The following is a 128386-nucleotide window of genomic DNA, read 5'->3' on the forward strand; positions in this document are numbered from 1 at the left end:
AAAACCTGCGCAAAAATCCAAAATGCCAAGTATTGGAGTATGGAGTATGAGTAGCATACACGTTTAGTCCATACAATATTGCATTCAAAAACAGCATTAAGTATTTTTTAAATACGAATAGAACGAATATGTAGAGAAGTAAAGTTTGTGTAATGTGTAATTAGAAGTTTGCTGTACAGGAACTGGAAGCAATACTACAGCACCAATCAGCGTCTCCGTTTGAGAACACAAGTGAACGAAAAGGGAAACCCCATGAAACAGAAACTGTAGGGAAGTAGCAATGAGAGGAAGTATATAACTGCTCTCCAGAAACGAACCTGGAGGAATAATGTCAAATAAAATCTTAACATATAAGTAGTAGGAGAAATGTACTGTAGTGGTGATAAATAATTGAGTTATAAAAAAAGTACCAAGAGGTACCAGTAAGATTCCTGCTTGAGTGTGAAGGACAACATGTATAGGTAACGTACATAACAAAAATTGTTGCACATGTTTGCACATTTTTAGACTAGTCACCTGTTAACATGGTTCAGTACATAAAACAATGCATAATTTGACCCATACTAGATCCACATTATGTACTGTCTTGACACGTTTCGCTTTTCATTTGGTCTTTATCAGAAGGAAGATAGGTGAATTACTAAACCACACGTCGTTCGCTGTACTTTCGAGGGAGAATGGTTTGAGAACAGTATGTATAGGACGTGCAACAGTGGAAATCGCAATCTAACGCAGATTTTCTTTTCAGGCCTCATTGCTTTGATATTGTACACATTAGCCTTTGTGATTATACCCAATGTGCTTGTTAAATTCAGAAAGTGATGTTTATAATCTAATTTTTTCAGGATAATGAAGAAAAGTGCAAGGAGATAAAGACAGCTATCAAATTGTTCTGCACCAAGATTTTCCAGCGACTAGATAGTTGTTCCAGAATGGTTGATAGGTTTCTTGAACGATATTCTGATTGTCTTAATGCACCTGCAAAGTTACCATTTCTGGAGCTGGCAACTGAAGCTGAAGAAAGTGCAACTACGTCTGGCAGGGGGAGACCTGTTAAATGTTTTCAGGAAAGTAGTGAATCTGTTAAGAGGAGGAAAACCGTTGAACTTCGTGAGTCGTATGGATCTGACGTTCTGTCTTATGCAACACAAATGAAGCTCCGTAAAGAAGGAAAGGTCACACCATCAAACCTGGTGAAAAAAAATAACACTATCATCGTCAACAAGACCGAAGAAAATAAAAGAGGCTTGGAAGACTGTTATGGCTGATCAGCGAATGGTATCGTATACCCCAGATGAAGCCTTGTCACTAATAGTAGAAGCAAAGCTCACCAAACACCAATACAACTTACTTCGGACCCAAGCTAAGGCGAAAGCTGCTGACCTGTATCCATCCTACCACCAAGTTATCGAAGCAAAAAAGAATGCTATCCTCCGTCTGTCTCTGCAACTGACACTGCAATTGAAGTCAGTCTACAAGATCTTTTAGATCACACAGCTAATCGACTTTTGCAAGTTCAGATGGCTGTTATCACTCAGATGGAAGAGAGTGAAGTAAGAAATCTCACCCTTTTCTGTAAATGGGACTTCGATGGTAGTAGTGGACAGTCTGCGTACAAGCAGAAAGGTGTTGAAGGGACTATAATTGACAGTGATATATTTGTTACATCTCTTGTTCCGTTGCAGTTATACGCTACGTCATCAAACGCAAAGCAGAAAACAATCATTTGGCAAAATCCCAGGCCATCATCTGTACGCTTCTGACAGCGTGACACACAGATGTCAAAAGCTTCAGAGAACACCATACCAGAAAGACGTCAAGAACAGAAGGAAATGTGGACCTCTTTCATTGGTTGTTTTTAACATCAGATCCTGTTATTTCCACTCTTCGGAAGCTACCCCATAAGAAGCTTGCTACACTTTCTTCTGATGTTCTTCAGCTACTAATTTCACCTACACAGCAGAAAAGTACAGATGCATGTAGTTCCAGTTCTGTGGACGTAATAGATACACACCTCTCTGCAGACAGTTCTCATAGGTAGTGAGAATGATTAAGGTAAAGTAAATAGGTCCAAACTTCTTATATATATATATGTTTATTTCTATTCATTTCGCATATATGGGGCCACGTGCCCCGTACCTCCCCCATGGCTACGGACCTGGTTCTCGGACATAATTTACGAATTTTTTTGTTGGGTTTATGTTATAGTACCATGTTTTCCACATAGGAACAACATACACCATGATTTGAATTTCGCTCACACAATCATGCCTTTCGGACCACTGTGCAATGGTGTCGTGTTAAAGCATGATTGCCACATATTAGTGGTTTCACGAGTGCAACCCCGACATCGTATATTCTTGTTATGAACTATAATTGTTAACACAGCCTGTAGGAAGTGCTACTTGAGTTCTTCCATCACTTTCACCGCAGCGACATGACGGTTCTGAGTGACAAATAGCTTAAATGCTTGTCGGAACATGTCACTGAGGATATTGTATCAATCATTTTTCCTCTTCGCCGATGTGATTTTTAAATGAGTTTAGTAGGTTTTCAGCAGTGACACATCAAATACACTTGTTACTATCGTCACGCTTGCATCATATAAATGAGTTTCACCTATTTACCCTCTTTGGAAATCAGTGTGTACACTATCGTAACACAGCTCACTACATGCTACCGTTCTACTGATTCTCACGTAAGAGGGAGTTTGCCCAAACAGACCTATTTTGCTGTTGCTGCTTAACAATAGGAAACCAAGATATCTGACGTGTTTCGAGTTCCAGATGTTTCCATTATTTTTAATTAGAATCTCTATACACAAAAATCCTAAAACTACATTAACTTGGGAGCTCTTTCTGACAAAATTATATGTAAGCTATTGGTTGCAATCAATAAGACCTGTGAACTACTACATATTAGTTACTTTGCTTGTTCCACAATTTCTTTCTCAGAATTAAGTCAATCGATTGTTTCCAATCTATACCTGGAAGCAGTAAACTTGGTCTCTAAAACAAGATTGCTATCTGTAAGTCTCTTCTTTGATTGGAATAGGTGTTTGCCTCCAGATTATATATGCATGCCGCAGATCTTTTGATGGACCTAAGCGTATTTGTCTTTAGTCATAAATTTAAATGAAATTATATTTCTGTTTCAACGTTGAATGATTGCTCTTTTAAGGTAAATGTGATGGATGATTAATAATAATGAATGATTATGTAATAAATGGTTAAATGAAAACATGAGGAAACGGAAGAATCCCGAAAAACCCATAGAGACGATGTTGTTTATAAGCAAATATGTGGCCGGATTGAAACCACGAACTCTTCCTCTAGAGATAAGCACTCTACTACAAAGCCACCATGCCCAGTTTTTATTCTCTTGTGTAAACCCTTTAATAATTGTAATATGACAGAAACCTGCCTAAGGCCGGTATTGTGTTCAAAAATAATTTAAAACTGTTGTTGTTCTTCCATATAGAGATAAATGGGTTTGTGTCCCAGCGTTTTTCAATATTCGGGTTTTACGGGGAATGTGTCTATATTTTGCCACGGTAAAATCGATGTTGTCTGCCCTTTGTGATCGGATCACAGAAACACGGTTAAGCCGTTTGAAATAACTATTGAAACGTACCACAAGCTGTTTTTTTTTTTCATGCTACTTTAATTATACAGTGTAACCTAAGGGATAGGGAGATTCAAAATGTATGCCAGAAATACAGTACCTCATATTCTTTAACATTATATTATACTGTATTTTCGTTGAAATGCACATTCTAAGGTTCAAATAGGTTTAAGTATTTTTCATAAAATATTCTTCCCGTAGGAAGAATGGATATTTCAGCCAGTATCCCATAAAAGTTAAAAAGTCTTTGTACTTTACAACATAACAGTAAAGCTGCTCAATGGATCGAAATTAATTTTTAAAGATAGTACTTACCTTGACAGAGTTCTTGTCATTCAAATCTTGTTAAAATGCATATTCTAAAGGGGACAGGGTAATTTAATGTTTGCCAAAAATAGAGTATCTCTCAAGACTTCAAGTTAGGGAGACGAAACTTAGAATGTACTTTACTTATGAATAACAAGCGAGCGCGTACTTCAATGTTCTGAAAATTTCGCTTTTAAGGGGTAGATAATTAACAATGTCCATTTTTCTCAATATACGGTATAAAAATGACATCAAAGATTGTGTTTCATCATCACAGGAAAACAGGTGAACTACTTTGTATTAAGTTTTTAATATAGTACTGTTCTTGAGCACACTTTTTATTATCTTACTTTTATTAAACTGATATTCTAAAATAGGAATGAGATTAATAATGCGCAGAGAAATAGTGTCCCACTATCCTCTCAAGTTCGGAAGTTGGAGTTCGCTGTAGAAATTCATTACTAAAAATAAGTTAACACGTGTTCCAGATATTTCGAAAAATTTCGCTACTAAAAGAGAAATGTGGATAATTTCTGTAATATTTTAATTTCTCATTTTGTATTCATAAAATTCCCAAACTGTGGAATCAGTTGAACTGTTTAAAATGAATTTTGAACGTAATTAATGCTTAAGTTGGCGTTTTGAACATCGTTAATGCTTGAGTTGGCCTGGATTTTTGTAATCACATCTAGATTGAAATGCATATTGTAAAAGAACTAGGGGCGTAAATATTCCTTTTAAATTTTTCCACATACATTTCCATTCCTTAAGAGAAAACGGGCATTCCAACTAGTAAAACTTATATAAGAAGATAACATCCAAAGTTTTTTTTACCAAAAAAATGAGTAAAATATTTTAATTGACCTTTATAAAGAAAGCTTTTTCCTTAATAGGGCTCCCAAGAAGAATGAAATTATACTACGAGACATAATCTGACTATATCTTTGACTCAAGCTGAGTCCTTTTGTAAACATTCAATATTTTTGAATTCTGGAAATTTAGAAACTTCTTTATATTAAATTTGTCAGAGATAAACGACATGAATACGCGACAAAACGTACTAGCGACAAAACGTACCACCAACAAAACGTACCACTTACCCTGAGGGCTGCTTGTGAAAGGTTTTCTAAAAACAATTTAAATAATGACAAGCGACAAAACGTACCACTTGCCTGGAGGGCTACTTGCGAAGAGTCTTATAATCAGCCATCAAATAATGTCAGGCGACAAAACGTACCACTTGATAGGACGGTATATATGTATATACATATATATATCGGCCAAAATAAGGTTAAAAGTTAAACAGATTGGTGGTGAGAAAAGTACCGATGCAAGACCAAGACTAAGACTAAGGCTAACAAGCAATGTACAGAACAAGGCACGATCAGATCCGACTCAAACTTCGCCCAGAGAACACATAATAGAAAAGAAGGCAAAATGCCAAATTGGAGCTGCCCCCATCCAGAAACACCGGAGATATGCTCCGCAACATAACGCACCACACGACAATATGATATAAGGTAAACATCGCAAGATACCAGTTTATGTTGGAAACGGAAAGGATGGGCAGCGCCAGGATATCAAGATATTTGATATGCTATAACACTGACTTGGTGGCCATCTTGAAAGCCGCCATCTTGGAATCTGTCAAGGCGGATGCAGTTCCATGAACAGACACTGTTGCAGTTACTTGTCGCGTACCATTTATCGTGGAGTCTTGCCCTATTATTCTGCCCTTCGAATACACGTTGGTTTTGCCCGAGTCTTCTACACTTCGTCCCGTCCATACCATCATACATTTGTTTTTCGCGGTTACATCATTGGTTTTCTTTTTGCATTTTACCTTACATTGATATATCATACACCCCGCTTCTCATTTCAATACCTTACGCTATATCCAAGATGGCGGCTTGCCAGATGGCCGCCAAGTCAGCGTGATAGCATATGAAATATCTTGATATCCTGGTGCTGCCCATCCTTTCCGTTTCCGACATAAATGGGTATCTTGCGACGTTTACCTTATATCATATTGTCGCGTGGTGCGTTATATTGCGGAGCATATCTCCGGTGCTTCTGGATGAGGGCAGCTCTAATTTGGCATTTTTTTCTTCTTGGTCAGGTAGTTGTTCACAAGAAAGGTGGTGTGAGCCGGGGCGTTGTCGTGGTGCAGCTTCCAGTCGGCTCCGATGTCTGGTCGGACCCGATTGACCCTTCGTTTGAGTCTCTTGAGCACTTCCATGTAAAACTTCCACGTGTCAACTCTATATATAGAGCACTTTTTGGGTTCGAAAAATGACCAAACTTTTCCTAAAAAAAAAAAACAGTGTGTTTTCTACCATCTTGTTTCCGCAATAACTGTAAGACGCCTTTGTTAACATTTGATATTCCAAATGTACATTCGCTGATAAGACTCACGCATAAATATCGCACAGTCATTCAGCAGAACAATGACAGAATCAATGCAATTTTTTATCAGATCACATATTGCATGATTGAGTATATGAGCGTAACACCACACGTGTAACTGAGTTTCTTAGTAGTTAAGTATTTAGCGTATGCGCCTTTGTCGTGGGAGACCTGGGTTCGATTCCCGGCGGGAGCTCATGTGCTTCGGATTTCCCGTAAATCAGTATGTCCTGTCTCATATAGCCTCGCTGCTAAAAGGGCAGTAAAACTCAAAATCAACTGAATCACACGTGTAACTGATCATAGGTGAATTGAAAAAAATCCGAATATTGTCCTCGCATGTTTCTTGAGCCATCGGTTGAATTTCAAATACACTTCATAATATCAAGGTTCCACTTCTGCAGAATTTCCAGCAGTAAACCGCAAAGACACTGGCCTGTGGTAGATATACATTTTACAATGACAACAATACTTTGTTTAACAACCATTTTAACAACATACCGTAAAACAACATAGCACTGGCCTGAAACTACTATATCTTGAGTAGTGTCTAATAGAACAGAAAATATTGAAGCTTGAGAGACTTCTTTCGAAATATCTTCTCTAATAAGTGTGCTGATAGCATTCAAAACATAATTCACCGTGTTTAGTAAAAGTTATGCTAGCACTATCCTGCCTACTTCCTCGTATATGACTCTTCTCGGTGACCTTATCTAAATTTAATTTTAAGCGGAAGATCAAATTTGCTTAAGAAAGGAATAATATCCAAAAAGTTTCCATGATCTATAGCTGTGTCTTTCAGTTTATAGGCTGCTACATTTCCTCTGTAAATGAGCCCTCTTTTACCAATGAGTTTCTGCACTTTGACAACTCGATACATTACCTGTCTGTTCTTCTCAACCTTATACTGCCGTTGTTTTACCTGCTCATGAGGAAGTAGTTTCTTTACATGAAATAGTACGTTTTGTCGCGGATTAAATATCCGAAATGTTTTAATTAGTCCATGACAGGTTGTAATTTATATAAGTAGTACGTTTTGTCGTGGAATAAATATCAGAAATGCTTTAATTAATCCATGATAAGTTGTCATTTATGACAGGTCGTCAAAAGTTGTACGTTTTGTCGCGAAAATTCAAGTGGTACGTTTTGTCGCTGGTATGTTTTGTCATGACACCAAACGACATATGAAGCCAACAAGAGGTCTAGCTTGTCTTGATAACATATTTATAAATTTCAATTTATGTCAAATTCATTGTGATGTATCAATATTTCCTTTTTCTGATCATGATTGTGTATGGGTAAAATTGGATAACGCACTATTAAGTAAGGAGGTTGATATCTTGTCCACAGAATGTAAAATAGTTGTCTCTAGGCCAATCACTGAGGGTAAAATATCTGAGTTTAAGCGTTCACTCTGCAACATGAATTGGTTTCAATTGCTGTCGAATTACAATGACTCTAATGCACTGTTTGAACGCTTCTTGAATTTGTTTCTCTATAACTTTGACATCTTCATCCCACAAAGAATTTGTAAAGTTAATCGGAGCCTACTTAAAAAGCCACATAAAGAAAATAATTCCACGTGGTATACCCCTCGACTTTACTCAATGAAGTGCGAGGTGATGTTACATTTAACCAAATATAGGAGAGAGAAAAATGATGTAACTAGGTCAGTCTATCTGAAAGCTAGGAATACATATAAGCAAGCTGTTAATGAAGCGAGAAAGCAGTATACTTCGGCAAAAATCGAATCGTCTGTTAATAAGTGTAAACAAGCTTGGAATGTAATTAATTCTATAGTTAAGAGTAATCAGGACTGTCTTTACCCCAATCCAGAAGATTTTAGTAATTATTTCGTAAATTCTGTAGATGAAGTACACAATAATATTGACAAACCTGATGTAACAGCAGTCAATCTAATGGAACAATCTGTAAATCCTATACACGATAGTTTTGTATTCAGAAATATATCTCCCCAAGTAGTTCTCAACATTGTAAATAACTTTAAGTGTTCAAACAGTGTTGATGTTTACGGATTGTCGAGTAATCTAATTAAAAAAGTTATTGATTGTATTGTTCTGCCGCTTACACATTGCATTAACCAATGTCTAACACAGGGAATCTTCCCCGAAGTTTTAAAATGATCACGAGTTGTGCCTGTATATAAAAAGGGACCCGAGAATTGTCCATCTAGTTATCGACCAATTTCTCTGGTACCAGTCTTCTCAAAAATTCTTGAAACTGTGATACATATGCAGTTATGTGATTATCTTGATAAGTATAACCTAATTAGTGATTCACAATTTGGTTTTGTAAAGGGTAGATCTACTGTTGGAGCGATTGATTCGTTGGTAAAGAGGGTTATTAGAGGGTTTGAAAACAAGGATTTTGTTCAGGCAACATTTTGTGATTTAAGCAAAGCCTTTGATTGTGTTGAACACACAATTCTCCTTAAAAAATTAGAGTACTACGGTATCAAGGGTTTAAGTTTTAGATTATTCAAGTCTTACTTAGAAAACCGTAAACAAATTGTTTTTGTAAATAACAATAAATCTGGTATTGCATCAGTTAAATACGGAGTACCCCAAGGTTCAGTACTTGGGCCACTTCTATTTTTACTAATGATAAATGATCTACCTTACTTTTCATCTGCTTACTCTATACTATATGCTGACGATACGACCTTCCTAAATACTAGTCCTGATCTTAGTAGACTTAATTCTATAACTGAAAATACTTGGGATCAGGTTGTGATTTGGTTTAAGGCTAATGGTTTTTTACTTAACGAGAATAAAACTCAACATATGACTTTTAGTCTAAAAGAAGTGCCTGCTGAGAATAACTCAACATGTGTGAAGTTCCTAGGTATATATATTGACAACAAGTTATCGTGGGAACAGCATATTAATTATATTTCTGGAAGACTCTCAAGAGTAATATATCTGCTAAAACAACTAAAAAATCATGTTCCTGATAACTATGTCAGATCGGCTTACTTTGCTTTTTTTCAAAGTATAATTTTGTATGGTATATTATTTTGGGGTAACAATTATCATGTAAATAGCATTCTTTTAATACAGAAAAAGGCCATCAGAATTATTTCAAACGTAGACAAATTAGCTCATTGCCGACCTTTGTTTATCAATCTTAAAATTATGACAATAATCAATCTATACATTTACACAGTACTCCTCTATATAAAAAGTAATCACCAAAATTTACAACTCAGGCAAGACATCCACTCGTATAATACTAGAAGCAGTAAATTAATAAATGTCCCATATCAACGATTGTCCAAATCATTGAACAGTTATGAGACAGTTGGAATAAAACTGTATAACAAGTTGCCTGCATCACTAAAAGATGAACATATAGATAGATTTAAAAGTAAGTTATACAATTGGTTAGTTGCAACGCCCTTTTATTCATTACAGGAGTATTTTAATTGTTCAATAGAAGTGTAACGTATTTTGTAATCTCGTGTTGAGCTTGTATTTAAAATGTATATTGTTATTGTAATTTATTTTGTAATGTCATTTCATCATTAATTTAGTTATATATCATTATTTATTTATACTTACGTATCAATATTGTATCGCATTTTGACGTTGTCTATTGCTATGTATAGCTTAACGACAATAAAATTCTTTATTATTATTATTATTTCCAAATTTTGTTTTCGTAAAAAAGATAAATTACTTTCGAGGTAGTACGTGCCCTCAGGTGAAACTGCTAGCAAACGATTCGTCATGAATGTATAGTTCACAACATACGCATTCATAAACCATAGAACATCGCAGTCAAACGATTCGTGAGGAGTTCACTGCTCTTGTTGAATATGGCAGTATGAATTTGACTCAAACTGTTCAATAGCTCAATATTCCCCCTACTACAAAGACAGTGCATTTATTTGTTAGTGAGGATACATTTTATTTTGTTTTCAGTAACGACTGTAGCACCACTAATTGAGGGTTCACATTTCCCATGTCGTAAAAGCAAAAAAGAAGAAAAGTAAGTTAGAAGCGTTAGATATAAAAATATCAAATATAATGAACAGATGCAACGCGTATCGGTGTATGCAACTTCTAAACAAAGTCTTTGGTAACACGCTTGTTGCCTGTAATATATATACAAAGCTACGTTTCCAACCTTTGTATAAATATACCGTTAAGTATATGTTTATGCACTAGTTCTGAACGTGAATATATTCAAAATAATAGTTACATATACAGTTACTTATCTGTACGAGATTGTTAAAATATCATTTTAATGAAATAAAATGGAGTTAACTAATAATTAGACGGTTGATTGTATTTCGATAATAACTATAATTAAGTCTGTAGCTCGGACTGTCCTAGGTCGCTTTTAGGTCGAAATTGGGTTAGAATGCTTTTCTTTAAAATTTTCTTTCTAGTGGTGTAGTAGTGTATAGAATATCTCTACTAATATAGAAAATGGTAATTTTTCAATTAAACAAAGTCAGCATCTGAGTTAAACATAAACGATGTTAAGTATATTTATACAATTCCCAAATATCTTTATTCAGGCTCACTGCCAAGGAGGGACACACTTAGTTGGAAGTAGCTTCTCAACATTCCATTACGTTGAGCGTGCAAGAGAGGATCGACCAAATTTTCCTATAGCGACATCCTGTGATTGGCGAAAGTTGATTACAAATCCCTTTACTACTCTTAATATGAACTTGAAAAATCTCAAAAACATTAAGCATTATATGAATATCTTTAACTTTTTTGCCCCCTCGAAAGAAGCATAGTAGTGAAAACGCATCTATATCAAAAGTAATTAATAACCAAGTGCGAAAAAATATCCTGGGGAAACTTACTTCAATGAAAAATTTTCTTGAGTGCTTAAATATAAATGTGAGGGACAATGTGTATGGCAAAATAAAGCTCCTCAGTTCAGTGACGATCTGAAACCTGTATTTAAAAAGGTACAGGAATTTTGTCATATTATTGAAATTTTCAAAAGTTTGGCATGAATATTACAATACAAGAATATGCCACATGCAATTGACGTCAGTTCGAATTCGGGAGAAAAAAATGGTGAGATATATTATTTTTTTCTTCTTCTTCAAATTACTCTGCACTTTCAGTAATCTCCAAATCATGGTTTGGTTAGTGGTATTACTTGAAATTTTCTTTAAATATGAGCAGTAATTCCATTGTAATATTAAACAGAAGTGTATTTCTATGGTAAAGTATTCTAACATGGAAGTCATTTTACTCTCACACAAAAACGTTATTTAAAAAGTCGTATATAAAATTCATGAAAGAACAGAAAACGAAGCTAAAAAGTCTGTATTTTGAAAACATACACTACCCCGTAAGTACTTTTAAAAAGCTTAAAAATAGTTCCATAAATTCTTACTTCAAAACAGTTTTCGTCTTTCCTGCAAAAGTACCAATTTATGACTTGGTTTAGTTTACCTCTTAGGTACAGAGATTATTCTTTTCTAAATTCTTTCTTTCAATAAAAAAGTGGTTTTCGTTTGTGTATTGAAGAACATGTCCCAAAATAGCACTATCTTTCACCTATAATACTCAAACTTTGATATAATTCACTGTGAAAATACTGTGCATCCAATATTACGGTGCTGTTATATAGTCTTAATATTATCACCTAGAAGTTCCAATATTATTTCTTAATGTAAGTCCAGCATCGTTCTAGGTAATTCCAGCGGTTTGGAAACCTGACATTTCTTTTTTAATAAATACAGATTTTCAAGTTCACATTATAATTAAACAAAATATGATACTATTTACGGAAAAGTCCGTTTCAATGCTGTTAACACTTCAGCATTCGTCATCGCAGTCCAAATAATGACATTTGAAACAAAACACATACTACTACGCACTTGTAAAAGCGCTATGGTTAGTGAGTTTTTATAAAGTGCTTTACTAATTTTCTTCACTGATCTGGTAGTAATCGGAATTTAGCTTTCGCAACGTGTATCGGTGTATGCAACTTCAAAACAGTCTTTGACAACACGCTTGCTGCCTGTAAATAAAAAAAATCGTATATTCTCATTTGTTGCGAATAAAGAGTTTATTGTCTTAAAGACGTTGTCTCGGGTTAGCTGCTTCTAAAAGCCAACATAGCTGAAGTTGGAATCAGGATTACAAGCTCTATAATAATATTACTAAAGGATTAAAATCGATGAACGATGAATGATAAATATTTCAAGGTGCGTCGAAGAACTGTAGCAAATAACATCTTTCTTTTTAAATCATGAACTTGTAATTTTGTACGTAGTATATTTGCAGTGACGATATTCTAACAACCAAAGACCAGTCTTAGGAAGTAACGTAATTGAAGTAACACGTTACTTTTTAAGAACGTTTCTTAGTAAGTCGTTATATTTTTACAAAGTAACTGTAACGGTAACGCGTTACGAATTTTTAAGTAACATACCTAGATTGCGTTCCTTTTTTCGTTACATTTCGGATGGGTAACTACAATATATGTATTTTTTTCGGAAACAAATGTTTCTTTCCTGTAAGGGAATTTCTCAGAATGGAGAAATGGAGCATAAAGTGTCAGTGACTGACACAAAGAGAAATAGATAAGATCTTAGTACCACTTGCTGTTTTTGAAGATGAGGACAGCCTCAGGGAAATCACATGTACTGATTGCAAACATCTGGAAGATTTTATCATAGATTTTTGACAGTTCTAAATCAATACATTTAGTGAGTGAACTACGAGTGCTATGGTAGTCAATTTTACTTTGATTGGTGGTGTTTTTTATAAAGAGGGAGATCGAAAATATTTTAACGTTCCAACATTTCAAAAAATACTTTTTCTTAAAAACTGAGAATGATGGTAGACAGAATTGAAAAGTAAAGCGTCTAAAGTGAAGCGGGAAATATTTATCAACAGCTAGGGTGCCATAATTAACTATAGGCCTATACAGTAAGGGGTTGGTATAAATAATCTGTGTTCTGATGGGCAGACCTACTTTATTACTAAAAAATAGTTTGATGATGATACGTAATATCAGAGTTCTTTCAGATCAGTTTGCGTATCCTTTGATTATAATGTTTAGAACAACTAGCTTTAAAAAGCATGTATCGATTTTAGACTTACTGATAAGGTTTGAAACTGCAGTTGATGTGTTCTCATTTTATTAGGTGTAGTGTACTGCTTCTCTATATTCTGTACTTTTAATTTTTACATAACACTGTTATTAGTATTTAATTAGTTTAGCAGAATAATAATAAGTCATTTTTTCTATCGCAGTATGCATTTTAGTCAGCGTTACATTATATAGAAATGTTCATATAGCTGTCAAAATTTGTTCTTGCAACTACATAAAGCGATCCAGAACGTGCAGTATTGCGTTTGTTAAGTCAGCGAATGACCTCAAATTTCCTAAAGTAACTTTCCGTATGAAAGGACATACCAGCGCTACTATTATCAACCTACAGTTCTAAACATTTACGATGATGGGGGAATATCGGAATTAATAATAATAATAATAATAATAATAATAATAATAATAATAATAATAATAATAATAATAATAATAATAATACGGAAAATTGAAGTAATAAGATTGCTTTATACATATTCCAAGTTTCGGACTTAAAAGTAACGCGTTACTTTCGAAAACAGCTACTTTTCCGGGGTAAGTAACGTGTTAGTAACGTGTTACATTTTAAGGGAAAGTAAAGTAACTTGTAACGAGTTACATTTTTACAAGTAACTTGCCTAACACTATCAAAGACTATCTGGAAATGTTTAGAAAAGAAAACAGATTGCCATTCACGCTATCAACAAAATAGAGAAAGTAGAAAAGGAAAATGAAGAACACAAACTGCTAAACTACAAAAAATGTAAAATGAAATGTACAAAAATTCACAAAATAATGAAACTGATAACCACAAAATTATTAACAAAATATTCACTTCCCTGTCACTAGAACAAAGAAGCTAATTAGGTATAAATAATTTCTTCACTGATACATTTCACTCTCTTTGTATTGTTAAATTGATGAGTGTAGACTATTACTTCAAATCATTCTATAGAAAATACTGCATTGTGACGATAGGTTGGGTGAGAGTGGGGTCCGTTCAACGTCTCCTAAACATTTCATTGAAATATGTAACCCATTGGGGCTTAAAGGCGAAAATAAATTTTCAGGCTAGGATTGAACATCTCGAAAATCTCTGGATTTAAGAGATGAAACACGGAATATAAATTGCTATTAAAACCAAGAAAATATGTGTTTCAGCATTTTCGAAAACTCAGTCCTGAAGTGGAAGAAAGTATAGTTTTTATGGTTTACAAATTCTGTTTCTTTATTCAAAAAGTATAAAATGTAAACATTTACTTAAGTTGGACGAGCGGAATTGGGCATATAGGCTTTTAAGTAAAAGAAAGGAATATGTGTCGGCGTTTCAAAATATTCCGCTTGTAAGAGAAGTGTTTTTATAAGAATTTTTTCTTTCTTTTCTCTATTTTCAAAGCTCTGAATGTAACGATTCATTTGTGATAAAAATTTGAAATTCCGTAAATAAAATATTAATTGTAAATAAAGGAAAATATTTTTCAGTATTTCTAAAACTTCCGTCCCTAAAGGTAAAAACAGGATCATTTCTATAGTATCTAAATTTCCTTGCTTCATTCAGAAAATATCAAATCTAAAGATGATAAAGTTTGAGGTAAGAAATTCGGTATATAAATTCTTAATTATACGTAACCGAATAAATCGTTCAGAAGTTTCGGAGACTCCCCTGCTGAGAAAGATAAGGGGAAATTTTCCAAAAAATATTCAGTTTTTTAGTTTTTTTTTTTTATTCAGATAGTGTCCAATACTGGGATTTGCTTAAGTTGGAATGTTCTTTTCACTACACAATCTGTTCATTAAACATACGTGATTCAATATTTTCGACAAATTCTATGTACAATATTCAATTTTATAGTTTCATATTTATTACACTTTATTTTTCCTAAAGGCTGTATTCTGTGTACGCAGAACGGACACTTCTGCTAGTATTACTATATCCTATGCGTGTATATTTGTAAACAAAACGATGTGTTTCTTTACTATCACTACTACGAGCAAGAAACGACAGGAGTTACCATCACCAACAGACCGTACGACTGAAGAAGAAACCTAGCGCTGTCGCTGTTCATGAAGGTGCAGGATCTTTATCGGCATCAATTTCGGCTGGTCAAATCCCCCCTTGTAGCGTGCCTGGAGCTATAAGAGATCACACCTAATCTAAGCCTCTTAGGTTGGCTGTAGCTCTCAGGTTCTTTGCCCACTTAGCTTGCCTGGAACTCTGTTGGAACTTAACCGCTCCCCTTCCTTGCCTGGAGCTCTGTGTGATCATAACCCCTCTCCTTGCTTGCTTGGAGCAGTGAGAGATTCTAACCACACTCATTAGCTTGCTTGGAGCTCTGAAGTAACATTCCCTTGGGTGTATAGGCCTAGGGAGACCCATTTAACCAACAAGAATCTAAATAGAGAACATTGCATTGCACAAATTGTGTTATATTTGTGTATAAGAAAACTTTATAATAAAAGATTGTGGGAGAAAGTCAAAATTCCCTTGTGCTAATTGCTCTACCTACTCCCTTAGCAAGGTAATTTTACAGTATTAATAGAATCTTGCGTCCATTTATTTTCAGAGTTGCAACATTGTGGAAAATCAGAGAAAGTCAGGGAATGTCAAAGGAAACGTGTATATTGCGTAAAATGTCATGGATAGTCAGGGAACGTAAATGTACAAGTGTAACATTCTTTTTATCAAATTAACGTGGTTTCCTCTCTATCAGTTGTACGGATTGACATGTGAAGAGAACCACAATGATACAGCATTCCCGTGATGACAGTAATGCAGTGATGCTATTTCTTGCTTAGGGAGTGAGGTACTGTCTGTATGTGTATGTGTGTGTGTGTGTATTTGTTGTTTGTTTGTGAGGCAGAGAGAAGGATAATTGATCATGTAAAAGCAGAAATCGAAGTATGACTTGTCACCTTCGTGGACATCTGTTTTAAGACAGAAGAACCACTGAAAGAATTGAAAACATCAGATAACATAAACTAACTTTCAAGCTTGACTCTCGAAACATTTAGCTGGACACAATCAAGAAGATAGTGGAAAGAAGCCCTCTAAAATAGACACTGGTACGTGCTTTGTCAATTTTGAACTCCAAGCAACAAAAGAACAACCCAGAACTTGCTCACACTAGGATAAAACGCTTACTACAAACTCTACATGAGATAACATAATATATAATTCTGTAGTTAAGAAAACAAAGTGTCAATTTGTCTTTCTGCACTGAAATTCAAGGGTCACATGACTTTATAGAATAAGAAGAGAAGATGGGCAGCATCAGGTTAGATTACTTGTTTGCAAAGTAATGTCTAAGAAACAAGAATATTCTGATTTGTGGAATGTTGTGAAAATGTTTAATTCCATCCCACGGCAATGTCTCAGTAGAGGGCGGGTTCTTAGTCAATAAGACACTTACTGTAGAAAACCAGATCGAAGATTCTCTGGTAGCACAGAGGTGGGCGCATGATGCAGTTATGTACTATGGAGGTGTACAATCTGTTCCTGTTGATCGAAAAATGCTTCTCTCAGTTCGTTCAGCTCGGACACGCTATGATGAATATCTTAAACAGAGACGAATCAAAAGTGCAAAGGAAAGTAAACTCAAAGGTGAAAAAAGAAATCTACGTGGTGAAGTTAAGAAATTAGAAGTAAAAAAGAAACAAATGGAATTTTGTTCCAAACAGGAACAAGGCGCTGTCGTAGAACAAATTCAAGAACTGAAAGCAAAACAAAATTCTGTTTTAAAAATGTAAATATGAGGAATAACATGTCTCACTTGTCAGAGTTAGCAATATTAGGACTAATAGTGACCACCTTGATTCAGTGGTAGAGCGTTCACCTCTGGTTCATGGGGTCTTTGGTTCGATCCCAGCTCAACCGCTGTGATGGACAGACACAGTGTGTGTGGGTCTTTTCGGTGTTCTCCTGTTTCCTCTCACTTTCTTCATTCCACTATTTCATTCATTTTTCATCGTCACCATCTTCTTTAGCGTAAACGGCATAACCGTAAAACGTAAAACTGAAAGATTCCAGTTCATTGTATTCTAGGACTGATACTAATAGGTCCCACGGAGAGTTGGCAATATATTGTTGACTGCATGTTATATTGCTTTTTATTGTTTTTTCAAGCAAAAGAAGTCCAATTTGCAATGTCACGGTATGTGGTACTGTATCATACATATATTATACTTACATGATAAATTTTGTGTAAATAGCAATTACTCATGTTGAACATAACAGATATATAAATGGTAATTAAAGTGGATCATCACCTGGAAGTCAGTACATATTTTAGCTCATTCCCTTAACTACTGCGCAATGAAACGTTTCATATTATAAATATTGTACTATAAGATAGAGTATTGTTTCAGCTACAGCACAAGACACTGATTCATTTGGTTGTGTCTCCTGATATCGAAAAATGTAATAAATAAAAGAAAATATTTGATTCCTTTTACAATGAACACACAAGATGGCACTTGCTGTTAGAAAATGAAATGAAATCTTTGTTTTACGTCCCACGTATATGCCGGTTAGACTAAAGGGCACGTTGATGATAGATGATGAGTGAAATGAAGAAAGTGGGAAAACCCCGAGAAAACCCACGAGCACGGTATTTGTCCACCACAAAGTCCACATGGCGCGAGCTGGGATCGAACCAGGGACCCCAAGCACCGAAGGTGAACGCTCTACCACTGAGCCAGCGCGCCCCCCATACTTGCTGTTAGATCTTACTAGAAGTGTTGTGTTTCATGAAATTGTTATTTGTGTACGTAAAATATTTTAAAGCAACAATCTTATCACGAAGTAGATATATTGTTTGACCGTTTTTCGTGTTATGTTTCATATTTTATTTAAATATTAATTGGCGGGTTAAGTGCGTTAAGTCAAAAGTTATTGTTTTGGAGAAATCGCATTTAAAAGTTCAGACGTATATCCAAAATCCGGTTTTGGGAAAATGATTAACTGTTGTAACACTTCATATTAATTAGACTGGGATTTTTAACGACTTGAAAACACGTCATTCGGAACAAAGCAGTACTTCAAGGGTTTTCATAGAATTATTGTCAGCATGCATAGAAAATAGCGACATACCGCATTTTACACGCGCACATTCAATTTACTCTAAACTGAATGTGCGCTTGCATAGTGTTATGTCATTACTTTCTATACGTTCTGACAATAATACTATAAAACTCCTTGAAATATGATAATACTAATAGTACTGAAGTATATTTTATTTCCAATTACATCATGTTCAAAATGTACAGTTCACATTCAAACACTTCACTTTGTTCCAGAGCAACAGCACAATTGCATATCTAAGAATTAGACCACTTCCTGTTATGAACCAATAGTACAAAAATCCTTGAAATACTCCTACTATTATCAAAACTATATTACATTTTAGTCCATGTAACAATGGTTTTTTTTTTTTTTTTTTTTTTTTAAGTTCCACTTTGCATTTTTCAACACATCACTTTCTTCAAATTTCAATGCACTATTGTATATCTAAGAACGAGACCATCTACAGTTATGCATCTTCATTTCCGTCTTCGATGCTGTCAGGATGCATGTCTCTGGCTGAAAAGGATGTAGGTAGCTCTTTGTGAAATTTGTGAAACACTAAAAAAACGAACTGAAGCATGCCCAACAAATCCTGCTTCTTTTTCACACTGATGGGAACAGGTCCTTTGCAAGCCAAATCTGGTTGCAAAATTGGAAGCTTTCCTCTTGCAAAAGATACATGTTGGAATCTCTTCTCATTCAGGGATGTTTTGTAGTTAATGAAAACCTTTTCTCCTTTTGTTTTATAACCATTTTAGTTTTTTCCAGCTTAGACGTTCTTCCTCTTGGTTCGTTTTTCTTTGTTGCAGAGGGCCTCTCAGAAGAGCAGCAAACTCGAGAAAATCTTCACGTTTCATTTTATATTCTATGACTGGCTTCTTCTTTGCTGGTTGTCTCATTAGTACTGCTCACTCATGCGGATTTTCAGTGTTTCCATTTAACTTTATTCGCCTTTTCAGTGACACTATGGTCATTGTCTGACTCCATATGGGTGTGACCGGAAACTAGAAACTTATGATCAATGGATTCGAATGGGTCTGAGTGTTGTAAGGCTACCATTTAAATGGTTGTAACATGACTGTTTTGTTTTGGTCAACGCATGTGTCAGAAAAAATGGTAATATGTTTGACGTCTGGATTTAAGTAATGAGTCAGATATTTATAAATACAAGAACTGACCTCAGTAGTACCTCATCCTGCAATCGCTCCATTCCCATACACTGCTATAACACTGTCCGTTGTCACTATCATGTATAGTTAGATTTAAGATCCATAACTGTCTTTTAATAAAAGCAATTGAACACTGCATGGGGGGAATCAGAAGACATTGTTGCATGTCAAATGTTACTGTCTTCCTTGTAAGGTCATTTTTAGAAATAGTCTTATCGGAGTTCTTCATCTCATATGCTGTTCGTGCTTTTTGTTGATAGCCATCCAGCTCTTTCTGTATTGCTTCTTTATTCGCCTCGAAAGCTGACTTGATGAATAAAGTATGTTTATTACAAGTTTGGCATGTGTCTTTATGTGGTTTCTGTATCGATAATTTCATTTCATGAGATACGTCCTCAAAAATATGTCTTCTTACTGGAAAATCTGCGCTCTCTTAAAAGCTCAGCGGGGATCACATAATATTTTAAATACTTTTTCTCAGAATCATTCCTTGCATAATGGTTCTCGTACCTAGGTAGCTATTTCTCTCCTAGACCAGACTCAACTATGCATGCGATGAACCAAGAACAATTTGTTTTTCTGGGTAGAACATAATGTGAACCGTTACCATTTCTAGTATAAAAGAGCTAAAAATTTTCCTAAATACAATCCCTCATATCATAGCTTTAATTTATTACTTCTAAAGCAAACGAACCTAACTCCACCTAAACCAAATTCAGTATATGCGTCAATATTCTACCCAAACTATAATTTTATCGCACAAACATATGAATAGGCTTATTTACTGTATTCAAAGACCAGGCAAGTAAGTTTATTGTAAAATAGAATAGCGCTATTTACTTCCTCACATTTGAAACTTATCCTTGAAACTTATTCATTACATTTTCTTCATGTTCCACAGGTTTTTCAAAAGCTTACCGTAGCAATTACACCTCCCGTGTACTCATGTCAAGTACTAGTATTCTAGAAAGCACTAGATTAAACACAACATCTGATTTCTACACAATATTAAAATAAAATAACATGCATGGCCACTCAGTGTACAACAATCTCATTTCCTAATATTATTCAATTGTCGCTCACCGAGCACGCGGTTTTCCTATGGTTTCGGGCTTACAGTACACACCACTCCCAGAGAGCAGTGTTGTTGCAGCAATCTAAAGTCATAGTACCCTCTTTTTTCTGTTCTCTTCATCATCCTTTGCTTGAGTTGTTATTGAGCATTTCCTTAAGGAAAGGGGATATAAAATTTGAACAGTACTCAATAAAACATTTCTGTGTTAAAAACATTAGTATTTGTAAAACGTAAAATCATTTACTGAAGCACTGTTTTCGTTCCTAATGTTTTCAAGCTAGTGCAAAATGTACAAAGTCATGAATTAAATTTAAAGGTATCGGTGTAAAATGCGTTTTATCAGTACAGTGTCGACATAACACATTTTGCACACTCATATCCATATTTTTACACCGTGTCTTATGTGATAAGTTATAAACACCACGACATAACGCATTCTACACACCCATTTCTGTTTCAATCTGAGATAACTCAAAATACACTTCTTCATAGCTTCGCCAATATTGCCATTATGACTTATTGCACTATACACACACATTAATCTCACTTTCCTCTATCCAGTGTTCATCATAACTCAATTCGAGCGATTTTTGACTTAACGCACTTTACCCACCCACCCGAGAGACTTGCGCAGAACGCCATAATGCGTTGTTGCCAAATGTATACGTAAGAGTCGAAAAATAATGTCTCCACTAAGTATCTAAGCAGAATTCCATGGTTCCTTCCTTGATTATCTGGGCATCAGTAAACACTCGACACTATCTGGCAATGCCGCACTATTCAAGCAGCGTTTAGCATAGCACCGAGAACACCTAGTGATCCACCTTAAAGGAGTGTGTTGGACGGGTATGGAGATGGAGGAGGCCGTTAAAAAAGTGTATGATAGAACTTACCTCATATCTTCCCATTTATATTCAATAATTTATCTGGGAAAACAACAATTTATGTCAGGGAGTGTCAGGGAAAGTCATGGAAATCAATCTTCACTTTTTTGTGGGAGCCCTGATTTTATTACACAACAATTCCACTTGCTGGAAATAATAAATATTTAGTTTCAAGGGTAAACATCTTTTCATCTTGCTTTCTGTTCAGGAGTAACAAGTAGACTGTATTGAATTGGAGTTTAGTGCCTCTTTAACCACTGAGATTATACGACACCTGAACCTACTGCTTAACATAGAAACCGAACCACATGAATCCAACATAGATCTACCTCGCCGGAATAAACATTAGAGACAAGAGGAGAAAGAGTTGTAATTCTGTCTAATACACATATATTCTACTGTACTATGTTACATAGCTGTGACATATTTATAAATTTCATTCATTCAATTATGAACGCTTTTTGTCAATAAAATGCACATAATTTATTTAAAAAAAGCAGCTGTGGATACGGAATTCGAACTAAATGAGCATTGATAAGCGAATCTGCACTGAGAAAAATCCGTTATCCGGACAGCGGTATATTGTACAATTATACGGTTTCCTTATTTACTAAAGAAATCATGTTATCCATATACTAAACACGTACTACATTTTTCCTGCTTAGATGTTAAGTCGTACCGTTGCAGGATGTCTGACATCTAACACTCTTCCGTATATTACATACATATACGTATCTTACATACGTCAGCTATATGTTACATAGGTCCATCTGTATGTAGGATCCTGTACACGTACACATGCGCGTTTATTCGAAACACCTACGTAAAAAGTACGTATGAAATATACTTTTTCAGTTACACGTACGTTTGCTGTACATTTAGTCCAGAAAGTACAGGATTTACATACGTAACCTATGATTTTACGTACTTCACATATATTTTTCTCTGTGTTACGTTGTACACTAGACCAGTGGCTTTCATGCAATGGGTCATGACACATTGATGTATCGCGCAGTTCCATAGGGTGTGTCGTGAAATTTTAGAGTTTAGAACTGATGAAGCATTTAATAATTTCCTATAATAAATTTTTAGACAAATTGTACAGCCAACGCTTCCAACGGCTACGACAATCCTGAGAAGTACATACTCACTACTTTATAGAAACTTGTAATATTACATTATTATAATATCCCTGTATTATTGTAAATAAATAATCAAATGTATCTCAAATCGTGAGAGTTCAGTAAAATGTCGTCAGTCAAGAAAGGTTGCAAACCACTGCACTAGATCAAGAGGGCATGGCTATTAGCCTTTTCCGTTAGTTTCTGTTACAGTTCTGTTTAGTGGTGATTTCAGACGATTTCTTCTGGAAATATTTCAATACGCTACGTGTTAAAGTAGTAGTACTGCGAAAATACTGGTAACCCTTATTGGACATGCTTGGAGATTTGGTCCGGGAGGAATATTCCCCAGGCCACCCATGAAATCATCACTAGCTCTGCTGACCATGTATTTTCCAGAAGCTTGAATTTTGTAATGTGTAGTATACCATAATTTGAATTTCAATATTTTTTGTCATATTTTAAGATTGCTTTCTACATATCACTTGAATATTTCCATAGAGCTAATCTCAAGATGATCAATTTCTATTAATGAATACGCGTGTTCAGGGACAGCGATTAGGGGGAGGGCAAGAGGAGGCCGTTGCCTCCCAACTGTTTTTGAAGTGGCCCCTTAATGTGTATATATAGTTTTATTTGGACATGTAAAGTTTTAGTATGGTTCATAGGAAAACATTGTGCCACATAGGCCTAATATTTGCAGTTGCGTGAGTACGTATTGGTTATTTGTCTTCCCATGGAGTTAAGAAAGCTACAGGAATTGCGTTTTAATTGCAATTCAAAGCAATTAATATTGCAATTGCGTATTTCTTTAAATGACGTAGCATATGCTTATAGTATTTACTGTCTTTCATTTTCTAAGAATAATAACATACATTTAATGGCATGTGTGGAAGTTCTTCATTAATCCCCACTTTCAGTATGACTTCTACAAAACAAGCCTTATTATTCATTACTATGATTAATATTATCCTTTCGATTTATTTGTTTTTGCAAATTTTTTATTAAATCTGGTTCCAGACAGAATTTAAGGTGTTCATGAGCAGGGAATCGAATCTCTTCTTACACCTTCGTGTTTAAGAGTAAAAGGGCTAGTACCTACTTGCGTTGCTCTTGTCAATTTACTTAATGAAATATGAAATACGATATATGTACCGTGTCATGCGAAAACGAACTAAGCGCCACTTTCATACTTTTAAGAAAATTACGTTTAAAGGTTGATGTCCAGCATTAAGGTAGCCGTAATCTAAAGTGAAATTATGTTTCTTTTTTTGGAAAGGTGTTGGTTTTCCTCTCTTTTCGATTGTGCAAAACGTTCTAATGCTTATCATCAACCAATCGTCGCATTTACGTGGATTTTCAAAATTTGGCGCTTAGTTCACTTTTGCATAACACGGACAACTTTCAACAAACAAAGTGTTAGAAACAATGAGGAAAACTAATATTGATATACAAATATTCAGATCATGTCTTGTCTCCCATTTTTAACGTCCAGTCGCCGCCACTAATTTAAATAATAACTCAGGTTGAACAAGAGATAGTTAATTATTATTGTTTCTATTCGAAAGCTAGAAGTTACAAATTTTTCGAGGACTACCCTTAGAAGATATCTTGGGAAAACGGCAGTAATTAATTTTCTTTCCTTTTTTTCTCTTCAGTAAAGTCAATTTAAATTGAGAACCTTCATTTTGTGCATCAGCAGCCATTTATTCCATAGGTTTCTCCACAGTGATCTTCTTATCGTCACTCAACTTCCCAAAGCAAATATTTTTCCAAACTGAAATCACTTTCCTTATTGCGAATGAATTGTCACATGTGTTTACAATGCTTTTCAACAATTTCTTTACAATTACATTTCAAAAATACATTGCACACAAGTTGCATTTCAAATACAAATAATAAAAGCAAATAATGATTTGCTTCTTTACAAACGTTAGTACACTATTGCAATATGAAGGAATACAATGTAGTTCCACATTTGGCGACTCAAATTCTTAAGAGAAAGGGACGTTAAACTCAAAATCAACTCAACTCAAATTCATAAGGAAAGCTCTTCTTTTTCAAACGAGCGTTAATCGAGGAAGATTCAAAATTTCATAGGAGAAAGCTAATGATCTGTCTTCATAGTTGACAACTTGTACATCTCAACCATATTGTTTCTCGTTCACTATTTCGTAGTGTTTAATGTAATTCCAATTGTGTAAAATTAGATTCGTTATTTTTCTATCAAAACATTATCTTCAGTAATATGAGTCAAGGTATTGCATCTACAATGAAAATTTTATTCCTCTCTTGTTTACTAAATGAGTAGATGGTAGCATATATCAGTGGCGTCTCATGATATAATTTTTCGGTAGTTCACAGTCATTAGAAAATTCTATTCTAAAATTCTTCCAGTATTCTAAATAAGAAAAACTATTTTTTAAAAATCAATGAAAGTAACCATATACATACACACACACATACACACACACACACACACACACATATATATATATATATATATATATATATATATATATATATATATATATATATATATATATATACTTATAATAAAAAGTACCAGTTTATAAACAAATGCTCCATTTCATTCGTACATCAAATCACTCCTTATATTCTTCTGGGCAATCAATTAGTTTTTTTTTTTTCATTTTTTCTCTGTTGATACTATAGCTAATGCACTGAGACTATTTTGAATTACGGTACTCTTTTACATGCTTTCATGTTCTTTAATATGGTAACACAACTTTCAGTTTCTGAAGTCAACTTCGGATTATTTGCTATGATTTTTACGAATTTTGTTGTATGCCATTCTCTTTCTACAGACTCACCATCAATTTCACAATATACTAAATGGAATCTTCATTAGTATCAAGACTGCAAACATCTGCTATCTCGTATATTTGAAGAGCTCCTTCGTGGCTAAGCGGTAAGCGTACGTGCCTTTGGCGTGGGAGACACCGACTCGGTTCCCGGCGGGAGCTCATATGGTTCTAATTCCACATTAATCAGTAGGTCCCGTGTCATATAGCCTCGCTACTAAAAGGCACGTTAAACTGAAAATTAACTCAACTCGTAAATTTGAACTGCCATGTATGCTTATTTGTGAACTGTTACAGTATACACGAAACATGCAATGTATCAAATTATTATGATAGTTGCAGAGGTACCTTTAATTAGGAGCGCGTTGTCCATATTCTTTTGCATTGTTATCTCAAGACATTTCATGACTGTTCTACCCCCTCCAAAGGAAAAACCTTTCCTGTTACAGCTGAACGTATGTTGTTACTGCAAATACCAATACTCGTCTTTTTCTATTTTACATGTGTTAAACATGAATGTTGAAAAAAAATCAATTCCAACATTTCCTTCATGTTCCCACAATACAGAAGGTAAGATTTTACCATTCGTATCAATATTACCAAGTACAGCATGTTTTGATAAGCTATTAGCTTTTCTTACAAACATTTATTTTATTATGATAGGTAGGAAAACTATAGCCTAAAGAAAAATCAGAGATTATACATATTTTAAAAAGTCCTGAATATAAATTAAAATTTAATTTTATTCTACATTAGCTTAAAAATCTCCGGGTAATTGTTTTAAACCTCCCATTTCCTTTGGTACAACCTTGGAAAGCCGTAATTTTGTTTGTTCCATTATTGTATTTTCATTACAAGAAATTGACATAAAAAGAAATGTCTGATAGAAAGAATGAGTTATATAGTAACACTATATTCTTTTACAGGGTGTTTCAAAACAACAGCGACAGCGTTTGAGAGGTGATTCTTGACACCAAGGCAAGACGAAGTATACACCAACTTGGGTGCTCAAATGCTTACTTTCGGGTTATAAGCTGCTGAAAATATGAAAAAATGAAATTTAAGGGTCCATAGCTCCAAAACTATGGGACCTATCTTGGTCAGGTCAAAACTTTATTTAGGAACTAGTATGTGCCCTATCCAAATATCCATATCACAGAATCCTGGGGTATTTCCACAACAATTTTTGTAGAAGTAGTTGATGAGTATTTCAAATTGTATTTCCGTAGCCAAACTACCTCTATAAAAGTTGTTGCGTGAGTACCGTAAGATTCTGAAATATGTATTTTTGGATAGCACACATATTAGTTCCTAAGTGAGGTCTTGACCCGATTACGGTAGGTCCCATAGTTTTGGAGCTATGGACCTTTAAATTTCATTTTTTTTTCATGTATTTTCGGCAGCCTGTAACTCCGAAAGGAAGCATTTGTGCAAGCAGGTTGGTCTATACTTTTCGTCTTACCTTGGTGTCAGGGATCACCTGCCAAACGTTGTCGGTATTGTTTTGAAACATCCTGTATATATTTTAAATTGCAGTTCATTGTTTGATTCTGTATAAAGCGCCACGTTAGTGGAAATTAGACAACAACAACTGTCAATGCATCATTCTTTGATTTTGTTTAAAGTGCTACATTACTGGAAATAAGTCAACAACAGCTGTCAACGCTGCTCGTGCAAATCTTGATTTGAACATCAGAACACCTTAGTTCTTCCCCTCAGCTGCCCGCGTTTCCCTCTGTACTACACACAGAGCAGTCTACCACGCTCGCTGCTTTGTTGTCAACTTGGTGTGATGATGGAATGCTTATACGCAAGGGGTAAAGCAAGCGAAGAATAGAAACGAAACTACAATATAATAATATTCTAAATATTATTAAATATCTTAAGGAGCAACAAACAGCCCACGATACTTGGTGGTTCACGTGCTCTTGTGAACTGCACAAGGTAACGCCATGGCATATATAGAAATTTTCGATTCAGGGGCTCCAAGTTTAGTGTCAGCTGGAGATGTCAGTTGCTGAAGTCTTCCCTGTTAACTGACCTCTGTAGATGAAATAGACGCTCCAAATACATAAACGCACACTAATCCGTGATTAGAAACAGCAGCAGAAAATATAGCTCCACCATAACTTCTTATTTTCTGATGTCTGAATCTCCATCGAAGATTATTCCGCCTAGTTCTGATTCGAGATCGAATACTAACATACAGGGTGTGATTGAAAAGTACCTGAACTTTTCCCGCCGCGCGGCTCCCTGGCGTTCGAAAAATGTGAATGGTGGGGGGAAATGTGCGCGGGACCTTCCTCTTTCAAGCGGAACTTGGGCCAGTGCGCTGCGAGCAGCGGTTGAGAAAGCATCGCTGTCCGCGCGAACGTCGCTTTGGTCGTCGGTCACGTTTTTTGAGCGCCGAAAATGGAGTCAAAGATTGACCAACGCTACGCCATCAAGTTTTGTGTCAAACTAAAAAAGACGTTCACCGAGACCCAGGACCTGCTCAAGGAAGCCTTTGGGGAAGATGTGATGTCCCGTACTCGGATCCTTGAGTGGTACAAGGCCTTCAGGGAAGGCCGGAAGGACGCCGATGACGAACCACGCTCTGGGAGGCCGTCGACGTCGAAAACCGATGAAAACGTCGACCGAGTTCGCGAATGCCTAAACCTGAACCGTCGGACAACCCTCCGGGAGATCAGCGAAGAACTTAATTTGACATACTATGCAGTGCAAAAAATTGTGACTGGAGAATTGAACATGCGGAAGGTGTGCGCCAAACTAGTCTCCAAGGTGTTGACCGAGGAGCAAAAAGAACTGCGAGTGAAAATGAGTCGTGAAGTGCTGGATTGTGTGGAAGCCGACGAAGAGTTATTCCCCACCCTCCCCCAGACTTTTTTTGTTCCCTCGCATCAAAGGGAAGATGCGATACAAAAGAGTGTAACCGCGGAGCTTACAGCCATTCCGGAAAACGACTACAAAAATTGTTTTGAACACTGGAAAGCCCGCTTCCGGCGTTGTATTGACGCAAAAGGAATGCATTTTGAAGAATTTTAACAGTTTTTGTCAAAAAGTTCAATAAACCTGTTGTTCTAAAAAAAAGTTCCGGTACTTTTCAATCACACCCTGTACGGAAGTATTCCAGTCACAGACATTTCTTGTGGAGAAATCCAGAATACGGCATACGCTCGTAAAGTGAATATGAAATATTTTGTGACTACTTCCTCGTCGAACTTGAAGCTCCATATAGAATTACCATTACTGTCCTTACTTTGGTATTCGGTACATCTCCTATCGTAGCTGATGGTATGAGGAACATCGTCTATGTAAGAAAAATGTGCTTCGTATTTTTCAATAAAAGAATTTCGAAACCAATTCTCCATATTTATTTAAGAGCATTTTCTATATACGTGTTAACGATAATACGTAAGTCACAACACTTAATTTTCCTGCTCTTAGCAACAACAACACTAAGCACAAAAATAGAAACTATAGTTATCAACAATGATTTAGAATATTCTGCAGTAAGCCTAAAATTAGATGATAAACAAAAATATACATTAAATAACGAACATTTTTATAGTTTAATGTCTTTTGATTTGCGCACCGAGGCTAAGGTGAGGGTGAGATGGATATTTATAGTGGAATGAGGAAAGTGAGAGCAATTAGGAGAATCTCGAGACACGGTGTATGTCCAGCACAAATCTCATTTAACGGAAGCTGGGATCGAACCAGGTACCCCACCAGTGGGATAAGTGAGTATGAATTTAAATGCAAGTTCGGGAGGTTAATATTAAAAATATATATATTTAGGTATATTTAAGATTGCCTTATTTTAAATTCCTTTTAATCTTTTCATCAAAATGCGAGTTAAAGAAATGCAGAAAATAGCATATAATCCAGTTACAGAGAATACGAGGATTACGTATCATTTCAGTGAAATTTTACACCAATGGCAACTACTCAATGACATCATAGATAAAATGTAGCAAATAGAATTGAATAAAGGCAATTGTAATAAACGGAATGGCGTGCTGCACATAAATATTTTTAAAAAGCCGAAGATGACATACCGGGTGTCAAAACCTGCGAATTTTGATTGACGTTGAAAAATTCTTTTTGTTTAATTGGTCGGGAATTCAGCATTTCTTTTCAAGACTATTAGGAGAAATACACCTAGAGCTTTACGCTGAATGGCAAACACATGAGCTCTCACCGGGCGTTAAACCCAAGTCTCCTGTACCAAAGGTGCATATGCTAACGATAAAGCTACGAGGGACCAATAGACATTCTCGTTCTGTTTATCTACTCTCTTGGAGCAAGCACTTTCACTTTCGGTTTTGGTAGAGTGTTATGAATAGTAATGGTATATGGTCTTGAAGCTGAATCGATTGCGAAAAAAAAAAACGCTTCTCACTATGTTACAGTTTTCGTTTCATGGCGATAAACATTCAAACCAGAAATGATAAATTTGAACCACTTCTGATTTGAGTAGAAAGTTAACAGAACAGATGGAAACTATTCTTGGAACGTAAAATCGATTGCGAGAAACTGCCTCTCGGTATTTCTTACGTTTTTACTCTGATACCTTCGACAGACAGACTGACAGACAAAGCCATTCTATATGTAGTGCTGTGAACGTGTACTTTGGAAGTCTAAAATAAGAGAGAACTAGATGTACAAATCAAGCTAGTACATCGAAAGAGGAAGTCTCTAGAAAACAAAAGCCCCGCAACGAACAACCATAATGAACAATTAGAAGACTCATGGTGAACCAGGAAATTGCGGCTTGAAGCATCACAGATCAATCGCCGCGTTTCACGGTAGGAAGGAGCAGGACGTAGCTCGGAGCGTAAGCATCTTTGGTCATTTTCCACACATAAACACGGCATGTTGTTGGAAATAAGGTCAAAGATAACTCATCTGACCATAATTACGCCTTTCAAATAATGGTAACCATGTGTACATTGCTAATTTTTCTTCTTTTTGTAGAACATGTTGTTTGCTTCCGTGCTGTTGTAATCAAGCAAATGGCCGTGCCACGTTATTATACCTGATGTAGCCAAATGATTAGTTAAATGGTAAAAATGTATCACATCAATATTTTAATTTTTATAAAAACTTTTTGCTTTGCTCAGAGATAGTATTTTTCTTCGTGAATTACAAAATCAGAGCTACCATGAACCAGACATTGTCACGTGTATACCATGCGAAGGAACTTCGTTTTTTCTGTGGCTTGGTATTTTCTCAATTATTATTGAAACCGGAAGTCGTAGTAGAGATCTATCACCCTTGTTTCTAGTAGAGAGAGATTAGAGTGGATCTCGGGACTCATAACTGACTGGAGAGAACAGCTTCTTGCTTTTATCGCTTTTATTTTATAGTGATCAACGTTGAAAGCGGAAATAGTTGATTTGCATCACTTCCGATTTAAATATCTTCTTCATTAACGAACTCGATTCTTAACTTTTGGCCCTCTACATCCTGGCCAAAATGGACGGTGATCCATCAGGTATTTCTTGATGGTTTTTGTCTTTCGGACGGACATGGAGCATACAGACATGGTTTTGTCTCCCGGATAGATAGACACATCAACAGACAAGATAAATATTTAAAGTTGTTTTAGTTAATAAAGTAATCTCCTAAAAATAAGGTCATTAATGTGTTTACAGGCAATAGATTGACACGATTTGGAAATTTTGTGGGTGAAATTTATTACATCATAAAGAAAGCGGAGCGTACGTGAAATTTGTGTGTCCTGCCATGATACTTCAGAAAAGAGTATTAAGTTCATCTAAACTACCTAACCAAAGCATTAAACCCTAATTCTACCCTATTCTAATTACTCTCTTCAGTGTGATATCACAGCTATCTACTTGTCTTTCCCAAATTTACATATCATAATTTATAAAATATGCACGTAAGACCGTGGACCTCTTGTATGTATTTACTGTGTGTTGTATGCTTAAATATATGTTGTATGTTGTTATAAATAAAGGTTTATAATTTAATTGTTGTTAATATTGAAAATATCATTACGCACATACCAAAATTTGAAGGTGTGAGATCCAAACCTTGCTTTAAAAATAAGAAGGAGAATCCGATACTGTGAAGTAATTAGGAACAGTAGCATCATTTTATTTTTTTACCAGGGGGTAAGATTGCGCACTGTCGTAAGATTTTCACATTTTAGTAGTAAGTATTCAATTTATTAAAAAAAACACATGGTTCTCAAACACATAGAAGGCAATTGCCCCCATACCATCCCCAAATGACGCCCCTGATTGGAATTCGTTTATGTACTCTATTATAAAGAACTTCCTTGTTGTTGAAGGATATGGAATGTGGTCCTGTAATCTCTTGAAATAGTGAGGGACCATCTATCCTGCGATAGTTGATTTTCAATGATGGCATGTGAACTCGGCAACTGCACTAACTTTGAGCCTTGATTTTGGTCCTGTGTCCATGATAATAAATTATAGGTCCTTCTCTTCATAACCTTGGTATTGCGTATGGACCTAAGACACAAAATATCAATATCATTCAGTTTCGCGTCGTTCTTAACTTTTTCCATAATTCTCTGTTACCTTTCCCTTTAAAGCCATTTGTATACCATAGCCATAATAATTTTGCTGCGATATTCAGTATATGAACGAAAAACAGGAGTATACTAAAAATAATTTTCACTTTTCTGGTCTATTTCTTTCCAAGAAATGTATGGCCGTTATGAAACGAAAGCATATCTGTATTAACAAAATGAATATATTTCCATGAAACCTTAGTGCCGGTCTACCTGGATTGTCGGTTGGGGAGGGCAGGGGGTAATTCCCCCTATGTTTGTGAAACACAAATAGTGTACTTTCGTAATAAATAGTGTACTAATAAGTAATGTTAAATTCTTACGTCGGTGGACAATTTTGCTTGCCCTTTCCTTGCTAAGATTTCAAATGATGCCACCGCGAATGTGGAAGTGATCTCTCTTTCTTCACATTCTTCCGATCTACTTTCGTCATAATGACCACCCATTCTTCACATGTTTCCGGCATCACTACGTGATTTTTTTAGTGCAGTAAATCATTTTTGTAGTGACTTAAAACCCAGCGGCGTTGATGGGTTGAAAATAAAATTGTAAGCTGCACTTAAGGCTGTGTCCATCACCTGGAATGCGTTGAGATTTCCCTATATAATAACATGGCATATTTCTTTCCAAAATATTATGAAAACTACTTACTTTATTCATTTCAAAATTCGGTCAAATGTTTGTTAGTATTAATATTGCATGTTCACTTTTACTTTTTCTTGCTATGGTAATATTAGAGCGCGCTAATTAAAAATTAATTTTCTTCCATTTAAAAGCTGTTTAAAATACGGCTCTACATTTGGCAACAACGCAGAATAGCAGATAGGAGGCTAACCAGGTAGGTTTCTTTCATTCTCTGCCTCCCGCTAGGTCACGTGCACGAGCTTCGGGTTGTATCCAGAGATAAAGAAACCGATGGAATGCAGATTGACAGCAGATAAGAGCAAAGTGTTTCTTCTTTCTTCATAGATCTTAAAGATTTCATCGATTCAACATCTCCGCGAATAGTTACCTGTAGAGGCATATTGGAGCTAACGACGTACAATAGTTTCGAATTGTATAGTGTAGAGTAAACTAGCTTATTTTTCGCATCAACTGACAAACGTTTACATAGAAATCAAAAAGGATGTTATGTTGTATGGCGAACTGCAAAAGAGTTAATATATGTGTAAGAAGAAAAAGACCTAAAACTGCTTTTCGATATATCGTATCGTTTTTACTCTATGAAAAGCAATATTGAAACCGGAAATAGTTTTAAATTTCTACCAGTTCCAGTTTTTAATAGAGAGATAGGGTGGAGATGGTATATTTTCTACAGACGTTGAATCTATTACCTAAAACCGCTTATCGCCAGCTATTATAGTTTTTGATTTATGGCCCGTTGTGGTCGATCTCTATCACTTCCGATTTATATAGATTGACGGAGGAGGTGGAACCTAGTCTTAGGACGGTAAATCGATTCCGGAAAACGCTTCTCGATATCTCTTGCCGCTTTTAGTCTGATACCTGTTAACAGACAGACGGAGATAGCCGTTCTATTAGACTTTCGATACTTATGCATAGAATAGTTTGGAAGTCTAATAAACCCAGGTAGAAGCAACATTATTCATCAAATATATTTTCGCGCAGATTAAGAATATGGGAATTTCAAGAATTATTTTACATAAGTGATTATGCCCTAAAGAATAATGGGACCCGCGGTGGCTCAGTGGTAGTGTGCTCACCTCTGGTGTATGGGGTCCCCGGTTCGATTCCCACTCGCGGCAAGTGTGCTTTGTGGTGGATAAACACATGTTTAGTATGAACTATGAAGAAATGTTTTCGACGCAAGTGTTATATTAATAAGCCGCGAACTAACTGTTTACCTATCTTTCTTTTCCTCTTTTAAAAATTAATAAAATCACTTATTATGTTTGTCTTGTCATATATTTATAACAATAATTATTTTTCAGGTGTTCAGTGAATAAGTTAAATATATATTTTAAACATTCTATACAGAAGAAATCGCTAATGCAAGGTTTGGTACCGCGAGATTTTAGATAGCTACATTTTACCCCGCGAGGTTTCAGCCAGGCTAGATTTCGTCCGGCAAAATTGTCTTGTCTCGATCCTCGAAGGCTTCTTTCGCTCTTGTATCGAAACTTTATTCTTCCGTTTTGTTAATTTATGTAAAAAAAAAAAAAATGCCCTAATTGTTTTTCTTAATTTCAACTGGAAGTTATCACAACCTTTCTGCGTCCCGATTGGTCCACGAATAGTGTGATAACAACATTTAAACCATACTTATTATTGGAGTATATTGTGTAATGACTTGTATATTTTTAACGTAGATAAATGCTCTTCATTGTTTTTGTACCATCATTTTATCAATTTGTAGTTTTTTTTTTTTTTTTTTTTACATATGAATCATGTGACACTAAAATAGTGTTTGAGATCCAAGACTTGGGTGAATTAGTGTTGCCCACAGGACTCGAGGAATTTCTCGTCTCGAAAACGAGACGATAATTGTGTTTCTTGCCTCGTCTCGAATTTAGAAAGGTAATAAGATACAATATCCAGTTTTTGTTTTCTTGCGCCACAGTGAAATATTTTCCAGTATAAACTGCCAATGCAGTAGAGATGTTAGTTTCAAATGCAAATTAACAAGTATCTATGACATTTTCATTCAAGAGGTCAACTCTTTGAAACTTTGTTCGACAATACGACTACAGTTATTAAGATTTTACGTGTTCTTATTTCAGTGATAATTCAGATTTGAACTTCCTATATAGTATTACTGCTTATAATACCAATTCAAATATTATCAAAACCGGTGGCAAATTTAGGATCTTGTTTCGGGGGGTTGGGCTTGAGAATCAGTAAGATGCATTTGGGTTGTGAGTATAATGCAAAAAATAATAATGAAATTATTTGGGGGGGGGGAGCTTCGAGTTTGATAGCCTCCCTAAATATGCCACTGATCAGAATATATTTGTTATAATTATTAGTGCATAAATGTAAATTAACCTTCATAATATTACTAAATACTTATGTTCATTGCATTGTTCACATAGAAAATATCATGGTGATGGGGCAAACTGTTTAGTGCTGTATCTCAGTTAGAAGATCTCTCTTCGACGCAAGTGTTATATTAATAAGCTAGGAACTAACTGCTTAAATATCTTTCCTTTCCTCTTTCAAAATTAATAAAATCACTTATTACGTTCTGCCTTGTCATTTATTTATTATAAATATTATTATTTTCCAAGTGTATAGTGAATATTTTATGGGATAACTGGGAAAGGATATGACAAAGTTTGTCCTCTAAAAGTTGCATGACATTTAATGTCCTTTCGAACGATTCCAACACTTTCTATTTCAAATTTTGAAGTTGCCACGAGACGCCACTTGTTTCGCTAGTATTTTTATTGCATTCTACACATACGATTTGGTAATGCAATTTTTTGTTTGAAGTGCAGTATTAGCTGCGATATAGGCCTGGTACGTTAAAGAGTTTGGGGGAAAATAATGATAACACTCATGTGAGCTTAATTGTCGAAATAGTTCAAGTTTGAAACAACAGCATATTCAGTATGCTTTTTAAAAAAAAAAAAAAAAAATCATGAATTCCAGCAATTTAGCTCACATGAGTGTTATTGTTGTTTCCTGTAACCCTGTAACCAACTCACGCGGTTTTAAAATTAGAGTTATCGTTGTTTTCCCCCGAACTTTTCAATCAATTCTATAAATAAGGTTTTCAGTCAAAATCGAGTGAAAAAATATTTCACTTGCTTATCCTTGGAATGCCAATGTCGGGTCCAAATGATCTAGATCCGCAGAAATATTGTAATATTTATTTATTTATTTTGTATATTACTGTTAGGCACACGCCTGAAATTACATGATTTATTCTTTCATCTTCCCAGATATTTCTTTTAAAGTTATAAGTTTTATTTTTTACATTCCTTATTTTGGAAAGCAAAATATTGATAATAATGCTTTTAGTTTTGGGTTTCCTCTGTTGTGTCATCGTTTTTACCGCCCAAAAATCAAGACAAATGGTCGAAAAATGAAAATAGAGAAACTGCATCCTGTTTGACAAGGCTTGTTATAAAATACAAGTAAAAAGATGTGTAGGCAGATAAGGTTGTCTCATTTCTGACAGCAGCCTGTCTTGTCTTCCGCAACCCTTTCTTCTTCCGAACCATATGATCAGATTGTCAACTAACATAACTTCGAAGATATACACTCTCCACATTATTAGATGAGCAATCTTTTCTCATTTCGTAACTTGTTATTCTCCCCTACCAACTTTTTGAAGATCAGTGAGGAACAATGGTTTGAATGAATCACGAGAGATTGTATCAGCAACTTCACGAGCAGGAAAAGAAACCCTGGCGATTCTCCAATACCTGAATTTGTGTTTATTTTTATATTATTTCCAGCGTTGTCAGATTTATTTTTAAAATGTAATATTAATGAACTATAAAAGCTAGATTAAAAATAAAAAAGTGAACATGTAGTATTGGGGTAGGTTAACATCTGGAGAAAGTTTGAACTGCATAAGACAAATAGTTTACATAATATTTTGGAAAGAAGTTCACCATGTTATTATATAGGGATTGATGATCTCAGCTCAAAACGTTAGACACGGCCTTAAGATTTCTTACCTTGAAGATTTCATATATGCTTATGTTTCTTGGCAAAATGTTTTGGACATACAAATTGTGCCACGCATAGGGTAAGTATGAGAAGTCTCATAAAAGTCCGTCCGTCTGTCGACAGGAGTCAGAGCAAAAACGGTAGAAAATAGCGAAAAGCAATTTGTTTTGGAATCGATTCAACCTCTCAGAATAGAATTCGAAATCAACCTTGACGTTCAATTCAAATTCAAAGTTGAAGGAATTTTTACAATAGGTACTTTCAGTTCCAAGATGGAGTAAATGCTTAAGAAATAGTGTGAAATTGCGTTTTATTCTTGTGATGCTGAAGCCATATTAAGCTTCATCTCGATCTTTCTTTCGAGACCGGAAATGCTGAAAATCTACCATTTCTGGTTTCAACACTAATCGTCGTAGTGGGGGAAATCGTCATAGCAAGAAACAGTTTATTTATATGGGTCCAGTACTGTTCGGCCGCACATCATTTTTCTTTTGTTTTTTTTTTCCTAATATCTGGTAACATTGTATTGATTATAATTTTTAGTGTCAACATGTAGTCAGTGCTCGTAGTTTGAGGGGAAATTTCCCTAATCTAGCGAAATTCCGTACGTAAATGTAGCAGAAACGATAAAAGGGAATTTTTTCGATAAAACGTGAAAATCCATGAAAATTCTCGCACTGACTGATTGACCAATATAAATCCTTAAAATTTCCTTTGTTCTTTAGAAATAATTCCATACATTGCAATAGTTTATTGCGTGTGTGTTTAAAGTAGCATAATTTACACCGATTGTTGGCTGCCCGTGTCGGCGGGTTTTCTCGAGTTTCCCGTCACCTTATTCATATCACTAATTCATTCATTTATTATCATCGTCTCCTTTAACCTAGCCAGCAGAACGTGGGAGGTAAACCTAAAAGAGTTCATTTCATTTCTACTTTTTTACGGAGAAAAGTTAAGGAAAATGTAAGATCCAGGGAAGCAGAAAGCAAATCAATAAAACAAATGTGGTTTGCACTTCCTTTAATATAGCTAAATTTAATTTTATCACAACTTCTGTCAGAGAAATTGGGCTCTGCACAAACTAGGGAAAATTTGATAAGAAAAGGGAAAATTTTGCGTCGGTCGAGGGAAGGAAGGAAACCTACGAACATTGCGTAGAATGTATGACAGCATTACATACGATTTTGTAGCGGTTTTTCAAAGCAAATTCTACATTTAATTTAGTGTTTCTGAATAGAATAAATAAACATATTGTGCATTTTGAACTTTGTCTTTAAATACTACAATGCACTTTTAAGTACCACAAGGGCAGGTTTCATATCTGTCTTTACCCTTGTACTGCCACCGTAAGTAGATCTCCTTCGTACTTATGGAGTAGCATACGCGTCTTTGGCGTAGGAGATCCGGGTTTGGTTCTCGGCGAGAGATCATGTGTCCAGGTTAAGCTACGTATATATCCACGTCTCATATAGCCTCGCTACTGAACGGGACAGTAAACTCAAATCCAATCCAAGCAACTGAGAATAATATACCTAAAATTACCGGTTTCAACATTGAAATCATGTACTTTGGAATTTTCCCGTAGTCACAATTTGAAACGCACGTCACTTGTTGAAAGTTTAAAATTTTATGTTTTATTTTATCTTTTCTTTATCTCTTGTTTTCATCAAAGCTTAGACAAAGACGTACTCTGAAGAGAGCATTCACAAATGGTAAAGAACCATAAACAACATTTAATAAAAACAGCGAAACTCAAGAAAGGAACGAAAGTTAATCCTACTTTACTGTTCCGCTTCTCGTCTTCTAAAACGACATCTTAATTTATTTCCAAGCAATTAAAGAACAAAAGTTGCATTGTTTGAACGAAATGGAATAAAGGCTCAAGAAATTTTATGCACTAGTTTGTCCAGGATTTTGTAATTTGGAAAAGGGAATAATGGAAATGTGAGGGGGTGAGGTTATAAAATTCAAACTTCACGTGTAAAAACATTCCTTCGCACAGAAAGGTAATTTGGATGTTTAATTTGTGGAACTTCTTGATAAAAGTTAATGAATTTTAGAGAGATTTCGAGTTTTGTAGATACATCACTACTTTTATGTATTATTTAAGTAGCAAGCAAACAAAGAACAAACTTGCAGTTTGCATAACTACAGAGAAGCTGTTGCTTGTAAAACAAGACTAATAATTTCCCGGAGTAAGTATGAAAGGCTGTGTATGTCTTGTTCCACAGGCAAACCCAATGATTTAATATACTGTAAGAACATAATTTACAAATATCTCGTATTGCAAGAAATCCAGACTATGAGTTAAATACATTCGTAAAAGGTACTCCAACTTGCCAGCAAGTACAAGGTGGGTCCGGAAAGTAAGGCTACCATGGCCAGTATTCATTCAAAAAATGTGAATTCATTTTACGTATTTTGAGATTCAAAGGTTATTTCCCGATGTAATAAGAGCCGTTGTTCAAACACTTGTTCAGCTTCTGTATCACACAATCATAGAATTCTAGCCTCTGCTACTGGAATAATATCTATATTACTTTATAATCTCTTCATTGTTGTGGACATATTGTCCAGAAAGTTGTTTTCATGAACACTAACAAGCGCTTTGTGAATGTGTTACCTTGGGCTCAGAGAAAACTATGATGGAACGCATTTTATGTTTGGTGGGATTCTGAATCGATGCAGCTCCATTGTAAACACATGTTACTCGCAATAGACTCCACGTAGCAATGGAAAACAGTTCCAGAGTGAACTCGGCAAAGAACTTGAAATCTTTAATGACAAGTAAACAGTATCATTTCTTACTTGCAACGAAGGAATTGACTTTTGGTCTGACTCAGCAATGTGGAAATTTTGAATCTAACCGTCGCCTGGAATGTGGTGAATGAGTCATGGATTGATAGTGACCCCAAAGTAGAAATTAACAGGAAAATTATTGTTCAAATGTAGATACAGAAGTACAAGTAACTTAAATAAATACATGGTCGAGTTTATTTATCACTAAAGGCTATAATAGCAGAAACAATACCTAACAGAAAGATATATAGAAGTGTTAATTTTCTATCATGTTTCTGTCCTTAGTCTGGTACTCACAGACAAGCCAAGCCAGTCTAAGCAATGTAGATGAAAACGTGTTGATACCTGTGACAACCTATCATGCCACGTGCTAAAACCGATGGCAACACCAATTCATTGTGATGAAATCGATCGTTGAGTCACAGATTATCTTCGTCTGCACAGCAAACGAACTATTCAGCGCACAGATTATGAAAACTAACTTCAATAGTGTGCATAGGAAGATATTTGTCTATTTATGTTTGTTTGTGTCAAAAGATACGCAGAAGGATGCCAGTGAAAGCCAGTATAACCAAGTTTTGCAATATTACTTGTCCACTGCCTGGCCCTACTTCACGGATACGCCTCGTATTAATCTAATGATAGTAAAATATGAGAATGGCACGTAATAATGTATTTAAATATCGAACAATGTTCAACAAGCAGATCGGAAAACAGATTGTGGATATATATTGCTTCTTGGATTGTTTCCTGCAGTGTGGGCAATTTAACGCATTGCTCACAGTCTTTGTTGCGCTAATAATAACAACACAATCACAACGATAAAGACAGAAGAAATTTTTTTCTTGGTTTTTGGTGAGGTTAATTTGAAGGAAGTTAAGTGTGTTACAATTAGGTTCCAGTGAGGTCAAAGGTCTGAGAAAAGACAATATCTCTAAGATGGTTAGTCACACTGTATTCATCCTTTTTCTACCCTTCAGCGTCCCTCGCAAGGTAGCCACGACTCTTTTGGAAATAAAAATATAATTTGATTAATTTCTATACATACACAACTGTTTCCTGTTGATTGTACTGTATTTATTATTTTTGCTACTAGACACGGTGGCTCAGTGCTTATGCGCTTGCCTCCTGTGCGTGGGTTCCCTGGGTACTCCCGTTTCCTCCACCTCCTTATTCCACCATCATTCATTTGTCTGAATCATCGTCTCCCTTAGTCTAAAGGATATATTCATGGGACGTTAAACTGAAAGATTATTGTTGCTTCTAAAACAAATTTTGCATAAAGTACTATGTATTTTGGATATGAAACATAGTACTTGAATGTCTGTTGTTATTTTGTTTGGAAAATTTCGATGCAAGGTAACGCGAGTTTCATGATGGTACGAGTAACTGTTTTTAATGAATTAATTTCGTCAGTCAGTGAAATTAGAAGAATAAGGTGTCGATAGGTCCGCAAGCCTAGCCGCATATTGATCAAGGAAGAGGACAGCTAAGCCAAGGTACAGTATAGACAGGGAACTATGAACGATGGAACAAAGTATTATGACGCACATTAATCCGAGAACATGCTAGTAAGAGCAATGTTGTGATTATACCATATGGTTAATACACTACGTCTCACTCTCCACATCATCTCCTGCCTCTCTCTGCCTTATCTTGGCTGGCCTGTCCTGGTGACTAGGTTAAATGACATATTGTGAAAATTCAGTTCTACGTGTTTCTCATAAACAATCCCCGCTGGTCCAGCGTTGGTGCACGAAGTCCGGGTAAGATTCCCGGTAGAACGACCTTGAAATTTGAATGCATTGTGTTGGTTCGGACTTCACCTTAAACTGTACATCCACATCTCATGCAGCCTCAGTGTTGGAATGGGACGTTAAAAATCCAGCCAATCAACATACCTTTGCAACCTTATTGCTTTATAGAATTAAACGAATGAGTTAATTGTCACTGGGTTTGTTTTAATCTCAGAAATGAATCTGGAATTTTATCGTGGTGTCAATTTCAATATGGTAGATATTAGAGATTACATGTGTATTAAATTTAGTATTTCATGTTTCGCGGACCTCACTTTAAGAACTACTGCTGCTGTATTGCGTACATTTATCTTTTGCCGCCTAAATGTAATCAGTATTATCCATTCGTTCCATGAATAGATAATACTTTATCACTTTCAACATTAGAATGTCTTTGTCGAAAGCTTCTGCTGAAAATGAGGAAGAAGAAAGTGCAATATCTGACACCTTCATCTGCATACCAGACACACTAATCAAACGAGTTACCGTACTGCGAGATTGCTTTTCTCGATATTCATAAATCAGGATGAGCTGGTACGTGACCCTTCGCCTTAAGACGATACTTTCTTAGCAGCTTTCATATTCCTTGTACTCGTATTATATTCAACTTTCTTTTTACATAAGTCGAGATACATTCTTGAAACAACTCTCTCTAACTTCGTGCCCAACGGGATTTCCCATTCCAATAAATTCCTGTAAATACAGTAAAAAGTATAAAACGAAACTTACATTTATGAATACATATATGCTGGTAGTTGAAGCAGTCAGTATCATGTACCCCCAGACCCCAAGTATGTATCCCCATACGCCTTATTATTATTTTATTTTATTTTATTTATTTTTTTTAGGTTCAACTGAATCTTATATTTGAAGTTAATCATATCAAACGACAACAATAATACTCGAGGCGTTATATACACTTTCATGGCCCAAGTATGTGAAGTATATATCTTTTCATACCCCAAGTATTGTGAGGTTTTAACCTCACCAATATTTTATTAGCTTTAACCGAAAGACCCATTAAACTCTTGAAAACACATCTGTTTGACATCACTTTAAACAACAATAATTTTGGATAATATAAATAAGAAGCATGTCAGGCTTTATCTCAACAATATATTTTGAGGTTTAACCAAAAATCTATTAACTTCAAAAAACTTTTAACTTTAAAAATTATTTTACCACTTAACCTTAGGAAAACAATACCACAGAATATATTATGGAATACACAGAATATGGAATATGGATAACCAGAGTTAAAATCTCCGTTACCTATTAAGTTGGTAAAGGATTGACTCCATTAACGAACTCGGGCGAAATATTAACTCTAGATGTAAAAAACATAAAATAGAATTCAAAAAATTTGCTTTGGATCAAGAGTTATCGTCTAAAGTAACAAACGGATGTACTACTAATAAAATCTTATAATGTCAATTAGGGTGATTCTAATAAAATATATCTCAACGTTTTTTCCGAAGGCAGTTTCTAACCCAATTATGTAATACAGCTGTATTAACGGTGTGCTGCAAAGCCTCTGGGATGTGCCAGTTGGCCTATAAGTGTAAAAGCAGGGCAGCCCAATGGTAGAATGCTCATCATTGGTACAAGTGATCCCTGGTTTGATCCCAGTCCTGTCAGTTTGAGTTGGATCACTCGTGTCCGTGAGTTTCTTTTTTATCTTTTCCCGTTCCCTTCCATTTTATCATTGGACCAATTCTTCTTTAATAACTCATGTCAATTATTCATCTGTCTTGTTTTGACTAACAAGGAAACCTTCCGAAAATGATAGTTGTAGTGAAAGATGTGACCTATGCCAATTGAAAGAGCTGTAACAGAGATGAGCATTTCCAAAAAAAAATAGCTGTCCATAGCAATAGGTTCAAGAAAAAGAAGGGGTGGAAGTTCGGGAAACAGCAAGGTTGGACAAGGGGGGAAAAGTGCAAATTTCGCAAAAAAAAAAAAAAAAAAAAAAAAGGGGCACGGCAAAATACAATGCTGACAAGTGATGTATAGAATGAGACTTGCCACAATAGGGAACAAATGAAGGTTACCAGTGGGGTAGCAGTGTTGCCAACTACAATGAAAAGTACATGTTTTGCAAAGAGCACTATATGAAGTGAGTACAATATTCAGTGTCAATCTGTCATGTAGAACAAAAGATATGACTGTATAATCAGTGGTACAATCAAACAAAAGAGAATAGAAAAAACAGAAGTACGAAAAATACGGAAAAGACGGAGTTGACCATAATGCGCCACATTTGATCACGAGCTGTGCATATTAGAATGAACAAAACAAGAAAACACCAACTATGCAGGAAACCGACGTACCTAGAGTCGAAAAGAAAAACGAGTTCCAAAGTTGGCAGCACTGGCCATGAAAATCCAGACAATTCTAATATAGTTAGGCCACTCGCTTCACAAAAAGAAAATTTCGGCAACAGGCATTAGCCTTAGCATCATTTGTACGTGCAATTGTTCGATGAGACAATGGTCCAAACAGAAAATACATTTGCAGTGAGCACAGCGGAATACTGCCAATCCGTCACACATGGTACACTGATTACCTGTGAATGTCTCGAAACAGTACTCTAGAGGTGTCGGAACCTTTGGTGGTCTTTCTATCACATATCCACACCTGTAGAAAGCAAACATAATCAAAGTCTTGATCTGCTGTGTGTTGCTGTCTGCAGTACTATCACCGCCTATATGATATATCCAGAGTGTCCCATCTAACTCTGCGACTGAAATAGTTTCAAAGCAAAAAAAATGTGACACATCCAGTTTTGCAGGAATGTACCCATGTCAGTGGGCGACAAACTTCTGTGAGACGCAAGTGCCCCCAAGTCCCTCATCATAGGGTCCCAGGGGCCAACTTCAAAATTTCAAATAGCACCATCGGTCGAGTTATATTTCTTTCGATAAATCTTGGAATGTGCAACAACGCATATCAGAAATATTTACTATATGGGATTTCAAAATGGCTGCCAAAAATATCTGCTCGGTGACAAGAACAAAGTGCATTTTTGGCGGCCATTTTGAAACCCGTGCTTCATATAGCTAATGTTTCTTATAGGCGGTGTTGTATCTATCCAGAGAAATATCATCCGCCCCCTGTTCCCACTTGAAATGTTGCAGTTGACCCCTCGAACCTTATGATGGGGGCCCTGGGGGACTTGCTTCTTACAAAGTTTTCTTGGCCCTCGACATGAGTACATTCCTGTGCAATTGGATTTGCAACATCTCTTTTCGCTTCGCAGCAATTTGAGATCACAATGTTCGATGCCATGTTAAGACACAACATATTTGTGGCGGCCATTTTGAAAAACATGCTTCATATAGCAAATGTTTCCTATAGGTGTTGTTGCACATTCCATGATCTATCGAGAGAGGTACCACTCGGTCCCTGTTGCCATTTGAAAGTTTGAAGTTGGCTCCTGGAGCCCTATGATGGGGATCCTGGGGGCACTTGCTTCTCACAGACTTTTATCACCCCCGACATTGGTACATTCCTGCACAACTGGATCCGTCACATTTTTGTTCGTTTCGCAAATCTTTCAGGTCACAAAGTTTGGTGGGACACCCTGTATATTCCCACATACGACCAACCATGACATAATGTTCACTACTTCTATTATCGGTTGTTGGCTGAACCCAACCATTTCATGTTCCCCGACTTGACATTGCCTCAATCACTCTAGCATTGATGCATTCCGAGTGATGCCTGTTGCCGGAATTTTCTTTTTGTGAAGCGAGTGGCCTAACTATTAGACTAGTCTGGATGTTCATGGCCAGTGTTTCCAACTTTGGAACTCGTTTTTCTTTTCGACTCTAGGTACGTCGGTTTCCTGCATAGTTGGTGTTTTCTTGTTTTGTTCATTCTAATATGCACATCTCGTGATCAAATGTGGTGCATTATGGCCAACTCCGTCTTTTCCGTATTTTTCGTACTTCTGTTTTTTATTTTCTTTTGTTAGATTGTACCACTGATTATGCACGCCACATCTTATGTTTTACATGACAGATTGACACTGAATATTGCACTCATTTCATATAGTGCTCTTTGCAAAACATGTATTTTCATTGCAGTTGGCAACACTGTTAACCCCACTGGTAACCTTCATTTGTTCCCTATTGTGGCAAGCCTCTTTCTACACATCACTTGTCAACATTGTATTTTGCCGTGCCTCCTTTTTTTTTTTTTTTTTTTTTTTTTTGCACTTTTTCCCTTGTCCAACTTTGCTGTTTCCCGAAATTCCACCCCTTATATTTCTTGAACCTATTGCTATGGGCAGCTAATTTTTTGGGAATGCTCATCTCTGTTACAGCTCTTTCAATTGGCATAGGCCACATCTTTCACTGCAACTATCATTTTCGGAAGGTTCCCTTGTAAGGATAATTCCTATAGTACGTAATTAGAGACGTCATTTTATTTCATTTTGCCTAGAAGTCAAGATTTTATACCACTTGCTTTATTTCTACCACGAAATATTTCATAGTAAGATAAAACGCAATTTTTAAGACGAGCTGTACAGTCAGCGTTAAGAACAGCAGCAACGATTCTCAATTCTAACTTGCGCCAAATATTAGGTGATATCATAGATATTCAATAAAGTGTACCGTTACTTAAAAATGATTGAGAAGCACTGGTACAACTTATCTAAGAGGGACCACTATGAAACTAGGACAATATTGGATCACCAGTTCTTTTCCCCTAGATACGAAATATATGGAAAGCTGGGACTTAGGAAGCTGGAGTGAAGGGATAGATTGAGATCTACGATTATAATTATTACATTAACCATAACTGTATAAATTATACGCCTTCATTACGCAGGGTAGGAGAAATGTCGCTTTTTGTAAAAATTGTTCTTAGTTTTCGAATAGAAATGGCTACAGAAAAATAAAAGGGAGAAAAGAAAACAAAATTGGTGACTTTGCATCCATATTGGTAAGTTATAACGCAGACCACATTGTTAAGAACTCTAAAAAGCGCTACGCGAAGATGATACTGGCGTCGTTTGCAATACGGTTGCTTACGAGTCAAAAGTTGAAACTATTTCGTGTCCTAAAGGTATTGTCAAAGTGACGTCCCTACGTTTAAACTATTTCTATTGAAAAGCTGTCTCGTTTCGCCTCGTCTCGGAGACGAACCCTTAATATATATTTCTTCAAATGTTTGATGCTCATCATTACGAAGGTGATTTTGACAAAGGTACATTAAAACACAAGAGCCGAGTAAGCCTGCTCAATAGAGTGGTTCGAAAAAAAAAATCTTTTTTTCTATTTGCGGAACGCTATAGTGCGCAAAAGTTGCCGTTGGTATAGGCAAGAAAAAGCCCAGAAAGAAAAACTTTTATTTATATATCTTCCGGTCCCGTATCGCCGTTGAGGTTTGAAAAGTCCGGTAAAAACAACAAATTTTCAATATTTTTGTAAAAAGACTGAAGAATACAGGATGATGACCCTATATAGCCTAAAAGTTTCTTCAAGTGTTGAAAAGCAACTTTATATAATCTGTTGGGAGATTGGTAACATGTGTTAAGTGTGTTAGTATTGGCAATATGAAAACAAATTAAAAGAAGAAAGAATTGAATTCACTGTGCATGTTATGTTCGTTGATGACTTTTGGAGGAGTATACTAAGTATTTGTTTATATTGCCTAAATTTTATATGTATATTTATATTGATGGCATTTTGAGTAAAAATCGTATTTGGTAAAAATGTACACTCATGTCCAAAATTATTGTCGCATATCTATAATTGTCTTCTTGTAAGAATATAACTTGATAATGATTTTGCAGGGTAGTTTTAATACTATGGGTATAATCAAGAAATGTGAGTTATATTTGTGGTGAATTTCATAGGAAAAGAATTATAAATACGAAAATTATAATGAGTGAGATAAAATGTTGCTAAATGGACAAGAAAATTTTATTTTCGTTTTATTGTTTTTATTTACAGCTCTTTTGACATGAAATTTCCCACATTCATGTCTTTGCCGATTATACACATACTAGCATTATAAGAAATACCAGGTGAATTCGTTATCAAATTACATTCCTAGAAAAACATATTTATAGACATGCGACAATAATTTTGGAGATGAGTGTACATGTCCAGTGGTACATTTTGATAATGATTTATTTGCAGAATTGATATATAATTTATATATGAGAATGTTTATTTGTTGTTAGGCCTATTTAGTAAACTTAAGCGTATAATGCAGCACTCACCAATAATAATAATAATAATAATAATAATAATAATAATAATAATAATAATAATAATAATAATAATAATAATAATAATAATAATAATGGTTGTAACAATTGGCACAGTCGGTACAGGATTTCAGCATTAAATTTTGTTTGGAAGATGACAACCTTTAGCAATTTTAAACCTTTCAACATAAAAATGGGTCGAGTTCAAATCTACATTGAGCTCTTTGAGAAAGTTGCAGCATTATCAGATTTGCCTGAAGAGAAGACAGGTATTAACTTCCGCCTCTCTTAATTTTCAGCAGGTTATAGACATAGCAACGGCTGTTGAAGACACCAAAAATCAAATGTCCGTATTTAGTACTTCTAATAAACAAAATACTCAGTCCATCTATCTTATGGAATTCAGGGGAGGCAAAAACAAAACTAGCAGACAGAGAAGATCAAACTACTCATATAATGAAGATTCTTCATCTAGCAGTACAAAGCAGTCTTTGACACATTCGATACGTAAAGGAGTTTCAGGAGAAAATGAAAAACAGTGACCAGGTGTAAGAATTGTTGTCGTTGGCATAAAAGAAGTAAGTGTTCAGCTTTCGGTAAAAGGTGTTTTAAATATAATGGGTTACATCACTTTGCTTATGCTTGCATTCTGCAAGAGTTAAATGAGGATATCAAAGAGCTTAAACTAAGTGATCAACCTTCTTACAATGAACAAGAAAACTTACTTAATGAAAAAAAGATGAAAATTCTTCGTTATTAAACAGAGACCAAGTACAGAATTTGTACCAAATCCTAACAATAGATACTATGTTTTATCACTCGCAGAATGAAGTATCTTCAGACTCTTCATCAAAGTCATTAGTTGAGGGAAGTGGTCAATTATTACCTAAAGTAGAACTGTCTCAAATTCCATTACAGCGTAAGAAAAAAATCTAAGGGTAGATCCACACCAAGAAATACGTATCTTATGAAACATGGGAATATTGAGAGCTACTGTTTATTATTTGAAATAGAAGAAGTAATAGTAACAATAAAAGAGCACAAAAGGTGTAAGTTTCCTCAGGAAAAGGAAGATGTTACAAATTTAGGTCATGCCAATTATAATTTAAATGCAGAACCAGAATCACAGAACTGTGAGGACAAGTATCATACGACGTCAGAGTTAAGAAGAAGATACAAGAAAAGTCATAAAGAGAAAGGAAGTGAACTTACGGATGTTGCAAAATGCATTGAAGATTTAAAACAAGGGTTACTGGAATTTCTATTGGAGCATCTTTCGGTTTGGCAAAATAGAATGCTACAGTGGTATTACAGGCTAAAAAAATTAGAACAACAAAGCTAGAAGTTAAAAAAGCGTACAAAAGGGTGTGAGAAAATTTAAATGTCCTGATTAGTATAGTATAGGAGTATCATTCTGTTCTTTTTATGTAACCAGGGAGATTGTTAGGGGTTGTTAAGTGTTAATAGTTGTTACGGAATGAGATGTGTTGAGGTTTGTGACGGAATGAGGTTTGTAAAGGCAGAAAGTATTTTAGAGTTAGTACTTTAATAAAAATAGTAAAGGAAAGAGAGGTTAGAAGATGCAGTAGAATAGTTGTTAAGAGTGTCAACAAGAAGAGTTAGTTACGGTTATATGTTTTAAGGTTGTATGTTAATGTTATATGTTAGGGTTATAAGAAGTTTATTTAAGATTGAGAAGTATATGTAAATAGATTGTAGAAAAGAGATAGCATCAATTGTGGTTAGAGTAAAAAGTATCTGGGGAAGTTTGTGCTTAGTTGATATATATATTGTCAGATGACCAGAAAAGTTATTTAGTTTTAAAGGAAGTTGTATTGGGTCGGTAACAGAACGTTAAATAAATATAATACTCTTTTCAAGATAAATAGGTTTAACAATTGGGAGAAATGTTTAAGAATATTACTTTGGCCAAGAATTGTTTTAAATTTTGTAATATATTTACTAAAAAGAAAAAGAAGTGTATTGCTAGGTAGATTGTGGTTATTTATTGAAATTTGGATATTCAATTTGAGATTGGAATATACGACATGGATTAAGGAAAATGGCAAGTGACTTATGTGTAAATAAGTAGCAGATGATGGCGTGTAGTGTATTGGAAGATTACGACATTGTGATTAAAGTGTGTTACCAGTTTTAATGAATAAAGTTTTTGAAGGAGGTAACAGGGTTGAAATAAATGGAAGCTAGTGAATTTGAATATATATATTGCTCTGCTGATAAATAAAATAATTTAGTGGAAATAATTTTTAATAATTACAGGGAAAAAGTTTAATAATTGGCGCAGTCGGTAAAGGATTTCAACATAACGTTTTGTTTGGAAGATGGCATCCTTTACCAATTTTGAACGTTTCAACGTAGGAACCGGTCAAATTCAAATCTACATTGAACGCTTTGAGCAAGTTGCAGTATCATCTGATTTGCCTGAAGAGAAGAAAGTGGCTACTTCTTTAGCTGTAATGGGTACTTCAGCATATGAAGAATTACGAAATTTGTGTACGCCTGATAAACCTTGGGACAAATCGTGCAATGAATTGAAGAGGCTTATGTTGTGTCATTATGGAATGAAAACAAATGAAATTGCTGAGAGATTCAAGTTCCATCAATTGAGGCAACTTGAGCATCAAACAGTGGCTCAGTTAATTAGTTTAAAGAATCAAACTGCTTACTGCAATTTTGAAAATTGTTTAGATCACTCCTTACGCGACCAGTTCGTGTTTGGGATAAAGAACAATCTTGTCAGAAGACAGATATTAACTTCCATTTCTCTTAATTTTCAGCAGGTTATAGACATAGCAAAGGCTGTTGAAGACACCGAGAATCAAATATCTGTATTTAGTACTTCTAATAAACAAAATACTCACTCCATCTATCTTATGCAATTCAGAGGAGGCAAAAGAAACAGCAGACAGAGAATCAGACTATTCATGTAATGGAGATTTCTCATCTAGTAGTACAAAGCAGTCTTTGACACATTCGATACGTAAAGGAGTTTCAGGGGAAAATGAAAACCATATGATCAGGTGTAAGAATTGCTGTCGTTGCCATGAAAGAAGTCAGTGTTCAGCTTTCGGTAAAAAAGTGTTTTAAATGTAATGGATTACATCATTTTGCTCATGCTTGCACTCTAAAAGAGTTAAATGAAGACATCAAAGAGCTTAAACTAAATGATCAACCTTCTGACAATGAACAAGAAAACTTTCGACAGAGAAAACATGAGAATTGTTCATTATTTAATAGAGACCAAGTACAGGATTTGTACCAAATACTAACATTAGATACTATGTTTTATCACTCGCAGAATGAAGTACCTTCAGACTCTTCATCAGTCATTAATTGAGGGTATTGATCAATTATTACCTAAAGTGGAAGTACCTCAAACTTCATTACAACATAAGATAAAATTTTCTAAGCGTAGATCCATACCAAGAAACACGTCTCTTAGGAAACATGGGAATATTGAGAGTTACTGTTTATTATCTGAAACAGAAGAAGAAATAGTAGTAAAAAAAGAGCATATAGGGTGTAAGTTTCCTCAGGAAAAGGAAGATGTTGCGAATTTAAGTCATGCTCATTATAATTTGAATGCAGAACCAGAAATACAGAATTGTAAGGACGAGTATCGTAAGACGTCTGAGGGGAAGAAGAAGATACAAGAGAGAGCATAAAGAGAAAGGTAGTGAACTTACGGATGTTGCAAAATGCATTGAAGATTTAAAACAAGAGTTATTGGAGTTTCTATTGGTGCATCTATTGGTTTGGTAACAAAAGGTTCTTAAGTGGTATCACACACTAACATACTTAGAACAAAAATCTAGACATGCGAACAAGGAACAACGGTTAGGCAGATACAAGGGCTAGAATTTCAGCAATTGCAAAAAAAGTTATATGTATGATTCTCGTTTCTTTTCTTATTATGATACCCGGGGAGGATGTTAGGGTTATAAGATAATGAGGCTTAGTGTATGGAATGAAGCGCAGTCGATAGGATCGAACATATTTGATAATATAAAGCACTGCGTAGCTGTGGATGGTGTTGATTGTTGTGTCGGCAATCATGGATTCAAGTTAAGAGCATTTGCAGCAGCAGGAGATATCTGCATCCCTGTTCCTTCTGCCAGCTTGAACATAAGCTGAAGTCTTCCTGTGGCACCTAGATCTATATCAGTAAGGTCTAACTTATGCTTTCCAAAATCGACGGATCTGACGTTGAATCTGATCGTTCAATAACGTTACCATCCTTCATAGGTCTTCCTGCGAACTTAAAGCCATACAACTGTTCTAGCACCTTCTTCGCATCTTCTGAATCGTGGAATGTAATAAAACCATATCCTTTATATCTTCCCGCTTCTGGATCCATTATAATTTGAATATTGTCAATTTTAACAAAAGGATCGAAAATATCCCTAACATATCTTCTGTGATGTTAAAATGAAGAGATCCAACATATAACCTCATTGCTCCTGTATTTCCTTTCTCTACTATAGATGTGTCTGCATTGCCGGTTCGTTTTTTCTCAGCTTGCGTGTGCTGAACAATTATAGGAACTCCGAGCAACCTCTGACCGCGAGACCCAAAGCCAGCGGAACTGATTCAGGATCTTGAAATTCAATGTAGGCAATTCCCTTGAAGCGTCTTGATTTGTACATGTGACCAGTCTGACGTCTCTCACCTTTCCTGCAGAAAAGAAGAATTATTCTAAATCTCTTTCTCTCACTCTTGCTGAGAGTTGCATGCAGAATACTGTTCTGGCATCCCTTTCTTCCGAAGAAAGTTCATCTGAAGGTCTTAACGGTGATAGTGATCTTTTTTTTAAAGAGGAACATCTCCTGTCTGGGAGAACGTGATCTTATAACAAGTGATGGAGATCTTCGTTTCTTTTTGCTTCCACTTCTTGTACGCCGCCTCTCTCTGCTACCCCTCCTTCTCTCTCTCTCTCTCTCTCTCAATCTCGACTTTTACTATGACGCCGATCCCTTTCTCTCTCCCAGCTGCGTGCTCAGTGAGCTTAGTGCTCCGATGTTTAAAGGGAGCTGTGTGCTGACAGAGCTTAGTGTTCAAAATTTTATATGGAGCTATGTGCTTAAGGAGCTTAGCGCTCATAAGCTTAAAGGAAGTTGTGTGCTCAGGGAGCTCAGTACTCAGAATGTTATATGGAGCTGTGTGCTCAAGGAGCTTGGTGCTCATAAGCTTAAAGGGAGCTGAGTTCTCAGAAGCTTAAAGGCAGCTAGTGGTAAGGGAGTTTAGTACTCAGAGGTTTATATGGAGCTGTGCCCTCAGGGAGCTTAATGCTCAACAGGAGCTGTGTGCTCGAAAGTTTAAATGGAGCTGTGTGCTCAGGGAAATTAGTGCTCACAATTAGTATGGAAAGGTGATTAATCAAGAAGGAAGGTAGTGAAAGGATCCAAGGAAGAACAAAGAAAAGAGGTACAAATTATTCTTTTGCGGAAACCGGATGACAACAAATTAAAAGAAGAAAAAATGAATTAACTGTGCATGTTATATTCAGTGATGATTTTTGCAGGAGTATACTAAGTATTTGTTTATATTGCCTAAATTTTATGTATTTTATATTGTTGATACTTTGAGTGAAAACCGTATTTGTTAAAAATGTACATGTCCAGTGGTACATTTTGATAATGATTTGTTTCCAGAATTGATATATATTTTATATATGAGAATGTTTTTGTGTGGTTAGGCCTATTTAGTAAGCATAAGCGTATAAGGCAGCAATCTCTCTCTCTCTCTCTCTCTCTCTTTCTCCGGGGCGAATCCGGACATTCTAAAATTTTTGAACATTTTATTGGGAAGTAAAATACGGAGCGTAACACGAATTTGGCAGTTGAAGCAGCGTATCTCCCTTCACGTTCAGTGTAGAGTTGGACTTCATGGAAGACAGAGTGATGCAGCAGTGCGGTGTGGAAAACAAGTCTGAAGGTAAGTAACGCGATAAAATTTGCTTCTTTTAATTTCTGAACAGCCTTCCTTAAGGTATTATTAGACTACAATTTAGTTTTTCGAAGTCCAGTTTCATGTGAGTAGAGTCACTTGTGCTAATCATTTACGTCAAGGTCAGAGCCCAGTTACTCCTCGACACCACTTCTAGTAATACATAAAGTTAACGGTGCTTAGGCGGGGCGAATCTGAGCAATAAATGTGAGGCGAATTCGGACATCTATTTTCCATTGGGGCTATTTCGGACATTTTCATATGAAATCTCTGAGATGAAAATAAAAATAGTTTAGACTATATATTTTTGTAGAAGGTGCGTACACATATGCATAGGTACATATACACTACAAAATATTTCTAGAAACAATAAACAAAACGAGAAAAAAGTTTCGAAATAAAAGTTTAATAGTTTGGAGGGGAAAATTATCTGTTATAAAATTAGCCCACCCGACTTTCCTGGGGTGGGGTAAGGAGCCACTTTGAAAGGGGCCCTATTTTGTATATCAGATTCGGATTCTACGTGGGGAAATACGTAAATTTTATTCCATAAATTTTATTCCGTATATTTTATTCTATAATGGCACTCTAATCAATAAAAAACTAGTTGTATTAAGGTTTCTTCAATTGGAAATTCCCAGTTATCATTTCAGAATTAATGTGCAATAAACAATGCCAATCTGTCTTATACTTCTTCATGACTTGTGATAGATGGCTCTATATTCAGCAAGGAGTATTTCTTTTCAGTAAAGAAACACATGTTTTATTCAGTTATGCTTCACCGGTAATAAAATTTAAATGACGGAACCTGTTTTCTGTACGTTATTTCAGTATAGGCATGATTGTTTTCGGTATGACTCTTCATTTCTCATCTTTCAGTTACATTAAGTGCACAAACTAACTACCTCTAACATCCATAAATTTATTGATAAGAGTTTCGAATGATTGTGTACGACTTAAAAGTGTGTCTGCAGTAGAGTGTAAACCGTGCGCCTATATGTGCACACTGGTAAATTTTTTAGGCACATAAAATGCTACTTTCTGTGAATGAAATATGACAGTACACGTTATATTCTACTTTATGTTAAACCTTACATAATACATTGAAGTAACTTCCTGACGTCTGATTAAACTATTCTGTTTTCAGACGGTTAGACAATACGTAAGGAAACAACATAAGTCGTGGACAGAAGATGACTTCACAATACTGTGGCTACATTTAGGGGAGGCATGTCAATCCGAGAAGCAGCTGAAAGGTTTAATGTTCCCAAATCTACTTTGCCTGACTACTACAAGAAATCAAACAAGAGCTTTCAATTAGAAAGGCTGGACGTCAAAGTGTTATTAGTGCTGCAGTAGAAAAAACTACTTGCAGAAAGAATTTCTACTTTACAAAAGAGAGGATTTGGCCTTACTCACCACGATATGCAAAAGTTGGCCTTTGATTTTGTTTCCATACAAAATATTCCGCACCATTTAAACACATACAAACGATTAGCTAGTTCTACATGTTTCTCATTCTTCGTCAAGAGGCACAATTTGTCCGAGAAAACCATTAGATCATTGCAAGGGAGCAAGTGTTTAATAAAGAAACTATGATCCGTTTCTATGAGTAATCAAGAGAAACTTCGACAGAAATATCATTATGCAATCACCCCGAGCGGATGTATAATGTGGACAAATCTGGCTTGCAGCTCACAACCAGGTATAGACAAAACTATAGACTAGAAAAAGCTGGAGAAAAATCTGTTGTCCAACTAATGCGTGGAGAAAGGAAACAGCACCAGGGGAACGATTTTTCCTGTGTAAAGAAATTGCATTTCACAGAAGAAATTCCTAGTGCATCGACCAAAACAAGTGATTGTGGTAATTGTACCTTCTGCGGTAAAAATTATCGACTCTCATAAATATGGTCCTTCGATAGAATGCACAAAATTCAAAATATGTCATCATGTAAGATATGTTGTTGGTGGTGTTAATCGTTCATTCGTATGTGGAATGTGCATTTAACTTGAACTATTTCCATATTTCAACAGTGTTTTCATTGCGAGAAACTATGTAGTATAATCTCTAATGTAGTGTAACCATACTGTGGCTAACTAGACTGTGTGATTCACGTTTAACTAAACAAAAGTCATTAGACTATTAGAAATCTGGTGTTTAAGGTCAGAAAAATTCTCAGGAAAGTTCTAAGGTTGACTTTTTCATTCAGAATCAGGTAAGATGCACATCCCATTGAGCTTTGGTACATGTTTAAACTTGGAAATGTACTTATATAATATTTCTTATCTCTACTTATAAGTCATTTGTATTAGGAAAACGCATATAATGTGTTTTTCTTACTACATCTAATGTGTCTATTACAAAATGTGTTTGTAACCATAGTTTGATTTAGGAATATTTTCTGCTTCGTCCGGATTCACCTACCTTAGTATCCGGATTCACCCACCTCTTTCGCAATTTCCAGCAAAATGGCATCTTCTCTTTTCCTGAATGCCATTATTCAAAACAACATGCTAGCACTTTATCATGTGTTATATGTAGATTAAACTCCAAAGAATATTTGACCAGAACATAGTGGCTCTGAATTAAGATAGCTACAATACAAAATATCTGAACTGCCCGGATTCGCCCCCTTTTACTATGTTCTCTTCTGGTCGCGCATCGCTATCAAAAATTTGCAAACTTTGCGAATTTAGAGAGTTTAACATGTTTTATATTTCCTTAAAACAAGTAAGACAAGGACGCTACTTACCACGAGGGGATGGCTGCACTTGGACTTCCACTACCCAACAAGCCATTCAATGATTAGGGTGTGTTATTTACAATTGTATATACAAATTTATAATATTACATAATTCGTTCCCCACAAATATCCATTTTCCCTTTATTTTTGTCCATTGCTAATGACTTTAAACTCTGCTTTATGCGGAAACAGAATGGTAGAGCGTTAACCTCTTGTACATGGGGTTCTTGGCTCGATCGCAGCTCGCGCCAAGTGAATTCTGTGGTGATCAAACACCGTGTGTGGGGGTTTTCTCGAAATTGTCCCACTTCCTCCCACTTTCTTCATTTCACAATTTGATTCATTTCTCATCATCACCGTCTCCTCTAGCCTATCCGGCATAAGCCTGGAACGTAAAACTTAAAACATTCCATTTGTTATTATTTTTTTCTTATTTATGGGAAAATGTAGGCATGCATGATCTTGACAATAGTGTAGCTCTGATGAAATCATCTCTAGCACTGTGTCCACATACTATACCAGAAGCTTCCGTCACAAGCTTAACGCATAATCCAACATGAGTATGACATGGGAACTTCTTGAAATTCATAACTAGCTTAGTGTCTGCTTAAAAACACCTTATTTCGTCAGTAGTCAATGGTCTTAACAAAGGGAGATAAGTAAGATTACAAGTATCTCAATGTATGAGCAACAAAGTTCATGTTTGGTGGCCAAAATGTCTAATAGGATCACTTTCAAAAGCTGTTTTCCTTGCCTTTAAAAGTCGTCTATACCTAAGCTTTTTGAACGTGGTTTCTGTCATCAATGACCATGGCCAGAAGCAAAATTGTGGGATGAGCAAAGTAAGCATTCCGTTCTATAACGAAGTCTACAACTTATTTCAGCTCTTCTGGCAAAATACCGCGTTTTCTGAACGGTATCGAAAACATGTTGTGGACTTCCGGTGAAATTGTTGCTCAATTTAATGACAAACCACATAGACATATATAACTTTAAGATAAAGGTGGCAGTTTCCTTCATTATCTGAAGGACTTCCCACACTAATGTATAGCCACATAACTCTATTAGCTGTAGTGAACCATCTTGAATGTGACAAAGGGCCAGAGTTACGAACTGAAAAGTCTTCAGAGCAGTACCCTAACTGGATGGCCTTTGATATGTCCAGTAAATACAGTAGGTCTTTCCTGAATATCTGTCTGTCTACTTCAGGAATTACACAATTAATAGGCTAAAATTCAATAACTGGTAGTGTGTGTGGATATAGTGATAGTGACGGCTTCATCAGAGCTACACTATTGTCATGATCATGCATGCCCACATTTTCGAAAAATCAGAAAAAAAAAATGAAATCTAAGTTTTACGTCTCACTTTTATGCCGGTTAGGATAAAGTAGACGGTGATGATGAGAAATGAACGAAATGGTGGAATGAAGAAAGTGGGAGGAAACGGGAGAATCCCGAGAAAACCCACGCACACAGTGTTTGTCCACTGAAAAGCTCAATTGGTTCGAACTGGGATCGAACCAAGGACCTCATGCACCAGAAGTGAACGCTGTGCCATAAACCCCCTTTCCCCCGCATAAATCATAGTTTAAAATCATTAGTAATGGACAAAAATAAAGGGGAAAATGGAAATTTGTAGGGAACGAATTATGTAATATTATAAACTTGTTAATACAATAGTAAATAATACACTGTAATCATTGGATGGCTTGTTTGGTACTGGAACTCCAAGTACAGCCAACCCCCCGTGGTGAGTAGCGTCCTAATCCTACTTTTTTTTAAAGAAAATAATAAAAAAGAAAAACATGTTAAACTCACAAATTTTGCTAAATTGTCAAATGTTGCAAATTTTTGACCACGAAGCACGACCAGAAGATATCATATAAGTATAGTTTTTTAAAGTTGTTTTTACATACTTAAAGAAACTTTTAGGTCATATTGGGACCTAGTCCTATATTATTTAGTTGTTTTACGGAAGTATTGAAAATTTATTGTTTTTAGCGGATTTTTTAAATTTCAACGGCGATGCGGGACCGGATATATATATATATATATATATATATATATATATATATATATATATATATATATATATATATATATATATATATATATATATATTTGTGTTTTCTTGTCTATACTAATGACAACTTTTACGCACTATAGATAGCGTTCCGGAAATAGAAAAATAATTTTCTTCGAACCAGCTTACTGCTCAACTGTGTGTCACTTTGCTTTTGGGTATCTATGTGAAATACAGCAAAAATAATTTGCATTTATTTGGTTTGGGATAGGATGTAATTTAAAGCTGAGGTGCAATAGGACCTTTTTTCTTGAAAATCGATTCACCAGAGACGTATATCTTAAGAAACGTCGGGTTGTTTCAGAACTTGTAAGGGCTGTTAGCCGATATGCAGCTCATATTTCAACAGGATGGAGCATTCCCTTACTTTGTTGTACAGATATGGAACGTTTTGGCCCAGTATTTCGAAGAATGGATTTACAGTTGTGGAACGACTGCAAACTACAAGATCATGCGACGCAACATAAGTAATATTTTACTTTAGCGCATTGGAAAAGACGAAGGTTGTGTTCAGAAAGTGAAAAATCTGATTTAGCTTCAATAGTGATCTCACAGTTTTCATAGAAATCACCTACAATAAATAGCTGAAGTCGAGAATATAGTGAATCACTTGTTTACTTAGGTAACTTGTATGTACAAGGGGAGTTCATTATATTTAATTGATCCACTCACAGTTGACTGAGATAAACGAAATTTGGTACAGACATTAGTTCTTCTGTACATAGGAACTTCCAATGCCCACACAGTTTTCTCATTGCTTTATGCACTTGTGGATACTTTAACTGTCCTGAGTTTGTTACAGAAGTCACGACTTGACAGCAAAAGTCAGCGTTATATTATCTTGGAAATGTTTTTTTCTTTCAAAAATGGCTTCATAGTTGCGAAGAGTTGAAAGTTAGATGGTAGATCAGAAGAGTACGGGCAGTAGGGAAGGATTTCTTACCCATATGATCCTCCTTTGTAGGACCGTGTAGATTCAATAAGCACTACCATTACTCCAAAGTTTCCAGAGGAAATTGGGGTATTCAGTGTAGAAAGGGATCAAGTCTAATTGCCAAAGTTGTGAGTAAGAGATACCTAAAGTTTGTACGATACAGTTAAGTGCACGGAAATACAATATTTGGATGTAAATCTTTAAGCTCTGAAAGGACCTTCAGATAGAGAAAATGAAATATGTCCAAAATGATCGAGAGAGGACTTAATTTCTTTGTAGACTGAACGCGTTAAATGCGGTGTACTTCAGTTGCAAGTATTTATAACAAAACTACTGCCTAGATCAAAAATAAGTAGCTACCACACATTTTGTATTTGCTATATTCATTTCCTCCTCCTGCTTCTTTTCTTCTTCATATTATTATTCTTATATAGGCCACGACCATAACGGAGTCGGTAAAGTGTCTACATGCTCACCGGGCTGCCCAGGTTTGACCTCTGATGGAAGAGCGAAACTTTCCTTGTTCTCAGTCTAAGGTTCCCCCAAGAACCTGAAGCAACCTGGGGTAATAAAAGAGGTCGAAACTTGGTATTGACTACATTCAATATGTATCGAAGATCCAAAAGAATCTTTACTCCACACAATAGTTGGGTTTAACAGGTCTCTCCTGTTTGAAGGAAGATCTTTTGATTATTTTTATTATTTGAGAGAATATTGCCTTTTCAAACCAGATTTTCTTTTAATCGTTAAAAGCTTTTCTGTTTTTCAGAAAATCGAGTAGGAAACCATCACATAAAAATTTGTTCTATTAATAGTTCGACCTGGTATCCACCTAGGGCATCAAATGTTCTCAACAAAATTATTCCATTATAAAAGTGAGAAATAACATGATAAACTAGAGTCCATTGGAACGCACATAAAAACTGAAATAGTTAAAGAGCTCTCATTCCATGTGAGGGATGCAGGGATTCATCCTAGGGTGGACAAAACTGTTTTTCACGAAAACCGGAAAGTGGTTTCTAGAAAAACCAAAATCCGAAAAACTGACATCTCGATTTTCTCCAAAATCAGTTCGGTTTTCACCGAAAACTAAAAACTAAAAAAACGGAACTGTTTTGGAAAACACATAAAACTATTTCTGTGCAAACGGAATCGGTTTCCAGAGAAAAACGAAACACTATTCTGGTGAGAAATAAAACCAGTTTTGAAAATCCTGACACCGGTATCGATGAAAAACTGAACCGGTTATACAGAAAATCGGAATCGGTTTTGTAGAAAACTGAAACCGGATTCAGTGAAAAACAGACTCGGTTTTGGAGAAAAACGATAACCGATTCCGGTGAAAACCGAACCAGTTTCGGAGAAAAACGATAACCCGTTTCGGCGAAAAACCGTTTTTTTTATATATATTTTCAAAACTGGTTTTGGTTTTCCTAAAACCAAAAGACCTGTTTCTTGTGCCCACCACTAGTAAATCCCCAATAATGTTTCTTATTTTATTTATTTATTTATTTATTTTTTAGTGGCAATGAGATTTTTCATAATTTGATTTCCTGTTACTTTCCCAGCTTCATTATTATTCACCTGTATTTGTCATTCGCCACCTTCAGTATTTGTCTTCTCCAGCAGTACTTAGGGTCCCGGCTCGATTCCTAGTGGTAGATTGTTAAACGCCCCACGAAAGTTCGGATTCTACCTTAAACTATAAACATACGTCTCCTTTGAAGTTTTCATGCTGAAAGAGACCACCGAATTTAAACAAACATAATCGAAATGTGCTAATCGGAACATTCACTTTAATAATAATAATAATAGGCATAATAATAATAATAATAATAATAATAATAATAATAATAATAATAATAATAATAATAATAATAATAATAATAATAATAATACAAATAACATAATTTTCTTCGTCTACAATTCGGAATTCATTTTGTAGCTCATATATGCAAATTCCGCGCTGTAGTCTCTTGTATACATGCTTTTTTTTTTTTTTTTTTAACGGGAACAACCACGCATTTCTAATAAATTACGAATGCGCAACCATTGGCTTACCGTATTCCGTTACTAGGTAGCCAACTACTGCTTCCCGTTGCCTTGTTCTCTCCCTCATGCACATTCTGTGGAGAAATTTAAAATAATTAACTACACTTACTGCAATTGCGTGGTAAGTACGAGGCACGAAGGAAATTTAAAATCGTTACAGTGCTGTATTTCTCTCTCTCTCTCTCTCTCTTTTTTTTTTTTTGTTTTTTCAAGAGTAAAAAAGCTGGCTTTTGTTTGTCTACTCACCTATGTTTCATGAATACCTATTAAAATTCGTATTATTTTGTTGACAAGCTAGTTATGTGTTGCTATGGCCATTCAAAAGTGCAATTTGTGTTGTAATATTAACTTCGATAACGGGAATCAGTTTTATTACTTAAACTAGCTGAATTCTCCGTTCTTGTCATGGAGACAATAGTTAATGGAAAACAACAAATAACGTCGATTCTAGACATTTATTTTTCACTTCTTCTTACCTATAATGCCGATGGGTGCTGAATGTGGATTGAACATCAAGAGCGTTAGATCATTTTGAAATCAATGAGTCACATGCTGGCCAGGAGTAATTATTGACGATTAGTTTGTACTACGTTGTAAGTTAATTTCAGTCACTCCTTTTACTCATAAGGTCACGTGATGCACTTTACATACGGGGTATGTTTTTTTTTAAGTAAGTACTGTTTTAAAATTCGACCACCACAGTTCTGCGGTCGACAGTCCACGCACCGCGCTGTATATTTACATTTGTTGATAAACCACAGACACCAGTACGAAAACATTCGACCGTGTTTAATCTTGTTTGTAAGTATGCCTCCGAAGAATGAGAATCCAACTTACTGTGAATTACGTGCTGTGATTTGCTTTCTTAATGTATGGAGAAAGCAATATGAGCGATGGAATAGTATGAAAACGGAATAGAGCTTTTAAAAATAGCCGCATGAATGTTCATGAGGAGTAGGCTTCGGATAGTTATACACTAAAATCCTCAAAATATGCCTTCAAAATCGCCATAATATGCATCCAAGTAAGCACTTAAATGTTTCTAAATATGTCCTTCGAAACTGAAAAGTTTAACACTTACATGTAAGAGAGTTAACAGAAATGGCATTGAATAACGTGTTCTAATAACACTTGTTATTATTCATAATCAAAAAGTACTCATTTGCTGTTTCATATTTATCTTATATGATTATACATATACCTTTAAAAGCAATTATTTCATTATCAGTTTTTTAGGTCCGTCAACTTGGACTGTGGAATCGGCTAATCACACAAACATAATTTTGTACATATTTTCTGCATTTTTGTACACTTTTTATAAAATTGTGTACACACCTGTGTTTCCAGAAATTTGCGATCAAAGTTCCGCACTCCAAGTTGACGTTTGAGTATGAAATCACCAGGTCCGAGATTTAGATAGCTAAAAAATAATTTCCGAAATTTTACAATTTTGTAAATTCTTAAAATAATTTTGTACACCCATGTGATATGAGGAAAATTAACTAAAATTACGAGCTCATCCATCAACCTGGAGTGCGAATTTAAGTACATAAAAATAATCTACGAATTTTGTACACTTTTGTACACCTTTTACAAAATTTGTACACCTCTGTACTTGTATCTAGAGAAAATTGGACTTAAACTTATGGTTTCTGCTACAAGCAAACCATCAACATGGAGTGCCGATTAGCAATATCAAATATATAAGTAGGGAATATGATTGCATATGTCCCGTACATTTTTTAAAGTGTACAAAAGTATACAGAATTCGAAGATTATGTTTGTGTACTTAAAATCTTTGATATGATGATTCCGCACTCCAAGCTGATGGTTCAGCTCGTAATTTTCGAGCTTATTTACTCGAAACAAAGAGGTGTACAAATTATTTTGAAAGTGTACAAAATTTTACGGGAGATGTACAAAATTGTCCGGACATGTGCAATCATATCCGGTAATTATGTATAATATTGCTAATGGGCACTCCAAGTTGATGGTTTGCTAATGGTAGAATCCGTAATTTTTCGGTCAATTTTCTAGAAATACTGGGGTGCATAATTTTTAAAAAAGTTTACAAAAAGGTACAAAATTTATATATTATTTTTGTTTACTTAAGTGTTCGATATGAATATTTCTCACTCCAAGTTGATGGTTGAGTTCGAAATTTCGGAGTTAATTTTCACGGACCATACGGATGTACAAAATTCTCCGGGACATGTATAATCATATCCGTTAATTATTTGTTGGGTATTGTTAATCGGCACTCTAACTTGATGGTGCGCTTATGGTAGAATCTATAAGTTTAAAGCCAATTTTCTCGTAATACAGGGCTGTACAAAATTTTTAAAGAGGTGTACAACAGTGTACAAAATTCGTACATGAGTTTATGTACTTTAATCTTCGATTTGATGATTCCGCACTCCAGGTTGATGGTTAAGTTCCACACTTTTGAGCTAACTTTCTCGAATCACAGGGTTGTACAAAGTTATTTCAATGATCAACAAAATTCTACGGGAGATGTATAAAATTCTCCGGGACATGTACAACCATATCCGCTATTATATGTCTGATATTGCTGATCGGCTCTCCATGTTGATGGCTTGCTTATGCAGAAACCGTAAGTTTAATGCCAATTTTCTCTAAATACAGGAGTGTGCAATTTTTTAAAAACGTGTACAAAAGTGTACAAAATTCGCATATTATTTTTGTGTACCTAACCATCAACTTGGTATGCGGAACCATCATATCGAAGATTTGAGTTCGATATTTTTGGAGCTATGTTCCTCGAAACAGAGGGGTGTAAAAATAATTTTAAGGGTGTGCAGAACTGTAGAAAATTGCTGATTATTTTTAGCTACTTAAATCTCGAATTTTGTGATTCCACACTCAAACGTCAAATTGGAATGCGGAATTTTGATCGTTAATTTCTGGAAACACAGATGTGTACAAAATTTTTTAAAAGGTGTACAAAAATGTACAAAATGTGTACAAGATTATGAACATGTTTAATGTCTGATTTGCAGATTCCGCATTCCAAGTTGACGTACGTGTTTTCTTTTCTTTTCTTTTTCTTTTTTTACATATTATAGTTAATTCTCTGTTACAATTACCAAAATGGTTTCACTTGCTGTTTTTTCGAGCGCCTGGGATGGGGGATAAGTACGGAGGGCCACCGCTTACTGTTGCACTCGATAACAATGCACTGCTTTAAATAAACTTATGTCTATTATCTTAAAGAATATTTTCATTGGAAACTCCCTTCAGACATTACATAAAACAATAGGCGCATGTTGTAATTTTGTAACATAAGACACGTACATTTATTCGGGAACACTATCCATATTTACCCAGCTACTGTGAATTGAATCCTTTTGCTGTATAAAGTTGTAGCCGGAATTGTTTCAAAACAGGCAACCGTACGTTCCCGACACCTCTGTTCTTCCAACGGCTCTGTTCTGTCCTGCGAGACTCTCCTTCAAGGACAATCTCTTGTTTAAATTTTTTAATTGTCCTTGAAATGCACCTGAAATTCAAATGAATAAAATTACGTTTGTCTCTAATGCCGTTATCACTATGAGCCAGGCCCGCAACCAGAGGGCATTTTGTCTTAAGGTGGCCCCTCCAGACCTTAACACAAAATGCTATTATCAGTACAAAGAAGAAACAAAATTTAGCTATTTGTAAGATAATTTTTAATGACTTGGCATCCCCTAACATATTCATGCCCCCGCCCCAAACGTCTGTAGCTGGTTACGGGGCTGCTATGAGCTATTTGTACTTCTTTGATGTAAATAGCGTAGTTTGCATCAAATTCTTTGACAAAATTACTTACTATTTCAATACAATCTGAGTAGTAAGCTACCGAATCAAGCCAAGTATCTATCGCGTTGGAACAGGAAATGGAGAAGCGGAATATTTCCAGCAAGATCCTTAAACTTAGCTTGACGACTGGAAGACTTCAGGAAAACTTTTTTGACATAAGAAATCATACTATTTACTTTTGAATTAAGTGAACGAACTACTTCAGCTACACAATGAAGTCCGTGCACTACACAGTTTAACTAGAGCATTTTTGGGTGTAAAACCTGAAGACCTGTTACAGCCTTTTTTACGTAAGGAGCTGCATTTGTGCATACTACTAACACTGATCATAGGCACTGATCGAAGGCCACGAAAGATTCAGAGTCGTTCAAAAGGGCTGCAACACTTGAATGGTTAACACTTTCCAGTACATGCAATGTAAATAAATAAGAAATTCGCTTTCTTCTGCATCTCCAAGTATACCAAACACAAGATTTGCCACGAGTCTTTGCTGAAAATCAGTGGTTTCATTCAAAGAAACTCAAATACTATTGTTCGTTACTTTGCTTCTTAACTCAAAGTTTCATTGTATAACACCGGAATGTACTTTCTTCTTAGAGTAGATTCATCTGGTAATGGCTGTTTAGTATATTTTTTCTAAAAAAAAAGTGCAAATTGCTTATTTTTTAGTTTTGCCAATGGAATATTTGCAGGCACCATAACCCTAAACAAGTCTTCGCTGAGAAACTGAGATCGCTGAGATCCTGATTGGTTAATTGATACTGTGATTTAAGTTTGCTGTTCCTTGCTTTTAATTTTCAGTTCCTTGTTTCTTACGTGCTTTGGAGTAATTAAATGATGAGTTATTTGGAACCTTACTTCTCGCAGCCACTAATTTCACAAAACTTACAAAATAACAGTAATCCATCTGTAGTAAAGTCTTCAAATTCTTTAACATGCACTTTTAATGTAGTGAGCGACGATCGCAAATCTTTCCTTTTGGCATGTCGAACTGCAATCTGACAGAGATAACAAATAACTAGCTTACTTGCCCCTTCAAAACTCCTGGAGTGATCTCATCAATAGGTAAAGGTTTGAACTTCATTCCATTGCATGGAATTCGATAAATGACAATTCGTAGTAGGTGCAAGATAACTGAACCAGATAGAAAATCTTACGAAAATAGAATTTCTTTCCCAGTAAGGGTGCTTTGATGAGAGAAACTGGCGAGAAATGAGTCTATTTCCATGTTGGCTTACAAATGTATGTCATCTTGGACGCAGAAACCGTAGAATATGCGTTATAAAGAAAATCATATGGAAATTATGTAATATCTGCTAAAAGTACTATAAATATGCATTTGCATCTGTAACGTGCAAAATGCAGTACTATCCGAAGCCTAATGATGAGAAATGAAGTGGACAAGCTTCTGTCATCATTGAAGACTTAGTGTAGAAAGTTATCGAAAAAGTGAAAGAGAACACAGGCTTTACGATTTCGTCATTATCTGGTGAGTTTCCTCAAGCTTCAAGAAGTGTTCTCTACGAAATTGTAATTCAAAGTTTATCAAAAATTATCCTTACGGCGGGTACAAAAAATGTTGAGTGAAGTGCACAAAATCAAATGATCATTGACTTTTCTTATGTGGTACAATGAGGAAGGTGATATTTTAAGCAAATTTACCATAGACTACTATACGTGGGTGGCTTACGTTTCATCGGAATCGAAGCAACAATCCATGGAATGACGGCATTCAACATTACCCAAGAAAGTAAAGTTCAAGCAAACAATTTCAGCCTGGAAAATCATGTGTGTACCATATTTTCGGGCAGGAAGATAGTGTTCCTTGCAGATTTTTTGCCTCGTGGCAACACACTGAACCGTGCAATCCAAGATAGAAGGCGTGATATGCTGAGTAAGGGAAACGTTTTGCTTCATGACAATGTCCGTCCACACGCGGCAACTCAAACTCAAAATCTTATCGCGTCATTTGACTGGGAACAACTTAATCACCCTCTGTACAGTCCCGATACGCCCAGTGAATATTACATGTTCCTGCATTGAAAGAACCATCTGGCTGGTCAGCGCCACGACGATGACGATGATATCAAAACGACCATGTTGCAGTGCTTGTCAAATCAGACTTCTATAGGATGGTATTAAAGAACTTGTTGTATCATACGATAAATTCTTAATATTGGTGGAAACTATGTAGAAAAGTGGATTAAGGTACAGGCTTTTATATAACAATAATATTGTTAGCAAAAGTATATTTATTTATCATTATTATTTCAAAATGGTACTTACTTTTAAAACAACACACCTCGCACGGAAACTTTCTCCAAGTCATACAATCAGGAGTCAATGAAACATATAAAATAGTCCAGGACATTAGTACTCTTTTTAGGTAATTTCCGTGCAGATATCTCATTCTGGAACCCTTATATGGGTAAAATTTAAAAAGAATAAAAGTTGTCTTCTAGGAAAACTTCGGGGAGAATTACCCATTTTCTTCCATACTGACATCGTGAAAGGTATGTGGTGTAATGGGATAAAATCTATATATATATATATATATATATATATATATATATATATATATATATATATATATATATATATATATATATATTTAAAAAAAGGTGATTTTAACATTGATAAACTATTTGGATGATAATAGTGATTAAGAGTTTAGCATCCTGCTCAACACAATTTTGATATGACATAAATCTAAAGATTCACATGGAACCCTAGCAACTTGCTCTTCCACTAGGAGTCAAACTTGAATCTCTCACGTAGAAGGTGCTTACGCTAACCATGTGAGGAAGCTCTTATATATAAATAATAAAGCTATTTAACAGGGAATAAAACATTACCATCCAAATGGCTGCTAACTAAATTGTTCCATATGAAAGAAGAAGTATAAAGAATATACAATAAAGTGTTAACATTAATACGTTTACAAAGTAGGATGTATCTCCTCTACAAAATTTCAATTCCTACATAAAGGTTTTCAAATATTGGACCGATTTATATTAAGGTTGTAACCTGTTCCGAATAAGGTGAATATCCCGAATTATAAAAAAAATTCAGCATATTACAGTCTGGAGAAATACATTTTATGGCAGAGCGCCAAATCACTGAAAATATTTACAAAATATGCGACAGATATTCTTAGCGACATTTGTCAATTTTAATCCATACTATGTGTAAATAGGACTATCTAGACATAGATAATTTCTATTACTAAGATTTTTCATGTTGATAGAAGTGAATTCACTGCCAGTGATGTTATTCTTGGTTTGAACAATCCGCATAAAAAAAACGCGACAACTAAAGCCGTGCAGTTAGGCCACCCAATATACACCTACTTATCCCTTCATCGTGTCAGGTAAAGAGGCCCTCTCTCTCCTCGTTTCTTCTCTCCTATACTAAAATTAGCTAACAAAATGGGCGCAGTTCTTATTTCAAACTACTATTGTATTAGTTTCTACAAAACGAAATAAAACCGAGACGAAATAAGGTTCATAGGTTGATGTAGGAAGGAACTGAAACACACACAATGAAAAATTGAAACCAATTGATGTCTATTACACAAAAATTCAGAAATAAGGCAGAGGGAGAGAAGAGGGGAGAAGAAGAAAAAGAAAAGGGAGAACACATAAAACTGTGGAATTCAAAGTTCTACAAACATTATAAAGATCCGTTTCCAGAAATCCCACAGTAATATAGAAATAACGTTTCTTTTTACATATTTGTTCAGAACTATTATAATATATAGAGGATGCTTTAAACATTCCTTATGTCCCTTTCATAATGGATAGCATACTCAATTTCAAGTAGAATTGTAGATCTCCGAGACACATCTAGGATAATGTCAAAAGTTTAACACACAAGCTTTATTTCCGCGTGGTTCGATTGCAAATTCGGTAGATTTTTATTGGACATACTATTGCAAAATAATTCTAATAAACCTAGTCGGTAGCGTCGGTCATATCCTTCATTTCAGACTACTAATGGAAACTGAAAAAAACAATGAAAACGAATTGAAAATAAAAAGAAAGAAAGAAACAAACAAACAAACAAAAATTGAATGACTAATATTACTGCTAAATTTCTATTAGAAATACCCTATATTAAGTCCAAAGTGTATCGTAATAAAAAGTTACAAATGTTGGAAAGGAAAAGTCTATGTTGTTTCAAATTTCAACCTGAAAAAACACATTGAATTACAGGATGGGAACAAATTTTGATTCGAACTAGTTTAAATAAAATTTTGTTTTCAAATAACCAAAAAGGTTACAATTTTCTAGTCTTTTCCGAAGATTTATCTGTTTCGTACATAAAGCATTGATTTCATCTCTTCTGGATATAACGTAATTTGCACTGATAGAATGAATACGCTAAGAGCTTAAACGGATCATCGTGTCAGTCGGATGATGTAGGTTACGTTATAGACCATCACTGGGTCGAGGATTCAAATCCGTAGTGACCCTTTAATTCGACTAAGACTCGGTACCCAGAGGATTAAAAGGAGATTTTACTTATTCCCTTGCGTTTAAATAGTATTTCTGTCAGAAATAACTAGGACTGGACATGTTTTCTCCAGAGCACGAAAGACACGACGCCGAAGTTAACAGTTAATTAGATTCTCCATACCATGTATATCGGGCTCTTTTTCCGTTTAACTTTGGAACATGAAGTGCGTGTGTGTGTGAGAAGGAGAGAGGGGGAGAAGTGAAAGATACAGGATAGGGAAACGTCAAGAAAGAGAGAAAGGGGACGAATATCAACATGAAACATACTTATCATTGCAGTGTGATATACAGCGCACACACTGTTTATTTGAATTATCGCCAGTGATGCCTTGTAAGTTATCCATCAGAAGATAAATCTTTGCAGCGTACACTTGTGAACGTGAAACCTTAATTCCGTATACTATGGACAATTTATTTCTTCTAAATTTGTAACATTTATTTGAAGAATTTTTTAAAGAAAACACTTTCTAGTTATTCCATACGTGTAAATACTTGTACTATTTGAACAACATGTTTGATGTATGGGAATACTCCACACCGCCTACTTGGCAGGTAATGCCATACACATTCTCACTTATATACTTCTTTATAGTTATGATCGGCTCAGATAATTTATTTTAAGGATATGGCGGTTTTTAAATATAAAATTTTGAGAAAAGGGAACATCAGGATTTACAACTGCTAGCTCCTTTACATTAAATTTTATCATCATTATCGTGAAAAGCAGAGAAGTCCACAACAACTCTCATCATACTCAACTGAATAAATTAGAAGGTGTTATCAGTATAAATATCTCTATGTTTGTCTACTTGTGCTAAGGAATCAAATTGTGCAAACATAATGCATGTAACAGGTTCAGTTAAAGTTTCAGATAATGAAACTTTTATATTTACAGGCGAATCACATACTATATGCCATGTATTGTCATTTAAAGTTCTTGTTGAGACAGAATAAAAGCACACAGAGCATATCCATTGAGATATTTATCAAAAGTAACAGTATGTAAATAATTTTGATAAATACCAATACCTGAAATCAGAGTATAGTTACTTAGAAGGTATAAATCATTATTAAAATCAGGTGGAGGGGGTTTGGTGGAAATGATTTTGAGCCGACTTGTAATAAAAGTTTGTTAAGGTTAAAGTTTCGAAACTCAGGGATAAAGATGCAATTTTCTATTGAGGGCTGTGTTGGAGATGAAACCAATGACCAGATTTTGAAGAACATTACCCAAGAAGAGATTATCAAGGGTTGTAAGACTTGACTTGTGTAGGTATAGTATAAGATGTTTTTACTCTTGTGAGAGGTAACTTGGCCGTTTCCGAAACCATTCGCGTATTTAGTTGCATAGCGTTTAGTTGCATAGCGTTGCAATTTGCAGCAACATCAATGCGCTGTACATGAAGAATAACTTCCTCAAGCGCAACTTTAAAATTTGTATTTTCATCAGATATTAAGCAAAAGTTATTTTTACTGCGGTATAATATTACACGTAAACTTATTTTATTGGTAAGCGTACGATATAATCTTACAATGTCAAAATGTAGACGTCCGTACATTTAAAAAAATAAACTATTTTTTATTTTACTAACACGTTTTTCAAAACCAGCATTTGCATTATCCAATATATTAAATTGCTTTGCCGTATCATTATGTCACATGGCACATACTAAATGTGTTTGAGAAGCATCATTAGAATAATTTCATAATGTTTTAATGTATGCAGTTAAGATCCTGATGAAGAACTGATTAATTTATCGTTTAACGAAAAATCAATTTAACCGAGTAATAAATTTAGGAAATTATTTACTGGTGCAACAGTATCATCTTTAGTTAAATTTGCATAATCAGGTTTTAGGACTACATAAAAATATAGATAAGCAGAATAAATTCCGTTGTTTCTCCAGGAATATCAAATTCAATCGGTCCTTCCGAAGTTAATGTAGAAATAGGACAAGATTCCGCATTAGTAGTTGCTTCAATAGCTGTTTGTGCTATTGGTATAGAAAGTAAATCGCATTCTTTGGTATTACTATCTGAATTAAGAATGTCATTATGAAAAGATAAATCGTTTATATGTTTACGTTTTATCAGTGGTCGAAACTTTACACTTGCAGGAGCCTTCCTTTTTAGTGACCGTCTCTTACCAATACTACTTAGCAACTGTCCAACTTCATTAATGGCTTTTGTCTTTAACTGTCACAAGTTTCTTTTACACAGATTTTGTCTTTAACTGTAAGAAAACACAAATAAAAGTTAAGGCAGCGTTGAGTCCTTCACGCCATCCATCGGCCTTGTACCTACCAATAAACATTTTCCGGCTTGTCCAACATGCTGGATTTCTATCCATAATTCTTCTTCCATATACATAAACCATTGCATAGCTTTAGTAGTATACTTGGTCTTATGATAGAAACCTAACGCGGGAATTACGGGAATAGTATTTTCAGGTAAGTACGAGGTACAATATCTACGCATCGCAAGACTTGCAATGGTGGATGTAGTAATTAAACATTGTAAACCATTTCCTTTCTCTTCTATAAGGTCGCTAAATTTAATGGTCGCTTCTGCTGGAATTCTAACGTCGTTTTCACAATAAGAGAGCATTCCCTTTTGGAGGATTAACTTCTCGCCAATTAGCGCACGTTCTTTGTGCCAGGCTTCCAATTGTTGTTTTCCCTTAATTGAAGACGACTACTTATCATACAACTTAAGCGCAGGATAGGGACAAACTTAATTTTGCTTTTCTTCTGTATTAAACAAATAAGGAAAATCTCACTTCTTTAACTTTTGACTACGGTCTAAAGTTTTGGGTTCTTTTGATAATTCGAGACCAAGGAAAAGAAAAGAATCTCTGAAAAGATACGATTGCCAATAGTAATATTAAAAATTTTCTGACCCTGGATAAGGACATCACGAATGATATGCGGCTTTTCTATTATAATTCTAAGGCAAAAGAGATCATCGTAGTGACTAGAATTATTTGCGATGACTACTACTAGCGAAAGACAGCACGCTCTAATAACACGTTGTTAATCTAACCCGACACCATCTTAAAAGTGAACGAAGGATTTCCAACATTATGACCGCTCGTCCCACAGCGTTCATCGATAACTTTCCTTATACAATTGTGACAGATGTGCTGACGACAAACCAGTAACACTTCATATTCTCTTGCACCGCGCACATTCAATGCCTTCAACATCGTCTCTACGTCATATTCTATGTACATAAACCTATTATTATGAACAGGCATTTGTGTCTGAACATAACATGTGTGGTTTATATATACATGCATGCAACATGTCGAACAAAAATATTCAGCACACACGTGATCAGATTGTCGACGCCTGCTATCAAACATGACAACTCAATCAATGCAAACCTTAACACTATCACAAACAAATCTACCCGCTTTATTACGATTCACATGATTCTCAAAACATACACCCTCAGCAAACTCTCTATTGCGTGCATCACATTTATTTTTATTAATAGTGTAATCGCGTTCGTGTTAGCAAAGAGAACATTGAGTTTCACGATTGTGTATACGGTATTTCTCCGGTGTATACGGATTTTGTCCGGTGTATACGGATTTTGTTCCTGGACTTCTTGCGTCGACGTAACCTCAACCTCGCCCTCATTTTCAACTAATCCCCTCATTTCTTCTTCAACGGAGTTTTGGTTGCCAATCCCATCTACTTCATCTAAAATGTTAATCTTCATTATTTAATTCATTTATATTATTACTCAAGTTAGGATTTTCTTGAGGGGTCACGACTATGGGGTTTTCAGATGGATTAAGCGTTGTTTCGTGTCCCAAAATCGAAAAAGTATTGCAGCTCTGTATCCTTATTCTGTCCACCGGACCTTCACCACAAGATAATAAATACATAAGTTTTTCTCAGCCTGGTTATAACTTTCATATGTACGGAAAAATCCGTAGACAAACAGATATAAATTATCAGCATTGGACACATTGTACTGGAGAAGTAATACGTCATTACCTTCAAAAACACGAAGAGCGCGAAGCAGTGCGTCACACTTCTCCAATGCCCGATGTCCCAGTCGTTGCATTTCCATTATTCCTTTCCAAACGCTGAATATTCTCGAGTAATCTTTCAGGCTGCGCCCCAGCTCTTGAAGTTAGAAGTCATCCACAAGGTTGAGCTGTTCTCATGGGCTGAAGAAACCCATATACAACAGACCAGACAGAAAAATGTATTTTGAGTTAGGAAGTTCACTTTTAAGGTATGTATTTAATCAATTATTTTCAAGCTTTATTTTAATAATAATGTTTTAAAAAAGAATAATCACCTATTTTCAAGCTTTAAATATTGTGTAAAAAGAAAGATTAATCAGTTATATTCAAGCTTAAGTTAAATAATAATAATGTATAAAAGAAACGACAGCAATCAATTTCCTTTATGAAGAATGACTAAAATTAAAAAAAAACTCTCTTGTTTGAAAATTCATTAATATTGGTTAAAAACAAGCCAAGAAAAACTGCAAAGTGTATACTCACCACTTAATCTCTGGTTAATCTTTCTCTAAATAGAACACGAGCCCACGTCGGTAGTCCTGTCGCTCAAGAAACAGTAAAATGGTTGCCATTCTAAAAATACTGGGTTTTTTCACTAACGCTGTGCCCACTCTTGCTTCAACAAGGATTAGCTGACTGTAATATATGTCTCAATAAAAATTTTATCTCCTTTAAATTTCTCTATATATTTAAAAAACAACTGCTTAGAATTCATAGGAAAGTCCTATTTCATCTTTTACAAATGACGACTTAAACGTAATGATATCAGAACTGGATAAATGGCTATTATATCACCTCGTATCATGTATGACGTCACGTCCTATCATGTATGTCAACACCGTCGCTAGTAGCGATACCTGGTGTCAAATATTTGAACTAATGATCAGTTTACAGTAAAGTGCTGATCAAGTCGAATGTTTGTGCGTATAATTTCCATGTTGAGATATTTAAACTTCTGTGCTACGTAAAATCATTCTATAATATAAGAATTTATTGTAAATAAATAAGCATTTAAAACAAATACAGGGATTAGTAATCAACGTGCTTACATGCCATACCACCGGTTTCGGGTTTCTACTCCAATTGCATACAAAAGTATCAATCGAAAAGTCACTTAGCTAGTATATATACAATTTCAATTGTAGTGCTATAACAAAGATAAGGATCTGTTTGCTTGGACCCAACCCAACAAAAAATTTTATTCCTTTCCTCGCAAACATAATTTCTCTTTATAAGATTTCATTAATAGTGATCCGTAAAAGACAGAGTGTAGGGGTAATTTAATAACATTTTCTTACTTATGATATTGAACCCCCCAAAAATATTCCATTTCTCTCAAAACATTCGGGGTTACACAGCGATTACGGGGATAGATGCCATCTGCTAATTTTATATATAGTTCGAAACACTTTAACAACAAGCTTTTTAGTATGATCACACATAGTGTTCGAATAATCATTACGAGATTATTAAAAGATACGAAAAAGTATATATGTTGAAGCGTATTAAAGCAAAATAACATATAATTAGTATGCTCACACTGAGTGTTAGAGTAATTAAATGAATGGTTAATGTACGCATCTTCTGCGATAAAAGCCCCTGGACTTGGAACCCCGAATTCGGTTCCTCGGCGAGAGCGCCTATCTATCGCATCCCCAGATCGGACCCGCGCGGTACCGCAACCAGTTTACGGATTCAACGTTAAAAGATCCGAATTCAAACCGCAAATCAGGTCCCCGTGCGGTAAGTCATATAGCGAAATGGTGGAAATGACCCGGGTTCAAACCCTAAATAAAAAAATAAGTGGTTCTGTTCCCCGCGGACATGCGGCCTTATGCGGTTCGGATTGTAGGTAAAATCGCTACGAATATCTTGTGAGAGTATACAAAAATACAACATTGTTTTTTTTCTACCAATACTTTCTTTTTAATTGTGTACTTAGCTATGAATAAGTTCAAAGTGTAGGTTCACATCTCTTACATCTGTGTTGCTGAACAATAATGTAAATATAACAATAACTCAACTCATGGATCCTAAATTCTGCATTTATCTTATAAAACAAGAAAACTAGTTCAAACATAAAAGATAGTCTGATCGCAAAGGATTCTGTATAATTAATTATCCAGTCAAAAATTTTCTTTACATTATGCTAACTTTAAACTTTTACAATATTCAGGGGGAGTCTCAACCGTTACTTTTTTTAAACAGTAACATTTTCGTAGAAAGTAAAATAAATATAACACAATTCTGAACAACCTAGATTTGTATCATACAATGGGTTTGTCCCCATGGGTTTTCTCGGAATTCTCCCGTTTCCTTTTACTTTCCTTTTCTACTATTTTTTCAGAGATTATACCTTAATTTTGACTAATTTATTATTATTTATTACATCGTAACAAGTTCCTCTTAACGCCTTTTCATAGAATAGAAAACTAATAAATAAATATAATTCCCGATCATGTATTTTCATATTAGCTTAAATCGCATTTGTGGTTTTTCCCAGAGTTTTCCCGTTTCCTCCCGCTTTCTTCAGACAACCATTTTTCAAAGGTTATAACTTTTTACCACACAATTGTATGCTAAGGCAGAACTCAAAAAAGTTACTACCTTATTTGTAGTAGCTTTGTAGTAGATAACAAATTTGTGCCTGCAAGTTTTTTGGAGTTCTTCCCATGTTTTCATTCTACTATTTTTCAAAGATACTACTTTATTTCTGCATAAGTGTATGCTACTAGTGTTCTCAGCAAGATAGTTTTGCAGTAGATAATGAATCTATGTCCGTGGTTTTTCTCGGAGTTCTCCTATTTCTTCCCACTTTCCCATCGCACCATTTCATTCATTTCTCAAGGACTGTAGCTTATTACTGCGTGCAAATGCGCTATGTTGCTTCTCAACAGACTAAGGTTGTACCATACATTGGGTTTGTCCCCGTGCGGTTTCTCGGTGTTTCTCTTGTTTGTCATCTCACAATTTTTTCAAACTTTGTAAACTCCCTCTTAAAGTCTTATTATAGAAAAGAAAATTCTTGATATCTTAAAAAAATAATAAAGTAAAAAAAGAACACAACTTACATGTGTCTTATAATGCAGAGAAAAAACAAACTTCAAACACGTAATCAGCAAAAAATCGGTAACACAGTGTATATCACAGCCTAATATCAAATATAAGGAAAAAGGAAGGAAGTTAAGGTTTATATATCTCTTTACACGGAACACGGGATGTCATTCATCTAATATTAGTAAGAATATTACAAATTTTAGTGCAAATAGATCGAACGCATTTTACATCGGTTAAGAAACAGCACATTATGTTTTTTCATAAATTGAAACTGCGATTCGTAGATAGACTGCATGTTCAGCTCGTAGGCTGATAATTTATTAAGATGTTATGTGTTGATAACATAGGGTGATACTATCATTTGTTAATGCACTACAAGTACTCTGTTCTCAGAAACATTTTTGAATCAATCACTCTCTCTCTCTCTATAAACAGGAACGTCCCTCACAACATAAAAGAAAAATGTGTCAGTCGGGTCAAACACACTCTCTTTCTCCTCCTCCTACACAATCTTCACTCTCTGCTCGCATCGTGTTCGGATGTCAATCACACACACTATGCAAAAGAAGAGACAAGGGTGAATGAAATATGAGATGAAAGCGCCAGCAAATGGTGCCAATGCGTACATACGTCATAGCGATTTCACTATCGGTTACGCTGGGCTTCCTCTTAACTTATTCATTTCAGTTCTAAGAGACCCACAAACGCTACACAGGGTCTTTCAGTTTCTCCGTAAATTAAATATTTACTACAATCAGTTTCGTAGGTTTAAATTGATAGCTCTTGTACAAACTACGATCAAGTTGAAAAGAGAAAACCAATGAAATTTTAATATGATCACACAATGTTCAAATAAATAAATAAATAAATATTTCTCCCTCCCATATCCTGTGTTCGATTCCCAATGGATTCTCTTCCTCTATTATACCTCACATGTTCACACATTTTAGTATGATCACACATAGTGTTCTGAATTTGCGAAACCAAATGATCCATTAAAATAAGTATTACGGATAAATAAAGAAATGTTTCTCCCTTCAATATCCTGTATTCGATTCCCAGTAGATTCCCTTCCTCTACTTTTTCTCTGTTGCCAAGCGCTTAGTGTGCACGCTTTTGATGTGGGAGTCCCGGGTTTGATTCCCATTGTCAATACTGTCATCTGCAAACAATTTAATAACTACTTTTTTGTACAGTACCTAGAATCAAACCTGGAAAATAAGGAAACAACAGAAAAGCTTCGCAAGTCATAGTTCTTCGGGGGGTTATTTTCCTTCTTGGGACTATTCTTTCTTTCTGGGTGGCCACAAAGAGTCCTGAGAAGCCGAGGACTCATTTTGTTTTCATTTAGGTGCCACAGAGGATCCTGATACCATTGAAAAACGTAGATCACAATTGCATAAACCATTTAGAAGGTCATGGGTTCATTTTTTACATTAGAAACCAAAACGGGAAGGTCCTGGGCCATTTTAAGGGTCCTGGGCAGTACAGGACCACAGGGACCATGTTTTAACTAGTTTTTAAAACATTGACACATAGTGTTCGAGTAATCATTACGAGGGTTTTAAAGATACTGATAAAATGAAAAACAGGGACACTCTTCATGGACCATTTATATAAAAAAAAATAAAAAGTCAGGGACCGTGCTCCTGCTGGCTACTGCAACCGTCAAAGGTCATTCACATCATCTAATGTCAAGTAGAAACCTTCATCTACTTTTTCCCATGTAGCAATTAACACGACAACACTTTCTCTGGCTTATAACACTATTAAAACTAACAGATTCTGCAAGAGGTGTCTTTTTCTTGGATGTTGATTGGTTTGTCTTTTCCTACTAACAGCGGATCCACAAAACAGATGCATTAACATAGTAACCTAAAAATTGTATATGAAAATGTTAATTTAGAAATTATAAAGTATTCCAATAATTCCGATAAGAAGATTCATAAGCTGAAAAGAGGAAGTATTGCTTTCCGAATTAAAACAATAAACTCAAATTTTACTCATGTTACTGTATTTATCTTCCTTTGCTTCTCTTACTCTTAATTTGAGAAAATTAACTATTAAGCGAAGTAAAAGACCAACACTTTTATTGTTAAGAAAACATTTTCTAGAAGTTTTGACGTTTCCTGCCATGAAGTCAGATAATCTGTCTGCTTCTGTTAACTACAGTGTTTATTTTATCTTTTCTGACAAAAGTTTCTCGGTCTTTTTCTTCAATTGAAAGAAAGTTGAATTTTATCATACAAGTACTTACAGTAAACACTACTTGAACTCCTACAGATTGAAGTTAATAAGTAGAATTGATGGCAGAAAAAAGAACTGACATCTCTTGAGAAAACTTGTTTAGAAGAGAAACTTAACATCGTAATATAGCTATATACAGAAAATATGTATTTTCATTTCGATTTTTCCAATTGTATTTTTGGTACAAAATGTTACATTCATATATATATTTGTAATTTCAGAACTTAGGGAACGTATATTAATAAATTTAAAAGGAAAATTTACTTTACGGAAAACATTATGGGATTCTCATTGCTAGGAGAATTATCTAGGGAGAGGGAGTTTTCTTTTAATGTTTTTCTATATTAAAAATCCAGTATAACGCATTATGTGCTAGGGCAAGTTGGGCCAATGTACCCAAGAACTTAATACTACGTGTATGTAACTCTTGTTATTGTATGAGACCGACGGCTTAGTCGTGAAGAGCTCGCATCTGTTCCGCGGTATCTCTGATTTGATTCCAGTTTACTTGAGTTTACTGTGGAAAACTTTTTATTGTGGTTTCTCTCAGAGTTCCCCGTTCTCTTCTGCACTGTCATTCTACTAGTTCTTTCATAATCATTCAGTTCCATTCTCCACCCGTCTCCTTTTCTCTAAATCGCATAATACTGCATCGTAAAACTAGAATATTATTTTTTTATCTTTGATATATTCAACATTTTTCATTTATAATGCTCCAGTCACCATACTTAGGGCTGAAACACAAATTTAAAAGTTAAAGTTTGAGATACGATCTACGAGGAAAAAACCGCATTTTCGGATTGGTATCGCTTCATATATTGTTCAACAATTAGGAAGAAAATATATTATTTAGTAGTAGATGCTCAAGCTACAAGGATCCAATATTGAAATCACAATAATGGATCAACTACTTCCGATTTTAATACAGGGATAAAGACAAAAATTGTAATATTTTGGGACCCAGAATCTATATGTTATCTCTCTCTCTCTCTCTTACCGTTATTGATCTATGAGATTAAAATCGTAATAAATAGCCACATATAAAAATTGCGGTTTCAATCGAAGAATCAGGGCGTAAATGGAATATGTTCTTGGAATACTTGTTCAATATCAAAACTCTTTTGCCGCTTTTTTGAGGTTTATATTCTACGGCGATGCTATATTAAAATCGAAAGTGGAAAAACTCTACTACTTCCTGTTTCAATACAGAGATAACTACTGGTATGGAATCAAATTCTTGGGACATTGAAATAATATTTGAAATATTAATATTTGAATCCTGAAGTTTCAGATTTTTATCACTTCTGCTTTGAATAAAACAAGGGAGAAAAATGAAATATATCCTTTGAAATCTGAAACTTCGAGTTTCCGTGTTGAATTCAAGGGTGCCAACCGGCGTGTTTTAGGGTGCAGGTTGCACCCATAATTTTTTTGTGGAAACATTTTTTTTTCATTCAAGATGTCAAACGCAAAATATGAGAGAAAACTTATCACGAATAACCTACTAAACAATATTGTTATTGAAAAGAATGCAATTTTATTAAAACGACAAAATTTTGGCTGTTGGCGAGAAGCTACATGCTACCAAATGAATTAGTTTTTTCTGTATTTATTATGCAAATCATTGTAGAATCTCGCGGGAGAACAGTCTCCTCTACACTTTTAAGGAGGGAGAAAGGTAAACATGAGAAAATTACGCCCTAGCATGTGGGAATGATGGGCACTACTGATTGAACCATTCGGAAGTCAACCGTAGTTTTGTAATATGAAACTAACTCCAGTTGTTTTAATATCAGTTTCAGATTAATACCAGCTGAAATTCCCGTTCTCCGCACGGGGAGAATATGCTTATTGAAAGTATTTGAATTCTTTTCCCCTTAGCATACGCATTTTAATGAAAGAGTTTTAGGTTCATAAACAAGAGAGCCCTCGATTCTTGAAAATCCATAGAACACTCACACGCCTCTGTGGCTCGTCAACAGGCTATGAATCTAAGAAAGCAATAGGAGACTCTCGGTTAGAAAGAGGAAAACAAGTTGTCAAATGTTCCCTTTTCTCCACATATCTTTTATATCACAAAAGTAATAACATTTTGTCTCTATATCTCACTTCCTTACCTTTCTTTTCTTCTTTTAGTTAATGATATCCGCAACTAACAATGTCCACCACCGAACGTCCTAACAAGAATTGGTTTGATCTTTTGGTAGTGGTGTGAGATAAGATTCTTATGTCTTACATTCTCATTCTGATGCTGATGGTTGTTGAACTTTGATTTAAACAGCGTCGAGACTATCACTATTCATCTCAGTGACCACAGAATCTATGGATTGGACACTAATATTGGTCGTTTTAAATTATTCTTCATATCACCCCACCTCCTACCCCATCTCATCATCTCTAGCGGTAAAAAGCTAAGTTCCACTTACGTTCCATCCTCGACTTATATATAAAAAAAAATATCAAATTCAGTGCCGTAGTCAAGGAAACTTGGTAGACAAATCATCATAATGTATTTTTTTATTTACATGAAAAATATCCCATTTGTCTCTTAATTTACACCATGTGATGATGTTCATTTGCCCATTATTTTCACTTCCGCATTTATTTTCTTGTGCTTAAGACTCACCCCTTCTCACCATCTTTACCGATAATGTGGTAAAACGCTATATATCACTCATGTTCTATGTTCCACTTACGTACCAAACATCATCAGATTCGGCGCAATAGTCTAGAAGGGCTATCGTCTACTGATGTGCCCAAAATCATTAAAAGCGATTTGGCAGTCTAAGAAAAGTTACCCTTCAAACATTTTTACATTTCATTTTTTATGCTAGACTAGTCTTCGGGTAGCTTGGGACTTCACCACAAGCCTTACTTCCCCCCCCCCCCCCCGCAATTTGCTCAGCCTATGACCTCGCAACTGTTGTGTCCTAACATGTATCTAATCTTAAACGGTTCCAAGATGTGATTATCTTATTGTAACATCATCTACCCTTTTTCTTTCCTCCTTTTGTCTTCCCTTCTGAGAGAAACGTCAAAGAACACTGGAATTCGTCTTTAATTAACATGTCTCTGATCTTAAGGGATTTCGAGATTTGACGATTTTGCTATGGTAATTGTAGCTTCCACATTTTTCTTCACTTCTAAGGGAAACATTAAAAAACTTTGAAGTACGTCTTCAATTGTATTAAATTAAAAGGCTTAGAACCTATTTTCATCTCTCCAACTTCAGGAAATTTCGAGATATAACCTTACAGGGTGTCTACTCAAATTCCAAAACGAAATTTCGTGACTTTTTCGTGACCTTTTCTTTACAAACCATAAAATTTCCTAACATTCTCAAGAGCAAATTTGGGTGCAAATTAGGCCGAAATTTCAAGCATGTGATAGAATAATGCTTTGCTTGCGATTTAGTAGCGTCTAAAGCCGAGAACAGACATTTTTGGTGGTGAATTTTGACGTTTTATAGAACAAAATTTTCCAGTCTGTGCTCATATTTGTACAGATAAAAAAAATCGTGACCCAAAAGCTAAATTTCACGACTTTTTCTTGACTTTCATGACCGTTTTCTGATTTCGTGACTTTTTTTTATGACTTTCGTGATCGATAGATACCCTGCCTTATTAATTTAACAATTGAAACTCCCACTGTTATTTCTGTTTTTCTTCCCTTGTTGAGGAAATGTATTTTTAAAGTCTGAAACATGACTTTAATTATTTTAAATGAAGCACCCAAACACCAAATTTAATGTCTCTATCCTTAAATTTCCAGACTTGACCATCTTATTTATACAATTGTAACTGTCTTTTTTCTACCCGCTTTCTTCCTCTTTTGTATAAGGAAATTATCAAAAAACGTTTATATACGTCTTCATTTTATGTCTGCAACTTTAAATGATTTCCAGATATGGTCATTCTGTTATAACAATTGTAACTCAACTCCTTTTCTTCCTCTCAGTAGTAGAGCGTTCACCTCTGGTGCTTGGGGTCCCGGGTTCGATCCCAGCCCCCGCCAAGTGAACTTTGTGGTGGACAAACACCGTGTGCGTGGGTTTTCTCGGGGTTCTCCCGTTTCCTCCCACTTTCTTCATTCCACCACTTCATTCATTAATCATTATCACCGTCTCCTTTAGCCTAACCGGCATAACCGTGGGACGTAAAACTCAAAGATTTCATTTTTTTTTCCTTTTCTTCCTGTCTTTTTTCTCTCTTTCGGGAGAAATTTTAAAGAACGGTAAAGAATATGTCTAATTAATTTAAGTGGAAAGTCTATATGCCAAATTTTATGTCTCTACCATTCAGAGATTTAAAGATATTGGCATTCGCCACCCTCATTTCCCCCTTCTCCGTCGAATCTCTAAATATCCTTACTTATGCTTCTATCACCATCTTAGAACACGAATTTTACGCACTGTCAAAATTATAAGTTTCTTGCTTTGGCCTGGTTGGTAATCAGTCAGGACTACTTTTTTCATATAGAGAGTTGTGGGATGGTTCTCGTATAGTGTCAATTTTCATAACAAGAAAATTAGTTCTTTTTTATTTTGGTCTACTTTTTAAGCTACTCTTAGGGATTTTGCATTAATAATGTCATTTTGCTGCCGTAGATTAGATATGGGGCGTTCAGATCAAAAGAGATTGAAGTCTAATTACTGAGGTTGTGAGAAAAAGATATATAAAGTTCTCTGTTTAAATACCGATACACTAAAAATCAACACACTGCTTTATTTTGTTACTATTTATTTTTTACATTTTAGGAGTTATTTACTGTCTCTGAACAGGAATCTTTTAAGCACTTCGAACGGTGTACATGAAATTTTATTATAAATATGTATGTGAACAATTTTCTTTTCGCTTCGGAAATCCTTGAATTCGATGAAACTTTTTTTTTTTTTTACGTAATTTTAAGACTGACATTTCAACTCCACTGTCCCACGACACCAATTTCTCCCCAACAGGATGCGCTCTTTTCTTTTTCTGGTAGATTTAACCTTCTTTTATATAACTCTAAAGTTATCCCTCGATTACCCTTCTCCAATAATACTGTGCTTCCCACACATATTGTTCTTTCCAAGTCTAATGTCAGCTTTAGAAAATTTGTTGCCTTCTCAGTTAAATTTGTAAAAAGAATCAACTGGCCCTAGACGCTGACAGACCCAACATTCCAAATTTCACATAAAATTCTTTCTCATCTTCTACTGCCAATTTTCGAAAGCATCTACAGTTGCGTCGCTCCCTCTCAAGCCAGATATATGCAGTTTCCCCCTAAAATCCGCTAAATTCTGTAAACCAATCAAAATTTAGGAAATAGTAATGCATTAAAGAAATAGCCAATCAATTTCATACAATTTTGTTAAGAAATCGAAAAGGAGGATAAGACTCTTTCGTAGAACTTTGGAGTGGAGGATAGTGAGAATAATTTTGCGAGCAGAAAATGTGTGTGGTGAAGTGATTGCAACATCATCGTGTGTATAGTTAAAGTCAGACGGCTGGACAAACTGATCAAATTGTTCAGTGGTATCATCAGCATGAACAGCAAAGAGAAGTTTATCGCATCGAGCCAATAAATTGAAGCGTAGTCGCCGATTTCGTGCAATCACCCTGTCACACCAATTTGTAAATTCAATAAATGAACTAAGCCAATTTTTAAATCTAATCGTCTACATGTATTTCTTTGATGGTTATTCAGTATCGGACCTCCGAAGAGAAAGCTAATTAAATTTACTGACCGCGCCTATGGCGAAAACTCCCAGTCACGCCTTTCCTTCAGTTTTAATTTAAAATAGAAAAAGATCGAGAAAGAGATATATATGAAAGTCAAGAGATTGGTAGAGGCAGAAGAGGGATAAGAAGAAGGAGAATAGAAGGGAGAAAGAGAGTTAGAAAAGTCTTCTGAAGGAAATTATTATGTCAGAGATGATGAAATACAAGAGGAAAGGTTGTGGGAAAGGAATATTGGATAGTCTATGGTTAAAACAGAAGATAGATAGATAGATAGAGAGAGAGAGAGAGAGAGAGAGAGAGAGAGAGAGAGAGGTAGTGAGTGAGGGGCTGGAATAAAAACAGAGAAACAGAGAAATAGAGTCCCAGTACCGCTACAATATGTCCGAAATTACCAAAATTGGGCTTCAATCTCTTGTCCACTAAACGTCCCATATATCAGTTGATGTATGCCTCAGCTTTGACCATCTTTTTCCATTACAGGCTAACATTACCGAAATCATACAATTCTAGCTGTTGTGCAATACGGATTTGAATTTAGATATTGATTTTGATTGATTTGATTTTTTAGTTTAGCTTCCTGTTTAGCAACGAAGTTATATGAGACATAGACCTACAGTTTAACGTTGCATCCGAACCACATGCTCTCCCGTCGAAAATCGAAGCAGGACAAAGGCGCGTACACTAACCGCTTAGCCACAAGGGAGCTCACGTTAGACGTTAATTCGAAGATAAGAATATATTGTGAGATGGGAAGTTTGAAACCTAAGTTTTAACCTTTGAATCCAAGTAGCAGTCTCATGTTAATCCGAGGTAACCCCTTTCAAGACCAAGTAACTACATGTAGTTACCTTGGTTTAAGAGCAATACGTATTAAGACTTCAGTTTAAAACTATGTATTATTGGTCTTATTTAGTACCACTATTACTTCTTATTGTTTTAATGATTTTAAGTTGAAAGAAACATATTTCTGTATATGGTAGAGCTGGAATGGCATCTTTTATTCCAAAAAGAATAGATAGATGTTCCTAATGGGTTTACTTTCTGAGAGTTACTTCCAAGATTCCAGAGTGAATAGTTTGTTTCACTTAATGTGATATGTCTATGAGATCTCATTGCTATCCCTTCTTTTACAGGAAGCAGGGACAAGGTAATCGTTGTGTATATACTTTGGCAGAGCTAAGGAGCGAATCTCATTTTTCAACTTTCTATTTCAGCCTTTATGCTAGCTTGCTTCAACGGGCATAAATCATACGTTTTATAAACCTTTGATCCACTCTCCATATTTTACTTCTTGTTTCATGACTCTATACCGATCATGGAAAGAGCTACTAACATTTGGTCATAGCTATGAGTATTACATTTCGTTCATAAAATTGCATAGCGTAACGGGCATTTTTACTTCTAAATGTCAAAAAAAGAAGTAAAAAGATAGAATACGAACGAACATTCCATGACGATCACAAAAATCCTTATATGTATTTATTAGTAAATATGTGGTGGATATTTATATTGAGGCGTGTAAGATAGGCTGAAAATGTCTCTCACATGGAAAATGTCAATCAGATACGTAAAGTTGAGTTGAAAAATATCTAAACCCCTGGGAGACAGACTTGTGAATAGACCAAGGAGAAATGGGAACACCAGTAGAAAGCAACATCATAGTTTGGTTAGTAATAAGAATTATGGCTTGGACTGACATAGAACATACTTTTGTTTCTGTGGCGATGAACCTTCTATTTCCATAAGACATGGGGTTGATCATAACTTTAAACCTCAGATTTAAACTTAGGTTTCCAAAAAAGAAGCACTGACTGCGGTTCAGTGGTAAAGTGCACACCAGGGGAAAGATATCCCTGGTATGATCTCAGATCATGCGAATTTCAAGAGAATGACGTCGTGTCTGTGGATTCTCCCCTTTTATCCTATATTCTCCATCCATATCCCTCCTTCCATCTTTCCTTTCATAACTGTTCATTTTCATTGATCATATGTCTTTTTTAGCCTATAGGGTATAACCGATAAATGTAACCATTTCATTTTGTATAGTCTGAATCCTAAACGCTGAGCTACAGGTCGAAGTCACACATGACCTTGGTACTAAAGACATGACTTTCTATATCAAATATAAGTATCTTTAATCTATCAGCTGCTATATGCATTTCCTTCTGTATATGTGTGTGGAACATTGATTTATGTTTAATGTTCGGAACTACTCCAATTTGGAACTTTCCCAAAATGTCTTCATCGGATGTACCCTTTGATAGAGGATAACATATTTCGTATTTTCCTCCGCCATTCAAAACCAATAACTGCTCATGAGAGCATTATTGGCCACAACACACATGTTTACTACACAAATTATGATTAAAAACAATATTTTGCTATTCCAATATGGTGAATGAGTGCAATGCACAAGATAGCATGAATATTGCAAATAATCCTCATGAATAAAACACGTTACGACCAGCATAAATAAGTATTTTACCTAACAGTTTCACGCTTCCCATCAATAGATTATACTTTTCTTACTTTCCGGAAGGCAATATAAGGTTGACAAAATTTATAGTCAATTTTACCAAGTAAAAAGGTAATACGATACTTTTATCTCCACATAAAGTCCATTAATCAGCCTTTGCAACTTGCTGCAAGATTGCTATTTTCATGGTCCATAAATGAAGAGAAGATGGCACACGATCGTCCTCTAAGAAAGAGCTTTTATTATAATATATATGTGTCATGTATCTCTTGAGTAAACCTTTGGTACGTCGGCACAGAAAAGATAATGAGCTTTAGGGATATAATTTACGATTATGGTGTTTGAAAGAAAGAACAAAAATTATTAAATTTGCAACTAGGTACTTAAATGAACGGTGATTCGCATTAATATAAACGTGTATTTATAAAGATAATGTTTATTTTGGTTTTCACTCGACAGTGAACCAACTGAAACAAGGCAATGCTTTAATATATTGCTTTCACGTTTGTATTCCCCCTCCCCCCATGTAGAACCTAAGTTGTTTAATTGAAATTGACAATAAGGTGCCAATAAATTCGCCGTAATCTCAGAAACAACTCTGAAGTCTTTTGTTCAAAAAAATCTAAAAGGCGAAAATTCTAAGTGACGTTCACTACTAAAACTAAAAATCTCTCGTATGACCCAAAAGGCTTGATATAATTTGATGATTTTGGTCTCGGTAGATTTGGATTATCATGGGATAACATAAAACTCAATATGTTGACAGTAAAAGCTAAATTGCTAAAACGCAAATTTCACGTATAACTTCAATAGCTCAATAGAATTTCATGATTTTGGTCTAAATAGATTCACTGTAGCCGTAGACATGGCACTAAATGCGTAAAGGTTAATATAGTATACAAGGGGGGACCCAAAAGACCTGACTTTTGTTCTAAAAAAAATCAATGTATTAAGTTTTTTTAAAAACTACGTTCAGTCTCCTTCAAAGTAATCTCCATTAGATGTGATGCAATTCCCCAGTCACCTTTCTCACCATTTGAAGCATCTCTGGAACTCTTTAACTTTGATATCGTCCAGTGCCCTCTGCTGAACTCTTTTTACACCCTCCACATCATCAAAACGCCTCCCTTTTAATTTTTTTCATTCTCGGAAATAAAAAAGTCTCACGGGGCTGAGCCTGGCAAATACGTAGAGTAGGGAACGATACCCTACTCGTGAGAGCCCAAGTATCCAGATCCTGTGTGAGCAGGAGAGGAACAAACTTGCGGCAACGCGTCTCTGTTGTAAATCCTCATTGAAAATCCGCTTGCACGAGCTCCCACTCACTCCTGTCTGTTCTGAAATTTCGTCGGTCGTGAAACAATGACTCATGTTGATTTTTTGGCTAATTTTTTCAATGTTTTCGTAGTTTTGTGATGATGAAGAGCACCGGAACGAACATGATCTTCAACATTGATCTCACTATGTTTAAAGCGATCAAACCACCCGAAAACTTGTGTGCGCTCATAGCATTCTTATAAACCAGTCAAAGAATTTGGTAAGCTTCCGTTGCAATCCAGAAGCAAATTTTCTAACATAGTTTTTGTTCCTTTAAATTTCCCATAACGATTTCGCAGACGGCAAACGAGAACAGTTGAGAAAAACAACACTACTGACAAAACTTCAACCTCCTACGCAGACGCCGCTTGGACAACTGATTTAGAAGGTCTCTATTAGAACTGCCTAGCTGAAGAACTCTCTACTACGCCTAGGAACGGCCGCGCGCTTTTAGTCCGGTGTTTTTGGGTCCCCCCTCGTATGCTAAAGGCTAGTTTGTTAAAGTGAAAAATTCTCAGTCGCAAAGTAATTAGATTGATACAGTTTATTGATATTGGTCTCGACGTATTCACTAGGTAGATCATTAGAGGTTCCGTAAATTTCAATGTGGTTTATGACAAACGCTGTACTGTTAAAATTGGTTTCGATGGATTCACTTTAACTTATTATGTGCAACTAAATATAAGAGCTTATGTAAAATTCAGTATGATTTATGTTGAATGTCATTTTGCAAAGACGCAAATTTTCACATAAAACTTAAATAAATGTAAATTGCGTATATATAATGTCGTGATGAACTTACTATTTTCTCAAAGGTAGTACTGGGTACATAGCAAAAATGAATATTGTGTAAGCAAAACGTCATGTTAAAACGTAAATTCTCTGGTAACCTACAACCAAAGAGTCTGAGATATTTTGATGAATGAAATGTCAATAGCTTTGTCATAAAGTTAAAAGTGTTACATAGTTCCATAAAATAGCATATGGTTGACTCCAATTGCCATATTGGAGAATACGGGGACTCAGTGGTAGAGCAGTACGTCTGATACGTGGGCTGTGGTTCGAACACCGTCCAACTAAGTTTGTGGTGGATAACATCGTATCTGTGTGTTTTCTCGTAGTATTACCGTTTCCCCCACATTCTTATTCCATCAATTATTCCATCATAATTCACTTGCCTTAATCATCCGTCTTCCTTACCCTGAAGAACATAATCGTGGGACATTAAACTGGAAGATTTAATTTCATTTCGTAATTGACATATTAAAAAGTGCAAAATTAAATATCTGTGAAATATTTTACGCGGGTCCTAGATGAAAATTCATAGCAACTTCATTTCAACACTACAATTTTGATCATTACAGGACGTATATATTTATATGGCGGCGTGGTAAAATTAATGTTTGCGGAAGACTGGAGGATCACGAGAAATTTTATAGTGACGTACGTACTCCTATAATAGTAACTTCAAGAAATATTATTGCAATATGATCTTGAAGCTTTGCTGGCGTCTACTATTAATCCAATGTTCTCGGGATTGCTGCCAGAGTAGGTGTTGCTGTGCTGAGCTTTCGTTACCATACAGCGGCAACATCTTCAGAGTCACAGCTCTGAAGATGTTGCCGCTGTATGGTAACGAAAGCTCAGCACAGCAACCCCTACTCTGGCAGCAATCCCGAGAACATTGGATTAATATTATTGCAGTTTAGTTCCACAGTATGAAGATACTCATTATTTATCCTTGAACAACTTACTTGAGCCTAACAATTAATTTCGTACAGTCTTCTTTAGCCTAAAACGTCACATGTACGTAAATTACGAAAAAATGTCTAAACGTTTCCTACTTGAGACTGAAATATCGCGCCACTGGCAAATAGTGACATCTATTGAACAAATAATGTACCATCTTCAACTGTCCAGCTGCGTCAGCTCCTCGGAAGCAGTCATTTGAATCAGTCGCTGTACGTTGAGCTCGGATACTGCATGACAGTGCTTCACTCTTCACCACTGCTTTTGCCAAGGCGTCACTGCTAAATTTTGAATATAGGGTGGATCTTGAATATCTTACCACTTTCGAAGCCACAGTCTTTCACTGTAGCCTTGCCAACAATAGCCGTGTGAATTGGAGCATTGCCATGCAGCAAGCGAGCTCAACGCACAGCGATTGATTCAAATGATTGTGTCCAACGCATTGACGTAGCTAGACAGTTGAAACTAATACACTATTTCCTTCATAGATGGCGCTATATGCCATCAAGGATTAAGGTTGCGCCTCAATTGCATCCGAATGCGAAAGCGAATGCTTCTCCCTGCACCGGATCCGAAAACTTGTAAAAGCGAATTAATTAATGCATATCTTCTAAAGATACAATTGAAATTTTATACTTGAAAATTCGTAAGCTGTCTTAAGCTTTGGGGAAAACGATAACATATTACCACTTAATTAGAAAGAAATAAATTCCGTTTTCTACCACACTGGGCTACTTTCAGAATAAGTACAATTTTGCTCCTGATTAAGCAGTCCGTTTGCAGGGCCTTAATGATGCCATTAATCACTTCATTTATTTAGCTTACATTATAATATTCCTGCGTAGTGGTGAAGCGTTTACTTTTTGTGCATGAAATGCCTGGTTCGATACCAGCTCACGCCAACTGAGCTTTGTAATGGACAAACACCGTGTACGTGAATTTTCTTAAGATTTTCTCGTTTGCTTCGATTTCTTTCATTTTCCCATTATTATTCATCTAGTCATCTAATCACGTAGACTTAGTGCATAGTGATGGGACGTTATATAAAAGCCTGAACAGCGTTGATAATAAATCATATGAAAATATAAATAAAACGTGGATCTTTTAATAAGAAGAATTGCATAATAATGAGTTTGATCTTCAACTATCATCTGTCTTTATTCATATGGATAGTGTTCTATTCAGAATCTAACATTTTTAATAAGTAGACATAAAGAAATACAAAATTTTGTTTGAATTGTTCTAAAATATATAATTGCATTTGATATAGTTGTAATTTTCCCTAATCACAGCTTCTGTAGGCATTTCTCGTGCTGAAAACTGCATCGTTTCTACTGCAGAAGACGTTCCATTCGCACAAGTTCTTGCGAACGATTCCAACATGTTAGGATCATTAACATTTACAACTATTCGTTGCTTTCACAATTCACGGGTCGGATCTACTGGAGGCACTCCAATTCATTTACACATGTTGTGAAATTCACATTCGCAATCTCATTAGATGCAATGGAGTCGACCTCTAAGAAACACTATCTCCATTCACAAAAATTTCTGGTTTCTTTACCGTATAACCTCTAACTTTTTATGAACTCTTGGCAGTTCTTCGTTTTCCTTCCCTATACAATTAACTTAAGTTCAAGTGTACTAAGTAATTTAATTACTGAACATCATTATCCAAATTATTTTCACTTTATTAATTATCGTAATTAATTATTATGAGATACTCATGTTTTCCTGTGAAAATCGAGAATGGTTTACATGAAGCAATTTTAAAAAGTACTCCAGCTTTGGATATTCAAAAAATACAGACAGTTGTTTTCCATTAGGTGATTCCAGACTTATATAATAAATATCTTCATAATGTATCTTTACTGTTCATGGAATTTTTTTTATCGTATTGATCAGTGGCATATTTAGGGGGCTTCCGGGCTTAAGCCCCCCCCGAAATCTTACTTACTATAGTAAAGTATATGAAATATCTTGCAGAATTTTCACATTTTCAAGCAAAGCCCCCCCCCCCCCGAAAGTTAGAAAAGCCCTCCCCGAAACAAAATCGTAAATACGACACTGGTATTGATCAATATTTTATCTAGATAGACTATAATGATCAGAAGTAGCATTTTTAGGGAAATTTCTCATTATGAAAAAGAGAGCGGGGAAAACATGCTAGAAATTGGTCGAAAAAGGGCAAAATTTCTTTTTTCCTCAACTAAAATATATGTTGTTTTAGTGCATAATTACACTACACACACCTCTGTAGCTGTCATCACAGGAAAAGGAGTACACTTAAAACTTTGTACTTGACAACATTAACTAGTTCTATTTTTATATAGAGATAGAATTTCTCTATAGATACTAAAGTTTTTTTTTTATCCTACATTCACAGAGACCAATGAAGAAAATTTGGTATTAATTTGAAATGACAACTCTGTAGGTCTAGATGTTGCAAATCATGTAAGTTCGTAGCGTACTGTTGTCCTCGCTTGTTTCAACTTTTTATTGGCACCCATCAAAGATTTGTCAGTATGAATACAAACCTGCAAATTATGTGTTTTCTCTTGCTGAAGAAGTCTGTGCAGTTTGGAAATTGAACATGAGTCGTGAGAAAGTGCCAATTACTTTCTTGTCAAAATTCTTATATATAACGACTCACCAAGGGTAGTCGTCAACCTGGTTCGATCAATGATATATATCTTGAGTGGTAGTAATAGTTTGCATGTAAAAATATCTTTAATAATTATACATATTATTATTCTCACCTTTTCTATCAAAATTATAAAGTCGATGAACGGTATCAAATGGTTTATTAGTTGATACACTTTTATGTATTCTTATTCAAAACGTCATGCACACATACAAGATGATTAGGTATCCATAAACAACTACATAGCAACTAACTACATAACACTATCCCATAATATATCTTTTTTATTACATATATTAAAAACATTCTTCTTTTGTTATTATTAAATTAACATTCTATTAAGTATATTGCTTATGTATGAGCACTTTCTGCCCAAGGTGCAGGTAATTATTAATCTATCCAAAGTATTTCGTTATATAAAATGTCGCCCGACAATTGGACTGAATATAAAAGTCATAAGCAAGCTTGGCTTTTATCTTCAAGAACCACTGGTCCGATTACAATAATGGTCTTACATTACATATGTTCATCACATTTTGATCGCCCCTCGTATGTATCTTCATTACATATCATAGATATAGATACATTTATAACAAATCTTTCATTTCATTAATACTTATTTTTTTATTACATTAATTATATTTATTTCATTATCATTCATTACATTATTATTATATTTTATTATTAAAACGTCGTCGCCTATTTATTTAATCTTTGAAGGGTGCGAAGTCAAAATCGTAAGAAGCAATTACAGTTAAAACATGAGTTACCATTATCCAGGGCGCATTATATAATAATTATATTAGGTGATATTTTAAAATAAACATTGGATCAATAAGGCATCAAAATACAGAAGAATTTCATTCAAGATAGTCGTTGAATAATTAACTTAATAGGATGAATCTTATACTTAACATAATCTTTGGCAGTTAAGTTTTCAACACAAGTCAATCTAATATAAATAATCTTTGCTTTTAATCAATTATGAATCGAATTATGATTCTTCACATTAACAAGAAAAAATAAAAATCATTTGAAAATTAACTTTCCAGTCGATCTAAAACTATATTTAAGCACTTCAAGTATTCATAAGAGTCGTTTTCATTATCAACATTAACTCATAAAATTGAAAATAAAAGTTCACAAGAATCTATAACTGATATGGGTTTAACCTAATTTCATTAACGGTAATCAGCTTACATTCGTACTTGCATATGTTTCTAATAAAGTACATTGTACTGCACAATCATGATTAGGTTCAACAATATGTTGTACATGTATTTCATCGTGATTCTGATTTTGATACGAAGTGCCATCTCTTGACCTCCAATTACGTCTATCCATGTAGCTTGTTGTATTCCTGTAATTTCGCCCTATATTCCAATTGTTTTTATGTGTACTCCTGTTGGGTGATCTGACATCAGGATTAACACGATTAATTAGGTTAGGCTGATTCCCTACATAACTTTGCCTATTTTGCTCGTTTTGATTGCTAGAATTTACTCGGCTTAGGTTGTGTTCCGTATCGTTCACACTTCGGATATTTAGATTCCGAACAGGTACAAAATGATCTGAATTATTCTTATTTTTACCTACTCCTGCTTGTTGATTCATAGCATGGTATTGAGTTTCATAGCATTGGACAAGCATTAATAAATGGTTGAAACTCATACACTGTGTAGAAAACAAGATCTGTTGTAACTTAAATGGGAGCAAATTTCGAATCGATGCTATTATTCTAGATTCCGATTGCAATGGATTAACGACTTTTAATTCGTTGTATGTATTTACGACAAATTCAACAACAGATTTGTGCAAACGAGGATTGAAATGTTGATTTCTAATGGTGGCATCTCGATTTGCAAGCAAAAGGTCATTTTCATAATTCGCGATCAATGCCGCTTTGAATTCCTCATAAGTATTGATGTGATCACGTACGGCTTTAAACCTTAAAGAACATGGTGGGAGTAATACATGAGGGATTAATTTCATATATTGTGATCTATCTATACACATTATATTGCATTCGTCCTGAAATTTTTCCAGGAAAGAAGTAGCGTTCTCATTACATTTACCACTGAATTTACTCATAGCCCGTATTTCACTCATCTTAACACTTAATTTTACCTTCCTTTTATCATTCCGTGTACTTCTTGGGTGACAATTCCTATCCATGACGTGATGTGTCGTTGCACCATCCCTTTCACGCCCATCTGTCCTCTTCGGATGAATTTCTTCCAAAATAATATCTTCATCAGATACAGGTGAAGGCGAAGTCCTCTCTGGTGAGTGGGGAAACTCCAAGCGATCACTACCCATATTATTGTGGTATGTGTTGTCCTTAACCTGTAGCGTTCTAATTTCTTCCTGTAGAGTAGCTATCAATTGCGTATTTGCACGTATGTTGTTAGAATTATTGATGACCTGAATCTTTTGCTGTTGAACAGAAGATTCTATTACTTCTAAATCCTTTTTTACACCACTGATTTCTTGGATTTGGTGGTTGTGCTTATCCTGACAATCCTCGGATATTCTTTTTAACTTTTCCTCGAACTGCGAGGTGATGTCATTCATCGCCTGGACAATTGACTGTTTCGTTTCATCTGACTTCTGTTCCATTCGTCTACTTAATTCCTCATATTGCTTGTTAGATTCTTCGGACTTAAGCTCTATCGTCTGCTTTAACTCCTCGTATTGCTTGTTAGATTCTTCGGACTTCTGTTCTATCTTCTGTTCTATCGTCTGCTTTAACTCGGTAGACATCTGAATCAATTGTCGCTGTAAGGCTAGCAAGATTCGGTCTTCTGATGTCATTCCTGGTGTTACACTATGTTCACCGTTGTCAATATTATTGGATTCTTTCTCAATTGCCTCACCGTTCATTTTTCTTATAATTATTCTACCACTTCTTAGTCTGGTGAAATTTGTATTCATTAACTTTCTTACAAAAGTAAATTCACCCTTACTTTGCTTCGGGATATGAATTTACAGCAAATCCCGGGTGAGGTAAACCAAAATTTTTAGCTAATCCCGGTGTGAAGGCACCAAAATTTTTATAACGACTCACCAAGGGTAGTCGTCAACCTGGTTCGATCAATGATATATATCTTGAGTGGTAGTAATAGTTTGCATGTAAAAATATCTTTAATAATTATACATATTATTATTCTCACCTTTTCTATCAAAATTATAAAGTCGATGAACGGTATCAAATGGTTTATTAGTTGATACACTTTTATGTATTCTTATTCAAAACGTCATGCACACATACAAGATGATTAGGTATCCATAAACAACTACATAGCAACTAACTACATAACACTATCCCATAATATATCTTTTTTATTACATATATTAAAAACATTCTTCTTTTGTTATTATTAAATTAACATTCTATTAAGTATATTGCTTATGTATGAGCACTTTCTGCCCAAGGTGCAGGTAATTATTAATCTATCCAAAGTATTTCGTTATATATACTAGAAGACAATACTCAATCCATCATACCCAAGGAGTAATCACGGGAAATTTGAAGTAATTAGAACTATGGTTTTCTGTAGATAATAATGTGATTCGAAACGTTCAGAGGAATTTTCTTCAGAACAGAGATGATCTGACTCGCAATATTATATTTGTGCCTAATGGAGCCACAAATCCTATTAAGGGCATATCTCAAACATGCTTGCATGAGTTTGTATGTTAAAGTCACATGCTTTAACATCTGAAACACATTTGTTAATTGCTGAAACCATGTTCGGAGTGCCTGGCCCGTAATCACCGAAGACATTTTAAAATCTTAACTTTGTACTGTACTTACACCGGTTTTCTCCAATACGTACATTTGACAAAGTCCAAACTCCAAATTTGATTACCTAAATCTCAGGAACCAAAAGTTTCACGTATATATAAGAAGGCTTAATCTGCCTCTGTGCAAAGTTTGATCAAGATTGGATTAATTCTGTAAACTGTATATGACATAAACTATCCTTGTATACATACACACATATCTGTATCTATTTATCTAGAGTTCTCTGTGTTTTGTATCAGTGCACTTCTATATCAGTGTTCCTTTTGTCGCACACAGAATGTCAAAATGATACTAATCGAATTCTTCCCATGTACGGTTTAGCAGGTCGACATCCATAGTGGTTATCGTATTGGTTATTCTGGCTTCCAGTTCATCAATACTCGTGAGTTTTGCCTTGTCTTTCACATATTCCCAGAGAAAAGATTCAATGGGGTTATGCTGGGTGACCTCAGAAGCCATGGAATCGAATTCATTTAAAGCACGACGAACATGATACTCCATTATATATTATTAAAATATTACACTATAAATATTCAAGAAGGCATCGCCTCTTACATCATAATAGGAAAATGGTTAAACTATTTGAAATAAATTTGAACCCAATTAGTACATATCGCGAACAGAAAACTTACCGTAAAAAGTCACTTTTATGTATATCCTAAGGGGAAAAAGTTGAAATGAAGGCCGGAAATAGAGCATATCACGAGTTTTTTATTTTAGGAAGACTAAAATCAGTATTTAATTCCTCTTTAAAAATGTGTGACCAAGTCTTACATCATTTTCAAAAAATTCTTTTTCTATGTGGGAGGGAGAAATTTCTAAAACATCTTAATTTTCTATATTTAATTTTGTATATATGAAATAACCAAAGAGAGGAAAACTTTCATCCGTTTAAAATTAATTTAGTAACATAATTAGCACTTGAGTCGACCTGGGTTTTTATCATATCATTTCGAAATGCGTATCGTAAGATGGAAAAGGGATTTAAATATTTCGCAAACAATTCCATAGACATATTCTTTCCGTGTGAGGAACGGACGTTTAATCAGCCTTTGTAGAATAGAATAATTGTAGTTCAAACAATAATGTTGCCTTTTGTAATGTTTGTACTACCTTAGAAGTATTTTGAGTAGGATGTGCACGTAATGCCTGTTACATTTAAATGGAAAATTTTCCAAACATTTCCGCTGGAGGGGTCATATACGAACGGCCTTCAAACATTTTTGAAGTATAGCAATGTCAACATCATACAAAGATTTTTTTTCAAGTACAATTTTTCTCTGTATGTCTTGCTAACTGTATCAATTTGCATAACATTGATGTCTTGTCTATGAGTTGTTTTTTTAATAAACTCTTAGTGGTGTTGAACGTAGCAGTTGTTATCTCACATAAAAGAATAGTGCGTGGAAAAATACAGTCTTTTCCGTATATCCAGTGATATTTCAACATTTTACAGGTGACGGAAATACAGTACGTTTCTGTTCCAGAGAGAAGAACTGTGTGTATTTGTATGTGTGTGGGAAAAGGTTATTTTCCTTTTCATTCAGAATAGCGTGTTGTCATCTAAAATTAGAAGAAAATACGCGACCTTCTTTTGCTGGTAAATGTACGAGTAGAAGTGTGGATCAACAAGGTTAACTCATGCGAAAGAACAGTACAAGAGAAACACTGTTTTCATCCATTATACCTACGTAGTAAAATGTTCAAAGAGAATTCTCAACTTTTTTTGTTATGATGTTCCATTTCAAAGGGGAAATGCTTGTTAGCGTGACCATCTTTAACGTACGCAATTTTTAATTTATCTGATTTCTGGATCATTTTTTTTTTTCAACAAGGAAAAAGCATGTGCAAATGGCTAGTCTTAAAAAGCATGTATACGATTTTTTCTTTTGATTCGACAAACATGAAAACTTTCCGAGTGGAAAGGCATATGTTTTTGTCGAAGAAATGCCTTACAAGGTACATATAACGTACATAATTTTTGACATGGTTAGGTATCATTACCGTGTTTCCACAGAGCAAAGAATATATATATACGGCTAGCTATAAAATAGCAATCATAAAGCTATAATATAGTGAAACCACTTACGTATTCGACCATCGCTCTGAGTTGGCCATGTACCTAACTTGGCCATCTCTTTCAGCTAGCCACTTGCCTAACTTGGTCATTTCTCAAAGTTGGCCACATACTTAATTTTGCTGTTTCTCTAAATTGATTACCTGTCTGTTTTATATATATATATATATATATATATTTCCAAACTATGCAATGTCCGGTAATCTGAAAGATGAAAACTTATTTATCGAAGTATCCGTCATAGCAGTTAAGTTTACAATCTTACTCAACGACTAAGAACTACTTGTAGACATTGAGTGTTTTAGATTATAGCATTTTGAATGTACTAAAAATTATGCCATATTTTTTTAAAGATTTATTTGTTTGAAATGTTGTAAAAAATCTGAGTGTACTTATTAAAACTGAAGCATTAACAACATAAAGGAATCCATCTTATTTTGTAAAGCAGTCATAAGTCTTTCAATAATTCCACAATGTAGTAACAAGCACGTTTATTCACCGTGATAGACAAAAAGTGCAAGGTCAAACTGGCCCAAGAGGTAAGTGTGGCAAGGTCATTATTTAAGACGGAGACCATCACTCTATTAGTATCATCAGTGAGTCTTTAGTGGCAGTGACGATAGGTGCTCAACAACGGATGAAGGTGATTATACTGAATATTACTGGAACTGTATATCACATAAGTAATAAATATTTCTCATAGTCAGATTTTATTTTTATTTAATTTACATGTAATTCTTAAGCTAGAAAGAAAATCATTTAGTTAATTAAGTTTATAACAAGCTAATAAAATCTTCCATTGACAAGAACTAATGAAGTATCTTACTTAACCTTATCAAAAGATGTATTTAAATGTTTCATAAACCGTTTACTAATTAAATATTTCACAATGTATTTAGCTAATTAACGTTAAAAAATAAAGTTAATTAACCATTAAAACACTTTATCAGAGATCTTAATATACGTTGTGTTAGTCAAACATTTCTAAAAACATCTTGCTAATTAAAGTCGGTAAACTTTTTTTTTTTTTTTTGTAATAAAATAATATTCACATTTCGACATATTTAACACTAGCAAAATACCCGTTCCTCCCGCGGGGAGAATACCTTTCATTTTGGACATAAGGTACTAATTGGGACTGAATTTGGCATCGGAAATGATTTTGATTTAAAAGGCATCGGAAGTGACACTGTTCACCTCAGCGACTCGGAAAATTATGGATTTGGCACTAATATCGATCATTTTCAAATAGATTCCCTTTCCTAAGTTCCACACTCAAAGTTCAGTAATAAAAGCCATCTCAGACCTAAACATCATCTATGTGGCAAATTTGGTCGAGATCAGTCTCGTGGTTCACGAGTTATTAATTGATATCCGTTGAGGAAAGTCAAAGATTTTGGGAGATCATAGGGGAGATCATTTTAAGCAAAAATGCTTATATGAACATAGGGTCTATTCCCCCCCGTTCCGGGCATAGGGGTGGGGGTAACTTTTTGCCTCTTGCACTTGCCGATTTTCGTTTGAAAAATTCCAGCACACCCTGCAATTGGGACTATGTTACAATTGGGACTATGTTACATATTATACCTCGTTTGAAAGCTAATAAAACAGGCTTGCAGATCGTACACAAATTGTTCCAGTAATGCATACAAGAGAGAAGTAACGGAGGGAATTTTTTTAAAAGTTCCCTATAAAATTTCCATTTTAAAACAATTTTTCAGTGATCTTGAGTGAAAACACTGTCGCTATAGGAACATTATCTGATTAGGCGAAACTGATACTGAATATCAAAGATCCAGGTGAGGTGTCAACTTTTTGGCTTGATTAGAAGCCGTGAAAAAACGCATTCTTCCTAACTCCTTACTCGAATAACATAACAATGTTCCAACTTTCCATAGATGACAATGGTGACAATGGTTACGAATGCTTTTATGCAAAATTGGAAATACAATACTATTCCCTAACATACGAGAGCTCTACATTTCTATGCGGGAACACTGTTATAGGGAATTTTTTTTAAAAAAATCCCTCCGTTACTTCCCTCTTGAACGCAGTACTGGAACAATTTATATACCATCTGCAAGCCTGTTTTATTAGCTTTCAAAGGAGGTATAATACGTAACATAACCCCAACTACAGGGTGTACTAGAATATTTCAAACGAAAATCGGCAAGTGCGACAGGCAAAAAAGTTACCCCCACCTCTATCTCCGGAACGAAGGAGATAGACCCTATGTTCATATAAGCATTTTTGCTTAGAATGACCTCCCCCATGACCTCCCAAAATCTTTGACTTTCCTCACCCGACATCCTTGCCCTACGTTTTACTGTCAAAGTAAAATGATGAAAACCATCCTAGGCCCAAACATCATCTATATTGAAAATTTGATCGAGATCAGTTGAGTGATTCAAGAGGTATGAAGTCACTAATATAGTTATATATTTGTATATATAGATTTAAATATTTACATCATACATGTAAATCAAAAAGTACGGATAACTAAAATATAGTTACTTAGTAACACAATTTTAAACATTTGTAAGAAGTGTTTAATTCAATACTCAAGAAGTTCAATATTTAGTTTAAATGTCTTAGTTCACTAAACGTTTCACAGAAAATAGCTAATTAAACATCCTAATAAATGTTTCATAGAACGTTTAACTAGTTAAACGTTTCATAAAATGTTTAGCTAGTTAAACATTTATGAAAACGTTTCTTAATACGTTTGACACATTTAACGTTTATCATTTATCTAACTAGAAGTTTTAAAATACCTTTAGTAAACATTTTACTGAGTTTAATTCATTAAATAAACATTTCTTCTTTAACAAAAATGTGAGTTTCAACGCACTAAATCGGGGAGCGTGAACTCACATGCGTAATTGAAAGACCTGTCTAACTTTGGAGCGTGCCTTTAGAACTCTTCAATCTGCGCTGCGGATGATTCTGTCATTCCCCATTTTTTTTAAATGAAAAAATCTGAATTGTAACTACTTAAAATAAGGTCTCAGTTATCGAGGTTAACCAATTAAGCGGTATAAAATGTTTTCGGTTAAAAACACTTAATAGGGAGCATTAAAGTTTTTTTATTATTGGAACATGTAAATGGTGTAATCACGTATTCAATTCGCCGACACTCACGCTTCTCATTCTTCAATTCGCCATAGGTAGTAAACTGGGACGATATTATCTGCTTAGTTGATGGAAGTCAAGTACGGAATTGAAAAAGGGCAATGTCTCCTTATAGCCTCAACCGTGAAAAGAAAACGAAAAAAGTTTCGAGCAATCAAACCCTGAGATTTCTAGCAAGAACTAAAACTCTTCCAGCATTTGTTACTTTATCCAGTGTTTTGAAAGAACTCTATTCTCTGAGAAGGCTTAAACTTCCATTTTAAAAAAAATAGAAAAAAAAATAAAGGAAACCACTTGAAACTACTCAAGATTCGAGGAAGTACTACCTGCATACGTTTTACTTTCCCGTATGGAGGTAATTTCCTTTGTTCCCAGGAAAAGATATAAGAGCTCCATCAACGCTTGTTCCATCTGGTGAGAGCAGAGAGAAGTAAGGCTAGTTGAATGCTGCACCTGGCACCATCTGTAGTCTGTAGTAGTTACTAAACACTTTTTTTTTCTTTTAGAACACCAAAGACACATTGAAATAAAGTCTTGTTCAGAAAAGTGTGTTTGTTCTCTTGTATTTCTTTACATAAACTCAATTTCTTCTTTCTAAATTGTAAAAGCGAACAAGTTATCCAAAGCTTTTATTGTAAGAGAACTAAATAGAAAAGAAATAGCTGAGAGAACACGGGATTGATTAGCTTTACTGCAGCAATTGTGTTGTTCAAATACTTTTTCCTTTCAAAGTAAATCTTAAGAAAGCACTTTATCCCTATAAATTTATTGTTATATTTTCCTTATTGTTTCATTCGGCTTTACTTAGCCTATTGATTCTTTTTTATTTTCATTAATGAAAGAAACAACATTAAGCTTCTAATTTCATCTTTCTAATATGCTTTACAAATGAAAACAATATTACACTCTATGCAGACTTTCCAGTCTACTATGAGGTGTTTTCACCTGCCAGATGACATATAATCAATTTCTTCATCAATGGTCAGCGCTTCTCCTCCAAACCCTAGTATTAAATACAGGGTGGCCCAAAAGTAGGTATACAGTCCCGTATTGATCGGTCATGACATTTTATATAATTGCTTATTGTTATCCATATAAGTATTGATTTGGATTCTTCTTTATTTGTTCTGAATTTATTTTCACTTATACCTTAAGCTCGGAACAAACCAAAGTAATTAAATTCATTATCTTAATCAATTAAAATGACATACTTGATCGAATAGGAGGTTCTGTATTATGTTCAGAGATCTGGAAAGGAATGTGACACTTCGGTAAATCAACTAATTAATCCAACGTTATTACATCTGACTTTTAAAAACTCAGTCTAAATGAATTCAGAATTAGATAGATTTGGACCCGCTACCCACATTTTACGAACTATCACAGGGTAAACGAACTATGAATGTATTAGGTATATCGTCTTCTACAGTGTACACTGTGTACAATATTGTAAAAATTAGAAGTCTTTAATAAAGTCCTACAATAGATTATTTGATTTACAAAAATACGCTACTTTGAGCATATAGAATAACGATTCGTGAATTGTAACCATGTACTCGTATATGTACTACTAAATACTATCAATGGGTGTACACCTGTAGTGTTCAGCATAAAATAACTAATCAAATCTATGGACGCCGAAACCTGGATGTTCAATGCCCGTTCACCAAAGCCATCCATTGACTTCTGTTCTTAGTCAATTGGATACAGTTTCTACTTTGTATTCCTATTTTCACGAGGTCTGTCTTAATATTGTCCTCCCATCTGCACCAAGGTCTTCCTAATGGGGGTTTCCGATTTAATTTCCAGTTAAAATTTTTGCAAGCATTCTTAATTCCTTTCATTCTGCCTATACGACTTGCTCACCTGAGCCTCCTAGACGGTTCCCCATTCCCGTTCCTCTTGGGTCCAAATACTAATTTCAGGATTTTATTATCAAATATTTTTCTGTGTTCTCCCCTCAGAATAAGTGACATGTTCCTCAACCATACAGCACAACAGACATGGTTATCGTTTTATGTATTTTAAGTTTCTAATCCCTTTAGAATTCGTGTAGACAAAAGATTTTGAACTGAATAACAACAAGAGTTGAGCATAAAATATATAAAATAAATGAACTTTATATTAAACAACTTCTTTCTAAAAATGCTGGAAAATTGCCAAAATTTAGCTTTGCGCAATGTCTGTTTCAATGATACCATGCCTGTATGTTACGAAACAATGTTGGAATACGCAGTCATGAGATTATACTGAACTGACGGTGAACTGGAATCTTGATTTTTTGCTCGCTCAGAGAATGATCCTTCACTTCACTTACCAGTAACTAACATGATAAGTTTTGAGTTGTTTGGGTCTTCCTCCTCAACTGACCAACGTCCACCAATTTCACACGAGGGTAATTCCTCTTCGTCGTAAAGTATTCATCGATAACCCGTACGAATGAGGTTTTTGTCCAGCCAGTTCAATATTAGAGTTTCTTTTTCTTTCTTTACGTATGTTTGTGTTTCCTATTAATCTTCCTACTTCGATGACGGAGATGATCTATTAGGGAAATATATAACTTAGGCTCCCGAACTAAGTTACTCTTAAGTATGGGAAGTCATCAGTCTGTTGATAGGTATCAGGAAAAAATGGAATACGATAGAGAAAAGTTTTTTTTTTCTAATAAACGTTCCGACAATAAGTTCTATCTCTTTCATTAACTCCCTATTAAAATCGCAAGTGGTACAAATCAACGGTTTCCTGTTGTTATAACATTGATCGTCATAGAAAAGAGGAACAATAAGAGCCAGAAGTGATCTTTTGTAAAATGTTCCAAGGATAGGTTCTATTTTCACCTGATCTCTACACTAAAATCGAATGTGAAATCATTAATCTCCGCGATAAAGCAAAAACGGAAAGAGATAGCAAGAATAGCCTTTTTTTAATATATGGAATCAGAATCCCAACAATGGGTATCATCTCAGCTTTTAGCCTTCTTCTGCAACTAAAGTAGTAAAAGGTAGCATAACTTCTGGTTTCAGTATTGATTTCTACTTGTGAAAGTATGGTAGATTTTCAAGAAATGAGAATAATATTAAAATAATTATGACTTCCGGCTAAGGTTGGGGTAGTCAATTTAACCTTAGGGACACCACTGAAATAACCCACATGTTTCTTTGTTACATAAGAGGGATAAATCAACATGTCCTTCTAGTTCAGGGTTGCCTTCCGGTTAACCTTCTGGAAAAGAAAACGATGTTGCAATTTATTATTCTTTTGTTCACAAAGTGTTGTATAGACTTACAACACGTGTAATCTTTATAGCTTCATATTTAGTATGTTGGATTGCTTTAAAAGTCTAGTACTTTATTATCTTTAACGTATGTTTGGCGTGATACTACCATTGTTATTGATACATTAACAACATATATCCATTTTAGTGCAAGCTTAGCGATGGCAACAGCGCATTCTGTTGAAACCACACTCGTGTTGTTTATGAGTTGTTTGGAGTGTTATTCAAGTGTGGTTAGGATAAATTTTCTGTTTGAGTACAAAGGAAGCAGATTGGGGATTATTTGAAAGTTGGAAGAATATAATAGTGTAAGATGAAACCTCTTGAGAAGTAAATTTGTACCCCAGTCTTAGTAGAGAGAGACAGAAGAAGATTAAATCATTTTTAAGCCACTGGATCGATTTCTAAAATCTGTTGACATTATATATAACCGTTTTTGTACTATATCGATCAAGATTGAAATCAGAAACGGATGATTTCTACCACCTCCGGTATGGATGTAGGGTTAAGAAAACAGCACTGAATCAATTGCAACAATCCACTTCTCGATGTCTTGCCGTTCTTGTCCTATGAAAATTAATATTGAAACCGGAAGTAGTAGTAAATTTCAAGTATTTCTTGTTTTAGTAGACTGTTACGGTGTCTTTTTCTCAGACCTTAAATAGATTTTCCAAAAAACCGCTAATCGCTGTATGGTGTTTTTTTTTTTTTTCTTTAGCTCTATGGCGACCTATGTTGGAACCACAATTGTTTGATTTCAACCACTACTGGTTACAATAGAGGGTTAACGGAGAAGATAAAACTTATTCTTGTCATGCTGATATTAGATGAACGACTTCTCGATGCTCTGATATTGCCGACAGACGGACATACTGACATAAGTGTTCTATAAGAGTTCCGATACTTTTACGTATCATAATTTGGCAGTCTAATAATTGTAAGAGATAGTGAGAAACTACTGTTATCTCGATTTGATTTAACTTTTAATTTAGCGTCTCTTTCAGCAGCAAGGACGCTTATTGCAGAATTTAAAGAGAAAATCAATAAGATGTTAGAAAACTTGAGGGAGGGCTGTGAAAATAAATGTTAGCAAGACAAGAGCCTTGGTAATTCAAACGAGGCGGTCGGTGTCAAATATAGAAGTAGGAGGGGAGAAAATAGAACAGGTGACTAATTTTTGATACCTGGGTAGTATTATTAGTGACTATATGAAGTGTGAAGGTGAAATAAAAGCAAGAATAAGAATGGCAAAGGAAGCATTTAGGAGGAAGAAAATTCTATTTTGTGGGACCTTGAACAAATAGTTGGGAAAAAGACTCCTAAAATTCTTCGTGTTGAATACTGTGCTGTATTGGTCAGAAACATGGACATTACACAAAAATGATGAAGAACGACTTGCAGCTTTCAAAATGTGGGTGTGGAGAAGAAGGCAGAGAATTAGCTGGATCGAACGGAAAATGAATGAGATTGTGTTAGAAATGCACGGGAGAAAAAAAAAAGAATTTTAGAAGAGGAAGAGAAACTGGTTAGGACATTGGCTGAGAAGAAGCTGTGTCATGAGGGACGTGCTAGAGAGCATAATGGCAGCAAAGACAGGGAGGGGCGAAATAGACTACAATTAATGGACGACATCAAAACAAAGAAATCGTACGTGAAGACGAAGAGATTAGCGAAAGACCATGAAGGATGGAAGTTTCTCAGTTTCAGCAAATGTCCTGCCAATAATGGAAGAATACCTGAGATGATGATCAGCAGCGAGGCTATATGAGACGTGGAACTACTGCTTTCCGTGGAATGCGAATCACATGAACTCCCGTCGGGATGCTGTTGATATGAATTGAGTGTCCAAAGATCAGGTTTTAGCTTTGACTCTATCCCTTAATTGCACGCAGGAATTATAGATTTACTATTTCCTGTTTCAGTATTGAATTCGCGTAGCTTGGGAGTCTACCGTAGTTTTACAATCAGGAACAAAACTCGTTTGTTTACATTTGATTCATATTGAAGAAGAATTTCATTTGTAATGCGTCTTAAACATAAGAAGAATGTGTTGTTAAAACTTAGCGCTTGAACCATTTCTTCTTCTCTTCATCTAAGCGCGAAATGATATCTGAAAAATAATCAGGTAATTCGAAACCCATATAATACTCAGCTCTTCTTAACGAAATATCTTTTCGAGAAGTAAAATGAAATGAGGAAAATGAAATAAAATGTGAGGAAATTGAGAATTCTCAGTTGAATTCCTGGCATAAAAACAAAATGGAAGACTGTTAACCTTAAAAGTCGTCATTTTTGATAGAGAAACTTTCGCTAGAACCGTCATTTATGGTTAAGCTTCTTCACACTCAAAGATGTTTCTAATGTCCCGCTATTTTACCTCAAACTCTGGCCAACGGAGAGAATATTACAGCATTTACTGTTAACACGGTGTTGAAGTTGGTTTAACCTAAGATGTTGACGCTAATGTCGCATAATAATAATCTATTTTTTTTTTTTTTTTTTTATTTGTAAAGACAAGGGAATCAAGTTTTTATCTCTTTCAAGACTTAGCGAAAGAAAAGTACTTTCTCAAGAAACTTAATTTGATGTCACATGATTTGGTGGTAGAGTCCATTTTTACTTTCTATTTCACTATTAAAATTAGGATAGGGATTTCTTTAAATAAAGTATGAACGTCATTGTAAAATTGTGTGTGTTATAATTAGCAATACGTGAGTCACCATTGGAAGAAGATAAATAATAACAGAACGAATTTTTAACAGTATCGGATTGTTTCACCAAGCACGTTTTCCCTAAGCCCAGAAAATGTAGAACATTTCCTCAGTTACTTATCATGATATTGATCATGAACTAGGAATTAATGACAGGACAAAAATCTTGGCTAATGCCGAAAATAAGGGATGTGTTCTTCATAATAATAAAATAAATGCAATATTGCCAATTGTTAGATAAAGTTTTATTATGAAACTTCAAGAATGAAGGTCATTTATGTCAAAGGAGCTCTGAATATTTCTCAACTATATGGCTTACATACGCTTTCAATTTAGAATTAAATTTATAGCAGTTTTCACGTTTTCAATTACCTTTGTTTCAATTACGAGGGCAAAACTCTGTATCTGAGCCATTCAAGATAAAAGATTTCTTTAATACCTTTTATATTTAAGAGAATAAATAATTAAGGGCGATTTGTATTAAAATAAATGGTTCTTTTGTATGCGCGATTGCTTCAGTAAACTACATTAATTTCTTAGATTTTGTATAGTATAATTCGAATGAGCAGCTTGAAGAAACTTATCGTAATTTCCCCAGTGTTAAAATCAAAACAATATGGTAATTGGGATCTCGACATTAAAAATTATACATTGTTCTTTTGGCTATAGTCAAATTTAAGTAATGCATATGCACTACAAGAAGACTTTTTCATCTTGTTAACGGACTTAAATAAATGAACAAAAAAAAAAAAAAAAAAAAAAAAAAAAGGATTACTACAGCAAGTGTAGTGTAAAGAACATTAATACTTCTGCTCCTCGGATTATATAGCAAATTCCAGCGTCCTGTAAGATTAGTGCAACTTTAAAGTGTGTATTAGGTGGTAGAAAAAGGTGGACATAAATACATGGTAAAGAAGCCTTTAAACATTCTAATATTATTCAATTAATACAGAATTTATTGGTATTGTTGGATGAGACTCGGGATTCGTTCGTTTGAATTAATAAGCTACTATGTTTGTGACAATCTATTGAACCACCCTAACGATCACGATCAAACTTTCAACATGGATGAGGGGTCGGGCCAGAACGATTTTTATCATTTTACTTTTACGGTGCAACGTAGGAGAAGGGGAGGGGGAGATACATCTAAAAAATAAAAATGAAAGTGACTGTGTCTTTGTAACTTCATCACTCTGAAGTCAACAGAAAAATCTCAATCAAATTTTCAATATAATTGAGGTTCAGCCCTGAAATGTTTGTATCACTTTGACGATGGAATTTAGTGGACGGAGATTGGGTGAGACATTCAAAAGTGATCTAAAATTACCCATATTAGTGTCGAATGTATGGTTTTCCGGGCCGCTGAAATGAATAGTGACAGTTCCGATGCTGTTTAAATCCAAATTTGCTCAATAGCTTGGGTGTGGGGAGGAGGAGATGTATAAAATGATCTAAAATCACCAATATTAGTATCAAATCCAAAATTTTTGGGGGTCTTTGAGTTGAAAAGTAACACTTGTGATCTCGTTTTTATGCGCAAATTCAGCCCCGTAACTTGAGGAAGGGGGATATATAGAAATGATTTTAAAAAAAGACCAATATTAGTATCAAATCCATAGTTTTCGGGGTCGCTGAGATGAACAGTGACAATTCCAATCCTGTTTTTATCCAACTTCAGCATCGCAACGTAGGGGAAGAGGAGGTAGCGCTCTCAAATGGGTCGGGTCGGGTCAGCCCGAGTCGGGTCGGGTTGTCGGGTCAGGCTACTCAGGTCGGGTGGTCGGTTCGGGTCAGTCGGGTCGGGTTATCGGGTCGGGTCAGTTCACTTTGGTCAACTGAGTTTAGGTTGAGCTTAAACTCGGCTGGAGTCGAAAGCTGCTGTTTTTCACTAGCTGCCTAATTAAAAACAGCAATTTTCAATTGATTTTATAGAAGCCAGCCATAAATCTATTTTGAACACTTGCAGCTAGTGTTTTTATGGTAAATGCTTATTTTTGTACTTGTGTGTACTTTAATTTATAAATGTGGAAGATTGATTTTACCAATCGACTGTAATATTAATATCTACGCCAATATGGAATCTGGATTTAGAACAAAACTAGAGGTTGTTTAAGCAAGGCCAAAAGAAAGATTGGATATGGACGACCAGGCCCAAGCAGGGCCGCGGTGGCTCAGTGGTAGAGAATTCAAGGTGTCCATGGTTCGATTCCAGCTTGTGCTAAGTGGGCTTTGTGGTGGAGAAACGTCGTGTAGTGGGTTTTCTCGGGGTTTTCCTGTTTCCTCCCACTTTCTTCATTCCACCATTGCATTCATTTCTCATGATCACGATATCCCTTAACCTCGGTGCAGAATTGAGGGACCTTAAACTGAATATTTCATTTTATTTCACCAAGCCCAAGAACATCGATACAAGAATAATATAAAGATTGGATATGCAAGACAAAGTGAATAGTAGTCTTGCTCTTGACCCTGCTTGGCAAGTAGCGATGAGCATATTTTCTTGCTTTCCGTATAGTATGAAAGAACATAATCAAGATCACACTTGGTTTTCATTTGTACCGATGAGGCGAGCATTCTTGGCTCCTGTATAGCATGAAAGACCACCAAGAATACGAAATGCAGGACCAAGACTTTGACTGTGCAAGACAAAGAATAAGACGCAGTAATGATAACCAAGACCCAGGGTGCGAATTGTTTGAATTTCATTTCTTGGTCTGAAAGTGATGAAATAAAATTAGTACTTTATAATTAATTATCATACTGTGTTTTTAAATTTTAAATTACAAAATTCATATTATGTATCTTCTTACTTGCAACTATATATACTGTAAAATACGTTTTAATTACCTAGAAAGGAGCTCCTCCGTGGCTAAGCGGTTAGCGTACGCGCCTTTGGCGTTGGAGACCCGGATTCGATTCCCTGCGAGAGCTCATGTGGTTCGGATTCCACGTTAATCAGTAGGTCCACGTCTCATATAGCCTCGCTGCTGAACGGGACGTTAAACTCAAAATCAACTCAAGTCAATTACCTAGAAAGAAAAATCAAAGTGGCGCGGGTCCCGGAATCATAAGAACCTATTTTAAAATGAAAGTTGAAGGGTTGGAGAAAATCAGAGGAGTTCTCCCGTTTCCTCAACCCTTATCATTGTAGTTAAACGATTTCCTTTTGTCTTCTCCAAGAGACTCTTGCTACTGCTTTCCGAGAAGACCCCCTGCTGTCTGAGTAGGTGAGAACACTGACCTTGAATAAAAATTTCGTCACATAGAGCTAAAGCAAGAAAAAAAATAAATTTCTCCCACGTCTGACATTGGTATCAGTTATAAAAAGAAATAACCAAACCTTAAAAGGACCAAATATTCATTAAGATGCATATATAAATCCCCCGCTTCATCTAGCTAGTGGTTAACGTGTAAGACTTCGGTACACTTGGTCCGGGTTTAATTCCCAATGGGAGTGCATTTTGGCGTTCACCCAGTGTCGTGACCATAGTGCTCTCAAAAGTGTCGGTTTGACCCAACCCGTGACCCGATCCGACCTGACTCGGGTCGGGTCGAGTCAACTCGGATCGGCTTACGAGTCGGGTCAATCGGGTCAGCTTGGGTCGGGTTGTCGGGTCGGGTCAATCGGGTCGGCTCGGGTCGGGTTGTCGGGTCAGGTCACTCGGATCGGATCACGGGTCGGGTCGGGTCGGTCTTCAACCCGACCCGACCCGACCCGTTGAGAGCACTAAGAGGAGGAATAAGATATATAAAAATGATCGAAAATACTCAATACCAGTGTCAAATATATGGTTTCCGTGGCCACTGAGATGGATAGTGACACTTCCGATGCCATTTAAATATATATTCAGCCACGCAACGTGAGGGATGATAAGGAGAGAGAAATATTAAAATCATACAAAATGACCGGTATCAGAGAATGCTTTAGTAATAAGGTAATGCAGGTATATATATAAGCCAGTTCAGCTAAATACGCCAAGTGTTCAGTACTGGGAAGTTTCCGACGAAATCCGCTAAAATGCGTTTCCAATATCTGCCACGGTCTTGGACAAGTTCTATTTGATGGATACTCTGGGAGACAGCGCTGAGACCACCACGCCGAGCAGTGTTCCTTGCTTCGAGAATGTTCCGTGGAAGGATGTTATTATTTCAATAGAGGTAAGAATGCGTTATTAGTGTCGTGCTAACTCAAAACGTCGATTGTGCACAGCAATGTACGCCTTATTTGTTGTCCGTCTAGAAACACTTTGTGTTTTAAATGTAACCTCAGTATTTGTGCTTCCGTTGCTGTTAAATCAATACGAAGCATGGTGCAGCGAAATACGCCAGGGCTTCAGCAGGCCTGACTACAGAAGGCAAAATGTTTTCATTTGTCCCACACATGTTCCATGTAATATCGGTGTAAATTTTTTAAGTCACAGTACAGTAACAATGTTAGTTTATCTTCTTATGGAGTAAACCTTTTTAGTTTGGAACTTCATTTCAACTTTGGAGATATTTTCTTTTCTTACATTTTATCTTTTCATCTTCATCTTGCACTTTGCCGCATATTCTACTCTTTGCTTCAGCCATGTTGTGTAGTAATATTTGAGTTCGTACAATACAGACGATGTAAGAAGTTGCAAGATTTATTACATTTTTCTAGTAGTATTCTAGACTTGGCGTAATTACCTCCACGTGCTGGTAAATATGTCACTTTGTAACACCATTTCTTTTACGTTGAGTTAAAAATAAAAGAAGTCGCATCATTCCCACATTTTTTTTACACGCGGAAAAGGCTACTCTGCAACGCACATGTCTTGTTCTTTGTGTATTATGCAAATTATGGCCATAAAAAATCCAATACTCTTAACATGGCGTATTTACCTGCACCTGCCTTAGTAAAAACTGACTAACGGGACGTATTGCTATTTTTTTCTTATTTAACCCAGCGAAGCGGGTAACTGATTCTAGTGTGTATAATATAATATTAAAATATTGAACATTTATACAGTTGAACTAGCCGTTATACATATGTGTGACTTAGCACCCGAATATCAGTAAACCAAACATTTTCTAGTTATATTTAGAATATGGGCGGATCAGATGAACATAGTTGTAAGGGCCACTTCCGGTAAAAGTGAGTTATTAGGAAGAATGGATTGAGATTAGACCACAGAACAATATGTAGGTAGTTTAATTTCGGAAATATATCTGCCTAAGGCAGGAAAAATTCGTTTGGTATGTGTCATTAGATTGAACTGTATGAGAGTGATCAACATTCTTTTCAAGTTTACTAGAAATTTAGAAAATATGACATCATTATGTTAGCCAATGCTGCTCATCTTTTATTTGAACATTTATCACCTCATTATTTAAATAAATATAACCATTATAATAATATTCAAAACATTCAACACAAAGCAGAAAACTACACTGTGGCCCAAAAGTAGGTATACAGACCAGCATTGATCAAGTATGACAATTTATTAAGATAATACATTTATTTGCTTCGGTCTGTTCAAAGCTTCAGGTGTAAGTGAAAAGAAATTAAGAACAAACAATGAAGAAACTAAGTTAATACCTGTGTGGATAATAAGTAAATGACATAAAATGCCATGAGCCGACCCGTACGAGATTGGCCACCCTGAATTTAAATTAACAAGTTTTGAACTATCGTCCCAAAAGCAAGAATAATAAAGCAGAACCATATGTACTGACTACAACAACCCACCTAAAAAGAGATAACTAGCTCAGTGTTTCTCAACGTAGGCGTTAAGGGGTGTTATGATTTCCAAAAGGAGCACTGATAAAAAAAGGGTAGATTAGGGGGACGATAAAATATTTAGAGGACGTTAGAGATTTCATGACCTGTTAAACATTTTTCTTATTATTAGAAGAAAGCCATTATGCATTTACAAATTATTAAGAGTTTAGAATGCTTACAAATAACGTTTATTATTATTATTAATGTTATTATTATTTTCCAATCGCAAAGACTTAATAAATCTGAAGGAAAGGAGAAAAGCTGGTTAAGTTAAAACTTTTAATTAATTTCTCAATATTTCTTTTGATCAGCCACTTTTTTCTACATTTATATCCTGATCTTACAATGATGAAAGATATCCAACCGACAAAAAATTTGGTTGTTATAACTTTTAAAAGGACGGTCAAAGAAGCATACGTTGGTCCGTTTCAAAAGTAAGGCGGGTCAGCGCATGTTTAAACAGAAATATGGGGAAAATGTAAGAGAATAGATTGCTAATGTAAGATAAATTATAGAGGAAATTTTCTTTCACGTTATATATATTAAATAATATATTCTGATTTTAAGAATTCAATCTTTTTTGGATCTCAGACTGATTCGTTCAAGCCTTACGTGTCTTGTAAAAATTGTTAAGCCTTGTGAAGGGGTGATTGGGTTAAGATGACGAGGGCACCTCCGAACCATTACATTCACAAAAGTGGGAAATAGTCTAGTAAAGGTTGAGAACCACTGAATTAGCCGAACATGACCATTTTCTTTTCATTATAAATAATAATGCATACTTATACCGTAAATAAATGTCTTTCTTACATAACCTCCGGGCATAGTTTCATTTCTTTCATGGGAGTTAGCCAGGTCAGTCTTATAAGAAGTCAGATGAAAGTGAAGAATTGCCGGAGCATCCAACGTAGCGTGTATTTGTCTGCCATCTAGTAGGAGAGACGAGAAAAACAAAGTATTCATGTTAGGATCAAAAGGTGAAATTATGTGTAGTATTTTAAAGTTCCATCTGTATCAAGCTTTTATAACTTGAACTACTACAGAGAGCCCTTTTTTGTTACTATCAATTCACAATTTATCTCAATATTTTTTCTTATCCTCAATACTTAGTTACATTTTTTGCATTGACGTATATTGAATTTCAACACTGTGTAAAAAAAAACTAGTAAAGGAATGTCCATTTTCTCGTACATGCATTCTGCGGTCATGATCATCTTAAAAATGAATGACAGGCAAATTCGTGAGGTTGAATGATCTCAAATGGCGGCATTCTCTGGCTCATTGAAAGCTTGTGATGCGTTTGCGTTTTAGAGGCACTTCCGATGGACGCTGTTGAATATGGTGACGTTTATGTCTAAAGGACGTTATTATCAGTTTTCTTCACGTATGCATAATGATATCTATGGACAGTGGCGTAACTACAATGGGACGAGTGGAGCAGTTGCTCCAGGGCGCACAGTAAAAGGGCGCAATGGCGAAAAAAGAATACGGAAAACTGTTACTTATGCCCCCCCCCAAAAAAACGTTTGAAAACACTTTAAAAAGTAGGTACGCTATGACTATTAGCAGTTAATTGACAACAAGCGATACGGGGGGGGGATCCAGGAATTTTTGAGAGGTGGTGCAGGTCTGAAAAATAAACTTCAGACATTTTTCGATATTTGCTCCGTTAACTAAAAATGTGGAATGCAATGCTTCATAATACGTATTTATATCCCCCCTTCTGGTGGCGGCACTGAGGAAAGTTATGTTGTTCAACACGAGAGAATCCAGGATTACCATGAACTGGAAACACAAGCATTATCTGCAATGAGTGGAGAAATTTTAAATCTCAGAATCTTCCTTTTGAGAGAAATTTTAAAACTTTGTTCCACAGTCTTTGAGCAAGCGCTTCATTAGGAACTAATTTATATATGTTACTCCTCATGGAGGGACTTACAAGCCCCACAACCCCTTTCTGGATCCCCACTGGGCGATACCCGGATAACCATCACTGCAATGTTTGTGTAGCTAGCTGCCTAGTGAAAGTTTTGCATAATGAGTCATTGCAATCAGCGCGCACAGCCCCCTCCCGGGAATAACACGGAAGTTGAGCCTGTTTGAAATCTAGTTGATACTTATAAAACTATCCTGTATGAAAACCTTTTTTTTTTATTATTCTATTATTTATATAATCACAGACCTTGAATTAACATTTACAGCATATGCCATGTATCATTTTTAAATACATTTGTCCAAACAAACAAAAATATGTTTCATATCAACCCATCTTTTTTTATTTAACTCCATTTTTTATTTTCTTCTTTTTAATAACTCGGCATGTGCTAAAATTAAACTAGTTTCGCAAATAACTAACTTCTTGCTTCCAACAACTCCTCCCCCCGTCCATTATTGATCGTACCCCCATCTGTCGGGAGCTCTTCTAATTCTTTGGGACCTTCTTCTATAGTTAATAGCAATAGGTTCCTCCTGAGACATAACAGAGCTTTTATTATTTCCAGTTTGCTCATAATTCTGTAATCTTCGGTCGCTTACAATCTGCCGTGTATGTTCTGGAAAACTCTCCGTCATTCCTTTGACTCCGTTGATTTTCTGTCTTAATTGAAGGCTCTTGTATTTGTTTATTTTTCTTACTCAACATCACTCTAGGAATTCTCGTTTGGTTTCTTTGATATCTACGAATATTTCCAATTACTAACACTTCCAAAATGTTACTACCTAACAATTGTATAAAACGACCTTTAATAAACTTAGGTAGATCACCTTTATAATTTTTTACCCATACAGTTTCTCCTTCAGACAAAACTGACTCTAGTTGATTCCAATAATCACGGTTTTTTTATTGTCAAAAATACTCGGTGAAACATTATACTACGTACTAGTTTAAACCAAAAAATTAAAGTGGCTGGTGAAGAGTTGGTTACTTTAGTTGGAGTATGTAAAAGGGTATAATTAGTTTCGTTTAACCAATTAACTACATTTTGTTTAGTTATTCTATATCCATTTTGTATATTTCTCCTTTTTAGTAGTTTCTTAAAAGTTTGTACAGCTCTTTCGGCACTTCCATTACTTGCTGGTGAATATGGTGGAGTTATTACTAATCTAATGCCTCTGTTCTTGCAATAGTCCTGAAACTCTCGACCTTTGAAAGGAGGGCCATTATCTGTCACAATAATTCTAGGAGATCCAAAGAAACCAAATAATTCTTCCAAACACTACTAATATGTTACTAAAGTATTAGTAGAATCTACCTTCCATACTCTAATCAAATGTGAGAAAGTATCTACCATTATTAAAAAGAGAAAACCAAAAATTTGACAATGATCAATATGTATTCGTTCAAAAGGTTTGTCTGTTTTGGGCCATGAGCCAAAATTAACCTAGGTGGATTATTGGCTATAGTTGCACAAACTTCACAGTCTTGCAAATATCAATATAAATCTGTATTCATATAGTGCCACCATACTTCCTTATTGGCCACTGCTTTAGTAGCAAAACTACCTATGTCCTCTCTGTGTAATCTTTCTTTATAAATATTTCTCAACCTTCTTGGAAGAAGTACTAATCTACCTTTCCAAAACAAGTAATTATCTTGTAGCTCTAATTGAAATCTTCTGCGAAATAATTCCCTGTATTCCTTATAATCTAGGCAAGGTGGTAATCGTTTAGGCCAACCATTCAACATCCAATCTTTCACTTGTTTAAACATAAAATCCTTTTGTAACTCTTCTTCTATTTCTTCCTTATTTAATATGTTTGTAAAGATCTCGTTGATATAATCTGGAGCTATTAATTCTTCTTCGGTTGGTACATCTAACGGAAATCTAGATAAATAATCTGCAACTTTCACTGTTTTACTATAAATAATATCATAGTCATCATTTTCTAACAAAAGAAACAACCTTTGCATACGCGGAGAAGCACCATGAGGAGGAGCTTTCAAACCAAAAATTCATTTAACCGGTTGAGAATCTGTTAGAGGTTTGAAACTCGTATCAAATAAAAACTTATAAAACTTACGTACACCAAAAATTACTGCTAAAGCTTCTTTCTCAAATTGTGAATATTTCTTTTCAGCGTCGGATAAGGTAGCAGATGCACAAGCAACAGTTTTTAATTGTTCACCTATTTCATTGTATAACACAGCACCGACTCCAGCTGGTGAAACATCTGTCATTAGAACTACTTTGGCATTCTCATCAAAAGGATGTAAAAGTCTTGCCTTTTGTAACATGCTTTTGGCTAAGCAAAATTCCTCCTCCTGTTTAGCAGTCCATTCCCAATGTACATCTTTTTTAACAATCTATACAATTCGGGAATGTGTGATGACAAGGATGGTGGATGTCTGTGATAAAAGTTTAACATACCCAAAAAAGACTGTAACTGGGTTACATTTACAGGAGACGGTGTGTCTAATATCGGTTGTAATTTATCCTATGCAGGCAATATTCATTGTTTTGAAATATCGTATCCTAAATATGTTAAAGAATCTAAAAAAGATACTCTTATCCTTGTTCACCTGTATATTTAGACTTTGAAATTTATTAGTACTTGCATTGTCCTCTGGTAACACTCTTGTACGTTAACTCCCCAAATAAGAATATCATCCAAGTAACAAGCTACTACCTTTCATATTTTGTACGACTGTATCCATAAATTTCTGAAATATCTCAGCAGAACAATTAAGACCAAAAGGTAGCCTATGCTGCATATATAATCCCCTTGGCGTGTTAAATACTAAATATTTTTGATAATTTTGTTCTATTTCCAGCTGTAGGTAAGCCTGCTTTAAATCTAATACAAAGAAATTGGCATGGGCTAACCTATTAAGTAAATCCCCTATTTTCGGAAGAGGATAGCTGACTTTCTCAGTTATCAAATTAAGTGTACGTTTAAAATCTAAGCAAAGTCTAACCGTATCATTCCTCTTCTTTTACGATTACCATTGGAGTAGCCCAATCAGATTGTTCAACTTTCCTTATTACTCCTGCTTTACACAATTTATCCAGTTCTGGTTTAACTGTTTTTCTTAAGGAATAAGGTACATCATAGGCTTTTCTAAAAATACGCGTAACATTTTGTCTGAGCGGTATTGATACTTTAAACTCCTTAATAGGTACATTAATTGAACCATTAAATACGACATTAAATTGTACTAATAATTGTTCTGTAAGGTAATCACCGACGTATCCTTATTCACCTCAACCTGCTTCATATCTTCCGATTTATTTAACATATTCGATAATTGAATCCTCCATTGAGGATACATCGCATCTAACCAACTTCTGCCTAATATGGGTTGATACATATCATTTTGTGCTACCATTATGGGCAATTCGGCTTGTGTATAGCCCGCTCCCCCCAGTTCTTTGTCACCGGAACTGGAAGAGTCACTACTACTACTACTACTACTACTACTACTACTACTACTTCGACTACTACTACTACTTATATCGAGAACAGAACCCAACCAACCCCTGCGGGGCTTCTAACCCGTTCCTACTACTAGTACTACTAGTATTGCTACTAACTATCACCACTACTACTTCTACTACTACTACTACTACTACTGCTACTACTACTACCGCTACTACTATTTATACTAAAGCCTCCTTACCACAAGATTTACATCTTAAATCTTTATAACATGTGATTCCGATTCATTATGAACTAATATGAACCGTTAGAATCACTATGATTCGTTAAAAATCACTGGGGGAGCGGGCTATACTCAATCCGGCAATTCTCCAACATATTTTAAATATTGAACTTTAACCGTAGATTTACCTACAGTTTTAATAGGTGAACCATCCGCATTATTTAGCCGTCCTTGAAATGGTTCTATTGGTTTTCCTTTTAATACAGATGACGTATGTCCTATTTTAGATGCCGCATTGCAGATGCTCCTGTATCTACCAAAAATTCTACCAACTTCTCATTACAATTTAACGTTACATATAATGGTTTCATATACATGGTTATAGTATAATACTAATCCTACCGACTGCGCCAGTTGAAAACCTTTTTTTTTATTCTTCTATTATTTATATAATCACAGACCTTGAATTAACATTTACAACATATGCCATGTATCATCTTTAAATACATTTGTCCAAACAAACAAAAATATGTTTCATATCCAACCCATCTTTTTTTTATTTAACTCCATTTTTTATTTTCTTCTTCTTTTTAATAATTCAGCATGTGCTAAAATTAAACTAGTTTCGCCAATAACTAACTTCTTGCTTCCGACACTGTACTCCTTCCTTATATTAAGAATTATAAGCAATGATATCATTCTACCTTTTAATTATAAAAGTAGGAGTTAAAAAATCTTTCGCTCTTTCCGTCTCAACCAGCCTGACTAAAATAATACAAACATAATTCATACTAAGTATGTAGTAACAACTTAGAAAAAAGATAAGTAAAAACTTTAGGTTTCAACAACTTAGAAACAATAAAAATGACTGTATACCGTTAGTATATATATTGAACAGCTGAAATGCGTGGGGCAGGGAGTGGGTATGAGTAAATCGATGATCGATCGATCCGGGGCCAGTAAAACTAGTTACACCACTGCCTATGGATAAGAGATATTATTATATTTTGGAGACATAACACATGGTCAGTCAGCCAGGTCAGTCATAAGAATTCAGAGGAAAGTGAAGAATTGTCCGTCCACGCATCAAACGTAGCGTGTATTTGTCTGCCATCTAGTGGGAGAGACGAGAAAAAAACGTATTCATGTTAGATCCATGACGAAAGGTATGTAGTCTATTGAGAGTGTTTTTCGTTCATTGATTTTTGACGAAAAGAAAGAAAGAATCATTAGAACTTTTTCTATGTACTTAGTGCTACCAACAGGAAGAAATGGGAAAAACTTTGTAAATTCAAGCTGAGACGAGAATCATGGCAATTCGCGTCTAGTCTTCGAGACTCTAATGGAGACAAAGTTAGGAATTTCGCATGGACAACAATAGTTCATCAAGTACTAGATCTCAAACACTGTTTTTGTGTTTTATGGTTCACATATAAAAACTGTAAATTAATAAAGTGATTATATTAAAGTGATTGATAAAAATTTAAAGATATGCTGATTATTTGACAACATGCTCCAATAATAAATTTAGTTTGAATGTTGTAATATCACACCCTTCGTAGACCTCTCGTGCAACAGAAGAATTTTTCAACTTCTTTGATGAAACTAAGGAAGCATCAAGGTATAAATTTCTTGTCTCATTTTGCTCCTCGAGACAAGAAAAATTCTTCAATAATCGAAACGGGACAAGTTCATGAGACGATACTAAAAACCTTTATTTTTCGTCTAGTTTCGTAGGCAGCACTCTTTATATATCGTACGCGATCAGTGAAATGAATCGTATCTTGATCAATCTGATAAGACTTGCACGGTCGTAGACCTTAACGAGCATAGTAAACATAGAAAATAGTGTACTGTTCGTCTTTGGTTACTCAGTTTATGGACCATTAACTTTGGAGGTTGAACTTAGTCTTCTAACCATAAGCCTAATACATAGATTCCTGCTTCCAACTTTTATAAAACAAACAGTAATGTCACAGTGTAGGCACGTGAAGGAGTTTGCTTTGTCAGAGTGTACGCAACGTGAAAATTGGTAAATCGAAATTCTTCAAAAGTGAAAACTGTTGGCTGGTCCATAGGCAACCACATTAATAGCTTTGATGTGGATGTTGCATAACACAAGGGGAATTTCGCCAATTGGTACACCAGCTTATTACAAATGACTGACCCGATTTCATAAATTCATTATTGCTTTATTACTGGACGTATTGTCACAAAACTTTGCAAACGTATTGAAAAACTCATTTTTTTGTGTGTTCTAGTAGGTTGGCTTCAGTTTTCTGCCACGAAAGCGTAGCAGTGAGTATTTATTCAAGGTGGAGACAGGTGCAAAGAAAGTTTATGTTGTGTTAGAGTTTCATTCACGTCAGTCTGTCCTAACAGTGCAAAGACGCTTCCTAACGAAGTTCAACTAAGATCAACCAACTGCCAGCCCATTCGGCGATGGTGTGTACAGTTTACAAGTTCAGGATGCTTCTATAAGGGGAAATTAATGTTCATGAATTCCTAAACAAAAGATTGAAAAACCGATGGATCAGTCATGTTTGGGATGATGATTAGCAATTTGTCATGGACTTTACGCTCTCGCGGCGAACAGCATGCGATTTTTTGTGCGAGTTTTGTGAAAGTTACAGTGGTTACAACTCCTCTACCAATAAACCTAAGAGAACTGAGAGTTCGCATCAACACTGCTTTCCATCGGATTGATAGGAACATGCTGTATTGAGTGTCGAAGTGACTTGATTATCAATTTGATACTTGCAGGATTGCTAGGAAGAACACATAGAGCACATATAATACGTCACTGAAAACTTTTTAAGTTTCTCAAATGTCTACGAAGTTTTGTAACAATATGTAGAATATTAAACATAACAATGAATTTAAGAAATCGTGTCAAGCATTTGTAATAACCCTGTAGTATCCGTAGAAAAATATAAATGGGAAACGTATTTTTAATTGCTCATATTTCCGGATCAACTGCATAGATAATCTTCATCAATGAACTTAATTTATAACTTTTCTTCCTCTCCGTAAGTATTAACACTTCTTGAGATTTGGTATATCTCGGATAAACAAATAGACACAATAAATATATAAAGAAGTTTTCTGTTAAACCAAACTGCTTAATTAATGAGAGTCTTGTGAGATTCATAAAAACTCAGTTCATTGTATAAATTGCTGTTTTATTTTTCTTTTACTGACCTCACCAACATCTCATTTCGGAACTTCAAAACATATATATATATATATATATATATATATATATATACAATAACAATCATTATAGTAATTTTTTCTTTTAGGGAACTTTTTCCTTCATCAAATAATTACTTCAAATTTAGTGTTTTCTACGCACTATAATTATACAGCCATGATATATTATCGTTATATGAGCGGCTCGGGTGAAAATAATAATGCCATATTTTCTAACTTTCGAGTAAACTGAGAAAGAAAATTGGCCATTCCCATGTAATTCAATGCAATGACGCTCAAACAAGCTTCCCGTGCTCTCTACAGGAACATTTCTGAAATAAAACTACCTATATACTATTCTGTAGTTTGATCACAACCCGTTCCACCTAATAACCGGGAGTGGCACTTACTATTATGTTCGCCCGAGCCCTATCGTTTTTGGTGCTCTTTCGCTTTCAGTGATTTGTTTTCTCCATCTTATCCTTTTCGACTAAACTTTCGCAGCAGTGAAGGTAAAAATATAGTAATTACTCTCGTACCCAATTAGCAATTGTACAGTATCTGCTTTATGGGATAAAAAAAAGTGATAGGAAAAGGGAGACGGTGTTTGTCGAAACAAATCTTATTTGGCGGAAGGTGGATCAAACCAGGGACTCTACACATCAGAGGTAAACGCTATGCTACTGAGCCACAGTTGCCCCGACTAATTGAAATAGTGTTTATTTTTTTAATAAAATTAAAATATTCTGTATTAGGTCTACATAGCTTGTAGTATGATCTTTAGGCTTAGGTTTATAAAATAGTATAAAAATAATACCACATCTCTTTTATTTTGACGAATACAAAATATCCTCATACATCAATTTGTTTCGTTCTTGCACATTCATTTAAAAAGTATAATTCAGTCGCAATAAGCAAAGAACATTGTATTCTATTAATAACGAACACAACATCTAACTCGGGAAGAAGTAAACGTATATAAGACGTAAAACTAATATAGAAATTGTAAACACATTATAAAAGTTTGAAATTAACGACAATCCTGCTAACACTTTCCACAATCATGTGATTATTCGATGAATGTTTCAATCTATTTGACAAATTCAACTTCAGCCGATTCTGAATTTGGGAAATAATTTTAAGGCATAGAGCAATACAAAACTAAACAACTGATAGTAAAACAAATTTATTTCAGCAGTATTGCCTTTGAAATGAATATTATTAAGTCCCTATCCACCAAGCTTCTATTATTAATACTCATGCAGAAAATGAGAGAAAACAACTTTTTTCCCCACAATCAGATAGAATTCAAGATTCGCGGTTGATTCATTGTCATGTTATTGATATTACACCGTCCACTTCCCTTTGAGAAGTCATTAGGATCACATTAGTGAGCCTTTAAGATTTTAATATTAGTACGTTCGTCTAGTGTTGGCACAAGAAGAGACAGAATCCTTCGAAGCGAGACAAGAGACCAGACAGACTATTGTCTCGTCTCGTTTTCGAGACGATAGGTCTCTGAGATCTCTCGTCTTGTCTCGTGTCTCGAAAATGCAAACGCAGTTTTTGAATTGGTTTAAAAAGTTATTAACTCGGAATAAATTATTTGCCTTCGAAATGTATCTGTGTTCATTGTTTCAAATGAGGACTATCCTACAAAGGACTGGGAATACCTAAAGTGTTTTTTTTTTTTTTTTCAAAATGGTTCTTAGAAACAGCTTTTATTTCCATTTTTCAATCGATTCAAGTTTCATTATTTTGTAATAGTGCTCCAGATTCAAGTACAATATTAAAGCATTCATCGAGATCAGTGTTTCAGAAGATTTCATTCCGGGGGCTTGTGGCGATTTCTATGTAAAAATCCTGTTATGGAAGTGCGATTTCTCTTAATGGCAATTTTATCAGTAACTAATCATTGTTTCATGATCTTCCTCGTTCCGAACAAAGACATAAAGTGCCAGCCTTTTTCGGTGTTGAGCGTTGAAAGGATGCTGGTTTAACAATAAAATTTTGATTTTATTTTATTGTTTTATGATGTTACTCGAATCTAAGCCATTTTAAAAATTGTGAAAACACATAGCCTTCTTATTTGTTGAAGTGGCGCCAGAGGCTCTGAAAAAAAAGGATTTCAGAATAAGTGGAAGGCTTGCTTTAAAATTGTACAGACGGTATTGATAGACATTCCTGTCGTAGCAATTCATTACTGGTTCAGTCAAAACTAAGAAGTTATTTTGGAAGAGTGTAGTTGTTGCACTCTGTTAACCAAAGCAAACTTACTAAAAGCTGTAATTTTAACCTTGGTATAAGAGCTCTTTTTTGTGGACCTCAGCCGCTCTACTGTTGTTACGAGACGAGACATTTCTCGTGTCTCGTATCGTAAACAAGACGATACGAGGCTAGTATATCTTTTCTAGACGAAACACGAGACAACCTGAAGTCCTGTCTCATGGCAACACTACGTTCGTCCCTCCATCTGAATGTACGTCCGTCCGTTACTCCACACGATAATCATTGAGCGAAAGCGAATTTATGAACACTCCTTTTTTCGCAACAGATAGCGTTTCTAGATCGAATTCAGTCTTCACAAGTGTCGGTGACTTTAACTTTTTCTATCCATATCCCACTTCCTACTTTTGAAACAAAGTGGTATAATTGTACAGTGTAACAAGTTACACATAGCACCGTTAAATGTCAGCCAACATACTTCAGCAGCTGATAACAACTGGACGAAATCGAAACTTTGCGTGATCTTTTCTACTTTCTTTAGCAGAATGAATTATTTCTCCTTGGATGTTCAACATCACGAATATTCTTCCACCAGGCATAGCAGTTCCGCTTTCCAAAAATCTCTCTAGCAGCACAAGAGCTATTACAAAAATACAAAGCAAAAACAATTCTTAAAGAACAACTTAACGTTGAAGATGGGGCCATTCATCGCTACATCAGACACATGCACATACAACACAAAAGAGAGGAGTTGATTTTGAGTTTAACGTCCCTTTCAGCAGCGAGGCCATATGAGACGGGACCTACTGATTAACGTGGAATCCGAACTACATGAGCTCCCGCCGGGAATTGAACCAGAGGGTAAGTCTTTCTGAACTTGATTTCTTCTAAGGTGTTTGTACAACCCTGCAGCAACGTCATGACTGGCCTTTATCGATGTAAATTGTTGTTAATTTCACTAACGTGTTTGTAAATAGAAAATTAGAATGATGCCTTAGTCAAGTTATTAATACTCAGAAAACGACTCTGCATAGGGCCCGATAAATTTAAATGAAACGGAAAGGGTTAGATTGTACATACCTATGGCATACAGTTTTAGTGCTGAAAGGGACGCTAGACACGAATCGGAATAATCATTCTTAGTTCCGTTGACTGGTGTTCCTTCTCTACACCAACAAAAGTGTATAAAGTTTTCTGCAATTAAGAGTGTTTCGTGAACAATTTTCATTTTTTCTTTCCTGGCTTCTTGCTTTTGGACTTAAATATAATGTCCTTACTTTGTATGTAATATAATATTCTCACTTTCTTAATAATACCTTTGCTTTATATATAAACATAATGTCCTAACTTTTTATGTAAATAAAATGTCCTTACTTGTTTCTCTACAAATAATTCACTTACGGTACGAAAGTAAATTATAGTACTAATATAGAATAGTGCTATATGAACCAGTGTGATACCTACGAAGTGGTCACAAAAAGTACGTGCAATTTCATCTAATCACCGAAAAGGAGGAAGTACAGAGACCTAACCAGTGTCTATTTCTCAACAAAAGTATATTAATGCTAGTCAAGTATAAACTTTCAATTTGTGTGCACAGATGCTAACTTTATACGCGTATCAATATCTATCCATATTTATATCTATCTAACTATCACAAATAAAATAGAAAATTTGTTGTTTCTAATGATTTATTTCTATCTCTTTACAGGTATGTACTTACTTAACTGACTACTTCTGATTTCATCTGAGGCTATACCGTTGTAAGTATGTAAACAGATAGTACTTTACAATGACGACTTGAAGTGAAGGGCATTATTTCTATGTTATTTATCTTCACCGTGTAAATAAATTATATTTACGAGTATATTTCTTGTTGACTTTTTATGTTGTATCTATTGAAACAAATTTAACCTATACTATTACATTTTCTTCTTTCATCACCTTTCTCCAGTTTTTATATCGTTTTCATTTTCATATCTAACCTTTCAATGAGCTTTCTTTCTCCAAGATCTATCAGTACTTTGCTGGTTTTTAAAGCTCGTTCAAGTATGCTGTTGTATTCTTGAGTATTTGTTTTTCTCATTGACATGGGATATCTGAAAAGGAGTTTATTGTAGAATGACCATACATCCCGTCATCCCGTTTAAAATAGTATTGTCCCTTTTTTCAGAAAGTCGTGCAGTGTCCGCAAAATGTTCCTCTTTTGTAAGTATCTCGTTTTTGGTTTGAAGCTACATAGTATAAAATTTACATGTTCTTAAAGCCCATAGCTGAGTCTTCGTTTGAAAATATTTCGAAATTTTGCAAAATAGTTTTTAATATTTTTTTCGAACTGATGAATTTGGCAAACTCTTTATTTCGATATTGAAAACTCCCTATGGGTCGATAATCCATGGTTACGTGTGGAAGGAAGGAAGACATAGCAGTAATTATACTAATTATACCTGAGTGGATTGTCAGTTTGCCGAATGACAAGTGTATATATATATATACAGGGTGTTTCAGATAAAACATCCAGTGCTTATAAATCCGAAATGGCTGAGAATAAAAAGATGAAACAAAAACTGAGATAGGAATATGTCATATGGCGCATCACATGGTGTTGTCGTGGTGACCCACAGGGCCCTCCTTCAAGAGGGCCCAGGGGCCAACTTCAAATTTTCAAATGGGAACAAGTATTGAATCACACCTCATTCAATAGTCCTTGAAATACGAAACAACTTTTGTATGAAACAATTTTCGATTTGGGGCACCGTTTTCAAAATGGCCGCAAAAAGTCCTGTATCAGTTTGAAGTTGGCACCTGGGCCCCCTTCAAGGAGTTTCCTGAGGGTCACCACAACAACACCACTTGATATGCTTTATCATCGTTTCTATCTCAGTTTTTGTTTCATCTCTCTATTCTCAGCCGTTTCTGATTTAGGCCTATAAGCACTGGACGTTTTATCTGATACAGAACCCACTTTTTGCGGCCATTTTGAAAACGGTGGCCCAAATCGAAAATTGTTTCCTACAAAAGTTGTTTCGTTTTTCAAGTACTATTGAATGAGGTATGATTCAATACATGTTCCTATTTGAAAATTTGAAGTTGGCCCCTGGGCTCCCTTGAAGGAGGGCCCTGGGGGTCACAACAACAACACCATGTGATGCGCCCTATGACATTTTCCTATCTCAGTTTTTGTTTCATCTTTTTATTCTCAGCCCTTTCGGATTTATAAGCACTGGACGTTTTATCTGAAACACCGTGTATATATATATATATATATATATATATATATATATATATATATATATATATATATATATATATATATATGTACTATGCGATCAAAAGTATCCGGACACCTGGCTGAAAATGACTTACAATTTCGTGGTACCCTCCACATCGGTACTGCTGGAATTCAATATGGTGTTACCCCACCCTTAGCCTTGATGACAGCTTCCACCCTCGTAGGCATACTTTCAATTAGGTGCTGGAAGGTTTCTTGGGGAATGGCAGCCCATTCTTCACGGAGTGCTGAACTGAGGAGAGGTATCGATGTAGGTCGGTGAGGCCTGGAACGAAGTCGGCGTTCCAAAACATCCCAAAAGTGTTCTGTAGGATTCAGAAGGCGTTTAAGTGAGGACTCTGTGCAGGCCAATCCATTACAGGG

The 128386-nt window shown here is 35.2% G+C and overlaps 1 protein-coding gene across 1 annotated transcript; it reads right to left on the reverse strand.

Annotated features, from left to right (window-relative positions):
• Window positions 1-51550: 51550 nt before the first annotated feature.
• On the reverse strand, window positions 51551-117948 carry LOC145683006 (putative RNA-binding protein 23). The gene is given in 8 exon segments (XM_081754360.1): window positions 51551-51792; window positions 51795-52019; window positions 52022-52177; window positions 52180-52254; window positions 52257-52414; window positions 61385-61449; window positions 117181-117599; window positions 117735-117948. Coding segments are annotated over 8 exon segments (1554 nt in total).
• Window positions 117949-128386: the final 10438 nt, after the last annotated feature.

The sequence above is a fragment of the Thermobia domestica genome, chromosome 4 (assembly GCF_964235325.1).
Source record: "Thermobia domestica chromosome 4, izTheDome1.hap1.1, whole genome shotgun sequence".
NCBI lineage: Eukaryota > Metazoa > Arthropoda > Insecta > Zygentoma > Lepismatidae > Thermobia > Thermobia domestica.